The sequence below is a fragment of the Camellia sinensis genome, chromosome 15 (assembly GCF_055761805.1).
Source record: "Camellia sinensis isolate YWXY chromosome 15, ASM5576180v1, whole genome shotgun sequence".
In the NCBI taxonomy this organism is placed as follows: Eukaryota; Viridiplantae; Streptophyta; class Magnoliopsida; order Ericales; family Theaceae; genus Camellia; species Camellia sinensis.
In genome coordinates this window covers 40,935,124-41,079,302 of record NC_138975.1, presented here as the reverse complement: position 1 = coordinate 41,079,302, position 144,179 = coordinate 40,935,124, and the positions used below count along the sequence as shown (strand labels likewise).

At 40.9% G+C, this 144,179-nt stretch overlaps 2 protein-coding genes across 2 annotated transcripts; both read left to right on the top strand.

Annotated features, from left to right (window-relative positions):
- Nucleotides 1–34,034: 34,034 nt before the first annotated feature.
- On the top strand, nt 34,035–112,979 carry LOC114284657 (uncharacterized). The gene is made up of 7 exons (XM_082908194.1): nt 34,035–34,626; nt 34,723–34,809; nt 109,270–109,380; nt 111,189–111,350; nt 111,444–112,037; nt 112,120–112,218; nt 112,429–112,979. The coding sequence occupies exons 1-7, from the start codon at nt 34,036–34,038 to the stop codon at nt 112,846–112,848; spliced, it is 2,064 nt and encodes a 687-aa protein (XP_082764320.1). The 5' UTR covers nt 34,035; the 3' UTR covers nt 112,849–112,979.
- Nucleotides 112,980–128,288: 15,309 nt separating this feature from the next.
- LOC145812946 (uncharacterized) lies at nt 128,289–132,801 on the top strand. The gene is made up of 6 exons (XM_082908193.1): nt 128,289–128,348; nt 129,092–129,202; nt 131,011–131,172; nt 131,266–131,859; nt 131,942–132,040; nt 132,251–132,801. The coding sequence occupies exons 1-6, from the start codon at nt 128,289–128,291 to the stop codon at nt 132,668–132,670; spliced, it is 1,446 nt and encodes a 481-aa protein (XP_082764319.1). The 3' UTR covers nt 132,671–132,801.
- The last annotated feature ends 11,378 nt before the right edge of the window (nt 132,802–144,179 follow it).

Below are 144,179 nucleotides of genomic sequence, written 5' to 3'. Positions count from 1 at the left end.
TTATAAATTGATTTTTTTTTTTCCTCCAATCCTCTTAATTTTGGACAGATGACGGATTTGAGATTCTTTTGGCCGCAACTGAACCGTCAAACCACGAACACCCTTAATAATTTGTAAGATTTTGTGTTTTCAATTTGTTTAAATATTCTGTTTGTATTTTCAATTGAAAAAAAGTTTAGATATTCTACTATGTTTTTAATTTGTTTTCAATTTAAAAATTCCTTTATCAAATGGCAAGTGTTCATATTTGGTATTTTTGTATGAAAAATATAAGATTTAATTTTGTCTTTTTTTAAAAAATCAAATTAAATTGTTTTTGAATAAAAAAAAGTAATGAAATAGTTTTGATAATGCATGGTTTTCTTATATGTATTTATTATTGGTATCTGACAATTTACTTGATAATCTTTTAGTTATGTTGAATTGGATTGTTATCCCAAAAAAATATTGACAAGTTGTTGTATTATGTTCACAATTTGTAAAAGTTTAAACCGTCAAACTGATCGCATCCATCTGTTAATCCCTTCAATCCACATCTGTCAATTTGACAAACAGATGCAGATTGATTTTTTTCAATCCGTCAATCCGGTAGATGGATAGCAGATTTGAGGTTCTCCGGCCATAACAGAACCGCGAGCACCCCTAATCTCGTATTCAAAATAGAATTGAGATCCTTTTTGTTACAGTGTTGTAATAGAGAATTTCTATTATATTTTCTAACGGTTGTAAAATAAATTCAACATTATTTTAAATATAAAAAAATTATTACATACCATTGAATAATGTAATGAATATCATTAATTATAACTTTGGAACTAAGAGAATCATAATCATTCAAAAAGTGTAATAGTCCCACCTAAAATGTGTAATAATCCCACTATTTTCAACCAATTAAAATGTGTGTAGTATTCACACATCAAAATCTATATTATTCATCTTGAGAGGGTAATTTTTGTGAAAATTGGGCCGAGCTGGGAGATGGTCATTATGGCCCACAATACGAAGGGCTGAATAAAAAGGCCGTAAAGTTACTCCGGCCCAAGAGAGGTACAAAATTACTCCGGCCCGAGGGAAATATAATGCTACTCCGGTCCGGAAGTGACTTGGAGTTAGGCCGGTCTCAGAGTTAGCCCGGTCATGGCGTATTGTGGTTAGAACGGTCAGAACCTTGCTACTCGGTAGCTCGGTCTAAACACACCATGGTTTGTACATGAAAGAACCGAGATAAGGTGTAGAGAAAGGAAGAACCGAACTAAGGATAGTTCGGCCTATTCTGCGGCTCAGCATAGCCATGATTACTTCGGTCATGTTGGAGTTCGGCCATGGTAAAAACCATCTCACTTGATTTAAGCAGTGAAAGGGGTGTTGAAGGATAAGTATTATCTTTCAGGAGTATGAATCCTAAGAGGACTCTGCATGGTGGAGTAGAAGTCCTACTAGGATTGTGCCACACGAAACCTATAAAAGCTCACAAACATCACCTTTGGAGAGGTAACACACAACTTTGCTTTCTGAATACACGGAGCTTTTGTCTATTTGTCAAGCTTACTGACTTAGGCATCGGAGAGGTTTCTGGCACATACTCGCCGGCTAACTCACGTTTGTGTTTTCAGGTAATAAAGCGACAACGTACAGAGGAGCGCAGACTTGATCAACAGGATTATACGAGAAGAATTATTTCTTTCCTGTACAATTGGCGCCGTCTGTGGGAAAACTAGACAGGACAAAACCTCTTGATCAAGCTTTACCTCTTGGAACAATGGCACATATTGAAGAATTGCCACAGTCCGCCATCAACGGGCAAGCTCCAGATAAGGGCGCAAGGCGTGAAGGATTACCTTCTATCCCTCCCATGGCGGACTTAGAGTCCCAACGACATAACCCCAGGAGAGATACTAGGGGAAGACGGACTCACAGCCCCCGTCAATCTCATTCTTAAAGTCCTGACAGGCAAAAGCGGAGGATTGATCCTCAAGCTCTGGAAGACCGCGTGAAGGAGCAAGATGAATTAATAAGGAAGATGGCGACGGACATGGAAGCCTTGAAACGCCAGATGAAGAGAAAAAAAGTGGCGACAGGAGAGGGGTGCAAAAACAAGACGCCCCCTCGCCACTCAGAAAATCGTAGTAGGAATACCACACCCTCGCAAGGAGAAAGCAGAAGCCTTAGGACAGGCGATACTCAATCCAGATCTTCCAGAACTCGTCACTCCAGGTCTGAGAGGACGAGATCTGAAAGATCATACACTGAAGGAAGCACGTATTGGCCCTCACATACGTACCAAACCAGATCTAGACAGACGGAGTTACCCAGATCATCCGACTTACGAACCGTGCTCGAAGAAAATGCACGATGCAAGGAGGATGCCAGGACACGGGATCCATACAGAGTTTCTGCCTTACAGCGGTTGGCTCCTCGGACGCATGGAAGCGTCGAGGTCAGAATGCCAATACCGCGCCTTGCCTACGAACCAACGGACAAAGCACTAGCAAGGCTGTAGACTTCGCCGTTTGTTCCGGCAATTGAAAATGTGCCCCTACCAACAGGCTTCCTTCAGCCCAAATTCACTACATATGAAGGGAAGACGGACCCCTACTCACACTTGAGCCACTTTCGCCAGGTCATGGCTGTATACAGGCGAAAACGAGGCCTTAATGTGCATACTCTTCCCATCTAGCCTTGGCGACCTAGGCTTGACTTGGTTCGAGAAACTTCCAGAGGGCAGCATAGCCTCTTGGGCGCAATTGGCAGAGGCGTTCGTAACACGGTTCCGAACAAACACTAAAACCTCGGTGGAGATCGACCAGCTACTCTCCATCGACATGGGCAATAAAGAGACCCTAAGATCCTACAATAGTCGCTATTGGGAGACATTCAATCAGATTGGGGACTGCCCCACCAATCTCGCCATTGCACAGTATAAAAGAGGCCTTCCAGTCGGGAACAGACTAAGGGACTCGATCACCATGACGCCATCCCTCACCATGGAAGCCTTGATGGAAAGAGTACATCAGCACATCAGGGTAGAAGAGGATGGTGCAAGTGCCAAAGCAAAATCTGGGGCGACCACAGTATCAGAAAAGAAGACCTCAGCGAAGGTTAATACGGTAGATCGACCGAACAGAAACGGACGTGGCAGACGAGATAACGGAGAAGACCCGGATAAAAGATGGTTAAGAATCCGCACTACCATAACCATGATGTTCAAGAAACTGATATATCGGATTCTAAGCGAAATAAGAGATGAGCCTTTCGTCAAGTGGCCAGCCAAGCTGGGAGAAGCACAGAAAGACTACGATGAAAGATCGTGGTGCACCTTCCATAAAGAAAAGGGGCACCGCACTAAGAATTGCACACCATTGAGACAGCACCTGGAGGAGTTGGTGGCGGCAGGTCACTTGGATAAATACATTGAAGGAGGGACGCAGCCAGCCCCCCAGGACCATAATAACCCCAATGGGATGCCAATCGACGCCCCGCCTCAAGGCATTATCAATGTGATATATGAAATTTTTGAACCTGAGCGTGTATGCGAGCTCAGGGGATCAATCAAAAAGGCTGAGCACTTTAGAGAGGTGCTAAGTGCCCAACCTGCCATCAAGAAGGGGAAGACAGAGGCAACAAACGTCATGTCTTTTTCGGATAAAGACTTGGAACGAATATACTGCCCTCACAATGATGCCCTGGTCGTCACTCTCCGAGTCAAGGATTTTGACGTCAAGCGGATTCTGATTGACCAGGGTAGTTCATGTGAAATCATGTACTACGAAACATTTAAACAATTGAAGCTGCAAGACAAAGACTTGGCGCCTGCCGTATCTCCCCTAATTGGATTCAACTCCATGCCAGAATGGCCCGTCGGTAAAATAATTCTTCCAGTCAGAGCAGGAAGCGTGACGAAACAAGTGGAGTTCTGGGTATTGAAGGTCCCCTCCACTTACAACATCATCTTGGGTAGAATATGGCTGCATGCCATGCGATCAGTGGCGTCATCCTACCACCAAGTAATTAAAGAAGTCTATGGAGATCAGATCATGTCAAAGCAATGCTTCGTCACGGTGAACGGCAGCCGCGCTGCCAAAGGATACGTTCATTCGGTGAAGGAACCTGAGAGTAATGAGCTATTTGCAGATGTCGGCAAAGCGGCTGATCAGAAAGCAGTGGAGGACTTGGTAGAGGTAAGAATAGATGAAAAGAACCCGGATAAGTTCTTTTTGCTCGGTTCGTCGTTGTCCAGCACTGAGAGATTAGAGGTCTTAGAATTCTTAACCTCTAACATCGAAGTGTTCGCCTGGACGCCCTACGACATGCCAGGCATTGATCCAAACTTCATCAGTCACCAACTTAATGTCCACCCATCTGCCAGACCAATCATCCAACGAACACGCAGATCGGCACTCCACCACGCCAAGATAGTGGCGGAAGAAGTAGGTAACCTGCTAGAGGTAGGAGCAATTAGAGAAGTGCACTACCCAAGATGGATCTCCAACACAGTCGTAGTGCCAAAGAAGAATGACAAGTGGCGTGTCTGCGTCGACTATAAAACAGTCAACAAGGCATGCCCAAAAGACAGTTTTTCTCTACCACGGATAGATCAACTGGTAGACCTAACGGCGGGGCATAACCGACTTAGCTTTCTGGATGCATACAGAGGCTACCACCAAATCGCCATGCATGAACCAGACCAGGAGGTCACATCCTTTACAACTCCAAGAGGACTATACTGTTATAAGGTCATGCCCTTTGGCCTAAAGAACGCTGGGGCAACATTCCAACGGATGGTCACCAAGATGTTTGAACCATTGTTAGGCAGAACAATGGAGGCTTACATCGATGACATGGTGGTCAAGAGCAAGGATGAGAATGACCATCTCAAGGACCTAGGCGAGATGTTTGAGATCCTGAAGAAGCACAAGCTGTGCCTCAATGCATCCAAATGTGCATTCGGAGTAGGGTCTGGCAAATTCTTGGGCTTCCTTGTGACCAACCGGGGTATAGAAGCAGACCCCTCTCAGATCAAAGCAATCCAAGATTTAGAGAGACCAAACTCGGCAAAGGAAGTGCAGCATTTCACCGGCATGGCAACTGCGCTCAATCGGTTCATAAACCGGTCTTTAGATAGACTACGACCATTTTTTCATGCCTTGAAGGCCAAGTTTGAGTGGGATGAAGAATGCGACCAAGCTCTGGAAAGCTTGAAGAAATATATGTCTTCCCCACCACTGCTTGTTACCCCAGTACCTGGTGAAGAACTCTTCTTGTACCTGGCAGTCTCTCAGCACCCAATTAGCGCAGTGTTGGTTTGTGTAGGAGGAATCCAGCATCTGCCCATCTATTATGTCAACAAGACATTGCTAGGGGCCGAAACAAGGTATTTGCCATTGGAAAAATTAGCATTGGCCTTAATGATGGCCTCTAGGAAATTGGCACACTACTTTAACGCCCACACCATAGTCGTCCTCACAACTTTTCCACTAAAAGCTTTGTTTGAGAGGGCGAACTTTTCTAGGCGAATCTTGAAGTGGGCAATAGAGTTGGGACAATTCGACATCAAGTTCCAACCCAGAACCGCAGTAAAGGCCCAATCTTTGGCAGACTTCGTCGCAGAGTTTACTCCTGGAAGTCATCATATCTGCCCAGTCGACCTAACTGACACAACCGAACTAGGGATGGAAGTTGACGCCGGAATAACGCAACCCCTAACAGAAGGTGCTCAGTCAGACTCCAAGGCAGACCAAACTAAAGACAGCAAGGAAGAAACAAACCAAGACTTACCAACAAATAAAGACTTGGTACAATCAGATAGCGAGGGGCAGACAGCAAGCATGGACCTCGAAGAAAACACCAGCAACATTCTTGACCCCACGACATCATCTGACCCCTCCACTTGCTGGAAGTTATTCGTTGGTGAGATGTGGAACTTTTTGTGGATGGAGCATCCAAACGGCATGGTGCAGGACTCGGCATAGTCCTCATCTCACCAGACGGCCTGGTTGTGGAGCAAGCAATCAACCTTGGCTTCCCAGCATCAAACAATGAAGCGGAATATGAAGCGCTTCTTGCAGGACTCAAATCAGCATACTACATGAAGGCCACCGAATTAATGGTCTACAGCGACTCATAGCTGGTGGTAAACCAAATTTCTGGCGACTATGAAGCAAAGGATGATAAGATGGCTAAGTACCAAGAATTGGTCAGAACAGAGATCAAGAAATTTGAAGTAGTGAGGATAGAACAGATAGGCAGGGAAGAGAACGGCAGAGCAGACGAACTCGCAGGCTTTGCTTCAATGGCAGATACGTCCATCCCTCATCCATTCCTCATCGACTACTTACCAAGACCAAGCATCGAAGACCCGGAAGCAGAAGAAGTATGCTGCGCAGATCTAGGCCCCTCATGGATGGATCCCATCATACTATTTCTGAAAGATGGCGTCCTACCAGAAGAAAAGAAAGAAGCCAACAAAATTAGAGCAAAGTCACAGCGATTTTGGCTCTCTCCATCCATGGCATTGTACAAAAAATCGTTCTCAGGACCCTATCTAAAGTGTGTCCACCCCAGCAAAGTGGAAGCATTCTTGTACGAGATACATGAAGGGGTGTGCAGAAGCCATCAAGGAGGAAGATCGCTAGCTTACAGGGCCATTTCGCAAGGATACTGGTGGCCATACATGCAGGCAGACTCAGAGAAATATGTGAAGAAGTGCGAGAAATGCCAAAAATTCGCATACCAAATACATCAACCAGCTAGAGAACTCTTACCATTGACTAGCTCATGGCCCTTTGCAATGTGGGGCTTGGACATCGTAGGACCACTTCCAACAGCACCCGGAAACAGGAAGTTCTTTCTCGCAGCAACAGACTACTTCACAAAGTGGGTGGAAGCAGAAGCATTGGCATCAATCAAGGAAAAAGATGTGAAGAAGTTCGTCTGGCAAAACATCATCACTCGGTTTGGCATACCAAAAGCCCTAATCTCAGACAATGGCACTCAGTTCGATGGCAGAATCTTCAGAGGCTTTTGTGAAGAATACAAGATAGAGTTCTATAATTCTACACCAGTATATCCCCAAGCAAATGGACAGGTAGAAGCTTCAAACAAGGTAGTCTTGGATGGATTGAAGAAAAGGTTGGAGAAAGCCAAAGGCAAATGGGCGGAAGAGCTTCCTCATGTTTTATGGGCTTACCGCATCACACCTCGGCGGTCAACAGGAGAAACACCATTCTCCTTAGCCTACGGCATGGAAGCAGTAATCCCACTAGAAGTTGGCCTCCCCACAATTCGAAGCGAAAATTTTGATCCAGACTTAAACGGCGAAGCCATAACATTGGAACTCGACCTTGCAGAAGAAAGAAGAGAAAGAGCACTAGTTCACATTGCTTCATATCAACAAGAGTTATCCAGGAAATACAACAAGACAGTGCATCCAAGACAATTCAAGATCGGCGATTGGGTACTGCGCAAAGTGATGGGAAACACCCTGGTGCTAGGAGAGGGCAAGCTAGGGCCTAATTGGGAAGGTCCTTACAAAGTGGTTGGGTTAGCAGGCAAAGGGGCATACCACTTAGAAGACAAGGACGGCAAAGTAATCCCTAGGCCATGGAATACCGCCAATCTCAAGTTATTTTATTTTTAGCTTTTCTCTTTCAAACATGTGTAATTTTTTCTTTCCTCAATAAAAAATAATCGATTCTTTTCAGCATGAGTTGTTCTCTGTAAAAGTTAGCTTTAGTGAAGTTTAGGTACATTGCAAACATTTTATTCTAAGTTGGCTAGAAAAACCAACTTAGAGGTTGGCTGGATTAAACCAACACCCCTCCTAAGCCCAGGATAAGGATCCAGGCTGCAGGACGTTTGGTCGGAATAACCAAACATTTTATTCTAAGTTGGCTGGAAAAACCAACTTAGAGGTTGGCTGGATTAAACCAACACCCCTCCTAAGCCCAGGATAAGGATCCAGGCTGCAGGACGTTTGGTCGAAATAACCAAACATTTTATTCTAAGTTGGCTGGAAAAACAAACTTAGAGGTTGGCTGGATTAAACCAACCCTTAGTACTCTTTAACCGAAGTAAAGACATCGGCTAAAGAGTGGTTGGCTGGATTAAACCAACTCTTAGTACTCTTTAGTCGAAGTAAGGACATCGGCTAAAGAGTGGTTGGCTGGATTAAACCAAATCTTAGTACTCTTTAGCCGAAGTAAGGACATCGGCTAAAGAGTGGTTGGCTGGATTAAACCAACCCTTAGTACTCTTTAACTGAAGTAAGGACATCGGCTAAAGAGTGGTTGGCTGGATTAAACCAACTCTTAGTACTCTTTAGCCGAAGTAAGGACATCGGCTAAAGAGTGGTTGGCTGGATTAAACCAAATCTTAGTACTCTTTAGCCGAAGTAAGGACATCGGCTAAAGAGTGGTTGGCTGGATTAAACCAACCCTTAGTACTCTTTAACCGAAGTAAGGACATCGGCTAAAGAGTAGTTGGCTGGATTAAACCAACTCTTAGTACTCTTTAGCCGAAGTAAGGACATCGGCTAAAGAGTGGTTGGCTGGACTAAACCAACTCTTCGTACTCTTTAGCCGAAGTAAGGACATCGGCTAAAGAATGGTTGGCTGGATTAAACCAACTTTCAGTACTCTTTAGCCGAAGTAAGGACATCGGCTAAAGAGTGGTTGGCTGGATTAAACCAACTTTCAGTACTCTTTAGCCGAAGTAAGGACATCGGCTAGAGAGTGGTTGGCTGGATAGCTCAGTCAGATTACTCAGCTAAGACCAGATTAAAGTACCTCGGCCACAATACTATTAAGAAGGCAAGCTCAAACAGAAAATTAAACCGAGATAACAGTTGGAAGTAAAAAGATCATGGAAAAGTCATTACAAGTACAAACATACAGATCAACCGAAATAAGAAAAAGGAATTTTTCATTCATCAAAAGAGCAATTACAAAGGGGGGACCTTAGCCCGGTTACAAGAGCAAAAAGCAACAAACGAAAAGAAAGTGCAGAATCAAGTAAAAAGGTCTTCAAGGTCGGCGTCAATATCGACTTGAACACCGGTTGCAGATGGAAGATCAGTCTCAGTAGCAACTGGCAGAACGATGTCAGTCGACGGCTCAACAGTCAGGTCTTCAACCGTTGCCTCCAACTGAGCTGATTGATCGTTGCCTTGCTCGTTGACTACCGGAGTAACAGATGGTTCGTTTTCTTCATCTTTATCATCTGAACCTTGCAAAAATTGTTGTTGGACAGAAGCAACATATTCCGCTAGTGAGGCCGGAATAAAGTACTGCGGAGCATTGTAGACCTCGGTTTCGGGCTCACAGCCGAGCTGTTCCATAGCACTCCTCCAGCCACACTTAAAGAATAAGTCCTTCGCCCCCTCACACTGTGGAATGTAGAGGCCCTCCGCCTCTTTGAAACCTTTGGCGTTGGCATCACCAACCTTCTTCTTCAGATCGGCTATTTCGGTGTCTTTTTTCCCTTCAAGTTTGGCCAACTCGCGCAAGTATTTGTCTTTCACCGTTGCTGTAATTTTTTGTTTTTCTGCTTCAGCCGAGCTAACAAGTCCGGTCAAGCGACCGTTCTCGGACTGTAGCTCGGCTATCTGCTTCTTGGCTTGCTCCAACTCGGCTGTCTTTGCCTCGGCATCTGCCATGGCCTGCCTGGTAGTCTTGCGGAGCTCCAGCACTTTCTTATGTGCAATGTTGTTCTTCTGAATGGCCTGCAAAAGAGTAGTGACTCTCTTTAGCTAGACTGACAATTGGGAAAAGTTAGACAAAAAAAAGGGAGAGCCACTTACCAGGATCATTGATTTTGTTGATGACCGGATGGCTTTCAGCTCGGTGTTTAGTTGTTTGTTGTGGTGCTCCATGTCTTTTGGAAGGCAAACACTCTTGGCTAGATTGAAAGCCATCAAGTGATCCTTCTCAGCAACAACCGAGTCAATTTCCTGAATATCTCGATTTTGAAAGGTAAGACTTGGAGCCCATTTGGAGGAGTCAGCTCGGTCAGAGTACTCCGGTTGAGGGCTTGGTTGAGGGCTGGGCGGAAGAATGGCCTCATCCTCGTCAACAAGTCGTTGCTCGGTTTGGCTAGTCTGGGTACGCTTGTTCGCCCGAGATGAGGATGGCTGCGGGGATGGAAGGGCTACCACGGTCTCAGTCGTCTGACCGGTTTGTGGTACCTCGGGTCTGTTAGTTTCGGTTAGAAGCGCCCTTACTCTGCTCCTTTTTGCCATTTCTTGTTCAGCAGTCAATGGGACGAGGTTGATTTGGGGCAAGGTTGGGTCCGGTTCTGGTGCGTCTTCAAGAAGGAAATCGGTCACTCTGGCTTTACGGCGACCGCTGTATCTATAGGTCGGCTCAAAATTTAACAGCTTAGCCCAACTCCTTTCTTCAACACGTAGCGCGGCACGGAGTGTGTTCAGGATGGGGTAACTGTACAAGGATGCAAGATGAGCTGAGTCTGCAAAAAGAATACAACTGTTAGAATCGGTTATGAAACCAGAAACCGAAGTAAAACAAAAGCATGCATGTAGCCGAAGTAAGTTACACCGGGGATTCCTTTTTTTGCAGTTTATACGTCGGCCAGGAATCTGGGCTTGATGATCCTCAAAGTTCCCAGACACCCAGAAAAAATCGTCATCGTTTAAGTCTTTATCCGGTGTATATTTTATTATCTTCTCTCGGCGACGGCGTATTCTTAAATAGTAGACCCACCCATCTTCTTTTGATCCTAAGGAACATTGGTGGAATATTTCGGCTAGACCGAGGTTAAGACCGGCTTGGCGGTTTAATTCGGCTATTCCCATTATTATACGGTATGAATTGGTGGAAAGCTGGGTTGGGCATAATCGTGTTTGTCTAAGGAATTCACAAATTAATGGCTGGACTGGAAATCTTAGTCCGGTTTCTATTATTGAAATGAGGGTAAAAGGTACGAAGCTCTCATTCCCCCATGGTGTGACATCTTTTTTGGCTAAGACAAGTTGTACGTCGTCAGGGATGTTGTAATCCTTTCGAAATTCGGCTAGGCCTCCAGGAGTTTCTACCAAAAACCTATACTTCCCCATTTATGTTTAAGTTATAAATAAATTAGTTCGGTCGGAAAACGGTGTTCAGTAGCTCGGTTGAGCGCACAGAGGAGTGCCTGGGCAACCTAAGTCTGCAAAGTGGAAAATAAAGGTGTTAAGCACAGATCGTTGACCGTGCTACAAAATCAAAAGTAAAGATAAAGAAGTCCTACTTCAGCCTATGGGGGATGCTACAGGGATTATCTCGGTTCAACAAAGTGCTTTGTAGCTCGGATTGAGCAAGGGGTTCGATAGATCGGTTTGTGTGTGGGATTGGTTTTACACGGTTTGAACTACGGGTTTTGTTACCTCGGTCAAACCTATAGGGGCAGCTTTCTTAGTTCGGTTTAAAAAACTAGGAAAGCTGGCTTAGCCCCGAAGACTTGGCTCGGTCGAAGGCAAAGGTTTCCAGTTTGCTTAGTTCAAACTTAATTCGGTTCGTTTATCTCGGTTAAAGTAAATCAGAAGGTTGTTTGACTTGGCAAAACTACTAGTTTTGTGTGAAGTGTTAGTCCGGTGGGTAGCCTGGCTATGCAGGCACCAGTCACAAACAACTTTTTAGTTCGGTTATGTTGGGGTTGTGGATCAAAAGTGATGTTCTACAAGTTTCATGAAGTTGAGTGGTTCTATTACATGTTTTGCAGAAAAGGCGAAGGCTAAAACAGAAAAAGTGTTTGCAAAAAGCACACAAAACAAAATATGGATTGAACAAATACGAAAACAAACAGAGCAAGAAAGATGGATTTGCTTACCAGATTGAAATAGAAGACCTGGAGATGGAAGCAACGGCGGTAAAAGAGGAACACGAAGCAAGCGTCACAGTTGTAAAAGTTGGAGAGCAATGGAGCTTGAAAGAGAGAATGAGGGAAATAAGAAATGCAGTGGTGAATCCAAAGATGAGGAGATTGTTTTGTGAAAAGGACGAAAGTGGAAGGGTGGGAACTGTTCAAAATTGTGCGAAGTACGAGGGCGGCGTGACAGCTGCGATAGGCCAGTAAGGGCGTGCCACGTGTCATGGGAAGGAGAAACGATTCAATTGCTGTGATTGAAGAGACGTTTTGACCGGACAAGCAGAGCCCGGTGTGAAATTAGCTCGGCTGGAAGGCTTAAGAGTTTTAGCTCGGCTGGAAGGCTTAAGAGTTTTAGCTCGGCTGAAAAGGCTAAAGGGTTTTTTAGCTCGACTGGAAAGGCTTAAAAACTTCAGCTCGGCTGATAGACAGGTAATCCCTATCATGCTGCGCAGATGGAATTAAGGGGCAATTGAGAGGGTAATTTTTGTGAAACTTGGGCCGAGCTGGGAGATGGCCATTATGGCCCACAATACGAAGGGCTGAGTAAAAAGGCTGTAAAGTTACTCCGGCACAAGAGAGGTACAAAATTACTCCGGCCCGAGGGAAATGTAATGTTACTCCGGTCCGGAAGCGACTTGGAGTTAGGCCGGTCTCAGAGTTATCCCGGTCATGGCGTATTGTGGTTAGAACGGTCAGAACCTTGCTACTCGGTAGCTCGGTCTAAACACACCATAGTTTGTACATGAAAGAACCGAGATAAGGTGTAGCGAAAGGAAGAACCGAACTAAGGATAGTTCGGCCTATTCTGCGGCTCAGCATAGCCATGATTACTTCGGTCATGTTGGAGTTCGGCCATGGTAAAAACCATCTCACTTGGTTTAAGCAGTGAGGGGGGTGTTGAAGGATAAGTATTATCTTTCAGGAGTATGAATCCTAGGAGGACTCTGCATGGAGGAGTAGAAGTCCTACTAGGATTGTGCCACACGAAACCTATAAAAGCTCACAAATATCACCTTTGGAGAGGTAACACACAACTTTGCTTTCTGAATACACGGAGCTTTTGTCTATTTTTCAAGCTTACTGACTTAGGCATCGAAGAGGTTTTCGGCACACACCCGCCGGCTAGCTCACGTTTGTGTTTTTAGGTAATAAAGCGACAACGTACAGAGGAGCGCAGACTTGATCAACAGGATTATACGAGAAGAATTATTTCTTTCCCGTACACATCTTATATTCGAAATAAATTTTCATAAGAAGGAGCTTGTGTCCAGTGAAACCCAACTGAAGCGTCCTATTTGGCTAACCTCGGAATTTGCATAAACGGTCCAAATCATTTATGTAAGGCTCGTCAAGAACTTCGTTGATATAAAAAATTACGTTAATTGGATATTGATAGTTACTCTATCAGATTAAATTTATGTCAATTTATTTTAAAATTATAATTATTATTGACACAAATTTAATCTTGTCAAGTAATTATTGACGAGACTTAAATATTGAACGATTCGAATTATTGATATGAATTTCGTAATGAACTCATGAAAGTCCAACAAGACACTCCAATCTAATTTTAAACTAAAGAGAAGCCAGGGCCATTTTCAAATCCCTACTATTTTTGTTCATTTAATTATGATTGTACACGTAAAGTCAAATAAAAATTAAATCCAATACTTTAAGTCAGTTCAAGTTTTGTTTTTGATAACTATTAATATCATTTAGTGTATTTAGTTTTAATTTTTTAAATTCAATTCTTTAGAAATTGAGTTTTTTATTTTTTGTTTTTTATTTTTATTGAATATTTTTAAAGTTTTAAGCAATTTTTTTTACTTTTTTAAATATACTGTGAAAAAATATTTTAAAAAATTAATAAATACACAAAAATATGAAAAATGTATTGAATTTTTAATTGTTTTTATTTATAAATATTATACTTTTTAAGTATATTTATGTTAGGTGTGTCTAAAAATAAAAAAAAAATGCTTCAAACATTAAAAAAAATTCAATGAAAATAAAAAGTTACAAAAACAAAAAAATAAAATTTTTTGAAAAATGTATTTTGAAAATCAAAACCAAACAGAGTGATTGGTTTCTTTCTATAAATTGAGTAATGCTATCTACTTTATCACATTTTCAAAATCATTTTATATTACATAATTAAGATTATTAAATATTAATGAAGATTATGTAATAATTATTATATTTATAATTATGACAAAAATGATTCATCCACGTACTTTTTCTCCCGAATGGGCTTCTGATCAGCATCGGTCAAAAATTCATTCGGGGAAGAAAATTATATAGATATAACATTGCTGTAATTATAATTATGACACAAAATATACTGTTTAAAATGGGGTAAATAAAAAATAGAAACTCTAGAATACTAAAAAAAAAAAAAAAAAATTACCAAAATTGTTACTATGAATATTGATGTGTGGTGTGGATCAGCCGTGCTACGTATACAAAAAGAATCAGACACATACTTTTATCTTATATCTATGTATTTTGTATTTGATCCTTTTTTGTGCACATAGATATTCTAAATATAAATTTAAGGAGGATTTTTTTTAAGATCCTTGATATTAAGATTTTATAACATAAAGAAGATCAAATATTTTCATGATGTTTAAGGTCCCTCAATATTGATCCAGAGAAATTTCACTCCTAGAGAAATTCTCTAGATTCAAACCAGAGAAAATTAAAATTTCTCTAAGTACCAAAGAAATCTAGAAAAAAATGTAGAGAGAAAATTTGTGTGGCTATCTAGGAAAATTCTCTGACTTCACAAATTTCTTTGGCTCTTTTCTAATTTTTTGCATGCCATTTATAGTACAAAATGCCAAAACTCATCATCTCATCTTATCAATCACCGGCCTCTATAAAATACATCAAACCTTTGATAGCAATGGCAAAATTTAACAACTTCAATGACATCTCCATTGAAGTACCCAACTGCTATAACATAAGTTTGACAGTTCAAAACAACAATTCTATTGAATCCAATGCATCAAGATCCAAAATAACTATTGTCTTGTATAGTTTGAATACAAAAAAGTCTTCTGCTTTGATTAATACTTTTGAAGCACTGAATTATCAATTAGTTCAGGCATCAACTATTGGTCTTTTGAAATGTTTCCCAAACAATGTTGTTGCTCCTCTTCCAAAAATCTTCTTCTTCTTCTTCTTCTTCTTTAACTTTGTTCTGTGTCTTTATTCTCCTTTTAGATATTGGAGAAGCTGTGATAAGGTTGCCAGAGAATGTGACAAGACCGACGGTAATAATGTTTGGAGATTCAATAGTGGATACAAGTAACAACAACAATCTTGAAACAATTTTTAAGGTCAATTATCCTCCTTATGGCAAGGTCTCCAGAGAACTTTTTTTCTCTGCCTTTCTTATACTTTCCACTTTCTAAAGAAATTTTGCAATTTCTCTGGCTTTCCTCTCCAGAGAAATTTAATAATGTCTAAGGTCAATGTCTAAGGTCTAAGGTCTCTCAAATTAATCCTGAGAATTTCTCTGGACTTTCCAGATAATTTCTTTGTGTTTTTGATCAAACTAGACTGTAAGCCATTTAGACAACAACTAACGAGAGAAAATTGAACAACTACCATTTTGACCAATTTTATCTGGGTACCAAAGAAATCTAGAGAAAATTGTATAGAAAAAATTTGTGCGGCTTTGTGTGGCTCTATCCAGAGAAATTTGTGTTAGAGACAATTTGTGTGGCTTTGTGTGGTTCTATCTAGAGAAAATTGTGTAGAGAAAATTTGTGTGGTTTTTTGTGGCTCTATCTAGAAAAAATTGTGTTAGAGAAAATTTGTGTGACTTTATGTGGCTTTATCCAGAGAAAATTATGTTATAGAAAATTTATGTGCTCTGTCCAGAGAAAATTGTGTGAGGCTGATGAAAGCATAATTCAATGGTTATCATACATGTTTATGCGACAAAGGGAATTGATGATGGTAAAAATGGAGTTAAACCCATATAAAAATATAACTAATAAGAGACAAGACCACAAAAATCAGAGAAGCTTTAGTTCAAATAGGTACTCAATTCAAGTACCAAATGCTTATACTTTCATGTCTATTAAGTGACCAGAATTGCAATAAAAAAAGGAGATAACAAAGAGAACAATGGCAATACCACCTTGCTCACTGAAAACAACTTCGTTAGAGGTACAAAACAGAATGAACTTGAACTAGAAAACCCAACAGCACAAACCCATGAAATGGACACAACTCAAGAAAACCTCGTCAAGAATGAGACCACCGAACCAGCTTCTCCCAGGCTAGTTGGATCACTCTACGGCGGTCTTTGGTGGTTCAGTCCGGAACACATTCCGCTGTGTCGACGTCATTTTCCGGCATTGGAAGACAAAAATCTGAACCGATCTACATCGGTGGCAAATTCGACGACAGTGACATCAACTCCGACGACATAATGACAACCACTGCGATCGGCTCGTTTCGCTTCGACTGCCCGTCTTCGAGCTACTTGCCAGCGAAGATCAACCTCTGCTGGTCTGGTGGGATAGTCTCCTTATCTTGGATCTTAGTCTTGACATTGCCAATAGTGTTAGAACTACAAGCAAGACCATCGCAGAGTTAGCGAAGATCAACCTCTACGGCTCATTTATGCTTTCGGGTTCTATTCCTGTGAGTATAAGGGAAGGAGAAGACCAGAGCTCGAACTCACGAAAGAGATGGAGGTGATGGTGGTTAGTCAGTGGCACTACAGCAACAGAGGTGAAGAGAGAGAGAGAGAGAGAGAGAGAGAGATATGCAACGATGAATGAGAGACACAACGGTCGAGAACGAGATGTGCATAGAGAGAGCGGAAGTGAGGAACCTTAGACATCATAAAATAATATTGTGGATCTCTTCCATTACTAAAAATAGAAGAGGGACCTTAGACTAATTTCCCTTAAATTTAATTATGTATATAATACTCACACTTGAATTGAATATCATCCATGTAATGTGTATTTTGAAATTTTTTTGAGTAAATTCCTAACATTTCTAAGAGTATCTCCAATGGTATATCAATTTTTTCAATAAATTTGAGTAAAAACTTCCTTCGATATCAAGTGTTCCAACAGAGGATTTTGGAGCTTCATCAGAACACCGGTCGACCGGGCGGATGTCCTGCCAGTCGATCGGCTAATGTAAATTTTCTATTTTTTTTTTCCTGGAGGTGGTCAACCAGAAGGTCGACCGGCCAGTGCAATTTTTTCACAAATTTTTTCCTTGAGGTAATCATTCGGGAGGCCATCCGGGAGACATCCGCCAACGGCAATGAACAGTAATTTGATGAAAGGCGCATTGATCCTCAATTTGATGACAGAAAAGTGAAATCCTCAATTTAATACCTATTTGGTGCAACAGTTGAAGCAGCAAAAGGACTCATTTTTCATCAAATTCAAATTTGATGAGAGGTTTGAGTAACTATTGGAAATGGTCTACGTACTGTTAGGGGAAAATGACTGTAGCATTTACTGACATGTAGATTAGTGGCTAGTCAATGAAGAACGAAATGCTAATTTTCAGCAAGTAATGTTAGATATTTCAAAAAATTTATTAAACTTTTTATCAAATGTTTCACATAAGTGTGAAACTCACATAAGACTCATATGGGGTGGATCTCACACCTATGTGAGATATTTGTTAGAAAATTTGACATTTTTTATTATCAGCAGAAAGTAGCTAGTGCTAATTGCATTTAGGAATCTAAAGTGTAATGTTACGTAAATAATAGAATAATGCTATATGCACCAACTAGTGTACTAACTAGTGTATCAATTGATGATGTGGCATAATTTAAGAAGTTTTTTATATTTGTAATTTGTATAATAAGTGGGGTCAATAATAATGTCATAACTAGTGTTGGTACACTAGTTAACACACTAATTGATGCATGTAGTACCACCATAAATAATAAAAGGGCTTTGTTTGTTAAGAAAGCATTAAATAAGATTAATCAATCCAATTATCATAGAAAGTGACAAAGACAATAAATATATTGTATTAAATAATATGTTTTTTTTGGGGGGGGGGAAGGAGGGGACTAATGTGACCACGATACACTACAAGAAATTGTACTTTTGGCGACTAAATTTTTAGTCACCAAAAGTCAAATTTTAGTCATCGAAAAGTTTTCCTGATTAAATAGTTTGGTTGTTGGCTTGGTCGCGAAAAGATTGTTGGGAAAAGTATTAGTGACTAAATACATATATAATTAATAACAATTCGTGACTAAATATTTTAGTCGCTAATTAGTTTTGTAATCCCTCAAAAATTTGAAATCTCCCTCCAAATATTTTTGTTTTTTGGCGACAAAAATATTCTTTTGTTGTTGAAAATATACTTTTGGCTACCAAAAGATAAAAAATAATTTTTTTTCTTTTCATTCGGCTACTAAACAATTTTAGTAGCTAAAACTAACTATATAGCTACTAAAATATTCTTTTGTCGTTAAAAATATACTTTTGGTGACCAAAATTGGTCGCCAAAGATAAAAAAATATATTTTTTTCATTCGGCTACTAAACAATTTTAATAGCTAAAACTAACTATACGGCTACTAAAATATTCTTTGTCGCTGAAAATATACTTTTGGCGACCAAACTTTTGGTCGCCAAATATAAAAAATAATTTTTTTTTAAACTAGCTATACAGCTACTAAATTTTTTTTAGTCGCCAATTGTAATATTTTTAGCGACTAAATTTTTTTAGTCGCCAATAATCAATATTGCCCGACTAAAAAAAATTAGTAGTTAAATATTTGACTTTTGCCGACTAATATTATTTTTGGTCACCAATGCCACAACTTTTGGCGACTAAATTTTTTTTAGTTGCCAAAAGTGCATTTTGTTGTAGTGATACCCTCTTATATATTTTGGAAAATGCTATGGATCCCAAATGATTTACCAAATTTTCTACCAAATCTCTCACATAGGTGTGGGACCCACACAAACTTATATGTATGTGGGTCCTATACCTATGTGAGCGATTTGATAAATCATTTGAAATCTCTAGCATAACTCATATATTTTCTCTTCATTTTATCTTTTCATTAATTTTTTTTATCTAATCCATCCATCTTCCACCCATGTATTTTTAAATTAATTAATCAAATAAATATTCAGTTATCATTTATAATTTTTAAATATTTTATTTTAATCTTAAATTAATAATATTTTATTTACATTTATTTTCAAAATAATTCACCCCTAAATGTATGGTTGTCGTAAAATTCAGTAAATAGTTTTGTTATGAAAAATTTGGTAAAAATGTAACAAATCATTTGAAATGAAAAATATTATTAGTATAGACGGAAATAAAATATATAAATTATGAATAATATTTGATTGTCCAAAGGGTTCACTTTTATTTTTTTTCTTTACTTTTCCTATGTCACATGGTATTGAAATGAAGATTGTTGGTGTATTGTAACCATTAATTGATATTCAATACTTATTTGATTAATTAAATCGTAAAAAAATTACAAGTGCGAGGTGAACAGATAAAAAATAATAATAATAAAATGAAAACGAATACATAAAAAGGTAAGGTAGTCCCATTAGAAAAAATATATATTATTTAATACAATACATTTAGAGGTTATTTGGGATTTTACTTATTGTGAAAAGATATATAGAAAAATAAAAAAATAGCATAACTCAAAAAAAATAAAAATATGCTTATATATCACACCCCAAATAAGCTCTTATTGTCTTGTTACTTTCCATGATAGTGAAATTAATTACTCTCATTTAATGCATTCTTAATGATATAATATGATGATTGCATTTATGTTAGTATGTAATGTTGCATTTATGATGATTGAGAGGATAATTTATATGAAAATTGGGCTGAGTTGGGTAATAGGTCGTTATGGGCCACAGTACGAAGGGCTAAGTAAAAAAGCCATAAAGCTACTCCGGTCCAAAGGAGGCTTAAAGTTAGTCCGGTCCAAAAGAGGTTTTAAGTTACTCCGGTCCCAAAGAGTTTACGGTAAGCTCGGTTGTCACACACAAAGTTATCCCAGTCGGGACCACGTTATTGGTTATCCCGGTCGAAACATACCATGGTTAAGCACTGGGAGAAACCGGGGTAAGAACAGTGAAGGAAAGAGCCGAGCTAAAGTTAGCTCGGTCTAGTCTGCAGCTTAGCATGGCCATGCTTACCTCGGTCATATTGGAATCCGACCATGATAAAACTATCTCACTTGGTTTAAGCAGTGAGGAGGGTGTTGAAGGATAAGTATTATCTTTCAGGAGTATGACTCCTAGGAGGACTATGCATGGAGGAGTAAGAGTCCTACTAGAATTATGTCACGCGGAACCTATAAAAGCTCACAACATCACCTATGGAGAGGTAACACAACTTTGATTCTCGAATACACAGAGCTTTGTCTATTTGTCTATTTTTGCTGACTTAGGCATCGGAGAGGTATCCGGCACACACCTGCCGGCTAGCTCACGTTTGTGTTTTCAGGGAATAAAACAACGACGTACGGAGGAGCGCAGACTTGATCAACAGGCTTATACGAGAAGGTTTATTTCTTTCCCGTACAATTGGCGCCGTCTGTGGGAATACCAGACAAAGAACAAAACCTCTTGATCAAGTTTCCCTCGCTAATTGAATGGCGCATAACGAAGAATTGCCGCAGTCCGCCATCGATGGACAAAACCCAGAGGGGGGTGGGAGGAGCGAAGGATTGCCCTCTATCCCTCCCATGTCGGACTTAGAGCCCCAGCGACAGAATCCCCAGAGGGATACAAGGGGGAGACGGAATAACAACCCCCGTCACTTTTGCTCACAAAGTCCTGAAAGACAAAGGCGAAGAATCGACCCTCAAGCTCTGTAAGATTGTGTAAAAGAGCAAGATGAATTGATAAGGAAGATGGCGGCAGACATGGAGGCCATGAAACGCCTGATTAAGGGAAAATGGGTGGCGACAAGAGAGAGGCGCAAAGGCAATACGCCTCCTCGCCACTCAGAAGATCGTGGTAAGTATACCACACCATCGCAAGCAAAAAGTAAAAGCCTCAGAACAGGCGACACTCAATCAAGGACCTCCAGAACTCGTTACTCCAGATCTGAGAGAATGAGATCATTGAGGTCTTACACTGAGGGAAGTACCTATCGGCCCTCACATACGCACCAGACATCATCCAGGCAAACGGAGTTACCTAAATCATCTGACTTACGGACTATGCTTGAAGAAAGGGCGCAACAAAAGGAGGATGCCAGGGCGCGCGGCCCTTACAGAATTTCAGCCCTTCAGCGGTTGGCTCCTCGGACGCATGGAAGCGTCGAGGTTGGAATGCCAATACCGCACATTGCCTACGAACCAACAGATAAAGCGTTGGCAAGACTACATAGCTCGTCGTTCATTCTGGCGATTGAGAACGCACCATTACCCTCAGGCTTCATCCAGCCTAATGTACCACGTACGAAGGGAAGACAGACCCTTACATGCACCTAAGCCACTTTCACCAGGTTATGGCAGTATACCAGCGGAACGAAGCTTTGATGTGCATCCTATTCCCATCTAGCCTTGGCGACCTAGGTTTAACTTGGTTCGAAAAGCTACCAGAAGGCAGTATAGCCTCCTGGGCTCAATTAGCAGAGGCGTTTGTGACAAGATTCAGAACGAACACCAAGACGCCAGTGGAGATTGATCAGCTACTCTCCATCGACATGGGCGACAAAGAAACATTAAGGTCCTACAACAGTCGCTACTGGGAGACGTTCAACCAGATAGGGGACTGCCCCACCAATCTCGCCATCACACAGTACAAAAGAGGACTTACAGTCGGAAACAGATTGAGGGATTCAATTACAATGACTCCACCCCTCACGATGGAAGCCTTAATGGAAAGAGTGTGCCAACATATTCGGGTGGAGGAGGATGGCGCCCGTGCCAAGGCAAAATCTGGTGCGACAGCAACATCAGAAAAGAAGACTACGGCAAAGGTCAATACAGTAGAACGTCAAAGCAAGAATGGACGAGGTAGGTGAAATAACGAAGAGGACCAAGATAAAAGATGGTTGAGAGTCCGCACTGCCATCACCACGGTATTCAAGAAACCAATTTACCGAATTCTCAGTGAAATACGCGATGAACCATTCGTCAAATGGCCAGCTAAATTGGGAGAGGCTCAGAAGGACTACGACGAAAGATCACGCTGCACCTTCTATAAAAAAAAGAGGCACCGCACTGAAAACTGCACGCCGTTAAGATAGCATCTGGAGGAGTTAGTGGCAGCAGGTCACTTAGACCGGTATATAGAAGGAGGGATGCAGCCAGGCCCCCAAAACCACAACCACCCAGACGGAACACCAAACGACGCCCCACCTCAAGGCGTGATAAACGTAATACATGAGGTATTCGAGCCTGAGCGCGTATGTGAGCTCAGGGGCATGATAAAGAAGGCTAAGCACTTAAGAGAGGTATTAAGTGCCCAGCCAACCATTAAAAAGGGGAAAACATAAACCACAAACGTCATATCCTTTTCAGATAGAGACTTGACAAGGATATACTGCCCTCACAATGATGCACTGGTCGTCACTCTCCGAGTCAAGGATTTCAACGTCAAGTGGATTTTGATTGACCAAGGGAGCTCATGTGAGATAATGTACTACGACACCTTCAAACAACTGAAATTGGAGGACAAAGACTTGGCACCAACTGTATCCCCCCTGATCGGATTCAACTCAATGCCAGAGTGGCCAGTCGGCAAGATTATCCTTCCAGTCAGGGCAGGAAGCGTGACAAAACAAGTGGAATTTTGGGTGTTAAAGGCCCCTTCCACTTACAACATAATCTTGGAAAGAACATGGCTGCATGCCATGCGAGCGGTAGCTTCATCATTCCATCAAGTAATGCGATTCGCCAACAAAATCGGGGTAATTGAAGAGGTCTTTGGAGACCAAATTATGTCCAAGCAATGCTTTGTCATGGTTAATGGCAGCTGCGCTGCCAAGGGATATGTTCATTCGGTAGAAGAACCTGAAAGCAATGAACTGTTCGCAGATGTCGGCAAAGCGGCTGATCAAAAAGCGGTGGAAGACTTGGTAGAGATAAGAATAGATGAAAAGAACCCGGATAAGTTCTTTTTGCTCGGTTCGTCGTTGTCTAGCACTGAGAGATTAGAGGTCTTGGAATTCTTGACCTCTAACATCGAAGTGTTCGCCTGGACACCCTACGACATGCCAGGCATTGATCCAGACTTCATCTGTCACCAACTCAATGTCCACCCATCCGCCAGACCAATCATTCAGCACACTCGCAGATCGGTACTCCACTACGCTGAGATAGTGGCGGAAGAAGTGGGAAATCTGCTAGAAGCAGGAGCTATCAGAGAAATGCACTACCCCAGATGGATTTCCAACACAATTATGGTGCCAAAGAAGAATGGTAAATGGCGTGTCTGCATCGACTATAAGACAGTCAACAAAGCATGCCCAAAAGACAGCTTCCCCCTACCACGGATAGATCAACTGGTAGACCTAACAGCGGGGCACAACCGACTTAGCTTTCTTGATGCGTACAGAGGCTACCATCAGATCGCCATGTACGAACCAGGCTAGGAGGTCACGTCCTTTACAACTCCAAGAGGACCATACTGCTACAAGGTCATGCCCTTTGGCCTAAAGAATGCAGGGGCAACATTCCAAAGGATGGTCACCAAGATGTTTGAACCATTGTTAGGCAGAACAATGGAAGCTTACATCGACGACATGGTGGTCAAGAGCAAGGATGAGAACGACCATCTCAAGGACCTAGGTGAGATGTTTCAGATCCTTAAGAAGTACAAATTACGCCTCAATGCGTCTAAGTGTGTATTCGGAGTAGGATCGGGCAAATTCCTAGGATTCTTGGTGACCAACCGGGGTATAGAGGCAGACCCCTCTCAGATTAAAGCAATTCAGGATCTGGAGAGGCCAAAAACAGTAAAAGAAGTGCAGCATCTCAGTGGCATGGCAGCTGCACTCAACCGATTCATAAGCCGGTCGTCAGACAGACTACGACCATTTTTTCAAGCATTAAAAGCCAAGTTCGAGTGGGACGAAGAATGCGACCGCGCTCTGGAAAGCTTGAAAAAATACATGTCTTCTTCACCACTGCTTGTCACCCCAATACCTGGAGAAAAACTCTTCCTGTACCTGGCGGTCTCTCAACATGCAACTAGCGCAGTGTTGGTCCGTGCGGAAGGAATTCAACACCTACCCATCTTTTATGTCAGCAAGACATTGCTAGGCGCCGAAACAAGGTACTTGCCACTGGAAAAACTAGCCTTGGCCTTGATGATGGCCTCAAGGAAGTTGTCGCACTACTTTCACGCCCACACCATAGTCGTCCTCACAGCTTTCCCATTAAAAGCTTTGTTTGAGAGGGCGAACTTTTCTGGGCGAATCTTGAAGTGGGCAGTAGAGTTGGGACAATTCGACATCAAATTCTAACCCAGAACCGCGATAAAGGCCCAAGCGTTGGCAAACTTTGTCGCGGAATTCACCCCAGGAAGTCATCATATCTGCCCAGTCGACCTGACTGACACAACTGAACTAAGGATAGAAGTCGACGCCGGAATAGCGCAATCCCTGGTGCAGGATACTCAGTCAGACCCCAAGGCAGACCAGAGTAAAGAAAGCAAGGAAGAAGCGAACCATGTTACACCAAGCCAAGACTCACCAACAAATAAAGACTTAGTACAATCAAATAGCAAGGGACAGACAGCAAGCAAGGACCTTGAAGAAAACACCAGTAACATTCTTGACCCCACGGCATCATCTGACCCCTCCACTTGCTGGGAATTGTTCGTTGGAGAGATGTGGAAGCTCTTCATAGATGGAGCATCCAACCGACACGGCGCAGGACTTGGCATAGTCCTCATCTCACCAAACAGCTTAGTTGTGGAGCAAGCAGTCAACCTTGGCTTCCCAACATCAAACAACGAAGCAGAATATGAAGCGTTTCTTGTAGGTCTCAAATCAGCATTCTATATGAAGGCCACCGAGCTAATGGTTTACAACGACTCACAACTGGTGGTAAACCAAATTTTAGGCGACTACGAAGCAAAGGATGATAGGATGGCTAAGTACCAAGACTTAGTCAGAAAAGAGATCAAGAAATTTGAAGTAGTAAGGATAGAACAAATTAGCAGGGAGGAAAATAGCAGAGCAGACGAACTAGCAGGCTTTGCTTCAATGGCAAATACATCCATCCCTCATCTGCTGCTAATCGACTACCTACCAAGACCAAGCATTGAAGACCCCGAAGCAAAAGAGGTATGTTGCGCCGAACTAAGCCCCTCATGGATGGATCCCATCATACTATTCTTAAAAGATGACGTCTTACCGGAAGAAAAGAAAGAAGCCAACAAAATTAGAGCAAAGTCGCAGCGATTTTAGTTCTCCCCATCTATGGCATTGTACAAAAAGTCATTCTCAGGACCTTATCTAAAATGTGTCCACCCCAGCAAAGTGGAAGCATTCTTGTTCGAGATACACGAAGGCGTGTGCGAAAGCCACCAAGGAGGAAGATCGTTAGCCTACAGAGCCATTTCGCAAGGATACTGGTGGCCATACATGCAAGCAGACTCGGAGAAGTATGTGAAAAAGTGCGAGAAATGTCAGAAGTTTGCACACCAAATATATCAGCCAGCCAGAGAGCTCCTACTATTGACTAGCCCATGGCCCTTCGCAATGTGGGGCTTGGACATTGTAGGACCGCTTCCAACAGCACCCAGAAATAGGAAGTTCTTTCTCGCAGCAACAGACTACTTCACAAAGTGGGTGGACGCAGAAGCATTGGCATCAATCAAGGAAAAAGATGTGAAGAAGTTCGTCTGGCAGAATATCATCACTCGGTTCGGCATACCTAAAGCCCTAATATCAGACAACGACACTCAGTTTGATGGCAGAATTTTTAGAGGCTTTTGTGAAGAATACAAGATAGAGTTCTACAATTCTACACCGGCATATCCCCAAGCAAATGGCCAAACAGAGGCATCAAACAAGGTTGTCTTGGATAGATTGAAGAAGAGGTTGGAAAAAGCAAAAGGCAAGTGCGTTGAGGAACTGCCTCATGTTCTGTGGGCTTACCACACCACACCTCAACGATCAACTAGAGAGACACCATTCTCTTTAGCCTATGGCATGGAGGCAGTAATCCCATTGGAAGTTGGCCTCCCCACAATTAGAAGCGAAAATTTTGATCCAGACTTGAATGGAGAAACCATAACATTGGAGCTCGACCGCGCCGAAGAAAGAAGAGAAAGAGCACTGGTTCACATTGCCTCGTACCAGCAAGAGTTGTCCAGAAAGTATAACAAAACAGTACATCCAAGACAATTCAAAATCGGAGATTGGGTACTGCGTAAAGTGATGGGAAACACCATGGTACCAGGAGATGGCAAGTTAGGGCCTAATTGGGAAGGACCTTACAAAGTGGTCGGATTAGCTGGCAAACGGGCATACCACTTAGAAGATGAGGACGGCAAAATAATTCCCAGACCGTGGAACACTACCAATCTCAAACTATTTTATTTTTAGCTTTTTTTTCAGAATACTTGTAATTTTTTCCTTTCTCAATAAAATAAGTAGTTTCTTTTCAGTATAGTTGTTTCCTTCTGTAAACGATCGTTTTTAGTGAGTTAGGGCATTGAAAGCAAAGTTGGCTGGAATAACCAACTATGCACCCTCCTAAGCCCAGGATAAGGATCCAGGCTGCAGGACGTTTGGTCAGAATAACCAAACACTCTACTCTAGGTTGGCTGGAAAAACCAATCTAGAGATTGGCTGGAAAAACCAACACCCTTCCTAAGCCCAGGATAAGGATCCAGGCTGCAGGACGTTTGGTCGGAATAACCAAACACTTTACTCTAGGTTGACTGGAAAAACCAATCTAGAGGTTGGCAGGAAAAACCAACAACCCTCCTAAGCCCAGGATAAGGATCCAGGCTGCAGGACGTTTGGTCGGAATAACCAAACACTTTATTCTAAATTGGCAAAAATAACCAATTTAGAGGTTAGCTGGATTGAACCAACTCTTGGTACTCTTCAGCCGAGGTAAGTATCTCGGCTAAAGAGTGGTTGATTGGATTAAACCAACTCTTCGTACTCTTCAGCTGATGTACTAATCTCGGCTAAAGAGTGGCTGGCTGGATTGAACCAATTCTTGGTACTCTTCAGCCGAGGTAAGTATCTCGGCTAAAGAGTGGTTGGCTGGATTAAACCAACTCTTGGTACTCTTCAGTCGAGGTAAGTATCTCGGCTAAAGAGTGGTTGGCTGGATTAAACTAACTCTTGGTACTCTTCAGCCAAAGTAAGAATCTCGGCTAAAAGAGTGGTTGGCTAGATTAAACCAACTCTTGGTAATCTTCAGCCGAGGTAAAGATCTCGGCTAAAGAGTGGTTGGCAGGTATACTTATAGTTGCAATGTTAAGACCGAGATAAGGTATCTCGGCAAGAGAATGTTATACCTCATCCAAGACTTCAGTTAGAAAGTAAAGTATAAGCATAGAGATCAACCGAAATAAGAGTTGGAACAAAAAAGCAGACTTCATTAAAAATTCAAAGCAAGTACAAAGGATGGGGCCTCAGCCCGGTTACAATCTGTGTCCAAAAGCAAAGAAAAGAAAATACAGAAATCAAGCAAAAAGTAGAGAAATGCAAAGTCAGGCAAACAGATCATCTAGATCCGCATGAAGATCAACTCGGAGCCTGATTTCATTCGGGAGCACGGTCTCGGTTGGGAGCACGGTTTCCGTAGGCAGCTCATTAGTCAGGTCTTCCACCACTGGCTCCAACCGAGCTGACTGATTGACAGGCTCATTGATGACCGGGGTATGATTGGGCATGGTTTCTTCTTCATCATCTGAATCTTCAAGAAATTGTTACTGAAGGGCAGCAGCATATTCCGCCATGGAGTTTGGTATGAAGTATGCAGAAGGGTTGAAGACCTCGGTCTCTGGACCGTGACCGCGCTGCGCCACAGTCGCTCTCTACCCACATTTAAAGAAAAGATCCTTGGCAACTTCACATTGTTTAATGTAAGTAGCCTCCCTCTCCTTGTAACCCCGGAGCTTGGCATCATCCGCACTCTTCTTCAGCTTCTTAATCTTGACGTTCTTTTTCCCTTCAAGCTTGGCCAGCTCCCGCAGATATTTGTCTTTCATCACGGTTGCAACCTTTTGTTTGTCTGCTTCAGCCGAGCTAACAAGACCGGTCAGACGATCATTCTTAGTTTTTAGCTTGGCTATCTACTTCCTGGCCTCTTCTAGCTCGGTGGTTTTCTCGGTTACTTCGGCCATGGCTTGCTTTGTTGTTCTACGAAGCTCCAACACACGCTTGTATGCAATGTGGTTCTTTTGCATAGCCTGAAAAAGAATGGGAAGAGACTTGTAGTAAAAATCGAGCAGAAAGTAGTGCAGATTAGAAAAATCAGCAAAGGAAGCTACTTACGAGCACCATGGATTTTGTGGCCGAGCGGATGGCCTTTAGCTCGGTCAAGTGGTTGTGGTGCTTCATGTCGGCGGGAAGGCAAACACCTTTAGCTAGGTTGAATGCCATCAGGTGGTCTTTCTCTGCGACCACTGAGTCAGAATCCGTGATAGCACAGTTCTGAAAGGTGATTTTTAGAGCCCATTTGGAGGAGGTAGCTTGGCCAGAGCACTCCGGTTGTGGGCTCGGTGGAAGGCTTGGCAGAATGGTTTGAGGAACCGCGGTTTCATCTTCATCAACAAGACGTTGCTCGGTTTGGGTAGTCCGGGCACGTTTCCTTGGGCGAGATGATGAGGGTTGTTGAGTAGGAAGGGCCACCACGGTCCCCTGAGTTTGATCGGTTGGTGGTATCTCGGTTGGGTTGGTTTCGGTCAGAAGGGCTCGCACGGCTTTCTTTTTGGCCATTTCTTGTTCGGCAGTAAGTGAGATAAGGTTGATTTGAGGCAAGGATTGGTCCGGTTCAGGAGAGGCTTCTAGCAGAAAGTCAGTTACCCTGGTCCTTTGTTTTCCATTGTATATATAGGTCGGTTCAAAATTAAGCAGGTCAGTCCAACTCCGGTCTGGATATCGCAGCGCGGCGCGAAGCACGTTCAAGTTGGGGTAGCTGTATTGGGACTTAAGAAAGTTCCTATCTGCAAGAAAGAAGACAAAATTTAGTTCGGTTCACAATCAGAAAACCGAAATAACAAGTAGAATGCAGTAAAGCCAGGGTAACCCTACCGACTACACCCTTGTTCCAGTTTATTCTGTGGCATGGGATCTGGGCTTGATGGTCTTCAAAATTCCCAGATATCCAAAAAAAATCATCATCGTTCAAGTCTTTGTCCGGTGTGTCCTTTATTATTTTTTCACACCGGCGCTTTATTCGTAAGTAGTAAACCCAGCCATCTTCGGCTGATCCTATGGAATACTGGTGGAAGAGCTCGGCAAGACCGAGGTTAAGGCCAGCCCGGCGGTTTAGCTCGGCTATTCCGTTTATTATGCGGTAAGAATTGGTGAAAAGTTGGGTAGGGCAGAGTTTGGTTTGCCTGAGGAATTCACAGAGTAAGGGCTGTACAGGGAAGCGTAGACCGCACTTCACAATGGAAATAACATTAAAAGGGACAAAACCCTGTTTACCCCAAGGAACGGTATTTAGGTCGGCTAAGGTGAGGTGAACATCGTCAGGGATGTTATAATCCTTTCGGAATTCAGCCATACCACCAGGTGTATTTACTAAATACCTATACTTTCCCATTTATGGTTTAAGTTATGAATAAATTATACTTGGGTGTTAGCTCGGTCGGAGAATGGTGCCAAGTAGCTCGGTTGAGCGTTCAAAAAAATGTCTAGGCAACCTAAATCTACAAAGTGAAAAACCAAGGTCAAGCACAGATCGTTGGACCGTGCTAAAAGAAACACAGGCAAGATAAATGAAATCCTAGCTCGGCTATGTGAATTGCTTCGTGTCTTAGCTCGGTTTGAGCAAGAGGTCTGCTAGCTCAGTTTAAGCGAAGGTTTGCTAGCTTGGTTTGAGCAAGGTATTTGTTAGCCCGGTTGAGCCTATAGGGGCAGCATTCTTAGTTCGGTTTAAGCTAAGAAGACTGGTTTAGCCCCGAGATGTAGCTCGGTCATGGTCGAGGTTTTCAAGCATACTATTACAAACATAGCACGGATCAATTAGACTGGCTAAGATAAATGAAACGAAAGATGGTTCGACCTGATGAAACTACTAGTTTAGCATGAAGTGCTAGTCCGGTTTGTAGTCTGGCTAGGTTGACATCAACTACAAACAACTTCCTAGTTTGGTTATATTGTGATTTTGAATCGAAACCAGTGTTTCTCAGGTTATTTTAAGTGATTCTATTACTAAGTTTTTTCCAGAAAACGCAAGGCAAAGCAAATGGAAAGAATATGTTTCGTAAAAACACAAACAAAAAACTATGATTAAACAAATGCGAACACGATAAAAGGAGAATAGATCTATATAACTTACCAGGTCAAGATAAGGGCAACAGTTGCAAGCAAAAATCACGAGCTTCACAGTTATCAAGTTGAAATGGGGGGTTCAGAGGCTTACCAGAGAGAAAGTGTGAATACTAAAGTAAATGATTCAACACATTAGGGATTGTTTTGTGAAAAGAAAAAAGGGCTAAAGGCGGGAACTGTTCAAAAAAACACGAGGTACGAAGACGGCGTGACAGCTGCCTTCAGCCAATGAGAGCATGCCACATGTCCTTGGAATGGGAAGCGATTTAGTTACTGTGATTGAAGAGACGTTTTGACCGAACAGGTGCAGCCCGGCGTGAATTTAGTTCGGCTGGAAAAGCTAAAAGAGTTTTAGCTCGGTTGGAAAAGCTTAAAAGCTTAGCTTAGTAGTAAGGTTAAAGTTTTTAGCTCGGCTAGTAGACAAGGTAATCCCCATCATGCTACGCAGATGGAATTAAGGGACAATTGAGAGGGTAATTTATATGAAAATTAGGCCGAGTTGGGTAATAGGTCGTTATGGGCCACAGTACGAAGGGCTGAGTAAAAAGGCCATAAAGCTACTCCGGTCCAAAGCAGGCTTAAAGTTAGTCCAGTCCAAAAGAGGTTTGAAGTTACTCCGGTCCTAGAGAGTTTATGGTAAGCTCGGTTGTCACACACAAAGTTATCCCGGTCGAGACCACGTTATTGGTTATCCCGGTCGAAACATACCATGGTTAAGCATTGAGAGAAACCGAGGTAAGAACAGTGAAGGGAAGAGCCGAGCTAAAGTTAGCTCGGTCTAGTCTGCAGTTTAGCATGGCCATGCTTACCTCGGTCATATTGGAGTCCGACCATGGTAAAACCATCTCACTTGGTTTAAGCAGTGAGGAGGGTGTTGAAGGATAAGCATTATCTTTCAGGAGTATGACTCCTAGGAGGACTATACATGGAGGAGTAAGAGTCCTACTAGGATTATGCCACGCGGAACCTATAAAAACTCACAACATCACTTATGGAGAGATAACACAATTTTGATTCTCGAATACACAGAGCTTTGTCTATTTGTCTATTTTTGCTGACTTAGGCATCGGAGAGGTATCCGGCACACACCCGCCGGCTAGCTCACGTTTGTGTTTTCAGGGAATAAAGCGATGACGTACGGAGGAGCACAGGCTTGATCAACAGGCTTATACGAGAAGGTTTATTTCTTTCCCATACAATGATAGAGGCGGAGATGTTTGCTGTTACGGCGGCGCTTACGGTGGTGGTGGTGAAGAAGAAGGGTGGCGGTGACACCTTTGAGTATAATCAGTTTCGTAGCAAGAGCTTCGGCCGGCGCTGAGGGATATTGTTTGGATAGCTGAGAAGTCATTGGCACCGTTTGGTAGAGCTGTGGTAAAGTGATTATAGATTATAACTTAACAGATTATAGCTTACAGCTGTGAGCATAAGTTGGTAACCTGTTTGGTGTAGCTGTGGGATTATAGATTTAAGTAGCAGAATAGTGTTTGGTAAGTAAGCTGTAAAATAGTTTTTTCTGTATAATTGACTTTTTTGCCCTTATATGATATAAAAATGATAATTTTGTCATTTTTTTTTCAATTTTAGTTTAAAAAAATTATTTCATTAATAAAAGTTAATGTAATTAGTATTAATTAGTATCAACTAATATAAAAATTGATACACTTGATAAAAATGTAATAGAAGTATTATTGTAATAATTTTTTTTCATTATAAATTAATTAGTATCAATTAATTGCTTAATCAGTATCAATTAATACTAAAATTATTAATTAGTATCAATTAATGGCTTAATTAGTCTGAATAAATACTAAAATTATTAATTAGTATCAATTAATATTAATAATTAATTTTTATTAGCATCAAATAATATTAATAATCAACAATTGTTATTAATTAGTATCAATTAATAATTAATTCGTTACAAAAATATACAATATTAAATTTTTTTGACATTTCTGATTCTGTTTTTATTAAAAAAATTTATTACAATTAATAATATAACAATTGTTATTTTTTTAATTTATTATTATTTTTCATTACAATTAAATTGTGTAATTTATTTAATTGATATAAATTGCACAATTTATTTCAATATTAACAAATTATTTTTATTATTATTTTGATTAATTTTTTTTTTATTTCAATTTATTTTGTTCAATATTATTTTTATTATTTTGTTTTTAATTATTATTTTTATTTAATTTATTAGTGTCAATTAACACTAAAATTATTAATTAGTATCAATTTCTTAATTAGTCTCAATTAATACTAAAATTATTAATTAGTATCAATTAATATTAATAATCAACAATTGTTATCAATTAGTATCAATTAATAATTAATTCATTACAAAAATATATAATATTAATTTATTAATAATTAATACCAATTAATATTGATTTTTTTTCTTTTTCTTCAAAAATATACATTTTTTAATTAATATTAATATTAATATTGATTTTTTTTTTATTTTTCTTCAATTTGTTTCTAAGGTTTCAACCCAGCCGGCGAACAACGATTGGCAAAGATGACCAGCCGTCGATGTAGGTGCGGGAGGCAGCAGAGAGAGAGCGAATAGCAGAGATGATTTCCAGTTTCAGATCGCGATGAAAGAGAGAGGAAGAAAGAGAGAGAGAGAGAGAGAGAGAGAGAGAGAGAAATCCTGGCCGCCGACGACATACACGATGGAGAGAGAGAGAGAGAGAGAGGGAGGGAGGGAGGGGGTGAGAGGTCTGGTTTGTGTGTGTGTGTGTGTGTGAGAGAGAGAGAGAGAGAAAGAGTTAAGAACAGTGCTGAGAGCTAGAAATCGTCTTCGCCGGAAATCGCACATGCCGGAAATCGCCATTGCCGGAAATCGCCTCTGTCTCTCCCTCTCGAATAAATAGTGCTTGAGAACAAATGTTATATAGTGGGTTTTTGGTAATAGTTGAAATATAAGAGGGGTATTTAAGTCATTACATATTTGACTAAACAGCTTTCTGTATAAGCTGTAAAATTAAGCACCCCAAGAGCAACTTCAACTTTTAAGCCGAATTTGGCTTAAATTAAGCCATAATCTATGCCCATAAGTTGTACCAAACACACCAATATAGCTTAATTTAAGCCAAAAGTTGATTTAAGTTGAATTTTTTTTTTACCAAACAGCCCCATTGACTGCTGGAAGAAACTCTCTTGATGCCTCTGTTTGGAAAGGCAAAAACAAAAAGTATGTAAAATATTTGATTTTAGGATTTAGAATTTACTTTTAAGAAAATTGAAATTTTTATATTTTTTTATTTTCACTGATTTTTTTAATATTTTAATCAATTTTTTTTAAAAATTTTTAAATATATATTTGTGAAAAAAAATCTATTCCCTTCGTCTCAAAATAATAGTCCCTTTTGGAGAATCCAACTTTTTTTGGTAATACAATTATTGCGCTTTAAAAAAATTAATTTTGAAAATTACCCATTGATAATACATTTTTGGAAAAATTAGTTTAAGCTCCCTCTCTTATTTTTAGCAATGGAAGAGATCCACAATATTATTTTTTGATGTTTAAGATCCTTCAACCCACACCCATCTATTACAGAAAGATTTAATATTAAGAAAGTATTTCCCAATTTCTATATACTGGGAATCAATCAACCATAAAAAAGTAGAGTGAAGCCAGTCTGATCTAATCTGATCATCGGAGGTAGGAAAGAGAAGAATGGCATCGTCATCGAGCAGCGGACTAACATTCAAGCTCCACCCACTTGTAATCTTCAACATCTCCGATCACTACACTCGTCTTAAGTCCCAATCACAACCACCTCACGTTGCCGTCAACGGCAGTGAAGCAACCACTTTGCCTCCCCTGCCGAGGGTCTTCGGCTGCATCATCAGTGTCCAGAGAGGACGCAAGGTTGAGATCTTCAATAACTTCGAGCTCCACTCCGATCCCTTCACCCATTCTCTTGATCAACCCTTCCTCGAGAAAAAGCAAGAACTTTATAAGAAAGTATTTCCCAATTTTTATATATCGGGATGGTATTCAACTAGAAGTAAAGCCCAAGAAGCAGATATGCAGATACACAAAGCTTTGATAGATATTAATGAAAGCTCCGTGTATGTTTTTCTCAACTCTTCAATTAATCATGCACAGAAAGATCTTCCAGTGACTATATATGAAAGTGAGCTGCACGTCATAGATGGGATTCCGCAGCTTATTTTTGTCCGTTTAAGCAACACTATTGAAACAGTGGAAGCAGAACGAATCTCAGTTGACCATGTTGCCCACCTTAAACCGAATTTCTCTTTGGTTTGGAGAGAATTTCTATGTGAAGTCCAGAGAAAATTCGACCAAAGAAATTCTCTGTGAATCAGAGTTTATCTAAACCAGAATATCTCTGTGAAGTCTAAAGAACATTCAACCACAGAGAAATTCTCTGTGAACCAGAATTTCTCTATGAGTGATGTTCGATTGCTTGGATTGATGTTCATGGTAAGTGATTTTCTCCAAGACCTTTGTTGATGGTAGTGGAGTATTTGAAAACATTTCTAAAGATCCGAAGATTGAAGTCAAGAATATGTCTTCTTCGAATCCGAATATTGAAATTTCAAATGTCATTGAGGACTTGGCCTAACAAGTTTTTTGGTTCTGAAGCTTATGGAATTGGTATCTATTTGTCTCTATTTTTAGTGTTTGAGTAATTCAATTTTCTCTGGTTGTTCAATTTTCTTTAGATTGAACATTCTTTGGTTGTTCAATTTTCTATGGATTGAAGTTTTCTCTGGTTGTTCAGTTTTCTCTTAATTGAAATGTTCAATCCATGTTTATGCACACCAAGTGTTTGATTATTTCTCTTTAATCCCTCTCTCCTCAATTCCCACCAAATTTTTCTGTTTAAACTAGAGAAATTCTCTGGTATGGATTGAATTTCTCTAGTTTGGACCAGAGAAATTCTCTAGTTTGGAAATCTATAGTTTGCTTGTGTATGTTTCTTGGTTTCAATGCTCACCAACCATGATGTGCAATGGTTTGGCTTTGAGTAAATTTTAAGCTCATCACGAGATTACAGATGTTTTGGGTTTCAAGGATTCTGACTTGTTTGCAATATATGTTCAGGCCCCGTTTGTTTTCAGAGGTAGAATGGAGAGGATTTATAGTGAGGGGATTAATAGTGAATGGATTGTTAGTGAGGGGATTAAGTAAAATTGTGTTTGTTTTGATGATAGTTGTTAGTGTAGGAATTGTTAAATTATTTTTATATAAAATAACAAAACAAATAAAAAAATATAAAAAATTAAACATTAATATTTAAAAAAAAATTCCCAATATATAAAAAATAAAAAAATTTCTAATCCCTTCACTATTTTTCTAATACCATCTCCATCTCCTTTATCTCAATCCCCCTTACAACCTCTATCTATATCACCTCCTCCATCCTAATCCCCTTCCTAACTCTACAAACAAACACAACACTAAATAACCTCATTTTTATCCTAATCCCCTCCCATCTATTTAACCCCAAAACAAATGGGGTCTAAAAGAGTTTGAATCCAATGAATTTTGAATTTTCTCTGCCCCATTTGGAATTTTCTCTGTGATATGTCCAGAGAAATTTGAAATTTTTTCTATGATGTGTCCAAAGAAATTTTGAATTTTCTCTGTGATGTGTCTAGAGAAATTCTCTGGATCAAATTTTTTCTAGATCGATATTGAGGGACCTTAGACATTATGAAAATATTGAGTGTTATTTATGCTATAAAATCTTAATATCAGGGATCTTAAAAAAAGTCCCCTACATTTTTTGGGGAATATCAATGTCATACGTTGTTAATGAATTTAAAAGAAGGGCAAAATAAGAAATTTATATTTATTTTTATACTTGATTTTTGAAAAATGACTAATATTTTGGAACAATGAAAAATAGAATAAGAGACTAATATTTTAATAAGGAGGAAGCATAAAAAATTCATTAAATACCAAAAATATATTTTAAAAAATAAGATAATTCAGTACATTTTCATATTCTTATGTATTTAATGATTTTTTAAAATATTTTTTTACCAATATTTTACTTTTTAGATACATCTAAGTAAGGTGCATCTAAAAAAATAAAAAATTGCTTAAAATTTTAAAAATATGGGCGAATTACACTAACGGTTCCTATAGTTTGGGGTTTGTGTTACTTTGGTTCATAACTTTTCAATTGTGATATATTTAATTCTGAATTTTGAATCTTGTTCTAAATAAGGACAATTGAAGATACCATTGCTTAATTTCAATGGCAAAATCGTCAATTTAATAAAATATAAAGGGTAAATTACACTTTGCACCCTTGTACTTTACATCAAATCCCACTTTGGCCCCCACACATCAAATTGTGACACTTAACCCCCTGCACTTTTGGTCAAGTGTCACTTTGGCCTTTCTGTTAGTCTCATTATTAATAGAGGTTAGTCACATGAAAAACATGTGAGGATAAATTATATTTTGCATCCCTGCACTTTACACAAAATCCCACTTTAGTCCCTACACATCAAAATTGTGACACTTAGCTCCGTAAAGGATAACTTCTGTTAGCCTCATTATTAACAGAAGAGCCAATGTGACACTTGACCAAAAGTGCAGGGGGTTAAGTGTCATAATTTGATGTGCAGGGACTAAAGTGAGATTTTGTGTAAAATGCAGAGGTGCAAAGTGTAATTTACCCAAATATAAACTAATTTGACAAAAATAAATGTCAAAAAATATTTTTGAATTTTTAAAAATTATTTCTAACCACTAAAGATAAAAACATATAAATTTGTTAAATCTTTTAGACATTTATTTATTTTTACCAAATTAATTTTTATTATGTGTTTGGATAATGATCATATAATGGGTGGTTGTTTTTATTTTCATTAAATTAGTTTCTGTTTTTTCAAAAGTCAAATATGGTGACAACTATATATCATTATTAAACCAATCCATTAAATTGAAAAATCCAAAGCTAAAAATATTTCATATATTAAATATATCGATTACACATTAAAATTTTAACAACCATCCATTACATGATTATCATATAAACACATAATAAAAATTAATTTGGTAAAAAAATAAAAATAAATGTCTAAAAGATTTATCATTTTTACATAATTTTATCTTTGGTGTGTATAAATAATTTTTAAAAATTAAAAAAAAAAATTTGACATTTATTTTTGTCAAATTAGTTTATATTTTATCAACTTGACCATTTTGCCCTTGAAATTAAGTAATGGTATCTTCAATTGTCCTTATTTAGAACAAGATTCAAAATTCAGGGTCAGATGTGTCACAATTGAAAAGTCAGGGACCAAAGTAACACGAACTCCAAACTATAGGGACTGTTAGTGTAATTTTCCCATCTTTATAATTTGTATAATAGGTGGAGTTCATAGTTTTGAAATTGTAATGCTATAGCATGTGTTAGTACACTAATTAGTATAGTAATTGGTGTGTGTAGCATCGCCAATTATCAACAATGCCGCATATTCTTAATTTATCACCCTCAAATGATCTTTAATGATGTGGCATTGAAATTAGACTCTACATGATAAAAATATTTGACAAATTAAAATTTGACACTTGTCAAACTCATTGTTAGAGGTGATTTTTAGGTGTGAGAAACTAAAGTATCTCAAGTATTTTTCATATTTTATTTTCATTTTATTTACTTTTTTACTTTCTTTTTCAAAATTTATACTCATATTAATAAACTAAACACACAGTTACGGATTAAACTTGTTTAATTTATTTAACAATTTTGCCTAAAAAATTATTTAGACTAGTATATTTATGGACATTAATTATTTTATGTATAGCTCGGATCCATGAATAAATTGTTCACATAATTTTTTTAGTGGGTGAATAATATGTAAAATGTGATTAGTTTAAACTAGCGATGAATTCTTACTGTGCACGAAATGTGAAAAAATTAATAAGATATTATTAAATAAAACAATGTAGATAGTTAGGATTTGTATGTAAATTATGAAAAAATAAAAATTTTAAGACCTATAATTTAAGCCTCACCATTTTATCATATTGACGTGCAATTTATGTGTCAACTTTTGATTTGTTACAAACTCAATAATATAATATTCAATTCTCTTGCTAGAGTTGTAAATTTGGGTGAGTTCAACTCAAACAATTCAATTCCAACCTGAATATTTTTAAAGGTAGAGCAACATATTTTTTAATTTGACGAGGGTTTAGGCTTAAATTTTGAAACCTAAATTAAGTTCAAGCAGGCTTCGATAAAAATACTAAACAACTTGAAATCTAAATTGTATATGTGAAAATTTAAATTTATTAAATATAAATTATCATGTGCAACCATCACTTTATTTTTTTAATAAAAAAAAGTAAGTTTCACCGATTATAACTTTTATTAATTTTTTTTTCTTTCTATCTGCTTTTAGCATGTCACCTTTTAACTATTTAAGTAAAAACAATTTCATTTTTATTTGTTATTTTTTCAATTGACAATTTTTTTTTTAAAAAAAAAACTTTTTAACAGGGTCTATCATATTTAGCAAGTTCTAAAAAAAGTCATGTATTTTTAACAGGATCATCCACAAGATATGAGAGATAAATGTCTAGTCTAAATATTTGCAAATCTATCAATTAAGTGTAAGGAAAAAATTGTACTGAAACAAATATAGAATAATTAAGGGAAATTTTTTTTAAGGTCCATAATATTATAATTTTAGAGGATAAAGGACACCCAAAAAAGTCATAGTAGCTTAGATCCCTCCAAAAAAAAAAAAAAAAAAAAACAAAACAAAACAAAAACAAAAACAAAAATACCTACTCATTCATCTTCTCTCTCCACAATCAATATAGAAAAACGATTTCTATTTTCTCCGGTGACTGATCTTCTACATGATCGAGTTCATCTTCTCCACAATCAGTTCACCTTCTTCACGATTTACTGAGAAAGTCTCTGTCATTCTCCATGATTGATAGCGAGAATCTTTGTCATTCTTCATCCAACTTCGTAATTTCTTTGACGCATTTTTATCCTTGATCTCAATTCATCTTCATCTTCATCGCATTTCGGAGTTAGGGTTTCATCCTCACCACCTCACTCTGGTAAGTTTTTCAATTCCTTAATTAGTTTTTTTTTTTTTCTGGATTTACAGTTGATTATGTTTTATAGCGATCCCAGTTTTTTTTCGTCATTTATTGTATTCCGGACTCGGGTTCCGTGGTTGTTTGTTGTTGTCTATATTGGGTTTCCATCCTTTAATTCCTTGTATTTGAGTTTTGGGATGTGTTGGGTGAGTTTGGAACAAGTTGGTTGTGAGTTAGTGCAAGTGGTTGCTGCCCAGGTTTTGGCTTCTTCACTCAAGTGACGTTTTTTGCGCTCGAGCGAGGGTTCTTGCGCTCGAGCGAGCTTTGTGTTGTGTGTCTCTTCGCTCGAGCGAGCACTCTTGAGCTCGAGCGTGCGTCTGCGTCTCTGAAAGACCTAAAGATTGGTATTCTTCGTTCGAGCGAGCTTTCTTGCGCTCGAGCGAGCTCTGTGTTGTTGATTCCTTTGCTCGAGCGAGCACTCTTGAGCTCGAGTGTGTTTCTGCGTTGCAGACCTGAAGCTTTGCATTGTTCGTTCGAGCGACGCTTCTTGCGCTCGAGCGAGATTTTTTTGTGTCTAGTCGCTCGAGCGACGACTCCTTCGCTCGAGCGAGCCCTATGTATATCAATTCGCAGCAGCGTGATTTTTATCACTTTTTCATCTCCTTTTTCACACCAAACCCTAAATCCGACTGCCTTTCTGTCTAAACTCTCTCTCTCTCTCTACAAATACACCGTGTTCTAGAGGTTTTCTACCCTACTTCCTTTGTTAAAAAGATAGAGTTTGGCGAGGGCTTCCCTTTGATCCGAAAAAGTATGGATTTAGAGCATCTTGAGTTTCTCTCTTATTCTCCTTTGAGCTTCTCCATTTGAGGTAGGGATAATCTATTCATTACTATGAGTTTTAACATAAATATTGGTCATTTTGTATAAATGGTTGGTTGGGGTGAAGTTAGGGTTTTGGGTTTGAAATAGTAAAAGAGGGGTTTTCTATTTTTTGGGTTCTATATGCATGTGGGGTTTTGAAAGTGGAGTTATGTGTGTATAATAGGGGAAAATTTGGCCTTAGGAGCAATATTTGAGAAAGGGAAAAAATGCCCTAATTTGAATTATATACATTATTTGGGTAAATGACGAAATCATTATGGAAATATGAAATTGGTTTGAGAATCATGAAATTGGAGGAAATTGTGATTAAACGGTGTAGTTGGATTGATGAATCACTCACCTATGGAAAATGTGATAAATTATCTGTTGAGAAATTTATTTATCTGTTTAGATATAACTGTTTTGGGCTATCGGTGGAGGATAGCCATGATTATTGTAGAAACTGCATGATGATTAGGTGAATTGAAACTAATCAAACGGATCATGTCATTGAATATTACGGTTGGATATAAATATTGAATATGTGATTTAATTGGTCATTGTATATGACAATGTGTTTAAATATATTGCATATGTATCTTTGTTTGAGAGGAGATAGGGGATGTACTCCATTGTTTGGGAGGAGATAGAGGATGGACTCCATTGATAATTAAGTTGGCTGGAGTGTCCAGGGTGAAAGTCCCGAAATCTTATATATATTTGCGTGCTGGTTTCCTCGGACGTAGTTCTGTAAAATGGCAAGAAATAGAAGTGTATGAATGATGTTTTATGATTGAAGTGTTGATAAATGAGTTGTAGTCTCATTTTGAATTGTTTAAATGATAATGAACTATGTCAATGAATTGACTTGGGTAAATAACTGGAAGTGAATTAATATATGAGTGTCAATGTTGATTGACTATAAAAAGGGTGTAAGATGGCTTATAAGTGTTAAACATTTATTGAATACTAATGTTTTAGTTAATTCTCATATACTGTTTAGCATATCTCTACTGGGCATTGGCTCACCTTACTTGGGACACCATTTTCCAAGTACAGGTGATATGCCGCCTCCAAGGTCTTAGCTTGGGTGGTTTAGGAGTTGAAGACTTAGTTTTGTTATTTATATTTTGTGTTAAATGTAAATCCAAGCCGATGGCTTTTTATGTATGGAGTTAGAACTCTTCTTTTGCTGTAATCAAGTGATAACTTGGAAAGCTGTAAGCCCTAGGGCATTTACTTTGTTGATAACATGTAATATCTTTTGTAAAGAAGGCTCTGATGAATGAAAATGTATTCTTTCTTTATGTTCATGGAACTTGTGAATGAATGATTTATGTCTTAAATTGAGGGCGTTACATGTTTTATATTCTACCTTAGTGAAATTAGGGTTTTGATTTCATAATAATGGTTATTCATTGCAATCTGATAACTGAGATTGATTATCTCAAAACCAGGGCCAAATTTCTGTGTGATGGCCATAGAAATTTGTAAAATGAAATTTCTCTGCCATTTTAGTGAAAATTTGTGAAAGTATTAAAACCTTATTTTAGTTGATTTTTCTTGGCTACAATCCTAGGCCAAATTTCTTTGTTTTTATGGACAAATTTGTGAAAGTATCACCTCTTGATTAGTTGATTTTTTTTTTTTTTTGCTTAAAAACCTTGGTCAGATTTTTGTGTTGGTCAGAGAAATTTGTAAAAATGAAATTTCTTTACGATTTTAGAGAAATTTTTGAAAACATAAAAAATTTATCTTAGTTGATTTTTCCTGGCTACAACCCTAGGCCAAATTTCTCTATCTTCATGGACAAAATTGTGAAAGTATCATCTCTTGATCAGCTGATTTTGTTTGCCTAAAAACCTAGGCCAAATTTCTGTGTGATGGTCAAAGAAATTTGTAAAAATGAAATTTCTCTGTCATTTTAGTGAAAATTTGTGAAAGCATCAAAGCTTTATTTTAGTTGATTTTTCCCGGCTAAAACCATAAACCAAATTTCTCTATCTTTATAGGCAAATTTGTGAAAATATTACTTATTGGTCAGTTGATTTTGTTTGCCTAAAAACCTTAGTCAAATTTTTGTGTGATGGCTAGAGAAATTTGTAAAAATGAAACTTCTCTGTCATTTTAGAGAAATTTGTGAAAACATCCTTATTTTAGTTGATTTGTCCTGGCTAAAACCCCAAGCCAAATTTCTCTGTCTTTATGGACAAATATGTGAAAGTATCACATTTTGATTAGTTGATTTTGTTTGCCTAAAAACCTTAGTCAAATCTCTATGTGATGCCTTATGAAATTTGTAAAAATGAAATTTTTCTGCCATTTTAGAGAAATTTGTGAAAACATCAAAACTTTATTTTAGTTGATTTTCTTTGTCTAAAACCCTGAGCCAAATTTCAATGTCTTTATAGAGAAATTTGTAAAAGCATCAACCCCTGATTAGTTGATTTTCTCAGGCTAAAAGCCTTAATTAAATTTTTGTGTGTAATGGACAAAGAAATTTGTGTATGTGTGATTTTTCTAGCAATGTGGAGTTTCTATGGCCATCACACACTTATGTAGTACTCTACTGTGCATTTGAATTTCACCAGTTACATTACACTTACCTCTTGAGATATGAAATTTCTCTGGTCATCACACACTTACTTAGTATATAACAGTTCCAGCTTAGACCCAGCTCATTTCATGGTCTTAGATCCGGAATTCCATGTCTTTAATTGTTGTTCATACCCTTTATTATCTTGTCGATAATTGAGTTAAGTTAAGTTTATGTTTAAAACAGGTTGGGAGTTACTTTTTGAAAAGAGTTGCTGTCTAGTTTTCTTCTTGTTCGCTCGAGCGGTCTTTGAGATCTTCTAGTACTTTTGCACGTCTGCAAAACTTCTGGGAGTAGGATATTTTCGCTCGAGCAATTCTTCCTGCGCTTGAGCGATCTTTTGCTGTCTGGAAAACTTATGGGAGGGAGTCATTGTTTGCTCGAACGGTGTTGTGGTTGCTCAAGCAATGCCACTTATTGTGTTTGATGCTCGATCGGTATTTTGGTCACTCGAGCGGTCTATGCGTATATTAGATCGGAGAATGGGATTTTTTGTCACTTTTTCATTTCTTCCTATCTCTAAAACACCTCTAATCCTAATTTCTTCCCCTTCTCTCTCTAGTTCTTACTTAAAACGTCAAATACACCTTCACCCATTAATTTCTCCACCATAGCTTTTTGGAAAAAAAAGATAGAACTCATAAAAAATTTCATTCTAATCGGAGCGGATCTTGTTTTCAGCTCCATCAAAGTTTTACCCTTGCTCTTTTCCTCTTCTACTCCTGAGGCAGAGATTTCTTCAACCTTTGGTATGATTCGTAGCTTAGTTATATGTTCCTTAAAGGGTATAGTGATTTGGAGATTTTTGGTTAAACCTTGGGTTTTGATTTTGGAATATAAAAGAGGAGTTTTTCAAAAAAAAAAATCTTGAAAAGGGTTGTGGAAGTATGTATATTGTTGGGTTGGGTTGGTTCCTTGACTATGGATTTGAAAATAAAGAAGGTTTTATTGAAAATCATTGATATTGGTTTATGAAAGAAAAAGAAATGATGTTGGGTTTAGAAAAGATATGAAAAATGTATTTGTTAATGATGAGAGTGGAGTTGAATATTTATTATCACTCATATTTTGAAATTTTAAGATTGTATCTGTTGTTAGAAAATTATCTATTAAGTAGAAATATTTGTTTTGGGCTATCGGTGAAGGATAGTTTTGATTGTTGTAGAAATTGCATGAGGATTTGGTTAATTGAAACTAATTACTCATTCATCTTGCATTGAATATTGTTTCATATTTGAACATTGAAAAGGTATTGTTTTTGAGAAAAAGTGATATATAGTTCGGTGAATCTGATTATGGGGTCTGGTTGTGGTTTATATTGTTGGCCTGTGTGTCCTTGGTAAAAGTTTAGAAACCCAAGCAGTTAGGTACTGATCCTTCTAGTTAGTATTGGTAAAATGGCTTTGGTAGTGCTTGTATAACCTACTAGCAGGCACGTACCTAGAGATTCCCAGAATTTTGTATCCACTGTGTATTTTCTAATATAAAAGTGTATTTTTATGAATTGAGATATAATAATGATGGCATGGTATTGTTTTGGGATTGAAAAAGATAATGTTTGGCAAATAACATGCATATGCATTCACCTTATGACTTCATTAAGTTTCATACATCTTTACTAGATTTTAACTCACCTTATGCGGACAAAAACTTTCAGGTGTTGATGATATGCCTCCACCAAAGCCTTTGCTTGAGAGGATCGTAGAGCTGAAAGTTCATTTTTGTTTCTTTTGTTATAATTATATTTTTTACAAACCTCAGGCTTTTTAATTGTTTTGGACTTAATCCATCTTATTGTAACAAGCAATTTTTTGAAAAGATGTAGCCATTAGAGCATAAACCTATCTGTATTACCTTTTGTTTCAGTTCACTCTTATATGACATATGCTATAGATTCATGATCTAGGATTTATGAATGTGTACTCACATATGTTATCTTTTGTATGGTAAAAGAATATAAATGAAAGGTTAATATTTTGCATGTTTACGTTTTCTATTGGATATTATGGGATGAGTTGTTGCTATTATTTTGGGGTGTTACGTAGCACATTCTTGTGCATTTGAATTTATCTGAGTGTGTATTTGTACATGTGTGTTTTGAATTTCACTGTCCATTCCCTCTTGAGATATGAAATTTCTCTGTCCATCACATATTTGCTTAGTACTCTCTTGTGCATGTGTGTCTATGTGTGTAATTTCTAGGACCATGTTGATTTTCTATATGTCATATTTATTTTCTCTATGTTTGTTCATGTATGTGTGTATGTGTGTGTGAAATTTCTCTGCCCAGCACATACTTTCTACCCTTTTGTGCATTTGATTTTCACTAGCCACATTACACTCCACTTGATAGATAGAATTTCTCTAGCATGTTCATTTTCTCTGCCCATCACACACTTGCTTAGTGCTCGCTTGTGCATGTTTGTCTATGTGTGTAATTTCTGTGGCCATGTTGATTTTCTCTATGTTTGCTCATGTTGATTTTTTATGAAATTTCTCTGTCCAGCACACACTTTTTACCCTTTTGTGTATTTGACTTTATCTAGCATGTTGATTAATAGTTATATGTTTTCATTGTCTAGAAAATGGAGGGAAAAGAGAGAGAGAGAGAGAGAGAGAGAGAGAGAGAGAGAGAGAGAGAAAGAGAAGACATCTCAATCTAGCAGTTTTGAGCTCAAATCAAAAGACAACACACTAGAAAAAAAAAGAGATTTATAAGCTTAGATCAATGTCGAAAGGCAACAGAACCACCCATCAAGCTGTCAAAGAAAAATTGTAAACGAAAGAAGCCAGATTGATGCAAATAAAGCTCATAGAAAGATTTGCAACTGAAGTGGGCATATCATGGACATAACCAGTTGAAAATACCAGAAGAAGACCTAAAAGTAGTTAAACAACCAGAAGTAATCAAAGAAAACCTAAAAGAAGACAAATGAATTATATCGTAGGAAAAAATTTGCAAATTTTTGTAATCATATAAACATTAGTTTGTAAATCTTGTACATTGCATTAGTAAATGACCTATGTAATTAGGAATTGTTATTATATTTTCTTTGATATATTGAAGGAAAACTCATGTAAATTTCTTTGGTATGAATCAATTTTCAAAATTACACTAGTATGAACAATGTACACAAAGAAAATTCTATTCAAAGAGAAATTTCTCTATGATACAGTTTGACCCTTTTTCATGGTATTGAATGCTTTGCAAAAACAATGTATTATAGAGTTGACTCTACCTAAGTTTGGGTAAATTAAATGTGATAGATAAAAGTTACCAAAATCACAGAAAGTTCTCTGTGATTGTACTGAAGTTACCAGAAGTTCTCTGGTACGAAATTACCAGAATTCTAATAAGAAATTTCTCTAGTATAAAGTTACTAGAATTTCATAGAGAGAAATTTCTCTAGCATGGAAAAATTTATAGAGAAATTCTTCTTTAAGAACAATTGATAAGAACACAAGGTATATAGAGAAATTCTTCTCTGTTAACCAACATAAAAAAATGTAACAAAAATTCTTCTAATATCCTTAACTTATCGCAATCACATCACATCTAATATATGTATATATATATATACAAAAGGTATTATTCAATCAATAAAACATATCAATATAATGTAAACATTTAAAACAGATGGATATCTTAAACTATTAACTGAAGGTTCCTTGCATGTCCTCTTATCATGCCAACCAATACTTCCATATTAACTACACTCCATCGCCCTTTGGAACTCTCCACTAGAAGCAATCATGTTCGTATTTGGCTTACCAGCTGGCCTCTTATTCAGTGGTGATAAAATCATAGTATCATCAACGCTAAAATCAGGTTTCCCAACAATTGGAACTGAGTCAATTGAAAAATGAGTATGCTTGATGATGCATATCCACATTAATGACAATAGTAGCATTCGTGTATTTGCATAACACTGATATATCCATCTAAATTGCCAAAAAGAAAAAAGAAATCACATAAAAAACAAATAAAAAGCACAATAGAGGAATAAAAAACCAAAGAAATTTGCAAACTTATAATTGATAAGCATGTTGAACTCTCCATTAGAAACAATAACAAACTTATAATTTTCTATGAAATACAATAGCAAACTTGTGATTTTCTCTGGAAGACAAATAAAAGTCCAGAGAAATTTTCAGACTTGAATTCACTTTGAAGATCACAAAAACAAGAATAAATTCACATAAAAAACACAAAATTCTAACTATTCCACAAAAACACGGAGAAAAACACAGACAAAACTTTCAATTAATTTCAAAATCCATATATCTAATCCATAGAAAAATTAAAAATAAAAAAATAACAAACTTATAATAACATGTCCGTATAAAATTCTAATTTTCTCTGGATTATAATAACAAACTCATAATTTTTTCTAGATTACAAATAACAGACCCAGAGAAATTTACAAACCTATAATTCATAAGCATGTTGAACTCTCTACTAGAAACAATAATAGAGAACAAACAATAACAGAGAAGGAACAATGCAACACTTGATTCATCAATAACAGAGAACGAACAATAAAACACAACAATTTAGATATATTTGATTCAACTCCAATGCAAATTGAAATAAATCATAACAAAACAATGCAACACCTTCACGATCAGAAATCAACTCCATGATCAAAAATCAGCACCACAAAACAAAAATAAACTCTGTAACGCCCCCCAAAAATATAGACATAAAATAGATATGATAATTCCATCCAATAAGCGATTGTACCCTAACTAATCAATTTCCTCAATGTGTATTTCATTTCATAAGAGAGATATACAAAAGCGTTCACATGCAATACATATTCATTCTTCAAAAAGGATGAATCCATAGCATGTGTAACAATATAAAAGTAAAAGAAATAATAACGAGATGAATGCCCAAAGGCTGCAAGTTCCAACGAGCTTGGTTACACAAAAAGGTTGTCAAACCCTTAACACATTAAGCCCTTGGCTTGCCAAAAATCACAAAAACAAAAAAAAAAAAAACAAAAAAAACAAAAAAAAAAAAAACAAAAGGAGAGCCTCTTGCCCTCAATACACTACACCTTCAACCAGAAGAGATCACCACATCCTTTCTTACATAAATCCACTAGGGGTGAGTACAACACCCAGTAGAGATATCTTAACAAAGTACATATGTTTTAAGTAGTGAAACCCCGACCCATGATTAACGTATAATCCATGATTAAGAAGGCTTAATTAAAGTGAAATTTTGCATGGATTGCCTGTATGTTGTATTATCTGTATTCATATCTATTTATCGTAGAAAGATCTGTTCATGTTTATGTTTTGTTCTACAAATTGAAGGCCTTATCGGCATCCGATCACGAAATTGACTTGATATATGTGCTAGTTGGAATTTTTAGAATATTGTGGTAAGTTTAATTGAAATTCGATTCGGAATGAAATAATTAGAACAGTTAGTGCTTAATTAAGCTTAATTAATGAATTCTTTAATTTAAGCCTATAAAAGGCTTGTATACCATTTTGAGTCACTTTCTACTCATCATTTTGAGCCTAAATAATGTGAGAGAGAGGAAGGAAGAGATCAAAAGTGAGAGTTTGATATCAACACTTGAGATTGGGAGGAATTTGCTAGAAATTGAAAGAATTGGACTTAGAAACACAAGAATCAGGCTTCCAGCTCTCACATTGACAAGCCTTGGTAAGAATTCAACCCTTAGATTGTACAATTATGATGTGCAAGACATAAACTCTAGAGAATTAAGTTGGATGATATAAGAATTGAGTTAGAATTGATGGAATTGAGCCATATCTTGCATGTATGCATAATTCTCATAATTTTGTAGTTGAATTCAAAGAATTTCCTCTCGCATGTCCTCATTTTGGCCTTAGTCTAAGAATTCAATATGTTTTGGAGTTAGACACCTCATTTGATCATGTTTTGAAACATTTCAACTTACACCTTTACATGCATGATATGTGATGATATGTTTTCACAATTTTAAGCTGGAGTTTTGATCAATTGACAAGTTTTTGGGCTTTGATTTCTGAAATGATTTAGAATTCCCAATGTTTTCCAAGTTTACATGTAATTCCTCAAGTGTTTGGCCCAAAAGGATGAGTTTTAGTGTATTTGAGTTGAATTTGGAAGCTTGGAGGTGAATCTGGAAATCCCAGAATTCGACCTCTCCGCTCGAGCAACAAATCTTGCGCTCGAGTGGCCACCTTTGTGTTTGTATCTCCGCTCGAGCGACCAGAAATACACTCAAGCGTGAAACGCAAGCTCCTAGAAGTTTCATGTTTTTGCAGACCGCTCGAGCGACAAGAGGTGTGCTCGAGCGAGGACCTCAATCTCACGCTCGAGCAGCCGTCGAGCAGAGAATTCACTCAACCAGTACTTTTGTAGATCGCTCGAATGACAGAAGTTGTGCTTGAGCGACCACTCATATCTTGCACGTTCGATCGAGCGAGACCCCTATTTCTAGCATTTTTGACGAAGTGTTTCCAAATGCATTTTGGCATCCACATTGCATCCTAAGCATTCCTAGGCCATGATTAAGACTCAATAAGAGGTTAAGACCTAGAAATACGCTAAGAATGAAATGAAAGAAGTTAAGTACCAACCAAGTGTGTGTTTCGTTATGTGTTTATGTCATGTGTGTGTAGGTCACACACCACAAGTTATCTGACTTGTTTGTTTTACAAGTGGAGCCATCTGTGAGTAATAACTTAGTAAAGTTATGTTTAACTTTAATTATTTTCTAAATGATATGAAGTAAGATCTATTTTATGCAATGTTACATTCTGTATAATGAATGATTGTCCTAATTTCTGATATGTATTCGTGACATCCTTAGCACAAGGCCCTTGCTCGGGGGTAATAATACTGTTGTCTTTAAGTACAAGGACCTTACCTGGGGGTAACAATACCATGGTCTCATGGCCCTTGCCTGGAGGTAACGATACCGTGGTCTCAAGGCCCTTTCCCGGGGTAATAATACCGTGGCTCAAGTATATTACAAGTTTCCCGGTACTGGAGGTTCCTTAATGGAACTGACAAGCATACTAACATTAATGGATGTACCATGTATGATTAAGCATGAGCTCTGATTTCTGTATATGATTTGAACAAGAATATGAATATAAATCTGTTTCTTATATGAACTCTGATTTTTGAATTTGTTATGGACATCATTCATTTAAATCATTTATTCTGTTATTATTTACTGGGCTCCTGCTCACTATTTATTTTATGTATGTAGGTGAGTAAGCGCGTGACCAGGTCTAAGCTGCTGCCTGAAGTGTTTTGAGTTAGCCAACCACCATGCCTCCCGGGGAGTTCCTTTTTGAGAAGTCAAGTTTTGTGAACCTGTTGAAGATGTTTTGTTATTTATTCCTATTTATCTGCATACTGGGCGAAGTCCCTTTTGATGATGCTTGCACGATGTTGCGAAACTTATGTGTATATGTTATAACGTTTCAAATTTTCTATCCCATGTATGTCTGCATAGCTCTATGGGCTATGTATATTTTGTGTATTTGCTTCTGTAGCCCCTAATTATATGTTATTCTGATAAAAGGCATTTGGTAATCCAAGGATTATTGGCCGGTTACGACGCTAAACCTGTAGGGGTATGTGTGGGTCATGACAAGCAGTCTCATAAACATGAAAGCAATGCCATGCCATGTTCAAATATCAAAATTTTCCATTTCATCTAAAACATATGTTATGTTTCTTTCAAAAGTTCATTTTTCTCCATAAGATTCAAATAATAACAAGGAGTGGTAAATACGATTCAGGTAATCCCTAGACTAATATCTGCAAGTAGGCATAACAAGTACTACCAAATTCCCACTTTGTTGGCTCCTAATCGAAAGGCATGTGGTACCTCCTTCACGCGTGTTTTCGGTTTTTCACTTTAAACAGCCAGACCAACTTAAACAATACCAATTACACCCCCTATTTGGACTTACCAAATGTATTTACTCCACACGTTTCCATAACAAAAATTGTTTTATCAAAATAATGAATTAGTTTCCAAGGCATAGCCACAATTGAATAATAATCAAAATGATGCAAATGCATGAAATGAGAGGTAATTATCCATAAGTATCTCATTTGTACAATATCTCCATAAACCTCTACATTTATTCAAAGTAAACTTCCATTGTTCAATCATTCTCAAAAAAAGACCATAACAAAATATAATCTACGTGACATTTATACGTTTTTATGTTCACAATCACTATTTTATTCTTATTCTAACATATACCCTTTCAAGGCCAATAACATTTTCCAACAACAACCATTATTCAACCCATGGATATCTCGATTTCACAATCAATATAAGTAATTTCTATCGATTTCATAAGAAATTTAACACTAATTTCATAGATATTTCATAAAATTCACTTTCCCCCAAATTTCTTCAAAACTAGGGTTTGACCCTTTTTTTTTTCCCCATAGATTCTTCTTCCCAAGATGTTTTCAAGGGTTTCATAAGTTCATAAAAACATTTTTTTTATTTGAACATTCTCACAAGAAAAGTTATTTTTATCAACATTTACAAACCAACACTACACTTCCAAGATCATAAAAAAAAAAAAAAAAAGACTCGACATGCTAAAATCATATATATAACTCAAAGAACTCCCTACCTCAAGACTTTGAGAAGAAAAGATGAAAGGTTTTGAAATCAACGACTTTAAAATCTGATCTCTATCGCACACAATGTAGCCTTTGATGAGCTTTTCAAAATTAAAGAAGGCACTATGGTCAAAATCTCAGTGGGCGATAAGAGATCAAGGAAGTAATGACGTGGGTGAAGGGTTTCTAGAGAGAGATAAGGGAAAAGAGAGTGAGAGTTAATGTATAGAGAGAGAGAGAGAGAGAGAGAGAGAGAGAGAGAAGTGAAAAGTGAAAGAAAAGTGTGTAAAGCTCAACTTTTGAGTGATTGGATACATTTTTCAAAGCAAATTGCAGACAAACCGCTAGAGTGATCAAACTTGCGCTCGAGCAAACAATTTAAATTTGAGGACCACTTGAGTGAACAAATTCTGGGCTCGAGCAAAGAATACCAACTCCTAGAATCTCCCTACCTCTTGTAAAAGATCGCTCGAGTGATGAAAAACTTCGCTCGAGCGAAAAACACATAGTTTCAGAAATTCAGACTGCAAAATGAGATACTGAAAGGTCGATGTCACCGCTCGAGCGACCAAATGACTGCTCAAGTGGTCTCAACATGAAAGTGAGACAGAATAACCTCAAAACATTCCCACCTTCTTGGTTTCACTCCAACTCCCAAAGGTACAATATGACATCTTGAAACACACTAAAATAAATATACAAGAATAATCACAAGGATGAATAGATAACAACACAAGACCCAAGAGGAGATAGAAATTACAGATTAATATAATCAAGCTGCTTTAAAAGGACTCTAGGCACCCCAAACTCCACTGCAAGACCGAACAACGAACAGAATCAAAACAACGAACAAAATCATAGCACCCCAAAACGAATTCCACTGGAACAACAAACACAATCAAAACAAAAAACCTAATTCAAAATACACTCGAAAACCTACGCAACAACTCGATGATCAGAGCAATCTCCATCGAAATCAACTCCACAACAACACCTCGACGATCAAAGCAATCTCCTACAAAATAGCAATAAAATCTTTAATTTTCCAAAATCCAAATCAACGTACTTATAAAGGATGGTAGATTAGGTATTTTACAAACATAAAATACGGTTGAATGACCTTAGGTAAAAGAAAATGTTATTGTGAACCTCTCTTACTACCCATAGTTAGAGAGGGATGTTAGACCAATTTTCCCAATAATTAATATATATATATATATATTGAAAATGTGAGAGAAAAGTTTGTGAGATGAAATTTTAATTTAAATTTGTTATTGTCAATTAGTAAATTTTCTCAATTTCATAATTTTGGTTAAAATTGAAAGGAGAGATCTTAAAAGATAAAGATTAGGAAAGATTCAATGCTAATTAATGGAAAATCACAATTTTTGGCAACTAAATTCAATCTAATTTAAAATGTCAAATTATATTTAAATCAATAATATTATGGCACATCATTATTAATAATATAAAAAATTTAAAAATATAAGAAAATTGATTGGAAGTTTGAGTTATAAAGACTTAACTATATTTTGCAATTCTATATAGTATAAATAAATTTACAAATGTGATATAATTTCCTTATATATGTGTGGATAATTTCCTTATATCTGTCACAAGTTGAAAGATTTTAACATATTAATCAAATAATTAATAATTATATTTATAGTAAAATAATCAATACTTACATGACATGTGTTTTTATATTTTATAAATTCAAAAAATCTAAGAAAATAAAGTTGGGTTTTAGAGCATAAAGACCTAACAATGTTTTGCAATTATATATAGTATAGACATGTAGACCTCATATTGAGATCCTCTCTATTATATGGTTGTAATGGAAGATTTCCATTACATTATCTAACGATTGTGAAATAATTACAAGAATTTAACACTATTTTAAAGTTAGAAGCAACTATTAAAAACCATTGAATAATGTAATAACTTTAAAATTGAGAGAATCATAATCCTCTAAAAAATGTAATAATCCCACCAAAAATGATAAGTCACATCAAAATGTGTGTATTATCCACACACACTTTAAGTATTTGAACAAAATCAAACTCTTTACATTTTATTTATTTTAAATCTACATCATTCATCTTATTTTCGGAATGAATTTTCATAATCTCTCCTGTTTTTGTTTATTTAATTATGATTGTATCCGTAAAGTCAAATAAAAATTAAATCCAATACTTCAAATCAGTTCAAGTTTTGTGTTTGATAACATATTAATATCATTGGTTTCTTTCTATAAATTGAGTAATGTTATAAGGACATAGGGATGTTGTGAGCACTTGTGGGAGTTTATCCAGTGTCTATTTTGATAATTCAAACCGTTCATATTGTAGAGTTTGTCGAATAGATTATCCATAAAAAAAAAAAATCAAATTGGTTGGATATATGTAGCCCTACATTAAAGTCACATTTGGTTTTAAAAAAAAAATTATGGTTAACATGATTTTAAAAATTTTCTTAAAAACAATTAGTAGTTGATCATGGGGATACGAATGTACAATTAACTTAATTTTTTGCAAGGACGATATAATCAATGAATCTTACAATATGAATGGTTCGAATCATCAAAACAAGCACGGAATAAACTCTCACAAACCCTCACAGTAGGACTGGTGTGCCCTACCCTGTTCCCAATGTTATAATGACTATCACTTTTCATATTTTAAAAATCATTTTGTGTGACATAATTAAGATTATTAGATATTAATGAAACTTATGTAAGAATTATTATATTTATAATTATAACAAAAATGATTCATTCACACTTTTTTTTGGGGTCAGAAACCCATTCGAGGGGATTTGGATGGAAAAATTGTATAGATGTAATATTGTTGTAATTATAATTATGACACAAAATATCCTATTTAAAATGTGATGAATAAAAAATGGAAACTCTAGAATACTAGGAAAAAAAAAAAATTTATCCAAATTTTTACTATAAATATTGATGTGTGGTGTGGACCAACTTTACTATATATACAGAAAGAATCAGACACATAACGTTATCTCACATCTGTATATTTTATATTTGATTCTTTTTATATACATAGGCCTTTTATAAATTTCATTATGTATATGAAACCCACACTTGTATTGAATATCATCCGCGTAATATGTTTTTTAAAATTCTTTTGGGTAAATTCCTAACATTCCTAATTTCCTAGTACTGTTAGTGGGGAAATGACTGTAGCATTTACTCCTGTAAACCTGACATGTCGATTCACCATGTGAGGGGCTTGTCAATGAAGGATGAAATGCTAATTTTCAGCAGAAAGTAGCTACTGTTAATTGCATTTACGAATCCAATGTTTCATAAATAATAAAATGGTGGTATTACTTGTACTAATTAATATACACACTAATGTACCAACTAATGTTATGATATTATTATTGACCACATTTATTATATAAGTTACAAATACTAAAAATCATACAAATAATGTCACATCATCTGTTAATACACTAATTAATACACTCGTATATACATTAATTAGTGCATGTAACACCACCATAATAAAATGGTTTAATATGATAATCGCATTTATGTTATGTAAAGTTGCATTTACGATTGTAATTTTTTTTTTCTTTTTATAACAAAATGATAGGATTGAATTGAATTGTAATAATTCGTTTGAAAAGGACATTTTGTTAGTGAGAAGAGCACATATTAACATTTTTTCACGAAAATTACAAAATGATAGGATTGAATTGAATTGTAATCATTCATTTGAAGACGACATTTTGTTAGTGAGAAGAGCACATATTAACATTTTTTCACGAAAATATGTGTTATTAGAAATAAAATTAATTGGTGAAAAATTCATTCTTATAGAATCATATATTATTTGATTCAAGATTTTTTATTTATTTATTTATTTTTTTGTAATAAGGGCACGCATTGCAAAGTTACTGATGCAAAGAAAGTTGTTGAAAATATCAACGACGGCTGGTGACAGTGAGATAGACAAATAGTTGACATTAAACAAATAGATGACACGTGTATAGATAAATGACATTTGAATTCATAGTTGGACAGATAGGTGATATTTGAACATATAAATAATGTTTAAACATATAGATCGATAAGTAAGTTTTAAAGAGATTGATGTCCTTTTTGGATAGATAAGTGTCATATTGGACCGATAATGTTTTTTAGCCAAAAAGTACAAAAAGATTTAAACTTGAACTTATCGAGTCACAAGTTCAGAAATGGATCTCTACCTGGATGTCTTTAAAAATATATACTTATTTTAAATTTTATTAATTAATATCTCTAGAGCCATTAATGAGACTTTTTTTATATAAAAAAATACCAATCAATATATATAGGTTTAAATTTCCAAAATTTTATCAGGCATCATTACAAAAGTATTTACTATAGAAAAATGATATACAAAAATTTTTAAAATATTTTGAAGAATGTTAATGATCGACCAAAAAATTGGCATTAATGTGCAAGAAATATATTAAAATGTGTGAAAATGCAAATACGTGGAAGATTGTGGGATGAATTAAAAAAAAAAATGTTTTAATTTTTTACATTTTCCTTGCTGCCCAATGCACTATCATTAATGGTTGATGTTTTTTTGGTTTAAAATAAATAAATAAATAAATAACATTATTCTACATATTTTGTTTAGGGGGATTTAGTGAAAACTTCTTATAATAAAATTTTAATGCATTAAGAATAAATATAAAAAAAATTTCTTGAAAAATTCAGTACATATCACTATTACCAAAATATTCTTTAATCAGTAATTTAATATTTTTAAATTTTAAAATAATATAACTTTTGATTTAGAAGTCAATTTTTAATAAAATTAATATTTTTAGAATTATCTCATCAAAACAAGATCCATATTGATTATGAAATTCATAAAAAAAAAAATTAACAATAATTACTGTTGAAATTGACATAAACAGTAACATGTTATTCCGTTTCACAGTAATATATTATTCTGTTTAACAATAATATGTTACTAATTACCAGAGTAATACTTTATTGTCTCCTTAAACAGAGTATCAATAATAAAAAAACAAAATACTAAAGGAAGCTCTGCAAGTTCTTTTACTATAAATTCACAAATCAACAATAATCAACAAACAACAATTCAAATTAACAGATATTCAATAACAAATCAACAAGGATACATGTGACCACCAAGCACTGAAAATTGTCTCTTCTCGAGAGACTTGTTATTGGAAATTGATTCATTAAGCTCTTCTTCAAGAGCATAAATACTATTATCATTTGTTTCCAATTTATATTGCAATTTTTTTATTTCATCAAGCTCTATTGCTCTTGAATTTGAATCTCAACTAGTAACATTGTAACATGAGGTGGCGAAGAATCGATTTGTTTCTTCAAAAAGCTCTGTTTCAGCTCCAAAAGCAATTTCAAAGGGTGGAGAGAGAGATAATGTGAGAGAGAGAGAGAGAGAGAGAGAGAGAGAGAGATGGGTAGTTTAGCATTATTGAGGAACCGGAAGGGCAAGATTTGTCCCAAATAAAAATAGAAAAATGTTTTTGTGTCCTCCATTGAGTCTGGGTCTCCAGGTGAGGGGGTTTACAAAGGAAAATTTTATAGGTCATTTCAAAATGTTGTTTTTGATAATTCTTAAACAAAATCTTCCTTCACAATGATGTGGCAGTGACATTTCTATGATTAAAATACATCTTAGTTGATTCTTTATTTTAAATTCATATAGAACCACAACTTAGTCACACCATTTTGTATAATTTTTTTATATAATTTTTTTGTTTAATATTGCACTTAATTACTCTTACCACTAAATATTTAATATTGTTGAAAATATAATATAAATAATAAAATTATTCCTTCTAAAAATCTAAAATTTTAAATAAGTTAATAATCAATAATTTAATATGATATGCATATAATAGATTCTGTGTTTGAACGTAACTTACAACCAATAATATGTTTCTTTCGATATTATTTATTTGGGTTTTGTGATCACTGTTTTTTCAAATAATTGAGTAATTTCGTATGAAAATACTGCAATTAAAAGCTAAAGTTGATCGAGATATATAGAAAACCATATGAAAGTTTGTGAAAAAGATTGATGACATTCTGATCCCCAAAAAACGCCCTCGAATTTTACATTTGTACTCTTTTTTAGCATTTTCCACCAATGGGGCAGATTGTACTCTAATGAGATGACTATTTTAATTCGATCCATAGAAGCTCGTCTATACCCGTTCGAATGGAGCGGATTTTATTCGTCCCGACACTTCTGTGGCAGGCTAGGTTATGTTTTGATCACCCGCAACTGGAGTGGGGCAGGGGCAGGGGCAGGGACAGATATTACCTCTCCCGATCCAAACCCGATTCGATATAATTAATAATATATAAATAAATAATATATGTGTATATATATATATATATAAAATATAATTAGATATAAGAAAAGAATACCAAAAGTTTGTGGTTCTATTTAAGTATAACTAAATAATAGTTCTAAAAGTTTTATTGTTTATATATATATGGAAATAAGGAAAATTATTTAGTGTGCTAAGAATTTAAATGGTTTTCAATTTTTTTAGCTATTTGAAATGTGGTCGGGTATCCGCAGATATCAAGTATCCATGAGTATCCATGGGGACGGGAATGGAGTTAAAAAATTCCATCAGTAACGGGGGTGGGGGCAAGAGTGGGGGTAGAGTTTGTCCGAGGGAACGGGACATGAAATGACAAATCCGCCCCATGACCATCTCTACTCAATCATTCAATTTAGTAAAAATTTTAAAATATAAAAATCTGAAAGCTTGATTTCTTCATAGAGAGAATGCATTGGGATAGAACCACAAAAGATCATATTCCTCAAATAGGTTGTCACCACCATTTCATATTCAAAGCATCAAACTCTGGGTGAAGTAAAAGGTCATTAGGGCAGTAAGTGAATCTAGTCAAACTGAGTGATAAATTGCTCAAGTTTACTTTGAAAATTTAATAAGTTTTAAAATGTGTTTAATTTTTACTTATTTATATAAAGAACCAATCTCAAATAAATTCTTAATGAGTAGATCACGAGTCGGGTTTAAGCAACTCAGTGTCTTATAGTGCATATAAACTTATTAAACCGAATAGTTGGTGTTTAATTTGGCTGAAAACTCAACAACTTTTCATATATGTTTAAATTTGACTTTTTATTTAATGTGCTAATCTCAAACAAATTTTTAACAAATTAATTGGAGTGGGCTAAGGCCCTACACATTGGATTAGGGCTGGATTAGAGCAAAATCCAAACTTAGAAAGGGATATGGACTGGCAATTTAATTGGGTTGGGTAGCAGGGCTAAATCTTGGTCCCTATTTATATGGGCTAAGGCCTACTCATTATGCGGACTCAAGGATTAGGAATCAGGATCCCTCTGTCCACTAAATTGTTTGTGCCTCCATCGCAATGAACTGAATCGTTTATTTTATATGATATTTTTAATAGTTTATCAATACAAAAATCAAGTTGATCAAGCAATTATACTCACGTTATCGGTTTATATATATTTGTTATGAAAACAAATGAACAAAGTCCGTTATCAAAATCATAGTACTTATAATTTATTTTATTTTATTTTATTTTTATGACAAATTTTCTCTAATCATATACAATTTTTGATTAGTCTAATTTTTATATAGATGATTTGTTTGAAGGGCTTTATAAGACAAATAATTCAGATTATGAAAATCAGGGTCATGATTGAGGCTATGAAACCCAACTACATCCTCTAATTATGATGCTCAACTAGAGAAAATCATAACTTTCTAAAATAAAAAATAGCCTAATGTCATCAACTTGTGTTTTTGCCTATTACAAATTCAAATGACCAAACCATATAATGTATCATCGTTGTATTGGCAACATACATGGTTAGTGAGACCCATTCAACCACTACAATCATAACAAATGAGATGGTATACTAAGGGTTGGTTTGTGATGTTCTAAAAAAGTGCACTTTTTGACTTATTGGCTTATATGGGTTGGGTTTGGATTGGGTTTGATGTGATGTGTTAGAGAGGTGATGTGATTTAAATAAGATGATGTGACTTAAATAGGATAGTGACTTTTTGACTTTTTGTATTATTTAGTTTATGCCAAACCAACCCTAATAGATAAATATGATTATTGTAAAATTACTTTAATATTTTTTTATTTATTATTTTTATAAACATCACAAATCTTGTATGTAAGAAGAACAGCTGTGTCCTGACTCGAGCTCACTACTTTGATGAGTTGAGTTTAAACCGCCGGCTACCCAGCTCGCTCAAGTTACCATGAAACTTTGCTCTAAAATTTACTTTAAAATGAAGTGTAAATTTAAAATTGATGAGATGTATGTCATATTTCAAATAATTGTGATTCCTAAATATATTTTTCTATCCGAAAAATGATGTGTAGAAAAATTGAATTTTTATAAAAGCTTAATCGTATGACACAATCTCGATTCACCTTGTACGGTTGAATCCTATTTTTTAAAAATTTATTTATTTATATATTTTTCGTGTGTGTGTGTTTTATATATATATATATATATATTTTCACTGAATTTTTTCTATTATTTTAAGTAAATTTTTTAATTTTTAGATGCACCTCACCTAGATTAAAAATTGAGATGGTTGAATAAAATTGAGTTTTTTTTTTTTCGTGTGATTTTTTTATTTATATTTTCACTGATTTTTTTTTTAATTATTGCAAGTAAATTTTTTTTTTTTAAATTTTTAGATGCACCTCACTTAGATTAATAACAAATTCACTCAAAAAAAAAAAAAAAAAAATTCAATTTTCAAAAAATTTGAGTTCAAAAATTAGAAATAAACAAGGTGACTAGTTTCAAGCTGCGTAGAATTGAAATGTCAAAATTTGCAGCATGCATGTTAGACTAAACTCACATCGTCAATCTAGCCACTCAAACTTAATTAATAAAATGTAAAGGTCTCACCATTTATTATCAATTGATTTTGTATTGCATGCTTTAACATAATATTAGAGTTAAGTCTTGACCATATTATGTAGTACGTGAGGGGGAGTGTTAGACTTGAACACACAACGCCAATCTAAGCCTCCCATAGATGGTTAATATAATATAATGCAACGGTTTTTTCACTCATTATCAATCGATTTTAAGTTAAATATTTTAACGGTGAAAACAAGAATTTGTTGTCCAAAAAGAAAAAAAGAAAAAAGAGTCGACTTGACAATGACAAGAGAAGGTAAGTTTGCAAAGAAGAATTTGTTTTCCAAAAGGAGAAATGAGTCAACTTGACAATGACAACACAAAGATGTTGTTAAGCTTTGTGCTAGTAGCGATCTGTGAATCTCTCTTTGTGGTGATGGATTTGTTGTAGTGAGGAAGATGGTTCACAGCTGAGGTGAGGTGGGTGTTTTGTTTTGGGTGTTTGATGGATTTGCGAGAGAAGATTTTTGTTCACAGAGACGGAAGAAGAAAGGTAAGAGAAAATATTAAAAATAACGGTCAATTTCTTATGGGAGTTATAATTATAAAAAGAACAAAGTGTAAGAAATGGTTTTGGGAAAAAATAGAATTTTTCGTCAACTTTGGTCTAATTTTTAGATAGGACCCATAGGCCAAAGATGGCCGGTCTAAATGGTAACGCGTTCTATGCTGCATTGTAATACATGTAGTATATTTAGTTGCTCAAAACCATTATCGGGTGAATGAGAAATTGAAGCCAAAGTGAGCTCCATGAAAATGGTGTTTTGGTGAAATTTCTATTAAGGTTTAAGTTAAAGCTTGTCCCACATTAGTTTAGTGGACAAACTTTTGTAGGTTTATAAAGTTTGGGTTTGCAACTTAGGGAGGATTCCAAGGGGTGCTCAAGTTTTGTGGAAGAGTGAGGTTATGGGCTAGACCCATTGGACTCAAAATAAACACATACACGCCACTGCGAGATTGGGCTTATCCGGCCCAGCCAAAAACTTTTTGAATTTTATTTTTCTAAAATTAAATTCTTACCCATTTTTTTTGGAATTTGAATTTCAAAATTAATTCCAAATGATGTCCAGATTATTCCTCCACCTAAATAGGTCCATATCTGTCCAATTAAACCCAAACAAGTTTATATATGTTGGAATTTAAACCAAACAGGTATTATACGTGTTCAAACAGGTTTGCACTTGTTTAATTCAAACCGAACAGCCACAAATTCTCCTATAGATAGACAGACTCTCATTTGGATTTTGCATTTTAATTTTCATTCTTGTTGTTGTCGTTGCTCTCTGCATTTTACTGTATTTATTTTTCTGTGAAAAAGTGTATAAACACAAAGTGTGTTTGTTGTGCAAACAGTTATAGTGCTGTTATTGTTTATTGTTGATCATTTTATCCTGGGAGATAAACGTCCACAATTTGAAAGCACCGTGGAGAAAACGAATCTGTCTTAAGGACACAGTGTTAAACACTGGATTTGATCAGAATTTTGTTCAATAAATACATAAGGTTAGTAATTAATTTACTTTATGTTTTATTTATTTATTTTTATCAGATTCTGATTTTGTTTTTTGTAACAAATTAAGAATCTATAATTTTATTTTTTTTCTTTACTGGTTTGATTTTTGTAATCAAATAGTCTCTCTCTTTCTTTATTTCTTCTGTTTGTTGTTAAGTACACAAACATTATTTATTCTTAATACAGTGAAGATTGTCCAACAATCTTAAAACAGACTATTTTTTGGTGTCTTCATTGTATTTATTTTCTATGCTTTTTACAAAGTGATATTCTGGTTAGAAAATACAAATAGTACTAATATACTGTTTATTTTCTTTGACAACTAGTAATAATATACTGGTGTCATTAACAATTTGAGAATATTTATTTAGTAATAGTGTTACATAAAATTATTGTGTAGTAATTTATTTTCTTGGTTTTAGTAACTAGAAAAATAATTTATGTTTTGGTTTTTCTGATTTTTGTAATAAGATATTATGGCTGCTGAAAACAGTACTCCAAATCCGATTGTTACAATGACTTTGGTCCCTATCCAGAACCATGCTCAAGTTTCAATAAATCATGGAGACAAATCAAAAAAATTTAATAGCACCGAGTTTAAGAGATGGCAGCAGAAAATGATGTTCTATCTTATAACTCTAAATCTGGCCCGGTTTCTTCGTGAAGAGGCTCCAGTACTAAAAGAGAATGAAAGTAATAGGCAAGTGGTTACCGCAGTAGATGCTTGGAAACATTCTGATTTTCTGTATAGAAACTACATCCTCATTGGCCTTGACAACATGTTATAAAATGTTTACAGCCCTCTAAAAACAGCAAAAGAATTGTGAGATTCTTTGGAGAAAAATACAAGATAAAGGATGCCGACACAAAGAAATTTGTTATCGGTAAATTTTTGGACTTCGTTATGGCACACTGTAGACGTCCCCGAACGCCCTGGGAGGAACGAGTCCCCCGTTCCGTTCGATATTGGGCTCACTACAGTTCGGACTATCAATTTGTCACGGTTCTAAATCTGAACCAAAGAGTTCAAATCCGGCAAATTGTTTTGAGAAAACAGATTTTGAAAGAAATGCCAAACATGGACTGCTTTGCCAGATACAGAGTCGCCACCTAAATATTTTATTTTGGGAAAATTTAGGAAACCCTGACTCATTTGCCTAAGGCCACGTGTCCGTCATCACCAAAGTTGCCTCGGCTCGGGAACTTGGGTACGATTGGGGAAGGTCACTTCGTGAGCACCCCCGCTCGCCCGATCAAAGATCGATCTCTACTAACCATGATATCTATTTTTGAAAACATTATGCGTTCTTATTCCGGTTATTAGCCTAGATTTACTATGTGATGCGCACAGCATACAAGTATAGACTGGATCGCTTGAATTGGAACAAAACATTTCATGTTTGTTTGTTTGAAAATGGTTTGATGGTGCTACTCGCAAGTAGGCTAAGACGTGGATTTGCCACCCTCAGGTGGGCTTAGAAAACATGATTTTGCCACTATCTAGTGGGTTTAAAACACACAGTGAATGAATTGTTCCAATCCAAATAACCCAACCTTCACCCACAGGCATTCAGGCAGTTATATCACATAAGCAATTAGCCTCATGGTAAGCATGCTATCCATGGCAGTCACTCACACGCATGCAAGGATGCTAAAGCATAAAACTTACTGAGTACTCCAAGCCAAAACAAAAGCTAATTAGAAATCCATGCATGATCCTAACTATACAGAAGTGCCTAATGCAACACATGCAAAAATGCAACTATAGCAAGCTCGGCTATTCTAAACATGGCATATGAAATGATACAGTTAACATGTATTCAACTTGGAATTGAAAATACAATGCAGTTAGTATGATGCGCCGAGCCCAGTGCATGCAAAACCGATAAATGAATGCAACATGCTATCATACTGTATGCTAATTGAAACATGCCCTAATCTAACCATCATAAGCTGGTAAATAAAAGGGAGAAAGACGTGGGGTTGGAAGACATATATCACACACACGCACACTTATTACAATTATGCCCTCACACAGAGGGTCCGAATAAATAATATACAGTCCCGAATAAATATTACAGTCCAAATAATTACAAAAACCCTAATTAATTAACAAATTTAACTAGGAAAGCAATAAACTGGCATGCGAGCCAGGGACTGCCTCAAATCTGCTCCAGATGATGAATGATGCATGTCCGGGTTGCTTTGTGCGGAAATCCACTGCGATGTCCCAGTTAGCCTCTGTTTTGCAATAATTTCTTAGAAAGCGCGCCAAGCCCCGGAAGACTGCTGATTCTTGATTTGCTGCAACAGAGAGCAGGAAAAGGGCATGGCAATGTATTTTCACATATGTATGCATGTCTCGATCCTCGTGTCACCAATCACGCATCTCGATGCATGATGGCCGAGGAGTCTAATTGCACAACTCAATATGAAATGAATGCACAGGAAAATGCAACAAGACCTAACTCCATCATGGATAATCCGGAGTGTCGGCGACTGGGAATTGAGACACGTTCCGTCACTCGAAGTACGAAACGTCCCTCGTTTCCCGTGATCAGGCTAACACCTATTCTAAGCACAATGCAATATGCATGATATGCATGAAATGCAACTAAGACACAACCTAACATACACAATGCTATGAAATGGCATACACGATGCACGAGATAACATGGCATACTCAATGCGCTAACATACAACCTAGCATACGCAATGCTATGAAATGAAATGGCATACACAATGCACAATGGGCTTACACCAACATGAGTGGACCTCAGTCACACTCACATAAGAGGCCATAAGATGAAAATGAGACAACTCGAAATGCGTGCCTACGTGCACGCAAACCGAGGACCGATCCTAAGGCACAAATGCCACTCTAACATGACATGGCAAGGCATGGAATATGACACATAAGCATGCAAGTTTCAGCACTGAAATGCGATGCAAAATGATCCCGAAACATGGAAACATGGCTCCCGATGCATGGAATGGGACCCAAAACATGAATTTAGGCACATGGATTGTCCTATAGCTATACAAAACATGCATTATTTGAACATGAAGTGTGAAGAAAGATTCAATACAGTCCCAAAACAAGAATATTTACAGTTTTAAGAAAGGCCAAACAATGGACACAAATAGGGCTAAGCTAGCATGCAAAAATGGCCCCAAAAGAGAGGTAATGAAGCAAGTAACAGCTGCTGGCCCCAAATGGCCAAGATCCCTTCAACAAAGTTTAAGAGGGGCTCAAAATGAAGCACTTTACAGTTTTCAACAAGCCACGGATCTAAACACAAACAGGCCTAAAACATTGTACAAGAAATGGGCTAAAAGGGAGACAAAGAGGCAAGTGATGGTTTCTGGCCTCAAAAAAAGGAGGGCCCTTCAACAAAGTTGAAGAGGGGCCCAAAATATGGTATTTTACAGTTTATGATCAAACCCAAAACAGTGCACATGCAAGCCTAACATACTATGCAAAATAAGGCCTAAAAAGAGGTTTAAACACAAAGTGTAAAAAGGGAGCCTCAAAAAGCAAAAGACCCTTGATCAAACGTGAAGAGGGGATCAAAATGAGGTCATTTACAGTTCGTACCAGAGCCCAAAAATATAAGCACAAGGGGCTAACAAAACATACAAAAATAAGGCCAAAAGAGGGATAAAGAGGCAAGTGCCAAAAGGAAGCCTCAAACAGTGAAGATCCCTTCAAAAATGTTGAAGACGGGCTCAAAATAAGCCAACTCACAGTTTATAGCAAAGCTCAAAACAGTTTACAAATAGGCCTAAAATACTACGCAAGAAATAGGCATACAAGAGAGGTAAAGAAGAAAGTAGTAGCTAAAGACCTTAAACATGGAAGGACCCTAAAACAAACATGAAAAATACATCAAAACATGACTATTTTCAGTTAGGGTCGGAGCCCAAAAATGGAAGCAAGTATGGCTTAGAAAGCATGCAAAAGAAGGCTAGAAAAGGGAAGAAAGTGACTCACCCTTGTAGACCAATGCTCCAACAACCTTTGAGCCAAGTTTGGGAGTTCTTCACCTCTGGAAATCAGCCTCAAGTTGCTGGAATGGAGGATGGGGATGCGGTGCTATGAGGTGTAGTGTAAAATGGTTTAGGGTTTGAAGGATTTTGGTGCTTGAAGTAGAGAGGGAGAGAGATGTAATGCAAGAGCCTAAAGCAATTTTGTGTAGCCCCTCAACACACAGTTGGGGGGTCTGCTATATAGGCAAAAGAGGGGGAAAAGAGGGGGGAAAAATTAGGGGGAAAGAATTCAAGTTTCCCCCCAAAAGTGCAGCCCCCCGGATACAAATTCTGGGGGGAAACAGAATACACTTCTGTAATGTACCTGGAGAGAGGATCATGGCCGGCTGGTTATTGAGGTTGCAGGTGGCCGGCCGGCTCTCCCCATGGCCGGCCGGCCAAGGGTCAAAAGGTTCAATCAAGATTAGTGGCCGGCCACTCCAGAAAGAGGGCCTCCCATGTGTGCACAACACAACCATGTAGTCAAAAACTGGAGAAAGTGAACCAAGAGAGAGAAAAGGCCGCTTTTATGAGGGGTTCAAAAGGGTCAACCAGAATTATTGGCCGGCCATATGATATTGGTGGCCTCCTATGTGTGTACAACACAAATATGTGGTTTGGGGCAAGAAAAAGTGGCCTTAGGGTGGTCAACATTGGCTTTCAAGTGAGAAAAACGGGCGATGGAGGGCAACGGAGGAATAAAACCGGTTGTCAGAACAATTACTGGCCTCCCACCCTTCTACGACCTTCCCAACAATGAAACAGAGGTCCCTGCCAAAAATGAACCCAAACTGATGCAAAATGAAGGTTCGGGGGCCGAAACGTGTAGCCCGAGGCCCCGAAAACTGACTGTTAGGCACCGGAAGTGGTGTTTGACCACGAAGTTGGTTTCTCAGACCCCAGTGTCCCTTAAAAGGGAGCAAATAAGATTCATGCCAAAAATCGGAGCAAAGGGAGGTGGTTAAGCGGTCCCAAACCGAGGCACATGACCAATGGCTCCGAAAAATCGGAAACCGAACTCCAAACGGGCAAAATGGCCTATGACCGCGAAACGTAGCCTACGGCCACTGAGAGATGATCTACGAGACCTCTCCCTCCCTTCGGGAAGAGAAAACAGTGAAAACAGAGCCTGGTTCGCAAACTGAGGCAAAACATGAAAGAGTCCGGAAGTCTGGAGGCAAGGCTCGCAGCCGAGACTCTGAAACTTCTGAACGAGCACAAAATGCAACATCACCAAGCGCTCAATCGGTGACGTCTGAGTCTTAAGGTCGGTCAAAAATGGGGTGTCTACAGTTGCCCCTCTTTGACAGAACTCGAAAGTCATAAGTGACGGGAGTGAATGTCAAAGCCCAGAGACGACCCATTTTTGACAAGGCCGAAGACTTAGACAAACAGGCAACACAAACAGAGATGTGCCCGCAAGCATGCCCGCAGGCAGGGGGAGGGCAAAATGCAACTGGCAATGCAAGACGCCGAAGGTGACTCAATGATCATGCAAATGCAGTAAGCTGTAATGAAGCACATATTCACAATAGATGCAACAGTTTTAAGCAAGAATGCGAAGCGAAACTACATTTCATGCAGTTGAAGAGTGCGGAGAATCATTGAATTTTCGCCACGTCTCACCCGGAGAAGATACAATACCTGTGCGGTTCGTCTGGTCGCACCAGCCTCGAATGAATCGTACATACAATATCGTGCCTCATGGTGCTGGAGATCTCTCGCTTCTTCTTGGTTGAACCACAGGTACTACTTTTCTCCCTGACTATGGTCGCAGCTTTCCCTATTCTCCAACAGGGTGACAGACTAGGTTGATTCAGTATCCAGAATTGAGGCGCATACACATGCTATCTCAATCTATGGGGCTGCCATACAGATTTCAAGCCGAGGATATACCCTTGGGTATTTAAACCAGACTTTAGTCTCGGAAATCCCGAACCTTTGTGTTCTAGGCATGAGTCATTCGAACTCTAGTTTCCACCGTCTCAGTTGGTTCCCTAGGAACTCACCGCTAATCACAGGCAGGTGGCTATACCAGACCACTGGAAGTCGTTCGGGCACGACAAACACCAAAGGAATTGCACCTTTAGAGGATTTAAGGTCTCCTAGACCAGGAGTGCACAAGATAGTGCGATGAAATGCAAGCGCGATGCGCAAAACAACGCGAATGATGATGCAGGATTTAAGGTCTCCTTAGACCGACGATAAAACAGATATGGTGCAATGGATGTAACAGATGTGATGCAATAGATAATAGATGCGATGCAACAGAGAGTACAACAGATGCAAGGGGTGACATATTCCAACCACGCTGGACTCGTGAGTGGAGGCAGAACAAAGAAAATCAATCAGGAGCGCGTTCCACGCAACCTAAGATAAGTTCCAAACACGCTGAAATCGTGTGAGGAAAGGGACACTCAAACCACGCTAAAATTATGAGAAGAGGTCTGAAAATAACCGCTCAAGTGCGCGCACAATGCAACCAGAGATAAATTCCAAACACGCTGAAATCGTGTGAGGAAAAGAACACTCTAACCACGCCGAAATCGTGAGAAGAGGTCTGAAAACAACCGCTCAAGTGCGCGTACAACGCAACCTGAGAAAAATTCCAAACGCGCTGAAATCGCGTAAGGAATGGGACACTCAAACCACGCTGAAATCGTGAGAGGAGGCCCAAAACAACCGCCCAGGTGCGTACACAACGCAACCTAGGATAAATTCCAAACACGCTGAAATCGCGTAAGGAATGGGACACTCAAACCACGCTGAAATCGTGAGAGGAGGCCCAAAAACAACCGCCCAGGTGCGTACACAACGCAACCTGAGATAAATTCCAAACACGCTGAAATCGTGTGAGGAAAAGAACACTCTAACCACGCCGAAATCGTGAGAAGAGGTCTGAAAACAACCGCTCAAGTGCGCGCACAACGCAACCTGAGAAAAAATTCCAAACGTGCTGAAATCGCGTAAGGAACGGGACACTCAAACCACGCTGAAATTGTGAGAGGAGGCCCAAAACAACCGCCCAGGTGCGTACACAACGCAACCTGAGATAAATTCCAAACACGCTGAAATCGTGTGAGGAAAAGAACACTCTAACCACGTCGAAATCGTGAGAAGAGGTTTGAAAACAACCGCTCAAGTGCGCGCACAACGCAACCCGAGAAAAAATTCCAAACGCGCTGAAATCGCGTAAGGAACGGGACACTCAAACCACGCTGAAATCGTGAGAGGAGGCCCAAAACAACCGCCCAGGTGCGTACACAACGCAACCTGAGAAAAATTCCAAACACGCTGAAATCGCGTAAGGAATGGGACACTCAAACCACGCTGACATCGTGAAAGGAGGCCCAAAAACAATTGCCCAGGTGCGTACACAACGCAACCTGAGATAAATTCTAAACACGCTGAAATCGCGTAAGGAATGGGACACTCAAACCACGCTGAAATCGTGAGAGAAGGTCCAAAAACAACCGCCCAGGTGCATACACAACGTAACCCGAGAAAGTCCCGGAGGACAACGATCCCAAACGCTGCTCAGCGTAAAAGGATAAAAGGTAGAAGATAACACAAGATGCAAATAAATGGAAGTATGGTGTGTATGACAATACAAGTGGAAAAGTGCATAACAATGCAGGTGGAAGGGTGCATAACTTTGAAGCAGGCTTGATCTTGCGCTTGAGGTAGAGGCACACTCATACTTCGGAGAATTGACAAGGCTTTGAAAAGGTACATCCGGAATACAATCACGAAATTTGCTGAAGGTGAAACACACTCAGATGCTTCCATTTTCTCTCTTTTCTTTTGCTTTCCAGTCCAGAACCCTTGTAGCTTCAGATAGGTCCTGATTTTACTGTTCTCACGTGACCTAGGTTGAACCCCGCGACTTTATGAAAGAACCAATTCTGTTTTGCACAAATGTGGAGAATGGCACGGCACTCGAAGCACAAAACGATTTTATTTTTGAAATTGAGAGATGAGTTTTCGACCAGGTATTGAGCCTACGATTGAACACAGCAAAATGACTCAACAAGGAAATAAAAGGCACACAACCTAGACACATCGAGTAACAGTCGAAACGACTCAAAACAAGAATTGAGATAAAACAAAAAGACACGACACTCAGACGTGCACAGGGAGCCTGTTTCACCGGGTAGTGTTTCCTACCCTTTCTCATTTGTGGTTCTCACATCACTCGGCCCTCAAGCTCTGTTTTTTTCTGAAAAAGCCCTTTTCTCACTTTTCCTCTCATCGCACATCTCTCTATTCTTCGATCTCTCATTTTTCATCCCTCTCCTGGGTGGTTGATGGATAAACAGCAAATTGTGGGCTCGTACCCCTAGCATTCTGCTAGATTCTTCTTCTTCTGTACGCAGCTAGTGAGTTTCTCCCACAAAGGGGCTGTGTTACAACTGGGTGTGTAGCAAATCTGCAACTGACATCGGTTGACGATGCTCTGCTGGGGAGTTTGGACGTGATCAGATCTGTCCAGATGAGGGAGTGGAATATCTTGATCCATTCCAGTTCATGCTTCGCACTTGGCTTGATACCTCGTTGTTTGGAGGGTGAGAGAGCTTTCAGCCCTTTTGTTGTTGTGCCCTTTTCTGGCGAATACGGTGCCCTTTCCGACAAGTAGAGTGCCCTTTCTGGCAAGTATTTTGACAAAGGGGAAAAGACAGAACACCTGACTCAACTGTGCCCCTAGTTCATCATTTTGACCATTTTTTGTTTTTGCTTTATACTAAAACAGTTTTGACCAACATGAGAGTTAGATTAACGCACTTGTTCGATTTTCTGATTTAAAATCATGCAAGTTAGGCTATGAGCACTGAGAGTTTTCCTTTTTTGGGTCCAAGAAATGGTCCAGTTTTGAAAAATGGAGTACTTTTCAAGAAGATTAGTCAACCTCAGTAAAAATTCTCAAAAACTATTTTTGCAAGCGACCACTGCTCAACGAGCACGGAACCTACTCTTGAGATGCACAACCTCGGATCCATAGCAATGGAAAATTGCCCCTTGTCTGAAGGACACTGCATGGCAACGGAAAGTTGCCCCTTGTTTGAAATGACACTGCGGCGTTTTGAATGGCAACGAAAAGTTGCCCCTTGTTTGGATAGCACCGCAGCGCATTGTAGTCAGTCCTCAGAGCGACGAACACAACCAGACTCTCAGATACAGAGAAGACAAAGATGACCAAAACCATCGCATGGACACAATCGAGTTTGAAATGTTTTACGGCTGGACTTCAGAATGAAGTTGCCTACGTATCCCAAAGATGAGAATCAAGCCTCACGTAGTTCGGGGTTAAGGTACACTCGGGTATTAACCTCTCCTTTTGCGCTCTAACTTTTGCCAAGGCCGCCCTTTGCGGGTTTTCAATCTTGCGAGCTATGTTTTTCTTCTTTTCAATTTTTGTGTTCTTTTCTTTTCTTTTCATTTCTTTTGATTTTCTTTTTTTGTTCTTTTCTTTGCATCTTTCTTTTTTGTTCTTTTCTCTTTTTTGTTCTTTTTGTTCTTTTCTTACTCTAACTTTTGCCTGGGCCGCCCTTCCGAGTTTTCGGCCCAGCGAGCCTCTCAAGGGTAAAAGTATAGCATCGTCCATGTCAAATGGTTCTGACGATGTAGGAGTCCATCCAACGGGGGCTGAATTTGCCCCTAGTGTTGTGGATAGGAACTCGGCTGTCCTTCAGCAATACTTTCTTCTTTTCTCCCTTCTGGGATTTGGCATTCTTGCCGATCTTCCTTGACTTGCGGAATGATCCACCTTTGGCTCTTCGAGCTGTCTGACATTTTTTTGCCCCTAGTTCGAAGGGTGCTTCTGACCTAGCTTCGCAAGCTTCTTTTGATGACATCTGGTCTTCTTGATTTGACTTCCTTGCCTCTTGTTCGAGGGCTGCTTTGAATTTAGCCACACAGGCCTCACATTGTAGTTGACCGTTGAACGTTCTGAATTCGAGTTCAAGGTTTTGAAAGCAGAGGGGTCGAGTCTCGAGGTTGAGAGCGATCCTAAGCTGCACAATCTCAAGAGCGATTCTACACAGGTCTTCGCAGGACCGCGCAAAACATTTTTTGAAATCTTTTAAGAAAGCGACCAGTTGCTCGCGCTGAAGACAGTGTAAAACCAATCTAGATCAAGCCAGGATTCTTCCCAGTACTCACACTAACAAGCATGATTTCATTCATTAAGGGCTTAGCATGCCTCTCTTTCTCTCAATTGATCAAATTTTTGCAAAACCTGAGGAATTCCTTCCTCTTCGTTTTCACCGCAGTGTTCAAAAGGTTTTGAAAAACTTAGGTCGATGTAATGAATTCAAGGCACAAAAGAGCAGGTGAGATGCATTGCCGTTTCATTCAAATCTTCTGGCACAACTGGCGCACGGCTGAAGCAAATACAAGAGTGCGAAAATCACTGCTGTTTCATTCAAAATCTGTTGGCACAACTGGCTCCCTGACAAAAACAGACTCAAAACAAAACGAAAAGACAAACACAAAACAAAATGGTGATGCCCGAGGCAACACCCCCCTGAATCACCCGACTCTTATACAACAGGACCGATTCGATACAATAAGACAGACCCAAAACAAAAAAGAGACTGACTTAAAACAAAAAGATAGACTCAAAACAAAACAATAAGACTGACCCAATACCCAAGTCAGAAAGCACAAAAGCTAGCATTCGCAAATGCTCAAAACAGTGCATGCCATCCACCATATCTGGAGTAAACTGAGTGCTGCCCGCAGGTGGTTCATCCCTCCAATCACATCACATTATCTCCCAAGTTCACTGATCAAGTGCCGATAGACTTTGCAGGACCTGGTGCGGGGATGACCCCGTTGTCAATCAAATTTTGTATCTCGTGGCGGAGACGGACGCAACTGTCGGTGTCATGACCGGTTTGTTGATGGAAAGCGCAGTACTGGGTAGCGTCATGCATAGCCGGAAGAGGGTTCGGGAGAGGCCGAGGCTCAAGGGGTTTGAGATGGCCTTGTCCAACAAGGATTTGGAGAGCTTTGGACAAAGGCATATAGAGAGCATGGAAGACCCTCTGACCTCGGGGTAGATACTTCGAGGTTTGTGGATTTTTGCTGGACGCACCAGTAAAGGGATTGGCAGGTGCTGGCCTGGTTTGTTGATCTCTTCCGAGTGCAGGATTATAACTGAAAGGAACATTTCTGATACAACGACCCTTCTCTCGGCTTGCCCCTTGATTCAAAATGCTCTCATTCTGAGTGGCAAAAGTGTCGTCCACAGTTTTTGTAACAACTGCGAGCACTTGCTCTTTGTTCAGTCCCTCGGCTTTCAAAGCCTCAATAGCCAACAGAAGATGTTCATGGGGATCCATGTCCGCCCCTATCTTGTTTTTACCACTCGCCTCCACTTGGTCAAGGGATCGGCCTTCTTCAAATGCAGCCCGTCCCAAGATTGGGGAGCCTTTTGTCGTGAAACTCCTAGCATGTGCTGTGGTCGATAATGGAGCCAATGTCCCGGAGGCCAAATCTGTCACAGTTCTCTGAAGATCTTCAATCATTCTCTTCAGCTCAGAAGTAGTGGGTTCACGGGTTTGAGATGATTGGGGTCCAGATGCATCCATCATGCATAAGTTCATGCTTTCTGGAATAAACACCTCAGGCTTGGATAAATGGGCTGGGGTGATGTATATGCTGGGGTCGAAGGTGGATGGTAGTGTATGGATGAGGTTGAGGTGGGGAGGTGACGAGTCAGTACTATCTTGAGGTCCTTTGAGTGGAGCTAGGGTCTCTTCATCAATAAGATCCTGAATCTTATGACGGAGGCAGATGCAACGGTTTGTATCATGACCGTGTTGTTGATGATAGGCACAGTATTTAGCTGGGTCATATCTTGGTGGAAGAGGATTTGGAAGGGGTTGGGGTTCTAAGAGTTCTAGGTGCCCTTCTTCTTGTAGCTTTTTCAAAGCTTGGGAGAGACTCATGTAAAGAGGATGGAATTTTCGAGCTTTGGGCCAAGTTGAAGTGGTTGGTTTTTGGTCATTGAGGGAAGTGGTGATAGTGTTTACTTCTGAGCATTTCGCAGCTGTGCTACCATCAGTAGTAGCATTGGAACTGCGAGCAACATTCCTCTTCGAAGGCTCATTATCTTCTGCAAAGATCCCTTGTCTGATGGCATCCTCGATTTGAACCCCCATTTCATGAAGGGCTGGAAAGGTAGACAGAGATAGAACGACCATCTTTTGCAGCAACTTGCCATGCAGATTCCGAACAATCATCCTGATCTGATCTTTGTCGGAAGGCCTTGTAGTCATCATAGAGGCCTTTGCTCTCCATCTTGTCACAAACTCTGAGAAACCCTCCTCTGGCTCTTGGCGGGTGACTTCGAGATCACGAGTCGTGACCTCGATCTGTGTGTTGTGGGAGTATTGAGCAATAAAGGACCCAGCCAACCCTTCCCAGTTCTGTTTCACAAAGTTCTCCAATTTTGCATACCAGATTGCGGTTATCCCAGACAAGGTTCGGCCGAATAGTGACAATTTCTGGGCTGTGGTCAAACCCATTGGCCTCAAGATATTAGAAAACAGCTGGAGGTGCACCATTGGGTCTTCAGAGCCATCGAATCGATCGATATGTGGCATCTTGAACCGATCCGGTAATATCACCACTGAGTCAGTATAACCATCCTCTATATCGGGAATAGAGTGGGCCCCCTGAGACTTTTTGAACAATTTCTCAATCTTGCTCACTTTCAATGCTATGGGATCCGTCTCGAACTCAAAGGGGGAGTCCGGTGGGTTGATTGGTGCTTTAGACAACTGGGGTAGAACCGGGGGCGGAGCTGGCGCGCCTGGAATGTCCGTATCATCCTGGACGTGGATTGCCTCCCCGAGTATGCGAACTCTTGGTGGGGGAAGAGCCTGGTGTGAAGTAGATACTCCAGTTTGCTGCTCTAACCTGGCAATTGTCTCTGCCTGTTGGGCTATGACCATGGCCTGTTGCTTGGTGAATTCCGCTTGACGGATAGCATCTTACTGCATGGCTTTCATACTATCCTGGAGTTGGCGCACCATCTCTTCCAGATCTGACATATTGTCCTGATCTAACTGAGCAACTGGTATACCTGTGTCTGCAGTAAGCTCCGAAATCTCAACCTGGCTGTTCAAAGACCACTGAGCTGGTAGCTGCTGTACCGGTGGTCTGTGCCTGACCGCCCTTTTCACCCTGCCTCTGGTAAAGGAACACTAATTGCCTTTGAACTGAATTTCTGACCCGACAAAGTCTATCAACACAAGTTCGGTGTACCCGGGGGATATCGGAGCCTTCTGAAGCTATGGCTCCAGGACTACCCTAGCAAAAAGGGAAAACATGCAGCATCTCAGCCTAACTTCACCAAAACAGATACAAGCATAGTAGGATGACTGTGCCCTCTACTGAATTCTGCCCCAAAATTCTACCTCAAATCTGATACCCTCGGGTAAAACTGATTCCCTAAAGTACTGAGCTGGTGCTCGCAGGCCTAATGCCTAAACTACTAAACTGGTGCCCATAGGCCCGATGCCCAAACTTGTAGACTGATACATGCATTCCTGTAGAGACGCACTCTAAAAGCACATAACAGATAAGTGAGAGCCAAAACACCCCTATGTTGGGGTAGGGTTTCCCTGTCCTATTTTGTCAGGAGCTAGGGTTTCACTACGCATGCAGCGGTTTCAAACAACCTATGATCGGGTAAGCAACCTGTCCTAGTTTGGAATGGTCACTATGGATTCCGAATATGCACTAGGTCGAATGGTCAAAAGGGTGCCCCGGTAAAACCGGAGTTTGTGTTCCCATACTGGCAGAGCCCACAACCGGTCAGCCTTACGGTCATGCCTTGACAAGAAAAGCCTCCAACAAACCGTTCAGGAATAGCAGATGGAAAATACGGTGTCCTAGGCGCACCAATGCACATGCAATGCAAAGAAACACATAAGTGTAGTCAAAAACAGATATCATGAGTTCGAGTCAAGTTCTCTAAATCCCCAGCGGAGTCGCCAGAAACTGTAGACGTCCCCGAACGCCCCGGGAGGAACGAGTCCCCCGTTTCGTTCGATATTGGGCTCACTATAGTTCGGACTCTCAATTTGTCACGGTTCTAAATCTGAACCAAAGAGTCCAAATCCGGCAAATCGTTTTGAGAAAACCGATTTTGAAAGAAGTGCCAAACATGGACTGCTTTGCCAGATACAGAGTCGCCACCTAAATATCTTATTTTGGGGAAATTTAGGAAACCCTGACTCGTTTGCCTAAGGCCACGTGTCCGTCATCACCAAAGTTTCCTCGGCTCGGGAACTTGGGTACGATTGGGGAAGGTCACTTCGTGAGCACCTCCGCTCGCCCGATCAAAGATCGGCCTCTACTAACCATGATATCTATTTTTGAAAACATTATGCGTTCTTATTCTGGTTATTAACCTAGATTTACTATGTGATGCGCACAACATACAAGTATAGACTGGATCGCCTGAATTGGAACAAAACATTTCATGTTTGTTTGTTTGAAAATGGTTTGATGGTGCTACTCGCAAGTAGGCTAAGACGTGGATTTGCCACCCTCAGGTGGGCTTAGAAAACATGATTTTGCCATTATCTAGTGGGCTTAAAACACACATTGAATGAATTGTTCCAATCCAAATAACCCAACCTTCACCCACAGGCATTTAGGCAGTTATATCACATAAGCAATTAGCCTCATGGTAAGCATGCTATTCATGGCAGTCACTCACACGCATGCAAGGATGCTAAAGCATAAAACTTACCGAGTACTCCAAGCCAAAACAGAAGCTAATTAGAAATCCATGCATGATCCTAACTATACAGAAGTGCCTAATGCAACACATGCAAAAATGCAACTATAGAAACCTCGGCTATTCTAAACATGGCATATGAAATGCTACAGCTAACATGTATTCAACTTGGAATTGAAAATACAATGCAGTTAGTATGATGCGCCGAGCCCGGTGTATGCAAAGCAGATGAATGAATGCAACATATTATCATACTGTATGCTAATTGAAACATGCCCTAATCTAACCATCATAAGCTGGTAAATAAAAGGGAGAAAGACGTGGGGTTAGAAGACATATATCACACACACGCACACTTATTACAATTATGCCCTCTCACAGAGGGTCCGAATAAATAATATACAGTCCCGAATAAATATTACAGTCCAAATAATTACAAAAACCCTAATTAATTAGCAAATTTAACTAGGAAAGCAATAAACTGGCATGCAAGCCAGGGACTGCCTCAAATCTGCTCCAGATGATGAATGATGCATGTCCGGGTTGCTTTGTGCGGAAATCCACTGCGATGCCCCAGTTAGCCTCTGTTTTGTAATAATTTCTTGGAAAGCGCGCCAAGCCCTAGAAGACTGCTGATTCTTGATTTGCTGCAACAGAGAGCAGGAAAAGGGCATGGCAATGTATTTTCACATATGTATGCATGCCTCGATCCTCATGCCACCAATCACGCATCTCGATGCATGATGGCCGAGGAGTTGAATTGCACAACTCAATATGAAATGAATGCACAGGAAAATGCAACAAGACCTAACTCCATCATGGATAATCCGGAGTGTCGGCGATTGGGAATTGAGACACGTTCCGTCACTCGAAGTACGAAACGTCCCTCGTTTCCCGTGCTCAGGCTAACACCTATTCTAAGAACAATGCAATATGCATGATATGTATGAAATGCAACTAAGACACAACCTAACATACACAATGCTATGAAATGGCATACACGATGCACGAGATAACATGGCATACTTAATGCGCTAACATACAACCTAGCATACGCAATGCTATGAAATGAAATGGCATACACAATGCACAATGGGCTTACACCAACATGAGTGGACCTCAGCCACACTCACATAAGAGGCCATAAGATGAAAATGAGACAACTCGAAATGCGTGCCTACGTGCACGCAAACCGAGGACCGATTCTAAGGCACAAATGCCACTCTAACAAGACATGGCAAGGCATGGAATATGACATATAAGCATGCAAGTTTCAGCACTGAAATGCGATGCAAAATGATCCCGAAACATGGAAACATGGCTCCCGATGCATGGAATGGGACCCGAAACATGAATTTAGGCACATGGATTGGCCTATAGCTATACAAAACATGCATTATTTGAATATGAAGTGTGAAGACAGATTCAATACAGTCCCAAAACAAGAATATTTACAGTTTTAAGAAAGGCCAAACAATGGACACAAATAGGGCTAAGCTAGCATGCAAAAATGGCCCCAAAAGAGAGGTAATGAAGCAAGTAACAGATTATGGCCCCAAATGGCCAAGAGCCCTTCAACAAAGTTGAAGAGGGGCTCAAAATGAAGCACTTTACAGTTTTCAACAAGCCACGGATCTAAACACAAACAGGCCTAAAACATTGTACAAGAAATGGGCCAAAAGGGAGACTAAGAAGCAAGTGATGGTTTCTGGCTTCAAACAAAGGAGGGCCCTCCAACAAAGTTGAAGAGGGGCCCAAAATATGGTATTTTACAGTTTATGATCAAACCCAAAACAGTGCACATGCAAGCCTAACATACTATGCAAAATAAGGCCTAAAAAGAGGTTTAAACACAAAGTGTAAAAAGGGAGCCTCAAACAGCAAAAGACCCTTGATCAAACGTGAAGAGGGGGTCAAAATGAGGTCATTTACAGTTTGGACCAGAGCCCAAAAATATAAACACAAGGGGCTAACAAAACATGCAAAAATAAGGCCAAAAGAGGGATAAAGAGGCAAGTGCCAAAAGGAAGCCTCAAACAGTGAAGAGTCCTTCAACAATGTTGAAGAAGGGCTCAAAATAAGCCAACTCACAGTTTATAGAAAAGCTCAAAAAAGTTTACAAGTAGGCCTAAAATACTACGCAAGAAATAGGCATACAAGAGAGATAAAGAAGAAAGTAGTAGCTAGAGACCTTAAACATGGAAGAACCCTAAAACAAACATGAAAAATAAATCAAAACATGACTATTTTCAGTTAGGGTCGGAGCCCAAAAATGGAAGCAAGTATGGCTTAGAAAGCATGCAAAAGAAGGCTAGAAAAGGGAAGAAAGTGACTCACCCTTGTAGACCAATGCTCCAACAACCTTTGAGCCAAGTTTGGGAGTTCTTCACCCCTGGAAATCAGCCTCAAGCTGCTGGAATGGAGGATGGGGATGCGGTTCTATGAGGTGTAGTGTAAAATGGTTTAGGGTTTGAAGGATTTTGGTGCTTGGAGTAGAGAGGGAGAGAGATGTAATGCAAGAGCCTAAAGCAATTTTGTGTAACCCCTCAACACACAGCTGGGGGGTCTGCTATATAGGCAAAAGAGGGGGAAAAGAGGGGGGAAAAATGGGGGGAAAGAATTCAAGTTTCCCCCCAAAAGTGTAGCCCCCCGGATACAAATTCTGGGGGGAAACAGAATACACTTCTGTAATGTACCTGGAGAGAGGATCATGGCCGGCTGGTTATTGAGGTTGCAGGTGGCCGGCCGGCTCTCCCCATGGCCGGCCAGCTAAGGGTCAAAAGGTTCAATCAAGATTAGTGGCCGGCCACTCCAGAAAGAGGGCCTCCCATGTGTGCACAACACAACCATGTAGTCAAAAACTGGAGAAAGTGAACCAAGAGAGAGAAAAGGCCACTTTTATGAGGGGTTCAAAAGGGTCAACCAGAATTACTGGCCGGCCATATGATATTGGTGGTCTCCCAGGTGTGTACAACACAAATATGTGGTTTGGGGCAAGAAAAAGTGGCCTTAGGGTGGTCAACATTGGCTTTCAAGTGAGAAAAACGGGCGACGGAGGGCGACGGAGGAATAAAATTGGTTGTCAGAACAATTACTGGCCTCCCACCCTTCTACGACCTTCCCAACAATGAAACAGAGGTCCCTGCCAAAAATGAACCCAAACCGATGCAAAATGAAGGTTCGGGGGCCGAAACGCGTAGCCCGAGGCCCCGAAAACTGACTGTTAGGCACCGAAAGTGGTGTTCGACCACGAAGTTGGTTTCTCAGACCCCAATGTCCCTCAAAAGGGAGCAAATAAGATTCATGCCAAAAACCGGAGCAAAGGGAGGTGGTTAAGCGGTCCCGAACCGAGGCACACGGCCAACGGCTCCGAAAAATCGGAAACCGGACTCCAAACAGGCAAAATGGCCTACGACCGCGAAACGTAGCCTACGGCCACTGAGAGATGATCTACGAGACCTCTCCCTCCCTTCGGGAAGAGAAAACAGAGAAAACAGAGCCTGGTTCGCAAATCGAGGCAAAGCATGAAAGAGTCCGGAAGTCCGGAGGCAAGGCTCGCAGCCAAGACTCTGAAACTTCTGAACGAGCACAAAATGCAACATCACCAAGCGCTCAATCGGTGACGTCTGAGTCTTAAGGTCGGTCAAAAATGGGGTGTCTACACACACTCCCAAACGGTAATTTCTCAAGTTCAAAACTTTCAATTAATTTTGCATGATATTCATGCTGAGGGTATGTCTCTGAGCGGATCTTTCTAAGTCACTGCGTTAGTGGAAAAATTACCACCGATTTGGAAAGATTTCAAAAATTATTTAAAACATAATCGCAAGGAGATGACCATGGATGAATTGAATTTAAGACTAAGAATTAAGGAAAATAATCATAAGGTTGAAAAGAGAAATGGTAAAAATTTCATTGAGTCCAAGGCTAATGTGGTTGAACATGTTTCCAAACCACATAACAAAAAGAGGAAGTTTGCTGGAGATGGTCCTAAATAGGGCGACAACAATGGCTATAAAAAGTTCAAAGGTAAATGCTATAACTGTGGCAAGACCAGACATCGAGCCTCTGATTGTCACCACTCTAAGAAGGATCGCAGAAGTATAAGCAAGAAAACTACTAATCAAGCCAATGTGATAGAGCTTGATTATATCTCTGACGGGATAAATGACATCAATCTCTCTGCTGTGGTGTCTGAGGCTAATTTGGTTAGAAATCCCAAAGAATTGTGGGTTGACACTAGGGCAACTCGACACATTTGCGAGGATAAGAAGATGTTCACTATCTATAATGAGGCTACAAATGGTGAGCAACTATTCATGAGAAATTCATCTACTTCTGCTGTGGCTGGACAAGGGAAAGTCGTCTTGAAGATGACATCGGGGAAAGAACTGACCCTCAACAACGTGCTGCATGTACCAGACATTCGAAATAATTTAGTTTATGGTTCTTTGTTAAGTAAAAATGGTTTTAGACTTGTATTTGAGTCCAATAAATTTGAATTAACAAAGAGTGGTATGTATGTTGGTAAGGGATACATGAGTGATGGTCTCTTCAAGTTGAATGTAATGACGGTTGTACCAAAACTCGCTATTAATAAGAATGACACATCTTTTGCTTATATTCTTGAGTCAAATTTATGGCATGGTAGATTAGGACATGTGAATTTTGATGCTTTGCGTAGATTAATTGGTTTGGGTTATATACCAAAGTTTGAAATTGATCCTAATCACAAATGTGAGATTTGTGTAAAAGCGAAATTAACTAAGGCTCTGTTTAAATCAGTTGAAAGAAAAACCGAACCTCTATAATTAATTCATACTGATGTTTGTGATCTTAAATTTGTTCAAACTAGAGGAGGCAAGAAGTATTTCATAACATTTATCGATGATTGCACAAGATATTGTTATGTATACTTACTTAGAAGTAAAGATGAAACCTTAGAAATGTTTAAACTCTACAAAATTGAAGTTGAAAATCAACTTGGTAAAACCATTAAAATGGTTAGAAGTGATAGGGGTGGTGAATATGATGCACCATTAATTAAATTTTGTGCATAACATGGCATTATTTATCAAACTACAACACCCTATTCTTCACAGCAAAATGAAATTGCTAAAAGGAAGAATAAAACCCTTAAAGAAATGATGAATGAAATGTTACTACGTTCAGGCTTACCACAGAATTTGTGGGGGGAATCAATATTATCTGCTAATTATGTTCTTAACAGAATACCCCACAAGAAAACCTACAGCACTCCTTATGAATGATGGAAAGATCGACCACCTTCTTACAAATACTTAAAAGTGTGGGGGTGTTTGGCAAAAGTTGAAGTTCCTGTTCCGAAAAAGACAAAGATATGACCAAAAATAGTGGATTGTTATTAGTTATGCTTAAAATAGTAGTGCATATTGGTTTCTGACTTATAAATTAAAAATACCTGATATAAATGTGAACACTAGTATAGAGTCAAGGAATGCTGTTTTTTTTTGAACATGTTTATCCTTATAAGAAAGGACAGGAATTAAGTTCACAGAAAAGAACTTATAATTGTACACAAAGTCAAGAGACTAATGACAATCAAACACAAGAGACTAATAATGGTCTCAACCAACAGGATTTAACTGATGATGAACCAAGACAAAGTAAGAAAATAAGAACATCAAAATCCTTTGGTCTAGATTTTCTAACATACCTGTTAGAAGATGAACCTCAAAGCTTTAAGGAAGCAATGATAGGTCCTAAAGCACCTTTATGGAAAGAGGCTGTTAATAATGAAATTGAATCGATTATGCAAAATCATACTTGGGAATTGGTGGAATTTCCACATGGTTCTAAACCTCTTAGATATAAATGGATATTCAAGAGAAAATAAAAGCAGATAGTTCAATAGACAAGTATAAAGTAAGATTTGTGGTAAAAGGTTATAGACAAAAGAAAGGTCTAGACTATTTTGACACATATTTCCCTATGACAAGAATAATATCCATCCGTATGCTTATTGCTATAGCAGCGTTGTATAATTTAGAAATACATCAAATAGATGTTAAGACAACTTTTCTTAAATGGTGATCGAAATGAAAGATCTATATGGAGCAACCCGAAGGGGTTGTAGTGCCAGGGCAAGAAAAAAAGTTTGTCGGCTTGTAAAATCTTTTTATGGATTAAAACAAGCTACTAAGTAATGGCATGAAAAATTTGATTATGCTATGCATACTAATGGTTTTAAGATAAACGAATATGACAAGTGTGTCTGTGTTAAAAACACTGACAAAGGTTATGTTATCGTTTGTTTTCATGTGGATGACATGCTTATTATTGGAAGCAGTCAAAACATGATCAAATCAACTAAGCAAATACTGAGCAAAAGATTTAATATGAAATATACGGGGGTCGTAGATGTCATGTTAGGAATAAAAATTACTAAAACATCTGATGGATATGCATCATCTCAATCTCATTATATTGAGAAAATTGTTAGTAAATATATCAAGGATGATATGAATATAGCAAGAATACCTGTAGACATCAGTCTTTATTTATCAAAAAATAAAGGTGATGCGGTGCCTCAGCTAAAATACTCCCAAATCATTGGAAGCCTAATGTACCTAATGAATTGCACTCGTCCTAATATGGCTTATGCTGTCAGTAAATTGAGTAGGTACACTAGTAACCCCGAAGAAGACCATTGGTGTAACGCCCTCAAAATAATAGATAAAACCCATCTCATTAGACATGCATTGATATAAAATAAGCTAACCATTTCTATTTATCAGAGTAATTCTACAACTGTATTACATGTTAACAACAAAAGCAAATGCCCTAAGGGCTTACAGCTTTCCAAGTTAACAATTGGTTACAAAAAGAAGAGTATTAACTCAATACATATTAAGCCCTTGGTTTGAATTTACATGTAATACATCAAAATAAATAAAAGAAGAGTCCTCGACTCTCATCAACATCCAAGCTATGTCCTTAGAGGTGGCATACTACTTGTACTTGAAAATAATGTCCCATAAAGGGTGAGCCAACGCCCAGTAGAGATATGCTAAACACAGTATGAGCAATAACTAAGACATTAGCAATTGATAAATGTCCAGTTTCCATAAACCAATTCATAACTCAGTCTCATTTCATTTCAGTTTCCATTTCTTATCAATTTCATAATTCACATCAACGGTTCAGAACCTGGCCAATCCTTTATATGAGACAATGACTCATATTAAACATTTCCCATTTTTCAATAGATGAACATATTAGTTGTATCAACATTTCAACAGATAAGCATACAAGCTGTATCCATATTTTAACAGATATGTATATTAGCTATATCAACACTTCCAATGACAAGCATATGAGCTGTATCAACACATTATCTGACAAGCATATGAGCTGTATCAGTGGAGTCCATCCCCTATCTCCTCCCAAACGACATCTGATTTAGAGGTTCATCCCCTATCTTCCCCTAAACCGTGGAGTACATCCCCTATCTCCTCTCACACACATGCAATGCATATATACACAAAGGTCATATACACAATCAATCAATACATAACGTTAATGTATTCTGTCACCCGTCATACTCTATGACATATCCAATTGATTAGTTTTAGTTTGCCTAATCATCATGCATTGTCTACAACAATCAAAACTACCCTCCACCGGTAGCCCAAGCAATTATTTCTAAACAGATAATAAAAGCTCCAACAGATAAAATATCAATGTTTTCAAAAGTGAGCGATTAACAAATCTAACTCCACTATTCAACCATATAATGACGCAATTTCATTATTTCCAACTCAATTCCATATAACTACAATTTTCCCAAATTAATTATACCAATTAATTTATTCAACAACTTGGGGTTTTCTACCCCATTTGCCCAATATTGGCCCAATGGCCTATATATCAACAACCAACAACAAAATCATTATTTTGAAACCCGAAATACATATTTTTGAATCAAAATAACAAAGCCTCTTTTTAACATTTTCAAACCCTAACTTCCCAAAATCAACCATTTAACAAAATACCTAAATATCTAGGTCAAAACCCATAGTTGTGAGTAGGAATCCCTACCTCAAATGATGAGACCCAAAGAAGAAGATGGTGAAAACGAAGTTGCTTCAAACCACGAGTTCCTCGGATCAAAAGATAGCCCTCGACGATCAATAACCTTTTTGTAAAGACCAAAAGTGAGGAAAACACCCTAGCTAGATCAATATCTAGAGAGAAGGCAAGGTTTTAGAGAGAGAGGCTCTCAAATGGCCTTTTCGAAAAAGTAAGAGAGAGAAAGGGTGAGAAAAAGTGATTTAAAACTGCCCCACAGTCAACTGATATACGACATTCCCGGTCGAGCGAAAAACACAACGCTCGAGCGTCAAGAACAAAAACTAGGTCCACTCGAGCGCAAAAAGGCCCGCTCGAGTGCCAAGACACAAGAATAAAGTAAATCTGCTCGAGCGCGAAAACCAGTCCACTCGAGCGTAGATTTTCCCCTCCCAGAACTTACACCCAAAGGTACTACCCGCTCGAGCGCCAAGGTACCCGCTCGAGCGCCACCGCTCGAGCGTAAAGAAACCCGCTCGAGCGTGAAAAACATACCTGCAAAAGTTTTGTAGGGACACGAAAAACTGGGAGTGTGCAATCTCCGCTCGAACGCAAGAAGACCCGCTCGAGCGAACCTCCTAAAATCTGGACAACAAAGAATTGAAACCAAAGCCAAACCAACCTGTAACAACTCTGCCCAATACATCCTAAAACTCAATCAAGTGGAATTAAAGGATGACAACAAGGTATACCACTACCAACATCACGGAACCAAGTCCGAAATACAACAAAACAGAAAAGGGACAACCGGGATCGCTATAATTGGAAAGCGATCATTCAGGTTCTTAAATATCTAAGGTTTACCCGTGATCATGGTTTGAACTTTACTCAATATCCAACAGTACTCGAAAGTTATTGTGATGCCAATTGGATATCGGATACTGAAGATTCAAAATCCACTAGTGGATATGTCTTTACTCTGGAAGTGTAATGCCCCAATTTTTATACCCAAACGATAATACGATAACCATGGTTCTTTAAAATGAAACTGAAAATAAATCCCCACACTTGCATTACATGATACAAATAAACTTCAGGCGATAATACATTCACTTCAAATCAAAATAACATAAACAAATAGATACCCCCAAGAGTTTACAAGTTTCCAAGGCTTAGGCTTGGTTACACAAATGGTTATTCAAACCCACACAAATACAGTCCTTGGTTTACAAACAAAGTTACAGCAAAATGAGAGCCTTGTGCTCTCAACACATATTTCCTCGCCTTTAGTTAGGCGGGATCACCACATCTTTTGCTACACAAAAAATCCGTAGGGTGAGCATAAAGCCCAGTAGGAAATCCTTAACAAAGTATATACATTTTATACAAGTCTCAAGAGATGAAATGCACATGTCATGCTATGCCCCTTTTGAAAGTAAATCACATTTTCATCTTTTGAAAACCATCATGCTCAATGATGTCATGCAATTTCAATTGTTCAAAACTTAAAAATTTATTTCAAGGGCAGTAAATACGACTCTGGTAATCCCTAGGTCGGTGTCTGCAAGTAGACTATACAAGTACTATCAAATTGTCATTTTTACCGGTATTAACCGGAAGGCTCGACACCTATCCGCGCGGGTTTTCGGTCTTTCACCCCGAACTCTCAGGCCAACTTATTCAATATCTTCTACACCACCTATCAAGACTTACCAACGTATTTACGCCAAAACCATTCCATGAAAACTTATTTCTCAACATTCTTTTCTCAATGCAAGTTTCTAAATCAACTTTCAAAGTTTAATGTAATCAAATGAATTGATATGTCAATTTCACAAGATGAACATAAATACTTTTATTCCGATTCATCGTCCAAGGAATAACACAATTCCCTCTTCTCAAGTATCCTCAACAATTAGCCATTTAAAAAGTATTTTAACGTTTTGAACAATAATTTCCAAAATGAACAACAATTCTCATATTCCATGAAATTCATCATTTATATAAATATAAATAAGAAAATTTTCCAAACATCCATTTATTTTGACACAAAAAATAAATATAACAATATCATTCATGGATTTTCAATTTCTTTTAAAAATCTTCAAATTTTTAGGTTTTCTCACCAAAACTATACAACTCAAATCTTTTGAAAGAAAACTTTCTAAAATCATTTTTTCTTCAATCAACGAATATCAAAACCCATAAGATCATTTTAAAAGAACAAGAGACAAACCCACTTTCAAAATCGCTCAACTTCTTGAATCAACAATCGATTTTCAAAGCTATCGAATGATGATTTCGAAAATCATCTAGATCTTGCAAACATATATATATATATATATATAACTCTAAGAAAATCCCTACCTTAAGTATTGAAGAAGAATTGAGATGAAACCCCAATATCAACGATGCCTAAACTTGATCTCCACCGCACACAACGAAGTCTTCGAGATGATAACCAACTTTGATGAAGAACTTAGGTCTAAATCCCAATGGATTTGGAGAAATCAAAGAGAGAAGATGACTTCTAGAGAGAGAAGCTCTAGATCTGAAATTTTGGAGAATTTTAGAGAGAGAGAGAACTAAAAAAGTGATTTGAAATATCAGATTCATGAACTGATATAACATAGTCCGCTCAAGTGTGGAAAGCCCCGCTCGAGCGTTAGACACAACATCCCGCTCGAGCACGGAAAGCTCTGCTCCAGTGTCAAATACACTTTCCCAATACTTTTGCAGATAGGTCAAACTTTTGGAACCAAACATTCTCCACTCGAACGCATAAACAACCGCTCGAGCAGACAAGTAACTTCGAATGCATTTTGCATATTTGGTTCGGGGGCGCTGCCCCTTGTCCTTACCTGGACGCTGCCTCGGACCCTCTAAGAGGCGCTGCCCTTTGGACCCTCGCGAGCTGACCGGGCAGCTCGATCCCCACCTACTCAGCAAAATGGCAAAACATGAAAGAATTAACTTCTGATACAACTCTACAAGGCACAATTTGGGTTGGATTCGCATCTAAAGGTTTGGAGACATTACCTGTTCCAAACACATTGCTACAACACGATAATCAAAATAAGGGAAATACAAGAAAACTAAGATACATAACACTGTTCAAAACCATACAAACCCGAGCCCGGAACACCACACAGAGACGGGTCAAAACCGAGATCGCTACAGAGAGGCACTACTGTTTCTTGGAAATCCATGAAGCAAACATGCATCGCACGATCCATAATGGAATCTGAGTTCATTGCTTTAGACAAAGCTTGAGAAGAAGCAGAATGGTTTTGTCACTTCTTAGAAGACATTCCAATGTGGCCAAAACCTGTGCCAGCTATCTACATTCATTGTAATAGTCAATCTGCAATAGACAGGGCACATAGTCATATATATAATGGTAAGTCACGACATATTCGTCGTCAACATAATACCGTAAGGCAATTGCTCTCAAATGGAATAATCTCAATAGATTATATAAAATCTAAAGAGAATATTGCAGATCTATTAACAAAAAGGTTTACAAAAGAGTGAGTGTATAGTTTATCGAAAGGGATGAGAGTAAAGCCCATTACGTAATAGTCATCATAATAGTAACCCCACTTATATGACTGGAGATCCCAAGAACTAAGTTCAAAGGGACAACTAAGTTATGTGTGGCTCACCAGAAATCACCAAGGGATTTAAAATTCCTTACTCATTTCTATGGTGAGAGTTATATCTGTAACATATGTTGTATGTAGGGGTTTAAAGATAAGCTTTGCTTTTAATGATTACTTATATCTTCATTTAGTCATAAAAATCAAGACGAGTATAAGAAGATACTCACAATAAGAATCACTTATATGAGTGTCGAATTGGGGTCGTTCTATGAGAATGAAAAGGCTAAATTATCTAGAAAGCACTCATGAACAACCAGGAGCATTCAAGGCCAAAATGAACGCAACCGTGAGAACCATGATGTGTTAGAAGATATTTTGTGTAAAATCTGTCTTGGCTTACACAAACAGCTGAACAATTCAAAGCATCGTTTCCATTTGTTAGCTAGTAAGTCCGATAGGTTATCACTAGAGAAGGTTCAAGGCCGAAAACTACCTATCTTGATGCAAGATATTTTTAATTTATACTCTTTTGACAAATTTTGCATATTGTTGCATTTTCATTGTCATTAAATTTCACTCATGTGGGGTATTGCAAGAAACGATTTTAGGAAAAACCAGAATTTTTCCTCAACTTTGGTTTGATTTTTAGGTGGGACCCATGCACCAAAGATGGCGGGTCTAAGTGGTAACGCGTTCTATGCCGCATTGTGATTCACGTAATATATTTGGCTGCTCAAAACCATTACTAGGTGAATGGGAAATTGAAACCAAAGTGAGCTCCACAGAAATGGGTGTTTTGGTGAAATTTCCATTAAGGTTTGAGTTAAAACTTGTCCCACATTGGTTTGGTAGGCAAACTATTATGGATTTATAAAGCTTGGGTTTGCAACTTGGGGAGGGCCCCAAGGGGTACCCAAGTTTTGTAGAAGGGTGAAGTTATGGGCAAAGTAAGCTAGACCCATTAGACCCAAAATAAACACACGCGCGCGCCGTTCGTTCGTCCGTCCGGCTAGGCTGGGCTGGGCTTGGCTTGGGTGCAGGTGTGAGGTTGGGTTAGGCTTGTTTGACCCAATGCTTATCTTTTTGGGCCAAAACCTTTTTGAATTTTATTTTTCTAAAATTAAGTTCTTACCCCTTTTTTTTTGGAATTTGAATTTTGAAATTAATTCCAAATAATGTCTAGATTATTCCTCCACTCAAACAGGTCCATATCTGTCCAATTAAACCCAAACAAGTTTATATCTATTGGAGTTTAAACCAAATAGGTATTAGACCTGTTCAAACAGGTTTGCACATATTTAATTCTAACCGAATAGGCACAAATTCTCTTATAAATAGACAGGCCTTCATTTGAATTTTGTACTCTAATTTTCATTCTTGTTGCTGTCATTGCTCTCTGCATTTTACTACATTTATTTTTCTATAAGAAAGTGTATAAACACAAAGTGTGTTCGTTGTGCAAATAGTTTGTAGTGCTGCTACTGTTTGTTGTTGATCATTTTATCCTAAGAGATAGACGTCGACAATCTGAAAGCACCGTAAAGAGGACGAATTTGTCTTAAGGACACAGTGTTAAACATTGAACTTGATCAGAATTTTGTTCAATAAATACATAAGGTTAGTAATTAATTTACTTTCTATTTTATTTATTTATTTTTATCAGATTCTGATTTTGTTTTTTGTAACAAAATAAGAATTTATTGTTTTATTTTATTTTCTTTACCGGTTTGATTTTTGTAATCAAATAGTCTCTCTCCTTCTTTATTTCTTCTGTTTGTTGTTAAGTACACAAACATTATTTATTCTTAATACAGTGAAGATTGTCCTACACAAAGTTATAAGATCGGATTGGAGCGTACTTTTGGGCTTGTGAAGACCCACCACAGATTTTGTTTTGATAATTTGAACTGTTCAATGTGTAAAACTCGTCGAGTACTTTATCCCTTTAAAAAATCATGTTCATCGGATATCGATAGCTACTTGATTGGACCATATTTCTGTCAACGGTAAATATAATTTTCAAAATAAATTGTTGACAAAAATCTAATCCGATCAAGTAGCTATCGATATCCGATCAACTTGATGTTTTATATAGATACCACATTGAATGGTTCGGATTGTCGAAACAGGACCTGTAGTAGACCCTATGGATCCAACAGTACCGTCTAGTCACAAGTCTAGCCCATAACTAAATACCACATGAAGTATAATTAAAAAAAATTTCAATCGTAAATAAAACTAACATCATAGTTGTTGGCTATTTTTGACATTTCAAAGGTTAGAAATGTAATTCAAGTGTGCCAATAAGGATCGGAAAAATCCTTACAGATAAATATCAATTTTTATCAAGCGATTGTGTTAAGGTTTTCTTAGTCTTAATGAAGAGAATTTTTACTAAGTTGTGTTGAAAAGATGAACCAAAACTTTAACTCAAATTTATAACAGAATGATAGGGAGAGATTGGGCAGAAATTGCAACTAGTTAACTAAATAAACAATTACAAAATGTTACCTTTAGTAAGGACAATTTCAAAGCTTTTAAACTGACTGGGTTCTAAAATTACAAGGCTAATCTACTCCTACAAAATGTAAGTGCAGTGCGTAAAATTAAAGTGTACAAATTTAAAGATAAAAGAAATTGATAAAGACGTAGAGTTTGGATTTGGTCGGGGGTCTCTTCAGTTTTTACTTCTATCTATTTATAGCCTTCTCTTGGCGCCTTTAAAGCAGTTAGAGGGAAATTCTATTTCCACACACCTACCTACCTCTATGTACACACTTAATGATTTATTTTTTTTATTACAGTTTTCTCCTAAAATAAAATTACCAAAGTGTCCTTATCTTCTCCACCAAAACCCTAATTTCTTCATCCCCTCTAATAGCCAGCTGCAAATTCTCTTCATAACAAATACAAGTTCACTCTCTATCATAGTAACCACCGCTGTAACGCCCTTAAAATAAACCCATAACATCATACATTCACGATAAAGAAAAGAGATTTCATATTACAATCATCAGAGTATTCTTACAAAAGGTAGTACATGTTGACAACAAAAGTAAGTGCCCTATAGGCTTACAACTTTCCAAGTCAACACTTGGTTACAAAAGGAGAGTACTAACTCTACACAAAGTAATTGGCTTGATATACATGTAATACAACGAAAACAACAAAAAGGGTCTAACAGTCTCAAGTCTCCCAAGCTACGTCCTTGGAGGTGGCATAGCACTTGCACCTAAAAATGATGTCCCATATAGGGTGAGCCAACGCCCAGTAGAGATATGCTAAACATAATATGAGCAATAACTAAAACATGAACATTTGATAAATGTTTAACTCACATAAATCAATTCATAATTCATCTCAATTACATGACAATTATGTCCATGTTTCATTCCATTTTCCATTACTTACCCAGTTCTCAATTTGTGAATAAGGCTTAGAACTTGGCCAATAATTTAATGAGACTATAGCTCACAACAACAATAATTCCGTACTTCACATAGATACACATATTTGCTGTATCAATAACACATTTAAACACTTCCATACTTCACAATAGATACACATATTCGTTGTATCAACACTTCAATAGATACACATATTTGCTGTATCAATGGAGTCCATCCCCTATCTCCTCCCAAATAATATCTGGTTTAGGAGTCCATTCCCTATCTCCTCCTAAACCGTGGAGTACATCCCCTATCTCCTCCCACACAACACAATGTATATAAACACATATCATATGCATAATCAATCAATACATAAATTGGATGTATTATTCCAACCGTCATATTCAATGACATATTCAATTGATTAGTTTTAATTCACCTAATCATCATGCATGTCTACAACAATCAAGACTATTCTCCATCGATAGCCCAAAGTAGTTATTTCTAAACAGATAATAATTATATCAATAGATAATTTGTCAACAATTTCCAATGCGAGTGATTAATAATTCTAACTCCACCATTCTATCTCACAATGAGCCAATTACATTATTTCCAACTCAATTTCATATTTCCATAATAAATGTCATTAATTACACTAATGACCCAAATATACCCAAACATGGCATTTTTCCCATTTTTCTCAATATTGACCCAAAGGTCTTAATATTATCAACAACATCAATAAATTCTATTTTAGACCCAAAACACATATGTATGAGTCAAATGAACAAACTCCCCCTTTTCAACTTTATACATCTCAAGCAGTAACTTCCCAAATCAAACCATTTATACAAAAAGCTCAGTATCTATGTTAAAGCTCATAAAGATGAGTAGGAATCCCTACCTCAAGAGATGAAACTCAAAGGAGATGATGAAGAAATCTCGAAATGCTCCAAAACCCAAGATTTTCGGATTGATAGGAAGCCCAAGCCAAGCTCTACACTCTTTGCAAAGACACTAAGGGAGTAGATTACTCAAGCTAGATCAATCCCTAGAGAGAAGGTATATTCTAGAGAGAGAAGCTCTCAAAAGAGGGTTTAGAAAAGTAAGAGAGAGAAAGGAAATGTGAAAAGTGATTCAAAATCACCCAGCTGCCATCTGATATACGACTATCCTGCTCGAGCGGAGAATAGGACGCTCGAGCGTCAAACACAAAAAACTGGACCCGCTCGAGCGCCAAGACACAAAATCAAAAAGCACCCGCTTGAGCGCAAAGGGAAACCCGCCCGAGTGTAGATTACCCTCTTTCAGTATTTTTACAGACATTGAACACCCGCTCGAGCGCCAACAGGCCCGCTCGAGCGTAAGGAAATCCGCTCGAGCGTGAAAAACGCACCTCCAGTAGTTTTGTAGAGGCACAAAATGCTGAAAGTGTGTAAACTCCGCTCGAGCGCAAAGGGACCCGCTCGAGTGGAACACCAAAAATCTGGGCAACAAGGAATGGGACTAAAGCTCAACCAACCTGTTCGAAACACGCCCAATGCATCCTAAAACTCAAATATATGGAATTAAAGGATGACAACAAGACATATACAACAACCAACTCCACGGAACCTAAGTCCGGATACAACATATAAGGAAGGGAAAATTGGGATCGCTATAACCTCCCCCCCTTAAGGAATTTCGCCCCTGAAATTAAGTACAAGTTTTCAAAAAAAACAAGTTTTTCTCAATTCTCAATAACATTACCAACCAACATTCCAAAACCTGACCCATTACCGGTCATCCCATCTCTTTTCAAGAGGCAAATCACAGTATATAACCCAATATGCATTTTTAACATGCTTTTCTTGAAATTCAACAAATTTCAATACATAATCCACATTTCAATTTCACATTCAATGCCAATAATATATTTGCATTTCTAAACAAAATTAACATATGCGATGTTAAAATAAACTTTCATTTCAAAGCAAGTTCCAAAATACTTCCATAAATCAAAACATATACAATGTTTTACAACTTAAGACATATCCCATGCTCTTAAAGTTCATCAATATTACAAAATTCCCTATACAAATTACACATCAATAAACATATCCGGATATTTTTCACGGACCTCCAACTCACGTTCCCAAGTGGCTTATTCCACTCCGTGATGTTTTCACAAAACCTTTACCAAGGGAATGGTCTTGCCTCGCAAGACTTGCTCCCGTGTATCCAAGACCCGAACTGGTCTCTCCTCATACGAGATATCCTCACCAACCTCCAAATCGGTCCAATCCAACACATGGGACGGGTTCGACTCGTACTTTCGAAGTATACTAACATGAAATACATCATGCACTCCGGACAACTGTGGCGGCAAAGCCAAGCGATAGGCAACCTCACCAATCCTCTCAAGGATCTCAAAAGGGCCAATAAACCGAGGGGACAACTTCCCACTCTTACCAAACCTCATCAAACCCCGCCTAGGTGATGTTTTCAGAAAAACATGATCACCCGCCTCAAATGCCAAAGGCCTCCTCCTACGGTCGGCATAACTCTTTTGGCGACTCTAGGCTGTAACAAGCCTCTTATGGATAAGCTTAACTTTCTCCATCGTTTCCCTCACCAACTCCAGGCCCAACAAAGGTGCATCACCCACCTCGGCCCAACAAACTGGAGACCTACACGGTCGGCCATACAAGGCCTCAAACGGTGCCATACCGATACTCGACTGAAAACTATTGTTGTAGGCAAACTCCACCAAGGACAAGTGCCTCTCCCACGACCCACTAAAGTCAAGGACACAACCTCGAAGCATATCCTCAAGGATCTGAATAGTACGCTCGGACTGCCCGTCAGTCTGAGGATGATAAACTGTGCTAAAGGTCAATCTAGTGCCCAAGGCACTCTGCAAACTCTGTCACAACCTAGTAGTAAAACGTGGATCTCTATCTGAGACGATCGACACTGGGACCCCGTGCAACCTCACTATGTCCCGAATATACAAGTCGGCAAGATGATCTACCGAATCTCTCACGCGTATAGGGATAAAGTGTGCCGACTTAATCAACTGGTCTACAACCACCCAGATAGCATCACTACCCCGCTGAGTCCTCGGAAGACCTACAACGATGTCCATAGTAACATGCTCCCACTTCTACTCGGCAATAGACAAGGGTTTTAACAAACCCGCTGGCCTTTGATGCTCGGTCTTCACTTGCTGACAAGTAAGGCACTTCGATACGAAGACTGTCACATCCTTCTTCATACCCCGCCACCAAAACTGGCGACCCCAATCACGATACATCTTGGTGCCTCCCGGATGCACCGCAAGGCATGAATGGTGAAACTCTCGGAGTACCTCCTCTCGGCAAGACTCCGGCACGAACAAACGATCTCGGTATCTCACACTCTGGTCAGGATACACAGACAAACCCTTCTCAACCTTCCCACTGGAGATCTTCTCTCAGAGGGATTCTACCTCAAGGTCACCTCCTTATGCCTCTAACACTCGGGTCACCAGTGTAGGCTGCGCAATAATAGAAAACAAGGCCGCAGCCTCAACGGATTCGCCTAGAAGCAAATTAAATTTGCCAAGTGCGCCCAACATCTCCCACTCCCGGATGGCTATACGAGCTACATCACTAATGGATTTCCTACTAAGGGCATCGGCCACAACATTGGCCTTTCCCGGGTGATAGTGCAACTCGAAGTCATAGTCCTCAATGAACTCCATCCACCTCCTCTGCCTCAAATTCAAGTCTCTCTGTGTAAACAGGTATTTCAAACTCTTATAATCCGAGAACACCTCGAATCTCTCACCATAAAGGTAGTGCCTCCAAATCTTCAAGGCAAAAATTACTGCTGCTAGTTCTAGGTCATGTGTAGGGTAATTCCTCTCGTGAATCTTTAACTGTTGTGAGCCATAGGCTACCACTTTCTCCCCTTGCATCAACACACAACCCAAACCCTCTCGTGAAGCATCACAATAAACCGCATAACCCAACCCTCTCTCCGGAATAATCAGAACCGGAGCGGTGGTCAATCTAATTTTCAACTCTTGGAACGACTTTTCACAAGTCTCACTCCATACAAATTTGACCGCTTTCCGCGTCAATCTAGTCAACGATGAAGCTAGCCTGGAGAAATCTTTCACAAACCGGCGGTAATACCCAGCTAATCCCAGAAAACTATGGATCTCAAAAACACTCTTAGGTTGTGCACAATCTTGCACTGCCTCAATCTTGGATGTATCAACAGACACCCCTTCCCCGGAAACCACATGGCCTAAGAACTTAACCTCTCTTAGCCAGAACTCACACTTCCCAAACTTGGCATACAGCCTATGGGCTCTTAGCAACTCAAGCACCACTCTCAAGTGTTCCTCGTGCTCCTCCTCCGAAGGCGAATAAATCAGAATGTAGTCCACGAAAACGACCACAAAACGATCTATGAATTCCCAGAATATCCGGTTCATCAAGTCCATAAACACTGCCGGTGCATTGGTGAACCCAAATGGCATCACCAGAAACTCATAATGGCCATACCGCGTACGGAATGCCGTCTTCAGAATATCCTCCTCCCTGACCCTCAACTGGTGGTAACCCGATCTCAAATCTATCTTAGAGAAACAACGAAACCCCTTCAACTGGTCAAACAGATCATCTATACGAGTTATAGGGTACTTGTTCTTAACTGTAGCCCAATTCAATTTCTGGTAATCGATACAAAGTCTCAAGGCACCATCTTTCTTTTTAGCAAAGAGGGCTGGTGCTCCATGGCGAAACACTAGGGCGAATGAAGCCCTTATCCATCAACTCCTGGAGTTGAATCTTCAACTCACTCAACTCAGCTAGGGCAAAACGGTAAGGTGCCATGGAAATCGGCGCCGTGCCGGGCACTAAGTCAATAGAGAACTCGATCTCTCGATGTGGTGGTAAACTCACAAGATCCTTGGGAAAAACATCCCAGTACTCACAAACCACTCTCGGCAACATAATCTGGGTCTCATCACACTCGCTACTCATAAATCTAGCGAGGAGACTACTAAGCTCACTTCGCCATCGCGGATCATACACCGGTGGCAACACACTACCAACCCGATCCCCCAAGAAATGGAAACAATCCCCGCTCAAGGTACATACTGTGACCCGCTGGCGGTAATAATCAATAACAGCCCAGTATGATGATAGCCAGTTCATACCCAAAATAACATCAAAACCCGACATAGCCATAACTACAAATGAAAATGAAAGTCGGTAGTCAGCGACCTCTATATCGCACCCTTTACACCCTTGTTTCAAAACCAATTCACCCCCAACAGGTGATACTACACAAATAGGAGATGCTAACTGTGCCAACTCCAGCCCCAAAATAGATGCAAATGCAGCAGATGTAAAGGAATGAGATGCACTCATATCAATCAACACATTGGCAATCGAGTTGCAAAACAAACAGGTACCTCTCACAACAGATGGAGCCGGTACTAGATCCTATGCGATAACAGCATACACACGGCCTGAAGGCCCCTGATCTACCTGCTCACCTCTCAGAGCAAAAGACTGCTGCATAGACTGGGACGATGAAGCCCCCTGATTGGCCCTCGAGGCCTGAACTGACTGAGCTGGCTGAAAACTCTACCTCAACCTAGATGCACTAGATGTCCCACTCAATTGCGGACAAAACCTCTTCAGGTGTCCCGCCTGACCACACTAGTAGCAAGAAAGCGGCTGACCTCTGCTCTGACTCTGGCTCTAAGGTCGGGCCGAAGATGAAGCTGCTCTCTAACCTCCTCCCCTCTGCGGGTAAGCTGGAGACTTGTGGCCCAGCTGACCATATTTATAACAAGTGATGTCTCCCTGACTGCCTCTCCCAGAGCCTGCACTCGGCACTGGAAAGGTCGATCTAGCAAAAACACCCTGGGACTACTGAGAGTTAGGACTCCTCTGCCTCTTACCGTCCCTTTGACCAACCTGACTCCTCTTGGAGCCCCTCTGCCTCTCCTCCTCCTCCTGCATCATAATCTCCATATGGGCCGCAGCATCCACAAGGCGTTCATAGTCCCGGGTCATAGAACCTCCAACTCTCATCTTGAGGTCATGCCTCAACTTCCTCTCAAACTCGATACAACGGCATTCCTCAGACGCCACAAGCTCAGGTGCGAACCTGGATAAGCTAGTAAATGCGACCTCAAACTCGACCACTGATAAACTCAGCTGCTTAAGCTGGCAGAACTGATCCCTCAACTTCTTCCTAACAGCTGGAGACAGGAACTTCTCCTAGAAAGCATCTACAAAGGCCTCCCAAGTCCCTCCAACACGACCTCTCAAGAACTTCCACCACTGACCCGCATCCCCCTTAAGTTGGAAAGATGCCAAGGTCACCTTCAATGCCTCGTCTTCGATGCCAATCATCTCAAACGTCTTAGTCATCTGTTGCAACCACTCATCAGCCTTAAGTGGCTCCTTAAGACCCGCTCGAGCGCAAAGGGAAACCCGATCGAGCGCGACCCGCTCGAGTGTAAGGAAATCCGCTCGAGCGTGAAAAACGCACCTGTAGTAGTTTTGCAGAGGCACAAAATGCTGAAAGTGTGTAAACTCCGCTCGAGCGCAAAGGGACCCGCTTGAGCAGAACACCAAAAATCTGGGCAACAAAGAATGGGACTAAAGTTCAACCAACCTGTTCGAAACACGCCCAATGCATCCTAAAACTCAAATATATGGAATTAAAGGATGACAACAAGACATATACAACAACCAACTCCACGGAACCTAAGTCCGGATACAACAAATAAGGAAGGAAAAACCGAGATCGCTATAACTGCTACCGCTATATTCCCAAGACAACTTGCAACCAACACTCCTGTCCACTGTAACCATTGTAATCCAAACCCAACCTCTATTTTTGTCATTTAATGTTTCACTGTAATCAATACATGCATAAATGTGTGTGTATTTGTGTATATGTATTATGACTACTGTGCCACCACACCATTGTTGGCCTTGCCACCAAACACCACTGTTTTACCAAATCAAAAAAGCAAACCCCCTAATTAGATCTTAAATCAAATATATGGATATAACCAAATAAATAGAGACCAAATCAAAAAAATCAAAAACATCCAAATTAGTCAGATCTTTGCTTAAAGAGAGGGATATTTTTGACAAAGAAAAATGTTTGAGGGCCTGAAATCGTTTGGCTCGAAATTGGCTCGAAACTCAAAACGACCTCGTTTTGGTTCTCTTACCGGTAACATGTAATAAAATTCTCTTACCGGTAAGATATATTATAATTCTCTTACCGGTAAGATAATCCAAAACGACGTCGTTTTGGATTCGGGACAAATTCGAACTTGAAAATTTCGGGCCCTGTAGCAGCGTTGTTTGACAAAAAGAGTTGTGCATTGAGTAAAATTATAAAATTCAAAATTAGTTGGTATGTGCATTGAGAGAGGATATGGAATGAGATGTTTTGGTGTGTGAAAATAGAATTATACGCAGTTAGGTTGCTATCTTTCAGCATGATCTCTTTCCTTTTCGCTACTTCTAAGGCCTATAATCTTCTCTTTGTGTGTGTATAACTGCTAGCAACTGCTATTTATTAACTCCTTCTTAACGTGCCTCTCACATGCCACTTATAATATTTGTCAGTTGAAGACTTGCATTCGTGACTCATGCGGGCATCTTTGAACGTGCAACTCTTCACTATCCCATCAAATACCACGGAGTGCCCTTTGCCTGCCACATGTCATTCAAATTAAATAATTTAAATATGACGCCAGAATAATGAGTTGTAACTAATATTTTAATAAACCATAACTTTTTAAGTCATAATTAAGGGACATATAATACACATTTTAAAAAGGGTGTGTCTCATAGAATTTTTCCAACTTATAATAGTTATATTTTGTAATATAGTTGCTAATTTAGTGTGATAGAGGCAGTGGGTATTAAATTCCACCGGATTCGATTTGGTTGTTTTTAATTCCCCAAGTCAAACCCAACCAAGTTACCTACTAAATTACAACTTGGACTATTTTTTTGTGAAAATTTTGTGGACCTATCCTCTTATTTAGTTATGCAAAATCTACACACCCACCATTCCCAATCTTTTAAAACATTAAAAAAAATGTCTGCACTAATTTCATATTTAGGTCATAAAATTTAGGAGAAACTATAGTGCACCGATATGTTAATTTGTAGTGAGATTATATATTTTGTAATTAATGTTATGAAATTTTGTATTAAAATTACGCTAATTTATAATAGGGTGAGTGCACACCATAAGTTGTCCCTAAATTTAGATAGAATTTTACTGGGAAAAAAGGAAAAGGGAAATAGAGAAACGAAGAAAAAAATTTAATTTATATCGCCCTCACTCTTTCTCTATTTGTTTTTAATTTTTCACTCAAATTTAGAATCCAAACACAATTTAAAATAACAAAATAAAATAAAAGTCTACACATATAAAGTATCAATTATATAATGTATAAATGTGAGACAAAATATTTGTAATTATAGATGTGATATAAAAATTTTAAAGTGTGTCTATATTTTATTTTGTAAAAATTTCTATACGTATAGCACAACTTATCCCCCCCCCCCCCAAAAAAAAAAAAAGTTATGTAGAAGCTATTAGCACAATTTTGAACAGACCTAGCTTTCCAAATCATGTCTATAGGAAGCTCAGTGGTTTTTTTGGGATCATAACTGATTTTTTTAACGGATTTGTTGTTTTTGTTGCTAGTTGTTTGTTTGGCCTTTTAGGATCTTATTGTTTTTCTTTGGTTATACGTTGTTTGTTAGATAATGTCTCAATGTGACCATATAATTAAATGTGGTGTTATCATTTATAAGAAGCCTACAATTTAAGTGATTCAATTTAGTTAATAGGCTTAAGGGTATATGTGTTATGGACCTAATGTGTAGATACTAGTTGTATAATTTCTATTTCTATGAGGGGCAGAAGTAGAAATTAAAACATATTGGTTAAAGTTGGTTTTCATTACCTTTCAGTTTTAAAACCAATAATGGTTAATTTATTGGTTTTCATTACCTTTCAGTTATGAAAACCAATTACAACCTTTAAAAGGTTATGGTCCCTATTCCTTCCCAATGTGAAAAAAAATAAGAATACTGTTTTGTTTTTCTAAATTCTCTCAAGGAGAAACATAAGGCACCAAAGGGAAAGGATTAGAAGGCTCTAACCAAGTCAATATTAAGGTTTTATTGACAATCAGACGCTTCCGTTTAACCGTTCATCAATGGATTCAGGTATGTCATTTTGTCTTGATTTCTTGATAATACACATGGTAAATGATCCAAAGTGTAAGGTTTATGTTCTGAAATTTTATGTTTACAAGTGGTATCAGAGCAGTTATATCATGTGTATTATCAGAACAGATATTCTTTTATTCATCCTATTTAGTTTCCTGGAATCAGATTCTGTTTTTTGTATTTCTGTTTTTTCCTCTGCTGCAAATTCTGTTTTGTTTTCCGGAAATGGAACATAATTCGGATGGGCGGTTCATTTTTCAAATGGATGAACATCATGTATTTATATATATATAGATATATCTTGCGATTTGATCGGTTTCATTTTGAACATCATAAAAAAAAAAACTATTTGTTTTTGGAACCGTCAATTATATATATGTATATATATAATTGGAATTGCTGCAGATTATATAAAATATACGGGGTCACAAATTTAGAAATCTTTAAATTTAATGTAATTTCATACAACGTCTACAGAAATTTAATTTTCTAACACTCTCAATATAAGTCAATTCAAACAAGATGTCACAAAAGTGATCTCTCTTGTCTAGATTGTTTTATATGGAATGTTTTGAAGTTCATGTCTGTGTATCTCATGCGGGTATTTATCGGTCCAAAGACATAATTAAGACTTGGCAGAATTACACACGCATTTTGTGGTGATAAACATGTGCCAATTGTCAAGGAAACCTAATGTGAATAATAAATCTATCAAAAGATAGATTTGTTATTTGACATAACTTATTGTCAATGTTTGATCATTACAACAAGAATACCACTTACAGTTAATATCACTACCCAAAGGTTTGGTATTAATGTTGTGCTAGGTATCGTGAGATGTTGTCATTAAATTAATTTATTTAGAGATTATCTGTTTGGTATACTTTATTGGCTATGCCGAACGATCACGGGGTTACAAGTTTTATGATCCCACAAATAGGTCAATATTTGAGACGGGAATTGCAACATTTTTTGAGGATGTTGAGTTTGGGGGAAAAATCCAGTTAGAGACATTGTCTTTGAGGAGGAAGCAGGAGTAATCCCACTTCCTACTACTACTTTTGACCAATCACAGGTTCCTATACCTGTCATTGCTCGAGAAGTAATTTCGGATCCTCAACCAGACAATGTTGTTCAAGATAATATAGTTCAAACCCCCATTCAAGATGAGGTAATTGTTCCTGAGGAACAAACTCTACAACCTCAACCTCAAGAATCTGTGCTATTAAGGCGATCCACCAGAGAAAGGAGATTTGCATTTTCAGATGATTATATTGTATATCTCCAGGAACATGAGGTAGAAAATGGAATGTCGAAAGATGATCCAATCAACTTTCATCAAGCCATGGAAAGTTCCAACTCTCATAAGTGGATAGAAGCCATGAATGAAGAATATAAGTCTATGCAAGACAATAAAGTTTGGGAACTTGTCTCATTACCAGTTGGTGCGAAGCCCGTAGGTTGTAAATGGATATTTAAAACCAAAAGGGATTCAAATGGTAATGTGGAGAGGTAGTGCAGAGTGGACAGATTTCCATAGAGCACATTGGGACAAACTCCATGATAGCGGATCCACTTACGAAGGGACTACCACCCAAGGTCTTTCATGAGCACACTGCTCAGATGGGTGTTGTTCTATTTGAGAACATTCTGGTTTAGTGGGAGTTTGTATTTATATTACTGCTTTATGTCAGCCTTGAGTTTTATCTATGTAATTAGATTAATTTCTGCAGAAATGAAATATTCAGTTTATTACGCTCTGTTACGTATTGTGAAGTATTGATCTCAATAAAGTTAAGTATGACCAGTTGGAAATAGGCATGTATGGATCACATCACATGTAATTTCCATGCTACGCATCCATGATTGATCTATGTCATTTAGCTGTATTAGTATACGTGACCATTTGTGGGTTGAGTTACGATTGATGTAACGAAGACCGCTTTGATCCTATATTAATATAGTTAATGGACAAGATTGTTTGGATACCCTCAAGTTATGATAACAAATTTCTGAGCTCACTAAAGTTAAGCACATTTTTCAGGATACATATGTGGTCCAGTGGGAGATTGTTAGATAATGTCTCAATGGGACCATATAATTAAATGTGGTGTTATCTGTAGACGTCCCCCGAACGCCCCGGGAGGGTTTAGGTCCCGTTCTGTTCATTTGGGGTCACTACAGCTCGGACTCTCAAAATGTCACGGTTCTAAGTCTGAACCAAAGAGTCCAAATCCGGCAAATCGTTTTGAGAAAACAGATTTTTGAAAGAAGTGCCAAACATGGACTGCTTTGCCAGATACAGAGTCGCCACCTAAATATTTTATTTTGGGAAATTTAGGAAACCCTGACTCGGTGCCAAAAGGCCACGTGTCCGTCATCACCAAAGTTGCCTCGGCTCGGGAACTTGGGTACGATTGGGGAAGGTCACTTCGTGAGCACCCCCGCTCGCCCGGTCATAGACCGGCCTCTACTAACCATGATATCAATTTTTGAAAACATTGCGAGTTCTTATTCCGGTTTATTAGCCTAGGTTACTACGTGATGCTCACAGCATATAAATATAGACCGGGTCGCCCGAATTGGAACAAAACATTTCATGCTTGTTTTTGAAAATGGTTTGCTACCCGCAGGTAGGCTTGAAACATTTTGATGATTCATTCCAATTCAGATAACCCAACCTTCACCCACAGGCATTCAGGCAGATATATCAGATAAGCACGTAGCCTCATGGTAAGCATGCTATTCATGGCAACACTCACACGCATGCAAGGATGCTAAAGCATAAAACTTACCGGGTACTCCAAGCCAAAACAAAGAATTTTATTAGAAATCATGCATGAATCCTAAGTATACAGAAATGCCTAATGCAACACATGCAAAAATGCAACTATGGCAGGCTCGGCTATTCTAAGATTGGTATATGAAATGCTACAACTACCATGTATTCAATTTGGAATTGAAAGTACGATGCAGTTAGTATGGTGCGCCGAGCCCGGTGCATGCAATACAGATGAATGATGCAAACATGCTGTCATACTGTATGCTAATTTAAAATATGCCCTAATCTAACCATCATAAGCGGATAAATAAAAGGGAGAAAGACGTGGGGTTGGAAGACATACATCACACTCACGCACACTTATTACAGTTGTGCCCTCGCGCGGAGGATCCGAATAAATAATACAGTCCGAATATTACAGTCCCGAATAAAAGAATATTACAGAATTCTAACTAATGAATTAACTAGAAAGCAAATAAACTGGCGTGCAAGCCAGGGACTGCCTTGCTTCTGATGGATGATGCATATCCGGATTGTCTTGCGCGGAAATCCACCGGAATGCCCCAATTAGCCTCTGTTTACACCTATCCTTGAAATGCGCGCCAAGTCCCGAAAAGTTGTTGATTCCTGATTTTGCTGCAACAGAGAGCAGGAAAGGGGCATAGCAATGTATTTGCACAGATATATGCATGTCTCGATCCTCGTGCCACCAATCGCACAAACCGAGGCATGATGGCCGAGGAATCGAAATGCACAACTCAATATAGGATGAATGCACATGAAACTACAGCTAAAACCTAACTCCATCATGGATAATCCGAAGTGTCGGTGACTGGGGAATTGAGACACACTCCGTCACTCGGAGTACGAAATGTACCTCGTTTCCCGTGTCCGGGCTAACCCCTATTCCGGACACGATGCAATACGCATGATATGCATGAAATGTAACTAAGATGCGATCCTAACATACACAATGCTAAAAATGAGATGCCTCGAAATGCGTGCACACGGGCACGCAAACCGAGGCGATGGCAGATACAATGAAAATGAGATGCCTCGAAGTACGTGCACACGGGCACGCAAACCGAGGCGATGGCAGATACAATGAAAATGAGATGCCTCGAAGTACGTGCACACGGGCACGCAAACCGAGGCAATGATAAATGCAATGAAAATGAGATGCCTCGAAATGCGTGCACGCGGGTACGCAAACCGAGGCGATGACAGAATGATGAAAATGAGATGCCTCGAAGTACGTGTACACGGGCACGCAAACCGAGGCAATGATAAATGCAATGAAAATGAGATGCCTCGAAATGCGTGCACGCGGGCACGCAAACCGAGGCAATGATAAATGCAATGAAAATGAGATGCCTCGAAGTGCGTGCACACGGGCACGCAAACCGAGACAGTGATAAATGCAATGAAAATGAGATGCCTCGAAATGCGTGCACGCGGGCACGCAAACCGAGGCAATGATAAATGCAATGAAAATGAGATGCCTCGAAGTGCGTGCACACGGGCACGCAAACCGAGACAGTGATAAAATGACATGGAAATGACAAAAATGATATGCAAGCACACTAACCGAATTTCAGCAACAAAATGTGGGGAAAAACAGTCCCGAAATGTAGCGAAATGATACCGAATGCACGAAATTGTCCCGAAATGCAACATTAAGCACCCGAAATGGCCTATAGCCATGCCAAACATGCACAATATGGACATGCAATGCAAAGACAGAAGCTAGACAGTCCCAAAAGACGCACTTTCACAGTTATAAACATGGCCAAACAGCAAGCGTAGATAAGGGAAACATAGCATGCAAGAATAGGGGCCAAAAGAGAGGTAATGAAACAAGTGGTATAAGCAAAACTCAAACTGAAAAATTTCCTTCTATAACATTGAAGATGAACCAAAAATATGAATATTTACAGTGTATGGCAGACCTCAAATCAGTATACAATCATGCTAAAAATGTGATGCAAAACAAGGCTCAAAAGGTGCTATAACATGAAGTATATAAAATAATCACCAAACAGAAAAAAAGTGTGAATGAAATATGAAGTATAGGCCAAAATAAGGCCACTTTCAGTTCGGACCAAGGTCCAAAAACAGAAGCAAAGAGGGCTATCAATTTATACAAAAAATGGGGCCAAATAAGAGATTGAACTACAAGTGCCACATGGAAACACCAAACAATGTTGAGCCCTTCTCCAATGTTGAAGAGGGGCTCAAAATAAGCCTTATATCAATTTACAACATGCTCGAAAATAAATTGCTCATAGGTCAAAAAAAGCATACAAAATCATGACATACAACATGGTCAATGAAGCAAGTATATTATGGAGGGCTCAAACAAGGTTGAGCCCTTAATGAGAAGTGAAGATGAGCTCAAAATATGGCCCTTTTCAGTTAGGACCGAAGCTTGAAACCAAAAAGAAATGAGGCTTAGAAATAGATCAAAGGAAAGGGTCAAAAGGATCAAAGTGTAACTTACCCTTGAAGATCTAGACTTTGGTTGCTTCTTGGATGGATTTGCTGCTCCTTTGGCCTTCAAGAACCCTTCCTAGCTGCTGGAAATGAGATAGTGGTGGTAGAGCTTGGTGGTATAGAAGGAATGGAGGTTAATGGACTTAGGGTTTTTGAAGAATTGAAGAAGATGAAGATGGAGTTGGCTATGGAGCTTTTAAGATCAAATTTTCTAACCCTCAAGAAGAAGGCCCTCAGCTGGTTATAAGGTCAAGAAAGGGGGTGTAAAAGGGGGGTGCAAAGGAGAGCAAAACTCTCTCCCAAAATATCCCCCGGATACAGAAAATATCTGGGGGATATTGCCTCGCAGCTGGAAGGGGCACAGTGAGGAGAGCACGGCCGGCCGCTCACTTTTGCTGGAGGTGGCCGGCCGGCCACACCCCCTAGCCGGCCGGCTAGGGGTCAAAAGGGTCAACCATCTTTTCTGGCCGGCCAGGTATTGGGGAGGTAGGCCTTTGTGTGTACAACACAACCATGTAATTGAAATTCCAAGAAAGTGGGCCCAAGGGGTTCAACAGTGGCTCGGAAAGAGGGGTTCAAAAGGGTCAAGTGACCTTAATGGCCGGCCATGAACTTTTAGTGGCCTCTCAGGTGTGTACATCACAGATATGTGGTTCAAAGTTCGAGAAAAAGGGTCCAAGGGGTTCAACATTAGCCCGGAAGAAAGGGGTCAAAAGGGTCAGGTGACCTTAATGGCCGGCCATGAACTTTTAGGGGCCTCTCAGATGTGTAGATCACAGATATGTGGTCGAAAGTTGGCAACGCTAGCTCTAAGGTATTCAACATTAGCCCGGAAGTGCGAAAAACGGGCGCCGGGAGGCTCGGGAGGAGAGATAACTGGCTGCTGCAACAATTGCTGGCCTCCCACCCTTCAGTGACCTTCCCTGTGATAAAACAGAGGTACCTGCCAAAAATGAGCGAAAACCGTTGCAAAATGAATGTTCCGGAGCCAAAACACGCAGTTCGGGGTCCCGGAAATGGGCTGTTAAGCACCGAAAATTGTATTTGACCTCGAAGTGGGTTTCTCAGCCCCCAGTGTCCCTCAAAATGGATGAAATAGGATGTATGCCAAAAATCAGAGCAATAGGAGATGGTTAAGCGGTCCCGAACCGAGGCACACGGCCTGACGGCTCCGAAAACCGGGAACCGGACTCCGAAATGGGCAAAATGGCCTACGGCCACCAAATGTAGCCTACGGACATTGAGAGATGGTCTACGGGACCTCTCCCTCCCCTCAGGAAAAGAAACGGAGAAAACCGAGTCTGGTTCGCAAACCGAGACAAGGCGCAGAAAAGGGTTTGGAAGTCCGGAGGCAGGGCTCACAGCCGCGACTCTGAAACTTCTGAACAAGCACATTATGCAACATCACCAAGCGCTTAATCGGTGACGTATGAGTCTTAAGGTCGGTCAAAAATGGGGTGTCTACAGTTGCCCCTCTTTGACAGAGCTCGGAAGTCACAAGTGACGGGAGTGAATGTCAAAGCCTAGAGACGACCCATTTTTGACAAGGCCGAAGACTCAGACAAACATACAAGATAGAAAAAGGCATGCCCGCAGGCAGGGGGGGGGGCAAAATGCAAATGACATGCAAGAAGCCGAAGATAGCCCAATGATCGTGCAAATGCAGCTAGCTGTAATGAGGCAAGTATTCGCAAATAGATGCAACAATTTTAAGCAAGAATGCAAAGCAAAAACTACATTTCATGCAGTTAAGAATGCGGAGGATTATTCAATCCCCGCCACGTCTCACACGGAGAAGATACGATACCTGCGCGATTCGTCTGGTCGCACCAACCTCAATTGAACCGTACATACAATATCGTGCCTGCAAGAGAGAGAAATTGCAACAAGCACAATATGCTAACAACATATATTCAATGTGATTCCGAAAGTTTGACACACGCAGTGCTGGTGAGTGGATGCATCGTAATGCAAGAATGAGATATGTGTGACGACGCATGCTCAAACACAGAGATACACAAATATCAAGAAATGTACATGACAATGTGAGTATGCCCATGAGAGTGCAAGACGTGTGCATGAAAGTACAAAACGAGCATGAATCGGAGTGTCATTCGTCGTGAAACAACGAGTATGGAAATGCGTGTTTCGGCGAAGGTAACTCGATCACGACCTCTGATCTGCTTCTTTGAAAGGTTACAGCTCATTCAAAAAGGATACACTTTGATTTCGATGAATGATGATGAGACACATGTCAGCACTCGAAACCGAAGTCCCGACGGAGCAATTTCGCGACCGGAAGTGTACTTTTCTTGAACTTTTTCAGGTCCCGGGAACTCCGATCTTCCTCAAAATTTGCAGAGAGCTAGGTGAGCATGTGGGGAGCATGGCCGGCCGTTTATCTTCCCAAGGGGGGGTGTCCAACCGTTTTCCAAAAAAGCTAATGGCTGGCCGGCCATTTCTGCAAAAAGCAGATGGCTGGCCAGCTATTTTTAGAGGCCGGCCGGCCGTGCCCTTTTCCCAGGGGCATTTTCATCTTTTTGCCTCCTTTTTGCATGCATTTCATCCAAGGCTTGAAGCCTATAAATGGCAGCCGAACCCCATTTCATTCCTTGCCTCTTTCAACACTTTTCTCTCCAGTTTTGAGTTTTACGCGCGTTTTCCAACGCCTCGCGCAAATTGTTTTCGTAAAAACACTTAGTTTTAAACACTTTGGAGTGATTAAATTCCGGTTTCGGAACTTCTTTTTGCATTTTCAACACTTGAGGTAAGTTCATCTTAACATTTAGAATATTTTCTCGGGGGTTGACTTTTGTTGACTTTTTATTTCCCGAGAGTTGACTTTTGTTGACTTTTTCCAATTCTTGCTTATTTTGCTCATTTTTGCTCCCCTTTTGCAGATTCTCAAAAATGGCAGGCAATTCTTCTCACGGTGGAGGTTTTCTGGGCGCTGGGGACGATTTCGATCCTATGACTCTTCCTCCGAGGACTCGACCTTTCATGCCCGAGAGGTACCGTCCAGCAGTGCATGCCCTCCCTCGTGCCGTTTTTCGTCATTTTACCAGTTTCGACGAGAGAGCACCCGCAGATCTGCTTCTCAGAGAGCCAGAGCAGCATCTCTCTCATGAGGCTCGAGAGGTATTTACCTCATCTTCTGTATTTTACATTTTGCGCCCTTGCCATGTTTAAACAATTAGCTTGTGACATAGTACTTTCCTTACATCTTTGAACATGTAGTTTCAACACTTGAAATTTTTGAACACTCGGCTCATTAATTAATTGCGAACACACAGCCCACATTGAAACACACGGTTCAAACACTGATTTGTCGAACACACAGCCCGAATTCGAAAGTGAACACACAGCCCACATTTTAAATGGAAGTTGAACACGCAGCCCAAACTTCAAATTCTCTGAACACGCAGCCCAGGTAGATAGTGAACACGCAGCCCACAATTTAACTGAAAGTTGAACACGCAGCCCAAAATTCAAATTCTCTGAACACGCAGCCCAGGTAGATAGTGAACACGCAGCCCACAAATTAACTGAAAGTTGAACACGCAGCCCAAAATTCAAATTCTCTGAACACGCAGCCCAGGTAGATAGTGAACACGCAGCCCACAAATTAACTGAAAGTTGAACACGCAGCCCAAAATTCAAATTCTCTGAACACGCAGCCCAGGTAGATAGTGAACACGCAGCCCACAAATTAACTGAAAGTTGAACACGCAGCCCAAAATTCAAATTCTCTGAACACGCAGCCCAGGTAGATAGTGAACACGCAGCCCACAAATTAACTGAAAGTTGAACACGCAGCCCAAAATTCAAATTCTCTGAACACGCAGCCCAGGTAGATAGATTTTCTGACAGCTTATACATCACACCTTGAACATACAACTCACGCATTCTGCTGGCACGCAGCCCATTTGTTTTATTGGCACATAGCCCAAATTTCTGTTGGCACACAACTCATTCATTTCATCGGCACACAGCCCATTCATTTTATACTGACACATGTATTCATTCTGAATGCAGGGTGGTTCCCGCAGTGTGCGAGGATATGGTTCTACCATGGCGCGGGATTGGCATGCTGAGCTCCCGGAGGGCGTCAGGGATTTGGTAGATTTGGCAGGGTTTGGGCCCTTCTGCACCGGGTTGTCACGCTGTCCTGCCAGGAGGACCTTGATGGCAGCTTTGGTAGAGAGATGGTGGGACACCACCAATTCCTTTCATTTCTCTGCCATCGGGGACATGACCATGACCCCTTTTGATTTTGCTGTATTGACCGGCCTTGATGTCGGAGGTTGGGCCATCCCCTACGATGAGGATATGGGCGAGTGGGAGGCCGCCTGGATGTATTTGTTGGGGGCTCGCCCACCTGTTGATAGGGTTTCAGGGAGAGTCAGATACACTTGGTTCTCCTCCCATTTCCGGCGGGCGGAGATGGTGCCCGAGACTCCTGAGGAGACAGAGCAGTATGCTCGTGGCTTCCTGATGTTCCTCTTCGGGACTACCCTGTTTGCCGACAGAGGGAACACCATTGGGCTATATTTGTTGAGCGCTCTGGTTGACCTATCACAGGTCCATAGATATGATTGGGGTGGCGCCGGCCTGGCTACCCTTTATTTTTACATGAGCGCGACCTCCCGCGGGCGGGGCGATTTGCTTGGCGGCTACTGGAGAGCCTGGGAGGTACTTTCTGTCCTCTCGATTGACATTTCTGCTCTTCATTACTTGTACATTGCACATACAGCGCACTTTTACAGCCTGCATTTTGCTCTCAGCATTTCGTACTTACATTCTGCGGTGCTTTTCTCAGCTATGGGCTTATGTATACTTTCCATCGTTAGCCCCAGTGCTGGAGGTGGTGGGGATCCCTGTGACCCCATATTCATTGATATTTGAGGGCCCGCACCGGGCGAGGCCTCGAGAGACCCTGGTTCGCCTGCGACAGTACTTCGACACTGTGCGACACTCAGAGGTACTTCAGAAGTTTCAGTCCTTTTCATTTTCATCTTTGACTTGCTCTGTATATCCTCGTTTTCTGATTGGTTTATACATTTATCATCCGCAGATTACTTGGCAGCCTTGGGCACCTCTGGGTGATGATCTCCTACTTCAGTATACCGGAGCATCAGGCATCTCCCGGTATAGGGTCCTGCTCGAAGGGCCAGTTGGCAGAGTCTGGTTCCTGGGGGAGCGCTTTCTGTGCCAGGTACGGGGGTATCTTTCCCAGGATGTTCCCGCAGTACCTCCGGCTAGTATGCGGACCGCTGACAGGCTCTCTTACTCAGAGGTAGTCGGCGCCATGCTAGGCAGCGATGCTTTGTTATATGTTGCGGAGGGGGACTACGCCACCTATCGTCACATATATTTGATGCCTCCATTGACAGAGGCTCGTATTCCGATGATGAGACCTGCCGGTATGTCATCCTCGGATCAGGCTCAGGCTCGGGCTACAGACATCCCTTCTTCTAGCAGGGCTGGCGCATCTAGAGGTGGGAGTAGACCGTTTCCTCCGAACCCGTCGATTCATCCTCATCTGGGATGGCCAGATATGCCTACTGAGTTGATGGCGTGGCAGTATGGGACTAGCTCTCCGATTCCAGTTCCACTAGAGCCTCGGATGCCCAGTGATCGATATGCCATTGATCCGGACTCACCGCCGGTACGCTCCACTTTCGTCATTCATCATTTCAGATGTTTAGATACTCATTTGTTCACTGATGACTATGAACTCATTTTTGCAGCCATCGCGAGGGTACATGGAGGAGATGGTTGAGCTGGTGGCCACACTCGAGGGCATGGTCCTACGCAGGGAGGCACAGTTGTCTGTTGCGGGCATTCAGGTACCCTTCAGTTTTTTCTGGCATTTATCATACTTCTGATGACATGCTGATTTCTACTGCATTGATAGACTACTTGTGTAGAGCACATCTGACACACACCTCACTTGTACACTGTATTTACACGCACCCACTTCATGTAGCTTTTGCTCGTATCTGTATCCGATGTACATATTTGGACTGATGTATTTGATTTAAACTCCTCGTTTTCAGATGCCTACATGGTCCGGTCAGCCGCAGGCCAGGCCACCTGGGCCTCATTGGGGAGCTGGGCCATCCGGGCCTTATCAGGGAGCTGGGCCATCCGGGCCTTATCAGGGGGAGGGGCCATCTCGGCCTTCCCGAGGAGCCGGGCCATCTAGGCCTTATCGAGGAGCTCGAGGAGGACCGGTCCGCAGGCGCAGGGCTCATGTCGTGGAGGTGGAGCCTGATGAGGAGGAGGAGGAGGAGGAGGCTACCGACCGCCAGTTCGAGACATCTGTTGAGGAGGGGGGCTCCGGTTTTGGCTCGGGGAACAGAGGCGAGGCTGAGGAGGATCCTGAGGATGACAGCTCCGACTCTGACGATGGTGTGGAGGTTGTCCCGCAAAAGAGGACTAGGCGTGCTTCTCGTTCCCGCTCCCGAGGATTTTGATGCTGCTATTTCCATGCTTTATTTTTCTTTTTACTAGTAGTTTGTAGCACTTTGCACATTGTTAGGTAGTTTTATTTTTGTAAAACTTGTACCTTTATTTGTTGTAATGCATGATGAAATGAAATAGCTTTTGGAAGGGTGTTTGTATTTTGAACTTTTAGCATCATATCGCATCAATTACTTTGCACAAAAATGAATTTGAGTGGTAATGCGCATTGTAATCACCAAATCAGGTAGTGAACCGACGCAACAAACTAAACAACTCAACTTACTAAGATATAACAGAATCTTTAGCAAGTTTACAACTCGATAAGCAAAAAGCAACAATGCAAACAAACAAGACTTTAACAAAATTTGCTTAAGCAGAGAGCAAGGACTCAAAACACAAGACACGTCCGCTCGACAAACAACTCGATAAACAAAGTACAACAACTCGATAAGCAAAAAGCTCAACAACAAAAGGTGTACTTCTGACGATCTGGGCATCGGAACGCGTCTGAAATGAAGGCCTTCGGCTCTCCTGTTGTATGGTAATGTTTGGAGTTCTCCTTCGAAGAGCAAAACAGGGCTGAGGGGACACACTGCAACATTGCCAGCCATCCCTGGGAGCTGGCCGGCCAGAGACATGCCACGGCATGGAGGACTAGAGAGTTTCTGGTCCTTGCTTCAACCTTCAGTTGCACTTTGTCAGATGAATGTGTGGATTGGCTCAAAGAGGAAGCGCAAGTTGGGCCTAGCTTGGCATTAGATGCTCCGTCCAGCTCCGGGAGGGGACACAGAGATACTTGATTCAACTATACCCCAAATTTATTGCTTATTAGTATTTTCAAGTTTTCTTTATGATTGTACTAAAAAGCAACCTCGATTGTAATGCAAGAGCAGGAGAACTCCATTTTGAAATCAATGAAATTGAAAGTTATGGTACTGAAAATTTTCCACTTTTGATCCAAAAATGGTCTAAGTCGTAAAAAGATTGATTTGAACAACGTCAACTTTTATTAAAACTTTTCAAAACTATTTTCGATGTGAATCAGAACTGGACACGCCGAAAATCTGTGACTGAAATGCACAACCCCAGATCCCTGCAACTGGAAAGTTGCCCCTAGTTTGAAGAACAATGCGGCACTCCAAAGCAACGGAAAGTTGCCCCTAGTTTGAACAGCACTGTACCGGAGATCATGGTAAATGCTGATAGATAGAGATGACTGAGATGATCGAAATGGACAAAGTTGATCGGGGAAAAGTTTATGACTGAACTTCAAGACGAAGCTGCCTACGTATCCCAAAGATGGGAATCAAGTCTTACGTAGTTCAGGCTTAGGTTCGCTCGAGTATTTTCACTCTCCTTTTGCGCTCTAACTTTTGCCAAGGCCGCCCTTTGCGGGTTTTCAACCTTGCGAGCTCAGTTTTTATATTTTCTAATTTTTTTGTGCTCTGAATCTTGCCTAGGTCGCCCTTTCGGGTTTTCGGCCTAGCGAGCCTCTCAAGGATAGTATTTCTTCAACTTGTCCATATTGATCGGTTGTGAGAACTCCAAGCCATCTAGATCCATCAGAACCGCAGCCCCACCTGACCAGATAGCTTTGATGATATAAGGACCAGTCCAATTGGGTTTGAACTTGCCCCTTGGGTCGTGGATGGGAGCTCGGTTGTCTTTGAGTACCAAATCTCCCTCTTTCAGATTCCTGGACTTAACCTTCTTGTTGAAAGCCCGGGCAATTCTGCGTTGATAGCCTTGGATGTGGTACAGTGCTTTCAGTCTTCTTTCATCAAAGAGCATGAGTTCTTCGAATCTGCTTTGCTGCCAATCTGCCTCGGCTATCTGGCATTCAGCCAATACTCGTAATGATGGGACCTCAATCTCAATGGGTAGAACAGCCTCCATTCCATAGACCAATGAATACGGAGTTGCTCCAGTAGAAGTTCTGATTGAAGTCCTGTAGCCCCATAGAGCAAATGGCAGCTTGTCTGGCCAATCTCGATAGGTTTCCACCATCTTCTGTAGTATATGCTTGATATTCTTGTTGGCGGCCTCAACTGCTCTGTTGGTCTGCGGCCTGTATGTAGATGACTTATGGAAAGCCACATTGTATTTCTCCAACAAATCTATCACTTCTTTCTTGAAGTGGAAACCATTATCTGAAATTATCTCGTTTGGCACCCCGTAGCGACAGATGATATTGTTCCTGATGAACTTTGCGACATGTGACGCCTTCAACACTGCGTATGATTGGGCCTCGACCCACTTTGTGAAATAATCTATCGCTACTAGGATAAACTCATGCCCGTTTGACCCCTTCGGGGTAACAGCTCCGATCACATCAATTCCCCAGACTGAAAAAGGCCACGGCGAAGTCATGTTGTATAGTTTTGACGGTGGGATGTTCATGCGATTTGCATGAATTTGACATTTGTGGCATCGCCGAACAAAACCAATGCAATCTTCCTCCATGGTTGACCAGTAGTAGCCCTGTCTGAGGATCTTTCTGGCCAGCATTACTCCATTCATGTGTGCACCGCACTCCCCCCCATGGATGGCTTCCATCAGGCGTTTTGACTCTTCAGCTTCTACACAGAGCTTATGCATTCCCAGATGGCCCCTTTTGTACAAATTTCCCCCGCAGATAATGAACTGAGCAGCCATTCTTCGGACAGCTCTCTTATCCTTGGCATTTGCCCCCGGTGGATATGCCTCATTTTCCAAGAAGTTCCAGATGTCGTAATACCAGGGGTTGCCGTCTTGAACCTCATCTATGGCGGAAATCGACTCATATGCCGGCGCAAACTTCTGATCGATAATAACCGGACGCATCCGGACTCCGGACGGGATGTCTATCATAGAAGATAGAGTTGCTAATGAATCTGCAAACCTGTTGTTCTCTCTTACGAGGTGGGTGAAATTTAGCTTCTCAAACCGAGGAATTAACAAATCCAAGGTTTGGTGGTAGATTATCATCCTTTCCTCTTTGACCTTCCAATCTCCTTTTGCTTGAGACACAACAAGGTTCGAGTCCCCAATGACGTCCACTCGTCTTGCCCCTAGTTCCAGGGCTGCTTCCAGGCCAGCAATACATGCCTCATACTCTGCTTCATTGTTGGAAACTTTGAACCGGAGCTTGAATGCTAAAGGAATACGGGAATCATCAGGCGCTATTAGCAACACCCCTATCCCATACCCATACTGGTTTGACGCTCCGTCAAAGTACATTGTCCAGGTTTCATCTTTAACGTGCAGAATAGCTTCATCTGGGAATTGATACTCAACCGCTTCATCCCCCTCAACCGGGTGGTCGGCAAGGAACTCCGCTACCGCTCTACCTTTTACTGACTTGCGCGTTACATACTTCAAATCAAATTCGGAGAGCAACAGCAGCCATCGAGCTAGCCTAACCGTAAGTGCTGGTTTCTCGAAAAGATATTTGATGGGATCCAATCGCGAAACCAACATTACAGAGTGAGCTAACAGGTAGTGCCGCAGCTTCCTGGTTGCCCATACCAAGGCCAAACAAGCCTTTTCCAGCGGTGTATAGCGGGTTTCGTAATCTAGCATCTTTTTGCTCAGATAGTATATGGCCCTTTCCACTTTGTCTTCTGACTCCTGCGCGAGCATGCAGCCCATGGTGGTCTCAGTTACCGAAAGGTACAGTATCAACGGTCTCCCTGACTCTGGCGGTGACAACACGGGTGGGTTCTGTAGATACTCTTTGATCTGCTCAAAAGCTGCTTGACATCGGCCGTCCCATTGGAATTTCTTTCCTTTCTTCAGGAGACCAAAAAGTGGTTCACAAGTCAAGGTTAGTTTAGAAATAAACCGCCTTATGAATTGCACTTTACCCAGAAAGCCTCGCACCTCCTTTTCAGTCCTTGGTGGTGGCATTTCTAAGATGGCCTTGATTTTGGAAGGGTCGACCTCGATGCCCCTTTGTGTGATCAGAAACCCTAGCATTTTCCCTGCTGTAACACCAAACGTGCATTTCTGGGGGTTCAGTCGCAGCCGAAACTCTTTGATCCTCTGAAAGAATTTTTGTAAGGCGGTGTAGTGGCCTTCTCTATCTTTGGACTTGACAATCATGTCGTCCACGTACACTTCGACCTCCTTATGGATCATATCATGTAATATTGTAGTTGCTGCCCGTTGATACGTAGCTCCAGCATTTTTCAACCCGAATGGCATCACTCGATAACAATATGTACCCCACGGGGTAGTGAACGCAGTCTTCTCTCGGTCTTCGGGTGCCATCACTATCTGATTGTAGCCTGAGAAACCATCCATAAACGAAAGCAAGGCGTGTCCTGCCGTGAAATCCACCAATTCATCGATGTGCGGCAAGGGGAAGTCGTCCTTCGGACTGGCCTTGTTCAAATCCCTGAAGTCTACACAGACCCGAATTCTGCCGTCCTTCTTTGGCACCGGGACTATGTTGGCCAACCAAGTTGGATATTCAGATACCAACAGGAACCCTGCGTCAATTTGTTTGGTGACCTCTTCCTTAATCTTGAGGGCCCAGTCCGGGCGAATCCTTCTGAGTTTCTGTTTGACAGGGCGGGCCTCTGGATCAAGAGGGATCCGGTGCTGTACAATCTCAGGATCGATTCCAGGCATGTCTTCATAGGACCACGCGAAAACATCTTTGAAATCTTTTAATAAAGCGACTAAGCGCTCGCGCTCCTCTGAAGACAACGTGGACCCGATCTGGACCAGCCGCGGGTCCTTCTCAGTACCAATATTCACGGAAGTGATTTCATCGATTAAAGGTTTAACAAATCTTTCCTGCTCTTGATCAATTAATCGTTGCAAAACTGGAGGAATTTCTTCCTCACTATTTTCATCAAAATTTTGAAAATCCTGATTTAAGCAATAAATCAAAGGCACAGAAAAATACTCGGAAACCACATCCACATCATTCTCATTAAATACTTCCAAGCCGTCAGATTCCTCTGTTACAACAGACTCAAAAGAAAATGAAAAAGACGACCTAGACAGGACTGTGGTATCCGGGTTATCACTCCCAGGAATACCGGACTCAGACTCAGTCGAGCTGGAATCTGATTCCGACGCAGAAGATTCGGCAGAATCAGATTCCGGCTCACTACCTGACCCGGAACTGCTAGATAAAAAGCCTTCTTCATACTGCCAGATGAGAGAAGGTGCGATAGATGCATCCAAGATCGGCGCTGGAAAGCCCGCGGCTATTTCATCTCCAATCACAGAAACCGAAGAGTTATCCCCCAAGCACTCTTGGCCGATCGGGGGATCTGATAGTAGACTTGCCAGTGCTACCCCCATTTCCAGCTCTGTACTCTCAGGATCCACTGTTTCACATTGCTCAACCTCAGTTGGTGGGTCTGTCTGCGCTTCGGCAACGTCATCCCCAGATAATTGTATGTCGAAGAAGATTTCAAAACCAGGCACGCGCTTCCCCTTTGCGTTTAGCCATGGCTCCGGGAAGCCGCAGAATGGAAAATCTTCCCCCTCCCGGACGAAACGTCCGTTCAGGGTACCCCAGATGGGCCTGTGCATTAAATCAAATGGCTTCCCGGCCTTCTTTGCTCTGGCCCTTCCGGCCATTTCTTTCCCTTTCCTCACCCAATCTTTCTTGGTGGGCAGATAACCCAGTCCAAAGGCGTGGGGGTTGTGTGGCACTTCGGCCAACACTGAGACGCCCTTCCGGCCGCTTCTCCCTAATCCCATCCCAGGGGTATGTTTTAGCTTGTTCATGAGGTATATGGATTGTGCACTAACATACATGCCCTCATTCGCAGCCATGACATTCTGCACTACTTGAGCTTCGGCCAAAGTGAACCCCGACAAAAACACATCCTCCGTGCCGTGTTCGATCTCCAAGACGGGTGTAGACACCTCTGGCGGGGGATGGATCGATGAATTTCCAAAAACGATTGCTACCCCTTTCCCGTGAGGGTATTTCAGCATTTGATGAAGGGTGGAAGAGACTGCTTTGACCTGGTGCAACCACGGTCGCCCCAAAAGTAAGTTAAAGGTTGCGGGAACGTCCAAAATATGAAATTCGATACTGTGTTGTCCTGGACCAACCTTAGTTTGAATTTTAACAGTCCCCATCACCTCTCTGCTGGTATTGTCATATGCCCTGATCACTTGGGTGGTTGGGACGAAATCTACAGGCTTCAACCCGATTGCATATGCCGTTCTGGTCGGGCAGACGTTAATCGCAGACCCGGTATCAACAAGTACCACCGGTATCCACTTATCTCTACATTCCACAGAGATGTAGAGAGGCTTATTATGATTTGCGCCCTCAGGCGGTAGCTCCTTGTCTGAAAAAGTTAATGCCGGGGAACCTCCTCCCGGAAAAACCAGCCCAACCAGCTGTTCAGGCGTGGTGTCTATAGAAAGTTTCGACTTGTCCATGGCAGATAGGACAGCTTCCCTGTGCACTCGTGATGCCATTAGCAGTCCCCAGATGGAGATGTCTGCTTGTATTTTCTTTAATTGTTTCAACACAGCCTCGTCTTCAATTTGCTTCTCCTTCTGTCTCTCTACTTCTCTGTCTTTCCCGGATGCTTCGGGTTGGTCTAGGTGTGGGGGCTTGAAGTACCGCCCACTTCTTGTCATATGGTCCACTTCATCCAGATACCAAGTATCATCCGGTTGGTTATTCCCCCAGTCCTCATCGGTGTGGGCAAGACACAAATCGTCATCTTCCCACCACATTCCACTGGCAGCCAACAGGCACCTGTCTGGCTCCGGTCCACTCGCACTTTCAGTGCTCTCTGTCCATATGCTCGCAGCATTGCTTGTCTTTGTGCGCACAGAACTTTCGGTCCCCTCAGGCCCCTTCGCCTTTCTGGCTCTCTCAGTTTCCTCAAACTTTCCTTGTTCCAACTGCGTCAGTACAGCTGTTTGTTCAATAGTTCCCACATCCGTAATGCCCATGTCCTGAGCGGAATTCTTAACACCGGCGCTCTCCGGCGGTACAACTTGATTTTCGGCCGTTCCGGCCACAACTGATATTTCTGCCCCTGCCGGGCTCTGTTTTGGTTGAGCTTCCCCCGCTGCATCCGGTTGATCTTCGAGCCATCCCGTGGCCTCCTCTGATCCCTCATAATCATTCCAGTTAATGGACGCATCCTCCAGCTCCTGATTATCGAGAAATTGCAAGTTAGCAAAGTCCTCTTCTACGGCTGTCAGCTCATCTGCCCATAACTCAGATCCCTCCCCTCGGATCATGCACAGTTCTCCTGTCTCGGGAAATTCTACACTTAGCCCATTTCGGCTCGTTGATAAGATGTACTTGCTCGGATCATAAGCTCCCTCAGCAAAATTCTGTCCAGTCCCAGATTCAACAATCCCATTTCCTCTCAAAATCTGCCCTGCCCTGTCTTCGACGGTCACCACCATTGGTTCTGTTTGGGTTTTGGAGATGTCCATCATGCACAAGAAATTAGTGCAATCGGGAAGGAGCACCTCTGGCTTGGGTAGGTGGGTGGGGGTAATGTAGATGCTAGGATCGTAAGATGCGACCCCAGTCTGGATAAAGTTAATTCTTTTGGGAGGAGGGGCTTGGTTATGTGATGGGAGAGGGTTGGTCGTAACATTGGGTTGGTCGGGAGGTGCGATCACCTGTTTGTCAATAAGATCTTGGATCTCATGACGCAGTCTGTAACAACGGTCGGTGTCATGACCGTGTTGTTGGTGGTATGCACAGTATTTTGACGGGTCATATGAGGGGGGAAGTGGATTTGGTAATGGCTTTGGTTCCAGGGGTTTCAAATGATTCTTTCTGATCAGTATTCCTAGAACTTTGGTCAGAGGCATATATAGTGGAGTAAAGGTTCTTTGGCCTCGGGGTTGGAATCGGCTGTTTTGTGAGTTGCTTCCGGACGCGCCGGAGAATGGTGTGGCAGTCGTGGGTCTTGGAGGGGGAGGGGGAGTGGTGGTGACCATACCAACTTCCGAGGCTCTCGTGTTTGCAGCACCGCTCGGGCCTGCGTTGTTGTTGCGATTGAAGGTCCTCCTCGGTTGTTCTCTGTCCTGGTCAAGCAGTCCTTGCCTCATAGCATCTTCTATTTGCACCCCCATATCATGTAAATCTGCGAAAGTAGGGAAGGGGACCACAATCATTCTTTGCATTAACTTGGGGTGGAGATTGCGCACAATCATCCGAATTTGATCCCTGTCAGTGGGCCTTAGAGTCATCGTTGACGCCTTTGCCCTCCATCGGATCACAAAGTCCGAGAAAGATTCCTTAGGCTCTTGCCTTGTTGTTTCTAGATCACGGGTTGTGATCTCGATCTGCGTATTATAGGAATATTGTGTGACAAAGGCCTCAGCCATCTCATCCCAGTTTTTCTTCACCTCATCCGATAATCTTGCGTACCAATGGGAGGCCACACCCGACAGGGTTCGGCCGAATAATGAGAGCTTCTGTTGTCGTGTAAGGCCCATTGGCCGCAAGACATCCGCAAACAGTCGGATATGAACCATGGGGTCACCAGTCCCGTCAAAACGGTCTATTTGTGGCATTTTGAACCTATCGGGGAGTGTCACGGCCTCTTCGGTATATCCATCTCCGATATCCGGCATAGCCTTAGCCCCTTGGGATTTCTTAAAAAGTTTCTCCAATTTGCTCAATTTCAGAGCCGTAGGATCAACCTCGTCCTCGGATGGAGAGTCCGGGTGATTGGATGTATGAGCCTTGGACAGTTGTGGTGGAATTGGGGGCGGGACAGGCCCCGTTGGAAGACTTGTGTCCTCTTGCAAAATTTGGACAGCCGGTACAGTATTCGGGGTGTTGGGAGGGACGTCCTGAATAACAGGAGCCTTCTCGGGTAATGAGGCTCCTGCTGGAGGAGGGATTTGGTGTGAAGCAGATGCTGTACTCTGTTGTTGCAGTCTAGTAATCAACTCAGCCTGTTGGGCCATGACTGTGGCCTGTTGTTTGGAGAATTCCGCTTGACGGGCGGCATCATCGTGCATCTGTTTCATGCTTTCCTGCATCTGGCGCATTAGAGCCTCTATCCCCGATGTATTCTGTTGCTCCATCTGTCTAACTGGTATGTCTATTTCTGCAGCAGTAATTGAGACCTCAGTCCTATAGTCCTCTGATGGAGTAACCCACTGCCTTGACAACCTCTGTTCTGACACACTACGCCTTTTCGGCTTCCTTCTGATAACAGGGGGTAGAGAATAGAACACTGGTTGTCCGTCTATCAGATCCTCAGATCGGTGGAGTCGACGACCTCGTATCCAAGGTGCTTGGGGAATGCCTGTTGGGTCGGAAGCAATCGTGCTAAAACTGACCCCTAGCAAAAGATAAATAAAGCGAAAAGGAAATAAATAAACAGATAAACGGGCAGCATAACAGCTTAAGATAAAAATGCAAGACACATAGTCGGGCATAATCAACACACAGTCAATAAGCTGAAATATACACTGTCCTCAAACACTGATTATCATCCCTGTATCATTGTTCCCTAAAACAGAATCTGATATCCGCAGATAACCAATTCTCAAATACTGGCTGATGCCCGCAGGCTTGATACCCGTAATACAAAACTGATGCCCGCAGGCCTGATGTCGACAATGCTGAACTGATGCCTGTAGGCCTGATACTGTTAATACTGAACTGAAGCCCGCAGGCCTGATACTCAGACTCATATACTGATCTGATGCCCGCAGGCCTGATACTGCCAATACTTGAACTGAAGCCCGCAGGCCTGATGCCCAAACTCATATACTGATATATGCATTCCTGTAGAGACGCACTCTAAAGCACATAACAGATAAGTGAGAGCCAAAACACCCCTATGTTGGGGTAAGGTTTCCCTGTCCTATTTTGTCAGGAGCTAGGGTTTCACTATGCACGCAGCGGTTTCAAACAACCTATAAACGGGCAAGCAACCTGTCCTAATTTGGAATAGTCACTATGGATCCGAATATGCACTAGGTCGAATGGTCAAAGAGGGTCCCCCGGTAAAACCGGGGTTTGTGTTCCCATACTGGCAGAGCCCACAACCGGTCAGCCTTATGGTCATGCCTTGACAAGACAAGCCTCCGGCAAACCGTTCAGGAATAGCAGATGGCAAACACGGTGTCCTAGGCGCACCAATGCAAATGCAATGCAAAGAAACACACAAATGTAGTCAAAAACAGATATCATGAGTTCGAGTCAAGTTCTCTAAATTCCCCAGCAGAGTCGCCAGAAACTGTAGACGTCCCCCGAACGCCCCGGGAGGGTTTAGGTCCCGTTCTGTTCATTTGGGGTCACTACAGCTCGGACTCTCAAAATGTCACGGTTCTAAGTCTGAACCAAAGAGTCCAAATCCGGCAAATCGTTTTGAGAAAACAGATTTTTGAAAGAAGTGCCAAACATGGACTGCTTTGCCAGATACAGAGTCGCCACCTAAATATTTTATTTTGGGAAATTTAGGAAACCCTGACTCGGTGCCAAAAGGCCACGTGTCCGTCATCACCAAAGTTGCCTCGGCTCGGGAACTTGGGTACGATTGGGGAAGGTCACTTCGTGAGCACCCCCGCTCGCCCGGTCATAGACCGGCCTCTACTAACCATGATATCAATTTTTGAAAACATTGCGAGTTCTTATTCCGGTTTATTAGCCTAGGTTACTACGTGATGCTCACAGCATATAAATATAGACCGGGTCGCCCGAATTGGAACAAAACATTTCATGCTTGTTTTTGAAAATGGTTTGCTACCCGCAGGTAGGCTTGAAACATTTTGATGATTCATTCCAATTCAGATAACCCAACCTTCACCCACAGGCATTCAGGCAGATATATCAGATAAGCACGTAGCCTCATGGTAAGCATGCTATTCATGGCAACACTCACACGCATGCAAGGATGCTAAAGCATAAAACTTACCGGGTACTCCAAGCCAAAACAAAGAATTTCATTAGAAATCATGCATGAATCCTAAGTATACAGAAATGCCTAATGCAACACATGCAAAAATGCAACTATGGCAGGCTCGGCTATTCTAAGATTGGTATATGAAATGCTACAACTACCATGTATTCAATTTGGAATTGAAAGTACGATGCAGTTAGTATGGTGCGCCGAGCCCGGTGCATGCAATACAGATGAATGATGCAAACATGCTGTCATACTGTATGCTAATTTAAAATATGCCCTAATCTAACCATCATAAGCGGATAAATAAAAGGGAGAAAGACGTGGGGTTGGAAGACATACATCACACTCACGCACACTTATTACAGTTGTGCCCTCGCGCGGAGGATCCGAATAAATAATACAGTCCGAATATTACAGTCCCGAATAAAAGAATATTACAGAATTCTAACTAATGAATTAACTAGAAAGCAAATAAACTGGCGTGCAAGCCAGGGACTGCCTTGCTTCTGATGGATGATGCATATCCGGATTGTCTTGCGCGGAAATCCACCGGAATGCCCCAATTAGCCTCTGTTTACACCTATCCTTGAAATGCGCGCCAAGTCCCGAAAAGTTGTTGATTCCTGATTTTGCTGCAACAGAGAGCAGGAAAGGGGCATAGCAATGTATTTGCACAGATATATGCATGTCTCGATCCTCGTGCCACCAATCGCACAAACCGAGGCATGATGGCCGAGGAATCGAAATGCACAACTCAATATAGGATGAATGCACATGAAACTACAGCTAAAACCTAACTCCATCATGGATAATCCGAAGTGTCGGTGACTGGGGAATTGAGACACACTCCGTCACTCGGAGTACGAAATGTACCTCGTTTCCCGTGTCCGGGCTAACCCCTATTCCGGACACGATGCAATACGCATGATATGCATGAAATGTAACTAAGATGCGATCCTAACATACACAATGCTAAAAATGAGATGCCTCGAAATGCGTGCACACGGGCACGCAAACCGAGGCGATGGCAGATACAATGAAAATGAGATGCCTCGAAGTACGTGCACACGGGCACGCAAACCGAGGCGATGGCAGATACAATGAAAATGAGATGCCTCGAAGTACGTGCACACGGGCACGCAAACCGAGGCAATGATAAATGCAATGAAAATGAGATGCCTCGAAATGCGTGCACGCGGGTACGCAAACCGAGGCGATGACAGAATGATGAAAATGAGATGCCTCGAAGTACGTGTACACGGGCACGCAAACCGAGGCAATGATAAATGCAATGAAAATGAGATGCCTCGAAATGCGTGCACGCGGGCACGCAAACCGAGGCAATGATAAATGCAATGAAAATGAGATGCCTCGAAGTGCGTGCACACGGGCACGCAAACCGAGACAGTGATAAATGCAATGAAAATGAGATGCCTCGAAATGCGTGCACGCGGGCACGCAAACCGAGGCAATGATAAATGCAATGAAAATGAGATGCCTCGAAGTGCGTGCACACGGGCACGCAAACCGAGACAGTGATAAAATGACATGGAAATGACAAAAATGATATGCAAGCACACTAACCGAATTTCAGCAACAAAATGTGGGGAAAAACAGTCCCGAAATGTAGCGAAATGATACCGAATGCACGAAATTGTCCCGAAATGCAACATTAAGCACCCGAAATGGCCTATAGCCATGCCAAACATGCACAATATGGACATGCAATGCAAAGACAGAAGCTAGACAGTCCCAAAAGACGCACTTTCACAGTTATAAACATGGCCAAACAGCAAGCGTAGATAAGGGAAACATAGCATGCAAGAATAGGGGCCAAAAGAGAGGTAATGAAACAAGTGGTATAAGCAAAACTCAAACTGAAAAATTTCCTTCTATAACATTGAAGATGAACCAAAAATATGAATATTTACAGTGTATGGCAGACCTCAAATCAGTATACAATCATGCTAAAAATGTGATGCAAAACAAGGCTCAAAAGGTGCTATAACATGAAGTATATAAAATAATCACCAAACAGAAAAAAAGTGTGAATGAAATATGAAGTATAGGCCAAAATAAGGCCACTTTCAGTTCGGACCAAGGTCCAAAAACAGAAGCAAAGAGGGCTATCAATTTATACAAAAAATGGGGCCAAATAAGAGATTGAACTACAAGTGCCACATGGAAACACCAAACAATGTTGAGCCCTTCTCCAATGTTGAAGAGGGGCTCAAAATAAGCCTTATATCAATTTACAACATGCTCGAAAATAAATTGCTCATAGGTCAAAAAAAGCATACAAAATCATGACATACAACATGGTCAATGAAGCAAGTATATTATGGAGGGCTCAAACAAGGTTGAGCCCTTAATGAGAAGTGAAGATGAGCTCAAAATATGGCCCTTTTCAGTTAGGACCGAAGCTTGAAACCAAAAAGAAATGAGGCTTAGAAATAGATCAAAGGAAAGGGTCAAAAGGATCAAAGTGTAACTTACCCTTGAAGATCTAGACTTTGGTTGCTTCTTGGATGGATTTGCTGCTCCTTTGGCCTTCAAGAACCCTTCCTAGCTGCTGGAAATGAGATAGTGGTGGTAGAGCTTGGTGGTATAGAAGGAATGGAGGTTAATGGACTTAGGGTTTTTGAAGAATTGAAGAAGATGAAGATGGAGTTGGCTATGGAGCTTTTAAGATCAAATTTTCTAACCCTCAAGAAGAAGGCCCTCAGCTGGTTATAAGGTCAAGAAAGGGGGTGTAAAAGGGGGGTGCAAAGGAGAGCAAAACTCTCTCCCAAAATATCCCCCGGATACAGAAAATATCTGGGGGATATTGCCTCGCAGCTGGAAGGGGCACAGTGAGGAGAGCACGGCCGGCCGCTCACTTTTGCTGGAGGTGGCCGGCCGGCCACACCCCCTAGCCGGCCGGCTAGGGGTCAAAAGGGTCAACCATCTTTTCTGGCCGGCCAGGTATTGGGGAGGTAGGCCTTTGTGTGTACAACACAACCATGTAATTGAAATTCCAAGAAAGTGGGCCCAAGGGGTTCAACAGTGGCTCGGAAAGAGGGGTTCAAAAGGGTCAAGTGACCTTAATGGCCGGCCATGAACTTTTAGTGGCCTCTCAGGTGTGTACATCACAGATATGTGGTTCAAAGTTCGAGAAAAAGGGTCCAAGGGGTTCAACATTAGCCCGGAAGAAAGGGGTCAAAAGGGTCAGGTGACCTTAATGGCCGGCCATGAACTTTTAGGGGCCTCTCAGATGTGTAGATCACAGATATGTGGTCGAAAGTTGGCAACGCTAGCTCTAAGGTATTCAACATTAGCCCGGAAGTGCGAAAAACGGGCGCCGGGAGGCTCGGGAGGAGAGATAACTGGCTGCTGCAACAATTGCTGGCCTCCCACCCTTCAGTGACCTTCCCTGTGATAAAACAGAGGTACCTGCCAAAAATGAGCGAAAACCGTTGCAAAATGAATGTTCCGGAGCCAAAACACGCAGTTCGGGGTCCCGGAAATGGGCTGTTAAGCACCGAAAATTGTATTTGACCTCGAAGTGGGTTTCTCAGCCCCCAGTGTCCCTCAAAATGGATGAAATAGGATGTATGCCAAAAATCAGAGCAATAGGAGATGGTTAAGCGGTCCCGAACCGAGGCACACGGCCTGACGGCTCCGAAAACCGGGAACCGGACTCCGAAATGGGCAAAATGGCCTACGGCCACCAAATGTAGCCTACGGACATTGAGAGATGGTCTACGGGACCTCTCCCTCCCCTCAGGAAAAGAAACGGAGAAAACCGAGTCTGGTTCGCAAACCGAGACAAGGCGCAGAAAAGGGTTTGGAAGTCCGGAGGCAGGGCTCACAGCCGCGACTCTGAAACTTCTGAACAAGCACATTATGCAACATCACCAAGCGCTTAATCGGTGACGTCTGAGTCTTAAGGTCGGTCAAAAATGGGGTGTCTACAGTTGCCCCTCTTTGACAGAACTCGGAAGTCACAAGTGACGGGAGTGAATGTCAAAGCCTAGAGACGACCCATTTTTGACAAGGCCGAAGACTCAGACAAACATACAAGATAGAAAAAGGCATGCCCGCAGGCAGGGGGGGGGGCAAAATGCAAATGACATGCAAGAAGCCGAAGATAGCCCAATGATCGTGCAAATGCAGCTAGCTGTAATGAGGCAAGTATTCGCAAATAGATGCAACAATTTTAAGCAAGAATGCAAAGCAAAAACTACATTTCATGCAGTTAAGAATGCGGAGGATTATTCAATCCCCGCCACGTCTCACACGGAGAAGATACGATACCTGCGCGATTCGTCTGGTCGCACCAACCTCAATTGAACCGTACATACAATATCGTGCCTGCAAGAGAGAGAAATTGCAACAAGCACAATATGCTAACAACATATATTCAATGTGATTCCGAAAGTTTGACACACGCAGTGCTGGTGAGTGGATGCATCGTAATGCAAGAATGAGATATGTGTGACGACGCATGCTCAAACACAGAGATACACAAATATCAAGAAATGTACATGACAATGTGAGTATGCCCATGAGAGTGCAAGACGTGTGCATGAAAGTACAAAACGAGCATGAATCGGAGTGTCATTCGTCGTGAAACAACGAGTATGGAAATGCGTGTTTCGGCGAAGGTAACTCGATCACGACCTCTGATCTGCTTCTTTGAAAGGTTACAGCTCATTCAAAAAGGATACACTTTGATTTCGATGAATGATGATGAGACACATGTCAGCACTCGAAACCGAAGTCCCGACGGAGCAATTTCGCGACCGGAAGTGTACTTTTCTTGAACTTTTTCAGGTCCCGGGAACTCCGATCTTCCTCAAAATTTGCAGAGAGCTAGGTGAGCATGTGGGGAGCATGGCCGGCCGTTTATCTTCCCAAGGGGGGGTGTCCAACCGTTTTCCAAAAAAGCTAATGGCTGGCCGGCCATTTCTGCAAAAAGCAGATGGCTGGCCAGCTATTTTTAGAGGCCGGCCGGCCGTGCCCTTTTCCCAGGGGCATTTTCATCTTTTTGCCTCCTTTTTGCATGCATTTCATCCAAGGCTTGAAGCCTATAAATGGCAGCCGAACCCCATTTCATTCCTTGCCTCTTTCAACACTTTTCTCTCCAGTTTTGAGTTTTACGCGCGTTTTCCAACGCCTCGCGCAAATTGTTTTCGTAAAAACACTTAGTTTTAAACACTTTGGAGCGATTAAATTCCGGTTTCGGAACTTCTTTTTGCATTTTCAACACTTGAGGTAAGTTCATCTTAACATTTAGAATATTTTCTCGGGGGTTGACTTTTGTTGACTTTTTATTTCCCGAGAGTTGACTTTTGTTGACTTTTTCCAATTCTTGCTTATTTTGCTCATTTTTGCTCCCCTTTTGCAGATTCTCGAAAATGGCAGGCAATTCTTCTCACGGTGGAGGTTTTCTGGGCGCTGGGGACGATTTCGATCCTATGACTCTTCCTCCGAGGACTCGACCTTTCATGCCCGAGAGGTACCGTCCAGCAGTGCATGCCCTCCCTCGTGCCGTTTTTCGTCATTTTACCAGTTTCGACGAGAGAGCACCCGCAGATCTGCTTCTCAGAGAGCCAGAGCAGCATCTCTCTCATGAGGCTCGAGAGGTATTTACCTCATCTTCTGTATTTTACATTTTGCGCCCTTGCCATGTTTAAACAATTAGCTTGTGACATAGTACTTTCCTTACATCTTTGAACATGTAGTTTCAACACTTGAAATTTTTGAACACTCGGCTCATTAATTAATTGCGAACACACAGCCCACATTGAAACACACGGTTCAAACACTGATTTGTCGAACACACAGCCCGAATTCGAAAGTGAACACACAGCCCACATTTTAAATGGAAGTTGAACACGCAGCCCAAACTTCAAATTCTCTGAACACGCAGCCCAGGTAGATAGTGAACACGCAGCCCACAATTTAACTGAAAGTTGAACACGCAGCCCAAAATTCAAATTCTCTGAACACGCAGCCCAGGTAGATAGTGAACACGCAGCCCACAAATTAACTGAAAGTTGAACACGCAGCCCAAAATTCAAATTCTCTGAACACGCAGCCCAGGTAGATAGTGAACACGCAGCCCACAAATTAACTGAAAGTTGAACACGCAGCCCAAAATTCAAATTCTCTGAACACGCAGCCCAGGTAGATAGTGAACACGCAGCCCACAAATTAACTGAAAGTTGAACACGCAGCCCAAAATTCAAATTCTCTGAACACGCAGCCCAGGTAGATAGTGAACACGCAGCCCACAAATTAACTGAAAGTTGAACACGCAGCCCAAAATTCAAATTCTCTGAACACGCAGCCCAGGTAGATAGATTTTCTGACAGCTTATACATCACACCTTGAACATACAACTCACGCATTCTGCTGGCACGCAGCCCATTTGTTTTATTGGCACATAGCCCAAATTTCTGTTGGCACACAACTCATTCATTTCATCGGCACACAGCCCATTCATTTTATACTGACACATGTATTCATTCTGAATGCAGGGTGGTTCCCGCAGTGTGCGAGGATATGGTTCTACCATGGCGCGGGATTGGCATGCTGAGCTCCCGGAGGGCGTCAGGGATTTGGTAGATTTGGCAGGGTTTGGGCCCTTCTGCACCGGGTTGTCACGCTGTCCTGCCAGGAGGACCTTGATGGCAGCTTTGGTAGAGAGATGGTGGGACACCACCAATTCCTTTCATTTCTCTGCCATCGGGGACATGACCATGACCCCTTTTGATTTTGCTGTATTGACCGGCCTTGATGTCGGAGGTTGGGCCATCCCCTACGATGAGGATATGGGCGAGTGGGAGGCCGCCTGGATGTATTTGTTGGGGGCTCGCCCACCTGTTGATAGGGTTTCAGGGAGAGTCAGATACACTTGGTTCTCCTCTCATTTCCGGCGGGCGGAGATGGTGCCCGAGACTCCTGAGGAGACAGAGCAGTATGCTCGTGGCTTCCTGATGTTCCTCTTCGGGACTACCCTGTTTGCCGACAGAGGGAACACCATTGGGCTATATTTGTTGAGCGCTCTGGTTGACCTATCACAGGTCCATAGATATGATTGGGGTGGCGCCGGCCTGGCTACCCTTTATTTTTACATGAGCGCGACCTCCCGCGGGCGGGGCGATTTGCTTGGCGGCTACTGGAGAGCCTGGGAGGTACTTTCTGTCCTCTCGATTGACATTTCTGCTCTTCATTACTTGTACATTGCACATACAGCGCACTTTTACAGCCTGCATTTTGCTCTCAGCATTTCGTACTTACATTCTGCGGTGCTTTTCTCAGCTATGGGCTTATGTATACTTTCCATCGTTAGCCCCAGTGCTGGAGGTGGTGGGGATCCCTGTGACCCCATATTCATTGATATTTGAGGGCCCGCACCGGGCGAGGCCTCGAGAGACCCTGGTTCGCCTGCGACAGTACTTCGACACTGTGCGACACTCAGAGGTACTTCAGAAGTTTCAGTCCTTTTCATTTTCATCTTTGACTTGCTCTGTATATCCTCGTCTTCTGATTGGTTTATACATTTATCATCCGCAGATTACTTGGCAGCCTTGGGCACCTCTGGGTGATGATCTCCTACTTCAGTATACCGGAGCATCAGGCATCTCCCGGTATAGGGTCCTGCTCGAAGGGCCAGTTGGCAGAGTCTGGTTCCTGGGGGAGCGCTTTCTGTGCCAGGTACGGGGGTATCTTTCCCAGGATGTTCCCGCAGTACCTCCGGCTAGTATGCGGACCGCTGACAGGCTCTCTTACTCAGAGGTAGTCGGCGCCATGCTAGGCAGCGATGCTTTGTTATATGTTGCGGAGGGGGACTACGCCACCTATCGTCACATATATTTGATGCCTCCATTGACAGAGGCTCGTATTCCGATGATGAGACCTGCCGGTATGTCATCCTCGGATCAGGCTCAGGCTCGGGCTACAGACATCCCTTCTTCTAGCAGGGCTGGCGCATCTAGAGGTGGGAGTAGACCGTTTCCTCCGAACCCGTCGATTCATCCTCATCTGGGATGGCCAGATATGCCTACTGAGTTGATGGCGTGGCAGTATGGGACTAGCTCTCCGATTCCAGTTCCACTAGAGCCTCGGATGCCCAGTGATCGATATGCCATTGATCCGGACTCACCGCCGGTACGCTCCACTTTCGTCATTCATCATTTCAGATGTTTAGATACTCATTTGTTCACTGATGACTATGAACTCATTTTTGCAGCCATCGCGAGGGTACATGGAGGAGATGGTTGAGCTGGTGGCCACACTCGAGGGCATGGTCCTACGCAGGGAGGCACAGTTGTCTGTTGCGGGCATTCAGGTACCCTTCAGTTTTTTCTGGCATTTATCATACTTCTGATGACATGCTGATTTCTACTGCATTGATAGACTACTTGTGTAGAGCACATCTGACACACACCTCACTTGTACACTGTATTTACACGCACCCACTTCATGTAGCTTTTGCTCGTATCTGTATCCGATGTACATATTTGGACTGATGTATTTGATTTAAACTCCTCGTTTTCAGATGCCTACATGGTCCGGTCAGCCGCAGGCCAGGCCACCTGGGCCTCATTGGGGAGCTGGGCCATCCGGGCCTTATCAGGGAGCTGGGCCATCCGGGCCTTATCAGGGGGAGGGGCCATCTCGGCCTTCCCGAGGAGCCGGGCCATCTAGGCCTTATCGAGGAGCTCGAGGAGGACCGGTCCGCAGGCGCAGGGCTCATGTCGTGGAGGTGGAGCCTGATGAGGAGGAGGAGGAGGAGGAGGCTACCGACCGCCAGTTCGAGACATCTGTTGAGGAGGGGGGCTCCGGTTTTGGCTCGGGGAACAGAGGCGAGGCTGAGGAGGATCCTGAGGATGACAGCTCCGACTCTGACGATGGTGTGGAGGTTGTCCCGCAAAAGAGGACTAGGCGTGCTTCTCGTTCCCGCTCCCGAGGATTTTGATGCTGCTATTTCCATGCTTTATTTTTCTTTTTACTAGTAGTTTGTAGCACTTTGCACATTGTTAGGTAGTTTTATTTTTGTAAAACTTGTACCTTTATTTGTTGTAATGCATGATGAAATGAAATAGCTTTTGGAAGGGTGTTTGTATTTTGAACTTTTAGCATCATATCGCATCAATTACTTTGCACAAAAATGAATTTGAGTGGTAATGCGCATTGTAATCACCAAATCAGGTAGTGAACCGACGCAACAAACTAAACAACTCAACTTACTAAGATATAACAGAATCTTTAGCAAGTTTACAACTCGATAAGCAAAAAGCAACAATGCAAACAAACAAGACTTTAACAAAATTTGCTTAAGCAGAGAGCAAGGACTCAAAACACAAGACACGTCCGCTCGACAAACAACTCGATAAACAAAGTACAACAACTCGATAAGCAAAAAGCTCAACAACAAAAGGTGTACTTCTGACGATCTGGGCATCGGAACGCGTCTGAAATGAAGGCCTTCGGCTCTCCTGTTGTATGGTAATGTTTGGAGTTCTCCTTCGAAGAGCAAAACAGGGCTGAGGGGACACACTGCAACATTGCCAGCCATCCCTGGGAGCTGGCCGGCCAGAGACATGCCACGGCATGGAGGACTAGAGAGTTTCTGGTCCTTGCTTCAACCTTCAGTTACACTTTGTCAGATGAATGTGTGGATTGGCTCAAAGAGGAAGCGCAAGTTGGGCCTAGCTTGGCATTAGATGCTCCGTCCAGCTCCGGGAGGGGACACAGAGATACTTGATTCAACTATACCCCAAATTTATTGCTTATTAGTATTTTCAAGTTTTCTTTATGATTGTACTAAAAAGCAACCTCGATTGTAATGCAAGAGCAGGAGAACTCCATTTTGAAATCAATGAAATTGAAAGTTATGGTACTGAAAATTTTCCACTTTTGATCCAAAAATGGTCTAAGTCGTAAAAAGATTGATTTGAACAACGTCAACTTTTATTAAAACTTTTCAAAACTATTTTCGATGTGAATCAGAACTGGACACGCCGAAAATCTGTGACTGAAATGCACAACCCCAGATCCCTGCAACTGGAAAGTTGCCCCTAGTTTGAAGAACAATGCGGCACTCCAAAGCAACGGAAAGTTGCCCCTAGTTTGAACAGCACTGTACCGGAGATCATGGTAAATGCTGATAGATAGAGATGACTGAGATGATCGAAATGGACAAAGTTGATCGGGGAAAAGTTTATGACTGAACTTCAAGACGAAGCTGCCTACGTATCCCAAAGATGGGAATCAAGTCTTACGTAGTTCAGGCTTAGGTTCGCTCGAGTATTTTCACTCTCCTTTTGCGCTCTAACTTTTGCCAAGGCCGCCCTTTGCGGGTTTTCAACCTTGCGAGCTCAGTTTTTATATTTTCTAATTTTTTTGTGCTCTGAATCTTGCCTAGGTCGCCCTTTCGGGTTTTCGGCCTAGCGAGCCTCTCAAGGATAGTATTTCTTCAACTTGTCCATATTGATCGGTTGTGAGAACTCCAAGCCATCTAGATCCATCAGAACCGCAGCCCCACCTGACCAGATAGCTTTGATGATATAAGGACCAGTCCAATTGGGTTTGAACTTGCCCCTTGGGTCGTGGATGGGAGCTCGGTTGTCTTTGAGTACCAAATCTCCCTCTTTCAGATTCCTGGACTTAACCTTCTTGTTGAAAGCCCGGGCAATTCTGCGTTGATAGCCTTGGATGTGGTACAGTGCTTTCAGTCTTCTTTCATCAAAGAGCATGAGTTCTTCGAATCTGCTTTGCTGCCAATCTGCCTCGGCTATCTGGCATTCAGCCAATACTCGTAATGATGGGACCTCAATCTCAATGGGTAGAACAGCCTCCATTCCATAGACCAATGAATACGGAGTTGCTCCAGTAGAAGTTCTGATTGAAGTCCTGTAGCCCCATAGAGCAAATGGCAGCTTGTCTGGCCAATCTCGATAGGTTTCCACCATCTTCTGTAGTATATGCTTGATATTCTTGTTGGCGGCCTCAACTGCTCCGTTGGTCTGCGGCCTGTATGTAGATGACTTATGGAAAGCCACATTGTATTTCTCCAACAAATCTATCACTTCTTTCTTGAAGTGGAAACCATTATCTGAAATTATCTCGTTTGGCACCCCGTAGCGACAGATGATATTGTTCCTGATGAACTTTGCGACATGTGACGCCTTCAACACTGCGTATGATTGGGCCTCGACCCACTTTGTGAAATAATCTATCGCTACTAGGATAAACTCATGCCCGTTTGACCCCTTCGGGGTAACAGCTCCGATCACATCAATTCCCCAGACTGAAAAAGGCCACGGCGAAGTCATGTTGTATAGTTTTGACGGTGGGATGTTCATGCGATTTGCATGAATTTGACATTTGTGGCATCGCCGAACAAAACCAATGCAATCTTCCTCCATGGTTGACCAGTAGTAGCCCTGTCTGAGGATCTTTCTGGCCAGCATTACTCCATTCATGTGTGCACCGCACTCCCCCCCATGGATGGCTTCCATCAGGCGTTTTGACTCTTCAGCTTCTACACAGAGCTTATGCATTCCCAGATGGCCCCTTTTGTACAAATTTCCCCCGCAGATAATGAACTGAGCAGCCATTCTTCGGACAGCTCTCTTATCCTTGGCATTTGCCCCCGGTGGATATGCCTCATTTTCCAAGAAGTTCCAGATGTCGTAATACCAGGGGTTGCCGTCTTGAACCTCATCTATGGCGGAAATCGACTCATATGCCGGCGCAAACTTCTGATCGATAATAACCGGACGCATCCGGACTCCGGACGGGATGTCTATCATAGAAGATAGAGTTGCTAATGAATCTGCAAACCTGTTGTTCTCTCTTACGAGGTGGGTGAAATTTAGCTTCTCAAACCGAGGAATTAACAAATCCAAGGTTTGGTGGTAGATTATCATCCTTTCCTCTTTGACCTTCCAATCTCCTTTTGCTTGAGACACAACAAGGTTCGAGTCCCCAATGACGTCCACTCGTCTTGCCCCTAGTTCCAGGGCTGCTTCCAGGCCAGCAATACATGCCTCATACTCTGCTTCATTGTTGGAAACTTTGAACCGGAGCTTGAATGCTAAAGGAATACGGGAATCATCAGGCGCTATTAGCAACACCCCTATCCCATACCCATACTGGTTTGACGCTCCGTCAAAGTACATTGTCCAGGTTTCATCTTTAACGTGCAGAATAGCTTCATCTGGGAATTGATACTCAACCGCTTCATCCCCCTCAACCGGGTGGTCGGCAAGGAACTCCGCTACCGCTCTACCTTTTACTGACTTGCGCGTTACATACTTCAAATCAAATTCGGAGAGCAACAGCAGCCATCGAGCTAGCCTAACCGTAAGTGCTGGTTTCTCGAAAAGATATTTGATGGGATCCAATCGCGAAACCAACATTACAGAGTGAGCTAACAGGTAGTGCCGCAGCTTCCTGGTTGCCCATACCAAGGCCAAACAAGCCTTTTCCAGCGGTGTATAGCGGGTTTCGTAATCTAGCATCTTTTTGCTCAGATAGTATATGGCCCTTTCCACTTTGTCTTCTGACTCCTGCGCGAGCATGCAGCCCATGGTGGTCTCAGTTACCGAAAGGTACAGTATCAACGGTCTCCCTGACTCTGGCGGTGACAACACGGGTGGGTTCTGTAGATACTCTTTGATCTGCTCAAAAGCTGCTTGACATCGGCCGTCCCATTGGAATTTCTTTCCTTTCTTCAGGAGACCAAAAAGTGGTTCACAAGTCAAGGTTAGTTTAGAAATAAACCGCCTTATGAATTGCACTTTACCCAGAAAGCCTCGCACCTCCTTTTCAGTCCTTGGTGGTGGCATTTCTAAGATGGCCTTGATTTTGGAAGGGTCGACCTCGATGCCCCTTTGTGTGATCAGAAACCCTAGCATTTTCCCTGCTGTAACACCAAACGTGCATTTCTGGGGGTTCAGTCGCAGCCGAAACTCTTTGATCCTCTGAAAGAATTTTTGTAAGGCGGTGTAGTGGCCTTCTCTATCTTTGGACTTGACAATCATGTCGTCCACGTACACTTCGACCTCCTTATGGATCATATCATGTAATATTGTAGTTGCTGCCCGTTGATACGTAGCTCCAGCATTTTTCAACCCGAATGGCATCACTCGATAACAATATGTACCCCACGGGGTAGTGAACGCAGTCTTCTCTCGGTCTTCGGGTGCCATCACTATCTGATTGTAGCCTGAGAAACCATCCATAAACGAAAGCAAGGCGTGTCCTGCCGTGAAATCCACCAATTCATCGATGTGCGGCAAGGGGAAGTCGTCCTTCGGACTGGCCTTGTTCAAATCCCTGAAGTCTACACAGACCCGAATTCTGCCGTCCTTCTTTGGCACCGGGACTATGTTGGCCAACCAAGTTGGATATTCAGATACCAACAGGAACCCTGCGTCAATTTGTTTGGTGACCTCTTCCTTAATCTTGAGGGCCCAGTCCGGGCGAATCCTTCTGAGTTTCTGTTTGACAGGGCGGGCCTCTGGATCAAGAGGGATCCGGTGCTGTACAATCTCAGGATCGATTCCAGGCATGTCTTCATAGGACCACGCGAAAACATCTTTGAAATCTTTTAATAAAGCGACTAAGCGCTCGCGCTCCTCTGAAGACAACGTGGACCCGATCTGGACCAGCCGCGGGTCCTTCTCAGTACCAATATTCACGGAAGTGATTTCATCGATTAAAGGTTTAACAAATCTTTCCTGCTCTTGATCAATTAATCGTTGCAAAACTGGAGGAATTTCTTCCTCACTATTTTCATCAAAATTTTGAAAATCCTGATTTAAGCAATAAATCAAAGGCACAGAAAAATACTCGGAAACCACATCCACATCATTCTCATTAAATACTTCCAAGCCGTCAGATTCCTCTGTTACAACAGACTCAAAAGAAAATGAAAAAGACGACCTAGACAGGACTGTGGTATCCGGGTTATCACTCCCAGGAATACCGGACTCAGACTCAGTCGAGCTGGAATCTGATTCCGACGCAGAAGATTCGGCAGAATCAGATTCCGGCTCACTACCTGACCCGGAACTGCTAGATAAAAAGCCTTCTTCATACTGCCAGATGAGAGAAGGTGCGATAGATGCATCCAAGATCGGCGCTGGAAAGCCCGCGGCTATTTCATCTCCAATCACAGAAACCGAAGAGTTATCCCCCAAGCACTCTTGGCCGATCGGGGGATCTGATAGTAGACTTGCCAGTGCTACCCCCATTTCCAGCTCTGTACTCTCAGGATCCACTGTTTCACATTGCTCAACCTCAGTTGGTGGGTCTGTCTGCGCTTCGGCAACGTCATCCCCAGATAATTGTATGTCGAAGAAGATTTCAAAACCAGGCACGCGCTTCCCCTTTGCGTTTAGCCATGGCTCCGGGAAGCCGCAGAATGGAAAATCTTCCCCCTCCCGGACGAAACGTCCGTTCAGGGTACCCCAGATGGGCCTGTGCATTAAATCAAATGGCTTCCCGGCCTTCTTTGCTCTGGCCCTTCCGGCCATTTCTTTCCCTTTCCTCACCCAATCTTTCTTGGTGGGCAGATAACCCAGTCCAAAGGCGTGGGGGTTGTGTGGCACTTCGGCCAACACTGAGACGCCCTTCCGGCCGCTTCTCCCTAATCCCATCCCAGGGGTATGTTTTAGCTTGTTCATGAGGTATATGGATTGTGCACTAACATACATGCCCTCATTCGCAGCCATGACATTCTGCACTACTTGAGCTTCGGCCAAAGTGAACCCCGACAAAAACACATCCTCCGTGCCGTGTTCGATCTCCAAGACGGGTGTAGACACCTCTGGCGGGGGATGGATCGATGAATTTCCAAAAACGATTGCTACCCCTTTCCCGTGAGGGTATTTCAGCATTTGATGAAGGGTGGAAGAGACTGCTTTGACCTGGTGCAACCACGGTCGCCCCAAAAGTAAGTTAAAGGTTGCGGGAACGTCCAAAATATGAAATTCGATACTGTGTTGTCCTGGACCAACCTTAGTTTGAATTTTAACAGTCCCCATCACCTCTCTGCTGGTATTGTCATATGCCCTGATCACTTGGGTGGTTGGGACGAAATCTACAGGCTTCAACCCGATTGCATATGCCGTTCTGGTCGGGCAGACGTTAATCGCAGACCCGGTATCAACAAGTACCACCGGTATCCACTTATCTCTACATTCCATAGAGATGTAGAGAGGCTTATTATGATTTGCGCCCTCAGGCGGTAGCTCCTTGTCTGAAAAAGTTAATGCCGGGGAACCTCCTCCCGGAAAAACCAGCCCAACCAGCTGTTCAGGCGTGGTGTCTATAGAAAGTTTCGACTTGTCCATGGCAGATAGGACAGCTTCCCTGTGCACTCGTGATGCCATTAGCAGTCCCCAGATGGAGATGTCTGCTTGTATTTTCTTTAATTGTTTCAACACAGCCTCGTCTTCAATTTGCTTCTCCTTCTGTCTCTCTACTTCTCTGTCTTTCCCGGATGCTTCGGGTTGGTCTAGGTGTGGGGGCTTGAAGTACCGCCCACTTCTTGTCATATGGTCCACTTCATCCAGATACCAAGTATCATCCGGTTGGTTATTTCCCCAGTCCTCATCGGTGTGGGCAAGACACAAATCGTCATCTTCCCACCACATTCCACTGGCAGCCAACAGGCACCTGTCTGGCTCCGGTCCACTCGCACTTTCAGTGCTCTCTGTCCATATGCTCGCAGCATTGCTTGTCTTTGTGCGCACAGAACTTTCGGTCCCCTCAGGCCCCTTCGCCTTTCTGGCTCTCTCAGTTTCCTCAAACTTTCCTTGTTCCAACTGCGTCAGTACAGCTGTTTGTTCAATAGTTCCCACATCCGTAATGCCCATGTCCTGAGCGGAATTCTTAACACCGGCGCTCTCCGGCGGTACAACTTGATTTTCGGCCGTTCCGGCCACAACTGATATTTCTGCCCCTGCCGGGCTCTGTTTTGGTTGAGCTTCCCCCGCTGCATCCGGTTGATCTTCGAGCCATCCCGTGGCCTCCTCTGATCCCTCATAATCATTCCAGTTAATGGACGCATCCTCCAGCTCCTGATTATCGAGAAATTGCAAGTTAGCAAAGTCCTCTTCTACGGCTGTCAGCTCATCTGCCCATAACTCAGATCCCTCCCCTCGGATCATGCACAGTTCTCCTGTCTCGGGAAATTCTACACTTAGCCCATTTCGGCTCGTTGATAGGATGTACTTGCTCGGATCATAAGCTCCCTCAGCAAAATTCTGTCCAGTCCCAGATTCAACAATCCCATTTCCTCTCAAAATCTGCCCTGCCCTGTCTTCGACGGTCACCACCATTGGTTCTGTTTGGGTTTTGGAGATGTCCATCATGCACAAGAAATTAGTGCAATCGGGAAGGAGCACCTCTGGCTTGGGTAGGTGGGTGGGGGTAATGTAGATGCTAGGATCGTAAGATGCGACCCCAGTCTGGATAAAGTTAATTCTTTTGGGAGGAGGGGCTTGGTTATGTGATGGGAGAGGGTTGGTCGTAACATTGGGTTGGTCGGGAGGTGCGATCACCTGTTTGTCAATAAGATCTTGGATCTCATGACGCAGTCTGTAACAACGGTCGGTGTCATGACCGTGTTGTTGGTGGTATGCACAGTATTTTGACGGGTCATATGAGGGGGGAAGTGGATTTGGTAATGGCTTTGGTTCCAGGGGTTTCAAATGATTCTTTCTGATCAGTATTCCTAGAACTTTGGTCAGAGGCATATATAGTGGAGTAAAGGTTCTTTGGCCTCGGGGTTGGAATCGGCTGTTTTGTGAGTTGCTTCCGGACGCGCCGGAGAATGGTGTGGCAGTCGTGGGTCTTGGAGGGGGAGGGGGAGTGGTGGTGACCATACCAACTTCCGAGGCTCTCGTGTTTGCAGCACCGCTCGGGCCTGCGTTGTTGTTGCGATTGAAGGTCCTCCTCGGTTGTTCTCTGTCCTGGTCAAGCAGTCCTTGCCTCATAGCATCTTCTATTTGCACCCCCATATCATGTAAATCTGCGAAAGTAGGGAAGGGGACCACAATCATTCTTTGCATTAACTTGGGGTGGAGATTGCGCACAATCATCCGAATTTGATCCCTGTCAGTGGGCCTTAGAGTCATCGTTGACGCCTTTGCCCTCCATCGGATCACAAAGTCCGAGAAAGATTCCTTAGGCTCTTGCCTTGTTGTTTCTAGATCACGGGTTGTGATCTCGATCTGCGTATTATAGGAATATTGTGTGACAAAGGCCTCAGCCATCTCATCCCAGTTTTTCTTCACCTCATCCGATAATCTTGCGTACCAATGGGAGGCCACACCCGACAGGGTTCGGCCGAATAATGAGAGCTTCTGTTGTCGTGTAAGGCCCATTGGCCGCAAGACATCCGCAAACAGTCGGATATGAACCATGGGGTCACCAGTCCCGTCAAAACGGTCTATTTGTGGCATTTTGAACCTATCGGGGAGTGTCACGGCCTCTTCGGTATATCCATCTCCGATATCCGGCATAGCCTTAGCCCCTTGGGATTTCTTAAAAAGTTTCTCCAATTTGCTCAATTTCAGAGCCGTAGGATCAACCTCGTCCTCGGATGGAGAGTCCGGGTGATTGGATGTATGAGCCTTGGACAGTTGTGGTGGAATTGGGGGCGGGACAGGCCCCGTTGGAAGACTTGTGTCCTCTTGCAAAATTTGGACAGCCGGTACAGTATTCGGGGTGTTGGGAGGGACGTCCTGAATAACAGGAGCCTTCTCGGGTAATGAGGCTCCTGCTGGAGGAGGGATTTGGTGTGAAGCAGATGCTGTACTCTGTTGTTGCAGTCTAGTAATCAACTCAGCCTGTTGGGCCATGACTGTGGCCTGTTGTTTGGAGAATTCCGCTTGACGGGCGGCATCATCGTGCATCTGTTTCATGCTTTCCTGCATCTGGCGCATTAGAGCCTCTATCCCCGATGTATTCTGTTGCTCCATCTGTCTAACTGGTATGTCTATTTCTGCAGCAGTAATTGAGACCTCAGTCCTATAGTCCTCTGATGGAGTAACCCACTGCCTTGACAACCTCTGTTCTGACACACTACGCCTTTTCGGCTTCCTTCTGATAACAGGGGGTAGAGAATAGAACACTGGTTGTCCGTCTATCAGATCCTCAGATCGGTGGAGTCGACGACCTCGTATCCAAGGTGCTTGGGGAATGCCTGTTGGGTCGGAAGCAATCGTGCTAAAACTGACCCCTAGCAAAAGATAAATAAAGCGAAAAGGAAATAAATAAACAGATAAACGGGCAGCATAACAGCTTAAGATAAAAATGCAAGACACATAGTCGGGCATAATCAACACACAGTCAATAAGCTGAAATATACACTGTCCTCAAACACTGATTATCATCCCTGTATCATTGTTCCCTAAAACAGAATCTGATATCCGCAGATAACCAATTCTCAAATACTGGCTGATGCCCGCAGGCTTGATACCCGTAATACAAAACTGATGCCCGCAGGCCTGATGTCGACAATGCTGAACTGATGCCTGTAGGCCTGATACTGTTAATACTGAACTGAAGCCCGCAGGCCTGATACTCAGACTCATATACTGATCTGATGCCCGCAGGCCTGATACTGCCAATACTTGAACTGAAGCCCGCAGGCCTGATGCCCAAACTCATATACTGATATATGCATTCCTGTAGAGACGCACTCTAAAGCACATAACAGATAAGTGAGAGCCAAAACACCCCTATGTTGGGGTAAGGTTTCCCTGTCCTATTTTGTCAGGAGCTAGGGTTTCACTATGCACGCAGCGGTTTCAAACAACCTATAAACGGGCAAGCAACCTGTCCTAATTTGGAATAGTCACTATGGATCCGAATATGCACTAGGTCGAATGGTCAAAGAGGGTCCCCCGGTAAAACCGGGGTTTGTGTTCCCATACTGGCAGAGCCCACAACCGGTCAGCCTTATGGTCATGCCTTGACAAGACAAGCCTCCGGCAAACCGTTCAGGAATAGCAGATGGCAAACACGGTGTCCTAGGCGCACCAATGCAAATGCAATGCAAAGAAACACACAAATGTAGTCAAAAACAGATATCATGAGTTCGAGTCAAGTTCTCTAAATTCCCCAGCAGAGTCGCCAGAAACTGTAGACGTCCCCCGAACGCCCCGGGAGGGTTTAGGTCCCGTTCTGTTCATTTGGGGTCACTACAGCTCGGACTCTCAAAATGTCACGGTTCTAAGTCTGAACCAAAGAGTCCAAATCCGGCAAATCGTTTTGAGAAAACAGATTTTTGAAAGAAGTGCCAAACATGGACTGCTTTGCCAGATACAGAGTCGCCACCTAAATATTTTATTTTGGGAAATTTAGGAAACCCTGACTCGGTGCCAAAAGGCCACGTGTCCGTCATCACCAAAGTTGCCTCGGCTCGGGAACTTGGGTACGATTGGGGAAGGTCACTTCGTGAGCACCCCCGCTCGCCCGGTCATAGACCGGCCTCTACTAACCATGATATCAATTTTTGAAAACATTGCGAGTTCTTATTCCGGTTTATTAGCCTAGGTTACTACGTGATGCTCACAGCATATAAATATAGACCGGGTCGCCCGAATTGGAACAAAACATTTCATGCTTGTTTTTGAAAATGGTTTGCTACCCGCAGGTAGGCTTGAAACATTTTGATGATTCATTCCAATTCAGATAACCCAACCTTCACCCACAGGCATTCAGGCAGATATATCAGATAAGCACGTAGCCTCATGGTAAGCATGCTATTCATGGCAACACTCACACGCATGCAAGGATGCTAAAGCATAAAACTTACCGGGTACTCCAAGCCAAAACAAAGAATTTCATTAGAAATCATGCATGAATCCTAAGTATACAGAAATGCCTAATGCAACACATGCAAAAATGCAACTATGGCAGGCTCGGCTATTCTAAGATTGGTATATGAAATGCTACAACTACCATGTATTCAATTTGGAATTGAAAGTACGATGCAGTTAGTATGGTGCGCCGAGCCCGGTGCATGCAATACAGATGAATGATGCAAACATGCTGTCATACTGTATGCTAATTTAAAATATGCCCTAATCTAACCATCATAAGCGGATAAATAAAAGGGAGAAAGACGTGGGGTTGGAAGACATACATCACACTCACGCACACTTATTACAGTTGTGCCCTCGCGCGGAGGATCCGAATAAATAATACAGTCCGAATATTACAGTCCCGAATAAAAGAATATTACAGAATTCTAACTAATGAATTAACTAGAAAGCAAATAAACTGGCGTGCAAGCCAGGGACTGCCTTGCTTCTGATGGATGATGCATATCCGGATTGTCTTGCGCGGAAATCCACCGGAATGCCCCAATTAGCCTCTGTTTACACCTATCCTTGAAATGCGCGCCAAGTCCCGAAAAGTTGTTGATTCCTGATTTTGCTGCAACAGAGAGCAGGAAAGGG

Bases quoted from the DNA above. Each gene is read 5' to 3' on its own strand.
- LOC114284657 (XM_082908194.1), top strand. From the start codon at position 34,036: ATGGCATCGTCATCGAGCAGCGGACTAACATTCAAGCTCCACCCACTT. The intron at 111,351-111,443 runs GTACTTCAGAAG...TATCATCCGCAG, and splicing joins ACACTGTGCGACACTCAGAG to ATTACTTGGCAGCCTTGGGC. The intron at 112,038-112,119 runs GTACGCTCCACT...TCATTTTTGCAG, and splicing joins TTGATCCGGACTCACCGCCG to CCATCGCGAGGGTACATGGA.
- LOC145812946 (XM_082908193.1), top strand. From the start codon at position 128,289: ATGAATCGGAGTGTCATTCGTCGTGAAACAACGAGTATGGAAATGCGT. The intron at 129,203-131,010 runs GTACCGTCCAGC...TGCTTTTCTCAG, and splicing joins CGACCTTTCATGCCCGAGAG to CTATGGGCTTATGTATACTT. The intron at 132,041-132,250 runs GTACCCTTCAGT...CCTCGTTTTCAG, and splicing joins TGTCTGTTGCGGGCATTCAG to ATGCCTACATGGTCCGGTCA.